Source organism: Schistocerca gregaria, chromosome 4, assembly GCF_023897955.1.
Source record: "Schistocerca gregaria isolate iqSchGreg1 chromosome 4, iqSchGreg1.2, whole genome shotgun sequence".
In the NCBI taxonomy this organism is placed as follows: domain Eukaryota; kingdom Metazoa; phylum Arthropoda; class Insecta; order Orthoptera; family Acrididae; genus Schistocerca; species Schistocerca gregaria.
The window spans coordinates 597,070,773-597,214,951 of NC_064923.1; positions in this window are offsets into that span (position 1 = coordinate 597,070,773).

Sequence of the window (144,179 nt, forward strand, 5' to 3'; positions counted from 1 at the left end):
AATTGAGAATTTTGAAGGTCATTCTATGAACCCTCTGCGAGGCACTTAAATGTGATTTGCAGAGTATCCATGTAGATGTAGATGTATATGTAGATTTCAGATGCCTCCATGGGACACTCCTCGATGGGTTGGAAGGCTTCAGCGACCATGCACTGGGCAACTCGGGAGGGAGCTCAAACCCCTGAATTGTTCGAAGACTGAAACCTGCTTGGACTACCATCACTTTCTCAATATTCCCGTCAGAATGTTTGAATTTTCGTTCGCGTGCACGTTGTCGTACTAAGTCAGCGCAAACATCGTCTGTCATTATTTTAATGTAGACAATGGTGCCATAATAGAGAAGTGAATACCTATCACTTCTTGTTGGTCCAGGAATGTCTCTTAGCAAATGAATTTCTCTATTTCATAAGCGTATGGTCGTGCATATTTGGCTTGAAACGCAACTTCAAGAGTCGCTCGGCAGTAAGAATGAGCCATGGGGTACAATAGCGACGGACGTTACACAACACAAATACCGCGACGTAGAATTAAACAACTCCATTAGCAGAGTGCCGCCTGGAACGCGGAGCAGGTCCGCACACGATCACAGCCGAAAGTCTACTGTCCAGTTGAGCTACCCCTCTTCACAGCTTTACTTCCGCCAGTACCTCGTCTCCTTCCTTTCAAACTTCACAGATCTCCTACGGAATTTGAATGTCTGGCACTCCTGTAAGAATGGATGTCGTGGAGACAGCCACGGGCTGAGGGATGTTTCCTGAATGAAATTTTCACTCTGCAGCGGAATGTGCACTTTGAAACTTCCTAGCAGATTAATACTGTGTGCCAGATCGAGACAGAAAAGTATTTTTGCGAGGAGAAGGTCTTCTAAGTGAAATTCTAATTACGTGGTAATAATAATTAGTTATTTGGCTCATCTGTTTCGCTGTTAAATTCAAGATTGATGGTATTTTCTATTACCTAACGGAGAAAAGAATTGAAGGTTGCAACGAGTGTGCTTCACACTCAACAGGAGAGAGTAGTCAGAGCATTGTCTGCCTTGATAATTCTGGTGGAGAGGCCAAATTACCAAGACAAATTCGGAGATGTTAGTAGTGCTTGTGCTTATACTTACGAATTTCAAGTCTCTTATTTTTCGAAACTAAAAAATCAAGACTGGTGTAGCATTGTTGTGGTCTTTAGTAAGATGTGCAGGCCTCTACAACTCTGCATAGAGGCTGCAACCAGAAATCTACTTCAGTCTATGGTAATTAATTGAAACCCTCAGCTGCCGACAGGTGTTGTTGGTATACCTCGATGGGTGCCCTGGCCGGGGCACACATTATCAGCTGTCCCTATCGAGGTATATAAACAACACGTGTAAGCAGCTGACAGTTTCAATTAATTATCATTTATTCTAGAGAAGCTGCACGGTCATCAATGGTACCTGTTCATTCGAGAAAAGTTACTGTATTCATATATCTACTTCAATCTGCGTACTGTACTCAAGTACCAACTTTAAGGCACCCCATCGGACATGATCTTCGTCCTACAGAAAATGTGTGGAACGCTTTAACACCAGGTGAAATGAAGCAGCCAACATCTCCGAAATTTGGCAGTTAGTGGAATCTCATCATCAGGGATGGCTCCAGCTGGATTGTTGAAGAAACTTCTGAAAACTTTTGCTCGCCTACTTTAGGCCATTATTAAGACTAGAAGCAGTGCATTATGTCTTCAGGGAGTGAGCTCGGTTTTCTATAACATTTGCTAACCTTGGTTTAACCTACAGGAAGAGAGTAAAATGTAGAGCTCCTGACGCTACTAATCGCTTTCCTGTGACAAACCGATTGCACTCATAGAAATTGCAAGATCCAGCCTCTCTCCATTTAATGAGCAACTACCTACTTGCTACATCGTCAGCCGTCTCAACAACAAAAAAAATCTCAGGACTGCAGTACAAAAAATACACTCCTGGAAATTGAAATAAGAACACCGTGAATTCATTGTCCCAGGAAGGGGAAACTTTATTGACACATTCCTGGGGTCAGATACATCACATGATCACACTGACAGAACCACAGGCACATAGACACAGGCAACAGAGCATGCACAATGTCGGCACTAGTACAGTGTATATCCACCTTTCGCAGCAATGCAGGCTGCTATTCTCCCATGGAGACGATCGTAGAGATGCTGGATGTAGTCCTGTGGAACGGCTTGCCATGTCATTTCCACCTGGCGCCTCAGTTCGACCAGCGTTCGTGCTGTACGTGCAGACCGCGTGAGACGACGCTTCATCCAGTCCCAAACATGCTCAATTGGGGACAGATCCGGAGATCTTGCTGGCCAGGGTAGTTGACTTACACCTTCTAGAGCACGTTGGGTGGCACGGGATACATGCGGACTTGCATTGTCCTATTGGAACAGCAAGTTCCCTTGCCGGTCTAGGAATGGTAGAACGATGGGTTCGATGACGGTTTGGATGTACCGTGCACTGTTCACTGTCCCCTCGACGATCAGCAGAGGTGTACGGCCAGTGTAGGAGATCGCTCCCCACACCATGGTGCCGGGTGTTGGCCCTGTGTGCCTCGGTCGTGTGCAGTCCTGACTGTGGCGCTTACCTGCACGGCGCCAAACACGCATACGACCATCATTGGCACCAAGGCAGAAGCGACTCTCATCGCTGAATACGACAAGTCTCCATTCGTCCCTCCATTCACGCCTGTCGCGACACCACTGGAGGCGGGCTGAACGATGTTGGGGCGTGAGAGGAAGACGGCCTAACGGTGTGCGGGACCGTAGCCCAGCTTCATGGAGACGGTTGCGAATGGTCCTCGCCGATACCCCAGGAGCAACAGTGTCCCTAATTTGCTGGGAAGTGGCGGTGCGGTCCCCTACGGCACTGCATAGGATCCTACGGTCTTGGCGTGCATCCGTGCGTCGCTGCGGTCCGGTCCCAGGTCGACGGGCACGTGCACCTTCCGCCGACCACTGGCGACAACATCGATGTACTGTGGAGACCTCACGCCCCACGTGTTGAGCAATTCGGCGGTACGTCCAGCCGGCCTCCCGCATGCCCACTATACGCCCTCGCTCAAAGTCCGTCAGCTGCACATACGGTTCTCGTCCACGCTGTCGCGGCATGCTACCAGTGTTAAAGACTGCGATGGAGCTCCGTATGCCACGGCGAACTGGCTGACACTGACGGCGGCGGTGCACAAATGCTGCGCAGCTAGCGCCATTCGACTGCCAACACCGCGGTTCCTGGTGTGTCCGCTGTGCCGTGCGTGTGATCATTGCTTGTACAGCCCTCTCGCAGTGTCCGAAGCAAGTATGGTGGGTCTGACACACCGGTGTCAATGTGTTCTTTTTTCCACTTCCAGGAGTGTATATGAAGGCCAGAAAGCAACATCAAAAAGGAAAATCTCAGATACCACAGAGACAATTCCAGTTTAAACTCATTTTCAAAAATCTGGCCAAGCGTTTTTCTTTGCACAGCGTGTCCTCTATTTACTTCAGGTTGTTCCATCTCAGATGCTTGCCCAGTGGCAGCCATGCAGACATGGGCTCAGGTGGGCAAACAGAAATGTTTTACTGTTGGTGTGCATTTAATATATTTGGATACGACTGAGAGATTATTAGATTAATTTGAGGTTCATATTTTCCTCAGATATATATGATAAATAATAGTGATGCGTTTGTATTGTTATTTCATTTTTTAATGTGGTATAATTCTATTTTGTATAAAAGTAATGAACCAAGGAAGCGGAATTATTCTCTGATAACATCCAATAAATAAGTAATGTATGAATGTGTGTAAATATTAAGTACCATTAAGAATAGAAGTTCTTGTAAAATGAATGTAAATTAATACTGTTGTATCCAAAAAACATGATATTTATAAATGTTGTTAATATTACTGTTCTTGTGACGTGGCTATCTGTCCAGTAGCAAGTCACCTCAATATGTCTGCGCCAGTTTAGTATTGGAGACAACGACAAAAATAAATAATCCAAGTAGAATAACTGTGTTTGGTAGAACACCCAATAGAACACAAAATTGTTAAGGCTTACGTGGCCACTTGTTGACAAACTGCCTATCTGCTTCTGTCTCGAGTTCTTCGGACCAAGTTCGTCTGACGATTTTACTGGCCAAACGTTTCGCCAGCGCGAGTGGCTGGCATTGTCAAAGCTTCACCCTCCATTGCCGGTGGTGAACTGGAGCCGAGCTCGCGGCCGCAGACTATAATTCCGGTGCGGTTCTCCTCTTGCTGCCTGCGACGGTCGTTCGCTGCAGTACGGGAAGCCAGGATCCGTTTACCTTAAGGCTTTCTTCTTTCTTGTTGAATCTATTCCCGTGTTTGCGTATTTCTACAGCTTCTCTGAACAAGCGAGTGTGATAGTGCTTCTCTACAGTCAGCATTTCCGTGTCGGTGAATTTTATTACACGGCCGGTCTCACTCAGCGCGTGCTCTCCGAGATCCGAGACCTGTTAGATCAGACGACGTACCGAAAATTAAGCGCAGATCTGACGCAGCGCATTACACGGAATACGAATCGGTTAATCAAAGCATCTTCTCTGCCGGCGGACATACAGAGAAACCTGCGCAACACAGAAGCCCTTCCACCTCGGCTGTATGTATTACCTAAGATCCATAAGAACAATGTTCCACTAAGAATGATTGATAGCGCTCCAGGCTCACCGACGTATAAACTGGCAAAACACTTGGTCTCTCTACTCCAACCGCACGTCAGGAAGACCGACACATACATGAAGGACTCAGGACATTTCATTGAGAAGCTGAAGAAACTAAAACTTGCACCAAACGATATCCTGGTCAGCTTTGATATTGTTTCTTTGTTTACGAAAGTGCCACTCAGTGACGCTCTGGAGCACATCGGTTCCATTTTCCCGCAAGACATCACAAAGCTCTTCCATGAATGTCCCACCACTAGCTATTTCACGTGGAATGTCAATTTCTGCGAACAGCTGGTAGGCGTTTCCATGGGTAGTCCTCTTAGTCCAGTGGTGGCCAACTTCTTCATGGAACATTTCGAAGCACAGTCACTGTACTCGGCGACTTGTAAACCTAAAGTGTGGTACAGATACATCGATGATACTTTCGTTGTGTGGAGCCATGCTAAAGAACAGCTCGGTGACCTCCTAAGACACTTGAACAGCCTCCACGCCAACATACAATTTACCATGGAAGCAGGAAAGGACAAAAAAACACCGTTTCTAGAAGTGTTGGTCATAAGGGATGGCAAAAACCTGGGACATAGCGTGTACCGAAAACCAACACACCCGGACCGATACCTGCACAAACTATCAAAACATCACCCGAGCCAAAAAAGACGCTTGATTCACACGCTCGTAACGCTAGCAGGACGAATGTGTGAGCCGCAGCACCTGAAACGCGAAATGCAACACCTGGAAAGTGTTCTGAGGAGCAATGGGTACTCCACAAATTATATTAGAAGTGTAACAGAGCCAAACGCTCGGCGAAATAAGAAATCAGAAAATGTCTGGTACGGCCTTTCTGCCATAATTCCCAGCGTGACGGACAGACACAGCGTAAAGACAATTTTCAAACCGACAAGGAAGATCAAAGAATGTCTTAGATCGGCAAAGGATAAAAGGAACCCACCTGCAATGTCGGGAATATACCTCATGCCATGCACATGTTGAAAAGTTTATGTCGGAATTACTGGATTATCAATCAACACAACGATCAAGAAACATGAGCGACTTTGCAGATTGGGGCAGATGGAGAAATCAGCTGTGGCAGAGCAGGTGCTGAGTGAGACCGACCATGTAATAAAATTCACCGACACAGTGTAGAGAAGCACTATCACGTCCGCTTGTTCGGAGAAGCTGTAGAAATACACAGAAACGGGAACAGCTTCAACAAGAAAGAAGAAAGCCTTAACGTATACGAATCCTGGCTTCCCGTACTGCAGCAAACGACCGTCGCAGGCAGCAGGAGAGCCTTACCGGAAACGACCGCGGAGAAGCCCTCGGACGTTGGCGCGCAACGTACATATAGTCTGGGACCGCGAACTCTGCTACAGTTCACCACCGGCAATGGAGGGTGAAGCTTTGACAATGCCAGCAACTCGTGCTGGGGAAACGTCAGTAAAATCGACAGACGAACGTCGTCCGAAGAACCCGAGGCAGAAGCAAATAGGCAGTTTACTCAACGGAACATTGAACTATGGTATAACTGAAGACAAATATCACTTCGTGGAACACACAACCTCCAGGAACAAAGTCTGCAACCTGACATGCAGTAAAAGTTTAATGGGTTGTCTTACAAATCTGAATCTACCATTTTGTATTCCGAGATGACCTCCTCGAAGTCCACTATACTGGCGTTGGAACCACTTACCGATGTCTCCTGCAGAGGATACCTCGCTGGCTTCTTGGTGTGGAGGGCAGCCGTGGACTTTAGCGAACTCACTGTGCTTGCAGTGGGCTGAATGTAGACTGATTGGACTGATCGTGAGTTACGGTGGCGCTGGTTATATTGTCACGCAGATGAATACATACGTTTTATTAACTCGCTACCGCTCGCCGGGATGATTGCTTCCTCACTGTTTCTCCGTGTAACATGATGCCTTCCAATAGTTCATTGGCGTCTTGGAAGGCATAGCAATGTAGTTCCGTCGAATGCGGTGCTCTCTTAAGGGTGCAGTCGCTTTCAGTCTTGTCGAACGGCTGCACTTACTGATTGTGCAACCAGTGACGCCACACCATACCAAGGAACGTCGTTTGCGTGTGTCAGAGACCGAAACATCCCTCCCTCGCACAGAAACAGAAGCAAAGCACTTTGAGTACGGTCCGGAATTACGACTGAAGTGAAATCAGCCCAGCACTCAGTTGTCGGGTGATAGGGTAGATTTCTGTCTCCGGTCATGGAAGCCGCGAAACCAGTTTCTTCAACCCCGCGAGGAGATAGGACACTGGCTTTGGAACTGAGGAGGGGTCTGGGATGGGGACAGACCGAGGCATGGGTGTAGGTCAGCGGCCCCTCCACGGCACTGAAAGGGAAACAAAAGCTCAGATGGGGCACTGCCGTAATGCAGAAGACGAATCAAGAGCAACAGGAACATTCCATTGGCACAGTGCATACTTGGACTGAAGGTCGAGCCCGTAGAGCTTGGAACATCTATCCAGCGGCAACGTGGGACCGAGAAAAGAGAACGTGTAAGGAGAGCAGAACAAAAGAGTGATACCCACTCAAAGAACATCAGAAGGGTCCAGTAGGGAGGGTTGGCTGATGGTGGACCAAGCCATCCCCACATCACATAGCGATTTTCAGCATCTGACACGACGAGACCATCCACCACCGAGATTCGCCAGATCTGCTCGATGATGGGGGGGTGGGGGGGGGGGGGAGGAGCGTCCATGAGTTGTGCTGGAGCTTGATGTACGGGTACCCAGCGAAATCATCCATGATGACCATATCAAACTAAGCCCCTCTAGCGGAAGTGTAGCCAAGACCCTGGTTTGAGAAACACCAGCTGTTCATCTGGGGAAGGAGACGATGGTGCACCAACATCGGCCACTTCTGAGATCTGTACGGGGACACTTGTATGTTGAACACAAAAAAGAACAAGACTAAAATTACTAGCTGATATGCTTGAACGCAAGACGAGAACCAGCGGCAGCACACTGACTGAATAATGCTATACATGAACATGACAACTACCTAGAAACAGTATTTCGTGGTGACTACAGTTTTTGGAAGTACCTGAAGAAAACAATGATGGAGAACCAAATAAAGCATAGGTATCAGCATTAATAATAGTCCCAGTATCAACTTGAAATTTAAGAATGCGTCAATAAGTATCCAAATATATAAAAATAGTATCATTAACATGTTCAGAAACTGGGGTCATATTATTTTGATTAGAGTTGAGAGAATAACAAATAATTGTGTCATTAACCACATAGTGTGTAACAGAATTTACAGAAGAACAAACATCTTGAGCATCTTCAGCATCAGAACATCGTAATTGAACATAACATATCTCTTTTTTTTAACAGAGTGTAAGGACAAGTTTCCCCAAACCTGAGTGGCGCGGAACATGAAAACACTGAATGCCCTGTAACATTGGAAGGATCGGTGTGACGCAATTATTCTAAGAGCACTTCAGTTTTATGATCCGACCTTTGGCAAAAGAGGGGTTATAGGCGTCTTAAAGGGCAAGATAGCCTGTCGTGTTGGATGAAGGACAAGACTTGATGGATGACAACAGATTATAGGAGGGCGTCGAGTCCTGGTCTTCTAGCGTAGCCTGGGTTCGTGGTGCCGAGCGAAAAACAATGAACAGAGTCCGGGCTCTGAGGCGTAGCCCGATGTGCAGGTGGCGGACGACCCGCAGGAGGAAGGGCAAACGGATGCTGCGTTATGGCCTGAGTTCTCAGTGGATGGTACAGGCGACTTGTCCGATGACCATCTGAAATGGCAGGGTACTGAAAAGACATCTGGAACAAATTGGAATCGTCTGACTGAAATGATTGTGCATAGCTTTGAGCTTGTTCAAAAGCACTCGCCACCACTGGTGTAGCCCGAGGTTGTGACAGTGACCGACTGACACATGTAGAGGAGTCCCGGTTCCAAAGTGTAGCCCGAAGCCTAGGTGGCGGACGACCAGCAGGAGAGGGGGCAGCCAGGTCCTGAAGTGTGGCCTGAGGACTAGGTGGCTGGCGCTGGTGACCCGCCCGATGTCCGTCGGCAACAGCAGGATGCAGAAAAGTCATCTGAAACACATTGGAATAGTCAGATTGAACTCCTTTTGTACACCTTTGGGCTCGTTCAAAAGCACGCATCACTGTGGAACAGTCATTTAAAGAGCGGTTGTGCAGTCGAAGAAGGTATTTTCAGAGCCTAAAGTCCAGTGTGAGAACAAGCAGCATGTCAGTGACATAAAATCTGCGTATGACAGGACACAGTTCTGATTGTCACATCAAAACTGACAGACCTGAGCTAGACCATACAAGGAAGCAATCCTCCCAGTATATGATGTTCAGATCATTCTTAACTACGAAACAACACATGGTGTGCTCCTGCCACAGGAAGGTTAGCTTGAAAATTTTTGCCTAGTTTGTTTTATATCTGAATAACTTGATTCACTTGGATGCTTGTCCGAAAAACGTTCTGTGAGAAATTCAAATACAGGAGCACTGGAGCTAGACTATAAGAATGTGTGATTCGTTAGTTCACAGATATGATCCATAAACAGTAAATTGTTGATTCAGGCAGTCCACGTAGCAGATCCAATGGTCCCTCACCGAGTGAAAGTGGAGGGGGTAAAGCAGGGGGTGGACCCCAAACGTCTAGGTTGTGCTGTGTTTCCTCTTCACTGTGGTGTAGCAGCTGGCCCTCAGCAGCTGCCAAAGTGTCCAGTGTAGTCTAGAGCGTCTGAAGAAAAGTAGACATAGAAACAGACAGGGCCACACGTTCTGCCATCTGGAATAATAAACGCACAATAAGAATTCGTAATATGGAATTCACACTCAGTGCCAGACGACTTTCCTTTATCAAATAATCAAGGTGCTTGGCTAGAACAAGGAAATCAACTTTGAAAGGATGTCTAGTGGTGACATGAAACTAGTCCTCTGATTTGAGTTAAACCTGTATCTCTGTCACTTTACATATTATGTGCAAGATGTCTGGATGTTTAGCCCTGTCCTTAATGACAGTTCATGGGTTGCCTGCTTTACAAATTTACAATACAGTGTATTGAATAATCTCCCCCGAAAATCTGATTAAGTGCAGGGCTTTTTAATATGTTTCCATGATTACTCAAATGATAGCGGGATTTAATATAACAATACAAGTTATTGGTTAGAGCACAAATGAATCCAATCTTCAAATGTTATTACAATAAGTGACTGTTCAAATATATGGTAAGTACAACAACTTTCCATCAAATAATTAGTTGGAGCAGTTGAATTGGGGGGCCTATCAAATGATTGTGGTTCCTTTAGTCCACTGTGTGGGCTGATTTTTCTAACAGATTGGTAATTCTATAACTTGTGGTACAATAATAGAGGAAGAGAAATCGTCTATAGAGCCCCACATGTAAATTAGATCTGTTGTGGGCACTGTGCGGGCAGGCGAGGGGCTGGGAGCGTCAAAATAACTGACGGAGTCTCTACTTTGCCTACTTTGCCGGTGTCACCAAATACTTTGCCACACGCCGTGCTAGATTTGTGTGGCGTCAGCTATCCAAAATGGGCTGCACTGCAGGCTGCAATTAATACTGATGACCACCTTGACGTGCTGCGGCCATCTACGGCATTCTGAAAAGTCATGAAATCGATACTTCCCAGGGGTATGGTGTTAGGAATTTTATGCCCAAATAATTGATGTTAGTTTTTCATCTTCTAAATAGTGATCATTCCATTTGAGATATAATAACCTTGCTGGAACTGTTGTAAAAGTTGTGCTTTTTAAAAATTTGACGCACGCAATATCCACTTTTCGTGTTTGGTTTCCTTCGTATTATTACATGGATGGACACATTGTTTTAAATTTTATAGTCATCCTTCTAGAGTGTTCTTTTGGTTCAATCTAATAGAGTATTATCTAATAACCATTTTTTTATTGTTCCGTGGGACCAAATTAAAGAGAAGTCTCCATGGTCATGGAACGAGTCAATACATGAAATTATAACACGATATTAGAAACAGATAAAATGAAATATAAAAAAAACATATTCAGGTGACAAGTCGTAAGTTTAAATAAAGAAAATCAACAATGTAACACTGGAATTTGCTTAATTTTTTAGCTCTTCCAGGAGCTCCTCGACAGAATAGAAGGAGTTAGCCATGAGGAAACTCTTCAGTTTGGACTTAAAAGAGTTTGGGCTACTGCTAAGATTTTTGAGTTCTTGTGGTAGCTTATTGAAAATGGATGCAGCAGAATAATGAACTCCTTTCTCTACAAGAGTCAAGGAAGTGCATTCCATATGCAGATTGGATTTCTGCCTAGTATTAACTGAGTGAAATCTGCTAACTCTTGGGAATAGTCTAATATTGCTAACAACAAACGACATTAAAGATAATATATACTGTGAGGGCAATGTCAGACTATTGAATAGGGGTCGACAAGAGATTCTGGAACTTACACCACATATAGCTCGAACAGCCCTTTTTGAGCCAAAAATACCCTTTCTGAATCAGAAGAATTACCCCAAAAAATAACACCATACGACATAAGCATATGAAAATATGCGAAGTAGACTTCTTTTCGTGTTGAAGTATCACTTATTTCAGATACTGTTCTAATGGTAAATAAAGCAGTATTTAGTTTCTGAACAAGATCCTGGACATGGGCCTTTCCACAACAGGTTACTATCTATCCGAACGCCTAGGAACTTGAACTGTTCCGTCTCGCTTATAATACGCCCATTCTGTCCGATCAAAATATCGGTTCTTGTTGAATTGTGAGTTAGAAACTGTAAAAACTGAGTCTTACTGTGATTTAGCATCAAATTATTTTCCGTAAGCCACGAACTCATTTCATGAACTACATTATTTGATACTGTTTCAATATTACACACAATATCCTTCACTACCTAACTGGTGTCATCAGCAAACAGAGATATTTTTGAATCACCTGTAATACTAGAAGGCATATCATTTATATAAATAAGAAACAGCAGTGGCCCTAGCACCGACCCTTGGGGAACGCCCCACTTAACAGTGCCCCATTGGGACTGAACATCAGTACCACTCTCAATATTGCGGAGAATTACCTTCTGCTTCCTGTTCTTAAAGTAAGAGGCGAACCAATTGTAAGCTACTCCCCTTACTCCATAATGGTCCAACTTCTGCAGAAATATTTTGTAGTCAATACAGTCAAAAGCCTTCGTTAAATCAAAGAACACACCTAGCTTTCGCAACCTTTTATTTAATCCGTCCAAAACCTCACAGAGAAAAGAAAATATAGCATTTTCAGTTGTTAAACCATTTCTAAAACCAAACTGAACATTTGACAGCAAATTATGTGAATTTAAGTGCTACAGTAAGCTTGTATATACAACCTTCTCGATAACTTTAGCAAACACCAATGGCATAGAAATAGGTCTATAATTGTCAATATTATCGCTGTCTGCCTTTTTATAAAGTGGCTTCACTACCACTCTTAAAGGAAAATTTACAGATATGGCTAAGTACTGGGCTAACATACATAGAACAATGCTTCAGTATTCTGCTAGATACCCCGTCATATCCATGAGAGTTCTTGGTCTTTAGTGATTTAATTATTAACTCAATCTCCCTCTTGTCAGTATCATGGAGGCGCATTTCAGGTAACAGTCTCGGAACACTTTTTTCTAAGAGCGCTATATGATTCCCTGTTGGGAATAGGTTTCCATTTAGTTCACCTGCTATATTCAGAAAGTGATTATTAAATACTGTACATATATGCGACTTATCAGTAACACGGACATTCCCACTATGCACTGATTCTATATCCTCGACCTGTCTCTGCAGACCAGCCACTTCATTTACGACTGACCATATGGTTTAAATTTTATCTTGAGACTTAGCTATTCTATCTGCATACCACATACTTTTTGCCTTCCTAATAACAGTTTTAAGCACCTTACAACACTGTTTGTAATGGGCTGCTGCATTTTGATTCTGACTTTTTCTAACGTTTTGATATAATTGCCACTTGTTCTACAAGTTATTCTTATCACTCTAGTCAGCCACCCAGGCTGCCTGTTTGTGCTAGCACCCTGTTTTGAACGTTCTAACGGAAAGCAAATTTCAAAGAGCACGAGAAAAGTCTTGAGAAAAGCATTATATTTTTTCGTCTACTGTATCAGCGCTATAAATATCTTGCCACTCTTGTTCCTTGATAAGATTTACAAAGGTGTCTACAGCAACTGGATCAGCTTTCCTAAACAGCTGATGGCTATATTTAACACGTGTTGCAGCACAAAAATCTTTTGGAGTTAAAATTTGTGCATCATGTTCTGAAAGGCCATTCACCTTTTTGCTCACAGAATGCCCTTATAGTAATGAGGAATGAACAAAAATGTTGTCTATGGTTGTTCTACTGTTCCCTTGCACTCTCGTTGGAAAGAATACAGCTATGATGTTTCAACAGCTGTAATTCCTCCTTTTAACTTTTCATTACTTTTTGCATACTTACTATACAGATTACCATTACTTATAGTGAACCCCTTTACTGTATATGATATTTGATCCGGTTATCTTACGTCACATATGATGAGTCCGTCCCTTTGCTCACCTCTTTTACTTTTGACAAAGACCGGTAGAGTCTTACCACGCATGTTGTTGTTGTTGTTGTCATCAGTCCTGAGACTGGTATGATGTAGCTCTCCATGCCACTCTATCCTGTGCAAGCTTCTTCATCTCCCAGTACTTACTGCAACCTACATCCTTCTGAATCTGCTTAGTGTATTCATCTCTTGGTCTCCCTCTACGATTTTTACTCTCCACGTTGACTTCCAATGCTAAATTCGTGATCCATTGATGCCTCAGAGCATGTCCTACCAACCGGTCCCTTGTTCTTGTCAAGTAGTGCCACAAACTCCTCTTCTCCCCAATTCTATTCAATACCTCCTCATTAGTTATGTGATCTACCCATCTAGTCTTCAGCAATCTAATGTAGCACCACATTTCGAAAGCTTCTATTCGCTTCTTGTCTAAAATATTTATCGTCATTGTTTCAATACCATACATGGCTACACTCCATACAAATACTTTCAGAAACGACTTCCTGACACTTAAATCTATACTCGATGTTAACAAATTTCTCTTCTTCAGAAACGCTTTCCTTTCCATTGCCAGTCTACATTTTATATCCTCTCTATTTCGACCATCATCAGTTATTTTGCTCCCCAAATAGCAAAACTCCCTTATTACTTTAAGTGTCTCATTTCCTAATCTAATTCCCTCAGCAACACCCGACTTAATTCAAGTACATTCCATTATCCTCGTTTTGCTTTTGTTGATGTTCATTTTATATCCTCCTTTCAAGACAATATCCATTCTGTTCAACTGCTCTTCCAAGTCCTTTGCTGTCTCTGACAGATTTACAATGTCATCGGCGAACCTCAGCGTTTTTTTTCTCTTCTCCATGGACTTTAATACCTACTCCGAATTTTTCTTTTGTTTCCTTTACTGCTTGCTCAATATACAGATTCAATAACATCGGGGCTAGGCTACAACCCTGTCTCTCTCCCTTTCCAACCACTGCTTCCCTTTCATGACCCTCAACTCTTATAACTGCCATCTGGTTTCTGTACAAATTGCAAATAGTCTTTCGCTCCCTGTATTTTACCTCTGCCACCTTTAGAATTTGAAAGAGATTATTACGGTCAACATTGTCAAAAACTTTCTCTAAGTCTACAAACGCTAAAAATGTATGTTTGCCTTTCCTTACTCTATTTTCTAAGATAAGTCATAGTGTCAGTATTGCCTGACGTGTTCCAACATTTCTGGGGAATCCAAACTGATCTTCGCCAAGGTCGGCTTCTACCAGTTTTTCCATTTGTCTGTAAAGAATTCGCGTTATTGTTTTGGAGCTATGACTTATTAAACAGATAGTTCGGTAATTTTGACATCTGTCAACGCCTACTTTCTTTGGGATTGGAATTATTATATATTTCTTGAAATCTGAGGGTATTTCGCCTGTCTCATTTATCTTGCTCACCAGATGGTACAGTTTTGTCAGGACTGGCTCTCCCAAGGCCGTCAGTAGTTCCAATGGAGTGTTGTCTATTCTGGGGGCCTTGTTTCGACTCAGGTCTTTCAGTGCTGTGTCAAACTCTTCACGCAGTCTCGTATCTCCCTTTTCATCTTCATCTACGTCCTCTTCCAATTCCATAATATTGTCCTCAAGTACATCGCCTTTGTATAGATCCTCTACATACTCCTTCCACCTTTCTTTCTGTTTTCTCTTCTTTGCTTAGAACTGGGTTTCCATCTGAGCTCTTGATATTCATACAAGTGGCTCTCTTTTCTTCAAAGGTCTCTTTTATTTTCCTGTAGGCAGTATCTATCTTACCCCTAGTGAGATAATCCTCTACATCCTTACATTTGTCCTCCATCCATCCCTGCTTAGCCATTTTGCACTTGCTGTCGATCTCATTTTTGAGACGTTTGTATTCCCTTTTTCCTGCTTCATTTGCTGCGTTTCTATATTTTCTCCTTTCATCAACTAAATTCACTATTTATTCTGTTACCCAAGGATTTCTACTCGTCCTCGTCTTTTTACCCCCTTGATCCTCTACTATCTTCACTACTTCATCCCTCAGACCCACCCATTGTTCTTCTACTGCATTTCTTTCCCCCATTCCTGTCAATTGTTCCCTTATACTCTCCCTCAAACTCTGTACAACCTCCGGTTTTTTCAGTTTATCCATGTCCCATCTCCTTAAATTCCCACCTATTTGCAGTTTCGTCAGTTTTAATCTACAGTTCACAACCAATAGATTGTGGTGAGAGTCGACATCTGCCCCTGGAAATGTCTTACAATTTAAAACCTGGTTCCTATATCTCTGTCTTACCATTATATAATCCATCTGATACCTTCTAGTATCTCCAGGATTCTTCCACGTATACAACCTTCTTTTATGATTCTTGAACCAACTATTAGCTATGATTAAGTTATGCTCTGAGCAAAAGTTCTACCAGACGGCTTCCCCTTTCATTTCTCTCCCTCAATCGATATTCACCCACTATGTTTCCTTCTCCCCCTTTTCCTACTCTCGAATTCCAGTTACCTATGACTATTAAATTTTCGTCTCCCTTCACTACCTGAATAATTTCTTTTATCTCATCATACAATTCATCAATTTCTTCATCATCTGCAGAGCTAGTTGGCATATAAACTTGTACTACTGTAGTAGGCGTGGGCTTCGTGTCTATCGTGGGCACAATAATGCGTTCACTATGCTGTTTGTAGTAGCTTACCCACACTCCAATTTTTTTATTCATTATTAAACCTACTCCTGCATTACCCCTACTTGATTTTGTATTTATACTCCCTGTATTCACCTGACCAAAAGTCTTGTTCCTCCTGTCACCGAACTTCACTAATTCCCACTATAACTTCAACCCATCCATTTCCCTTTTTAAATTTTCTAACTACCTGCCCGATTAAGGGATCTGACATTCCACGATCCTATCCTTAGAACGCCAGTTTTCTTTCTCCTGATAACAACGTCCTCTTGAGTAGTCTCCGCCCGGAGATCCGAATGGGGGACTATGTTACCTCTGGAGTATTTTACCCAAGAGTACGCCATCATCATTTAACCATACAGTAAAGCTGCATGCCCTCGGGAAAAGTTACGGCTGTAGTTTCCGCTTGCTTTCAGCCGTTCGCAGTACCAGCACAGCAAGGCCGTTTTGGTTAGTGTTGCAAGGCCAGATCAGTCAATCATCCAGACTGTTGTCGCTGCAAGTACTGAAAAGGCTGCTGCTCCTCTTCAGGAACCACACGTTTGTCTGGCCTCTCAACGATACCACGCAAAGCTATACATATTTGCAGACAGTAGGTATACAGGAGTTATGGTGGCATTACTTTGACGCTACGGTTTTATGATTACTTCCATTAGGTTACTGCTTTTTTTCACAGTATACATGAATAACTGGTTAATTTCTGGTAGTACCTATTTCGTTTGATCATGTAGAGTTTAATGAAGACTGATTTCTTTTACTTATGTAAATTGATATGTAACACTTGCTTTATTTAGACAATACTCCCTGTCTTTTTAATGTGTACTTATTACTCTTTTGTAACCTTCACTGAATAGGCCTGAAGATGAAATAATGTAATGTCGGAACTGGTTGCCTAACAAATAAAACCTAAATAACAGCTGTTGGTATTTTATAATTGGGAACCGACCAGCAGAAGTTCCGCACTCCAGACAGAGGACGAAGTTACATTTATTAAAAGGGTTTGGCGTCTCTCAATTTTTCAATTAATCACACTCGGAGTTGTCTTTGATTCAGATTCTGGAATATTTACCGGATCTTCGTTGGTCTTTGAATTTTGGAAAAAGTATTCACTGTTTGCACGCAAAGAACATGTTTGTAATATGTGATCTGTGGCTTTCCCGGCGAATGTGCTGTATCCATACAACATATTTGTAAATGCAAATATCATCCAGAAATATAAGCTACACAGTATTCAAATAGTCTATAGATAAATATGAATAACACATATGGGAGCACCGAGTTAGTGCTTCATGGTGAGACCAAAAGTAAAAGATTCACAAGGATTAGAATGATTAGAGATAGTTCAATGTCGTGTTTATAGTGTTTATTCAGTTGACAGAATTACGTTCGAAAGTATAAGTATGTTCAGTTGTAAACCACCATCAGTATTAGGAACCTTCTCAGGAACCGCAGATTTTTTGTGGAATTTCAGGGTAAGAAAAATAGGCTACCACAAGGCACCGTGGTTGCGACGCTATTATTCAACAGCTATACAAACGATCAACCTATCCCTGAAGGAATTCGAAGCTTTATTTATGATGATGATTGCACTATCACTACTCAGGCTGACTGTTTTGAGACTGTAGAAGACACTCTATCAAAATCTTTGGAAGAATTCACTGTTTACTATCATGAGAATTACTTGAAACCTAACCCTGCTAAGACTCAGACCTACCCTTTCCACCTGAAGAATAAATAGGTAAATAGATCCTTAAATATATTCTGGGAAGGCATCGTACTCGGTCATAATCCTACTCCCAAATATCTTGGAGTAGCTCTGGATCTCGTGCTAACATATTAAAAGCATTGCCTAAACGCCAAACTGAAAGTGACAGCCAGAAGTAACATAGTGCGAAAATTGACAGGTACATCATGGGATGCTAATCCATGCACTGTACGCTCAAGCGCCCTTACTCTGTGTTATTTCACTGCTGAATATGCATGTTCGGTATGGTACAAGTCCAGTCATGCCAGGAACGTAGATGTGGCTCTAAATGAGTTTTGCCGGATTATTATAGGTTGCTTAAGACCTACTCCTGTGGACAAACTCCACTGCCTCGCTGGCATAGCTCGTCCTGAAACCAGACGTGAGGTAGCTGCGAGATATGAGAACAGTAAGGCTACAACGAAGGAAGCCCATACACTATATGGTCGTCAGACCGCACACCCTAGGCTGGAAATCAAGAAAGAGCTTCTTGACAACTACTGAGACTCTCATCGAGAATCCACATACGGCAAGGATCTCGCGATGGCGTGAGAAATGTCGGCATTTGGGAGAATGGATGTCTCCAAAGGAAGAACTTCCCCCTGGACATTCGGAGAAGTGGCCAATATGGAGGTCTCTCAATAGATTACGATCAAACACAACGAGATGCAAGACCAATCTGCGGACTTGGGGTTTCTCTATGGACTCAGTTCTTTGCCAGTGTGGCGCTGAGCAGACTAACAGCCATTTCCTTCATTGTTCCTCATCACCAGCCACCTCAACCATGCAAAACCTTACGAGAGCTCAGCTGAACTTGAAGTGTCCAATTTTTGGTCTTCTTTTGTGTAAAATCATGTCAATTTCTGCACTTTTGACACTATAAATAAATCAATTTCATATCTGTTTCTACCGATTATATATGTGTCTGCGATTTACATAACTCAGTAATATCTTTAGCGATCATTACCCTCTCTCTTCGTCTCTCTCTACCCCTGTCTCATTCTCCACCCCTTCCGCTAATATTACTGCTTCCAGAATTTATTTTTAACTCCGCAGTGGAGTGGCCGCAGACCTCTTGACCGGGACTCGAACCCGAAACCCTATTTTCTTGTGAACTTAGGAAAGTAAGAGAGAGGTACGATCAGAGGTGGAGCTGTAAGTGTGGATCATGTTTCGTTCCTAGATAGCTCAGACGATATGTATTCTGCGAAAGGCAAGATTCCAGGTTCTAGAGACAGTACGTCACCTAGTTCTCATCTGCCACGAGCGTTCATAATAAAATTGTTGTTTGTAGAGTATGAGTCAGCGCATTACACGACCATCGCAATTAAAAGCCAATGCCACGGAAGACACCGTTATCCGAAAATTCCGTGGAGCGCTGCACATTAACCGCGTTCAAAATGAAAGACATTTCTCATTCGGCTTGTCAAACAGAGTCAGCGTTCCGCCAACATGACAGAGCAGCACGGTGACAGACGGAAGCAATCATCTAGACACGCCGACGACATGTCTGCCAGAAATAAAAGCGGTTTTAACGCGGGTTCATCGCCGCACAAACACGTGTTTTGCTGTGGCGGAGTAATGAAGATTTACGGATGTAATTAGGAGCCGCGGCCGGCGTGGTTTACGGTCTCCTCGCAGGGCGCGCGGCAGGGCTGCCACGCAAATAAGCGCTTAATCCGCTGGAATTACAGCTCGTCTCGTCTCGCCTGGCGCCACACCGCGCCCTGAGTAATCAGCGCAAATGCAGACCGTCTCCCGGCCGCACGCCGCGCATTCATCACATAAACATGGATTCCCCGATTGTTTCGCCGCTCACTACCTTTTTCGCCGGTTCCTCTATTCGTATTCCACGTGCATCGTAAATGTCTGCCAAGAGCTGTTACATCATTTTTACGTCCCACGGAAGCTAACCGGTGAAATACCTATTACTGCTGTTAGCCTTTCAGACAAGTAACAAATCCCATTAATTAACATGACTGCGAGCAAGCATTATTATTATTATTATTATTATATTATTTATTATTATTATTATTATTAGCGAAAGTCCCCATAGGAGAACGATAAGCAGGTGATTTATCAATATTTCTTTAGGTTCTTCTTGTTTTGCCAATATTTCTTCATTTTCTCCCCAGAGGCCTTCTTTCTTTCTTCAGTCCAATTTGGTCGGTATGGTTTTGGTGCCGTCTCTGAAGTAAACTTCCAGTTGTCAATTTTTCTTCTGAATGTATCCCTGTCTGATGCGTCTGTTATGTCAATTTTTGCTTTTGTCAAATCCTTCTTAACTTCAGTTACCCAGGGTATTGTTGCTTTAAGTGATGTCACATAGTCCAATAGACGTTTAGTTAACCTGTTTCCAGGTACTCTGTGTAGGTGTCCATAAAATTTCATTCGTCTCTTTCTGATGTCACTTTCGATATTTGATAGTTTTTCAGTTGTTTCGATGGTCTGCAGTCTGTATCCATCTTGTGTGTATCGTGGTCCCAGAATTTTCCTAATAATTTTTCTCTCTATTTTCTTAATATCTTGTAAATCTAGTTTTCTATTCAGTGAGAGCGTTTCACTTGCATATGTGACTGTAGGTTTGATAACTGTGTTGTAGTGTCTGATTTTAGTTCCTTTTGACAGGCATTTTTTGTTATATATGCTTTGAACAAGTCCGAATGCTTTCTTGAATTTCTGTACTCGGTTGTTTTGTGCTATTTTCTCGAGTCCTGTTGGTTCAATAACTTCGCCAAGATACTTAAAGTGTTTGACGCTGTTGATTTCACCAAAATTTGTTTCCAGTTTCGGAATATCTAATTTGGAGCACATAAACTCAGTCTTCTCAAAGGAGATTTGCAGGCCAACCTTCTCTGCACATTCTTTAAGGATCTCAATTTGTTTTATTGCAGTTTCTTCACTGTCAGTTATAATTGCTAGGTCATCTGCAAACGCTAAATATGGGATGTTCAATTTTCCTTTACCTCTTCCTAGTTCAATTGGTTTCCAGAAGTTTTGTTTCCTTAGTTCGATTTCCCATTCTTCCATTACTTTGTCTAAAACTATGTTGAATAATAGTGGCGAGATCCCATCTCCTTGTCTTACTCCTGTTTTAATTAAGAATGGTTCCGAGATTTCGTCTATGAATTTAATTTTTGATTTGGTTTCTGTCAGTGTTTGTTCGATTAGTTTTTGGGTTTTGGTGTCTAGTCCACGTACTTCGAGAATATTAAATAGAGGCTGTCTGTCTATAGAGTCATATGCTTTTTTAAAATCAACGAATGTGCACACTATTGGTTTAGACCGGATTGCTTTCATTTTTAAAATAGCTTTAAGGTTAAAGATCTGTTCAGGGCATGATCTGTTAGGTCGAAAGCCTGCTTGGTAGTCTGAAATTGTATATTCTGGTTGTTCCTGTGCCCTCTTTAGTAGACACGCAGATAAAATTTTATAAGTCACAGGTAAAAGTGAAATGCATCTGTAGTTGTTTACGTCTGCTCTGTCTCCCTTTTTGTGCAGTGGAAGAATTAGTGCACACTTCCAATCCTCTGGAATATTTTCTGTCTGCCAGATTTCTGTGATGATTTGGGTGATTTCTTTTAGGGAGTTTGGGCCAAGGTTCTTCAGTAGTTCAGCTACAATTCCATCCTCTCCTGATGACTTATTATTTTTGAGCTTCTTAATGTGGCTATATATTTCTTCCTGAGTTGGCGCTAGTGAACTTTCATTCGTGCATTCTGGGGAATCTTGTTTTCGGTTGTGGGCAGTTTAGAAGTTGTGAAAAGTATTTAGCTAGTTCTTGGCAATTTTCTTTGTTAGTTAATGCTAATTTTCCAGTTTCTTTCCTGAAACAGAGGTTTCGTGGATTGTATCCTTTGACTTGATTTGCGAACATTTTGTAAAAATCTTGTGTGTTGTGGTTCCTGAAGTCTTCTTCTATTGAGTTTAGTTGTTCATGAAGATATTTTCTTTTAGTTTGCCTAAGTATTTTAGCTGTTTGCTTTCTCACTTCGAAAAATGTCTGTTGCGTCGTTTCTGATTTGTCACAATTGTAATTTAGGAAGGCACGTCGTCTCTCTTCTATTGCATTATCACAATCTGAATTCCACCATGGGTGTTTGGATTTTTTCTTTAATGGGATCAGTTCTCTTGCTTTCTGTACAATTTTTGTTTGGAAATCTCTCCAATTGTTTGCAGGTTGCTTTTCCCACACTTCTGTAATTTTTGATTCTTCGATTTTTTCCAGATTAAATTTGGGAATTAGTGGAGTTTTCTTTCCTCCTTTCCTTTTTGGAGTGAATTTAATTTTCACTCTGGTAAGATAGTGGTCATAATCTATATTTGCCCCTCTGCGGATTTGAACGTCATGTATTTCTTTTTGGAAATCATAGGAAATCGCAACATGGTCTATTTGAAATTCCCCTAGCTGAAGGATAGGGGATCACCACGTTTTTTGTTTCTTAGGGTCCTTTCGAAATGATGTTGACATGATTTTTAGGTTGTTTTGCTGGCACAGCTCGATGAGCCTCATGCCATTGTTGTTCGTGAATTTGTGTGCAGGGTAGTTGCCGACTGTTTTTTTATATTTCTTTTCTTTGCCGATTTGTGCGTTAAAATCACCGAGGAGAATTTTTACGTCCTCCTTTGGAATTCTGGACATTTCATTTTCCCAAAATTTTTCTGTCTTCTCGGGTTCTTTTTTGTTATCAATGTTGGTGGGTGCATGAACATTAATAAATGTATATGTTTTGTTGGTGTGCTTGACTCGCATGGTCATTAGTCTGTTACTGATTTGATTCACACCTATAACAGAATCAAGGATGTCCTTATTCACAATAAAGGCCATGCCAAGTAATGCAGCTCCTTTACATATTTTCTTGCCTGTTTTACTTTTAAAGATACGGTAGTTATTGTAGTCTATTGTTTCTGAATCGGTGAATCTAGTCTCTTGGAGAGCAAGGATTTGAATTTTCTGTTTGTTGAGTTCTGTCATCAGATTATGTAACTTGCCAGTTTGTATTAGTGTTTGGATGTTGAAAGTGCCAATAAATGTATGCGACTTTCGTGGAAGTTTACCAGAGAACTCCGACTCTCTCTGTCGTACTAGCCCAAGCTCCCCAGAATCCGATAGCTTGGTTGTCGCCACAGGGCGAGTGGATCGTCCACCTGGGGTAATATTAATTTTACTTGTACGAATCATACTGCTTGTAATTCAGTTCCAGCTATGCTGGGTGGTTAGAACCAGGGATTGTTAGTTCCTGGAGCATGGTGTTCAGATGCACCTCACATGGTGAACAGACGCTGGCCAGAGTACCGGTGGTTGCCACACAGACGTGTCTGGACTTTGGATATGCTTTATCTTCTCCGTAAAGCTAGCCTCTTCCGCCAGTTCCGCCATACCGATGATCTTCATCTCCCTCTTCACTGCCGTTATTATTATTATTATTATTATTATTATTTTTGAGTCATCAGTCTTCTAACTGGATTGATGTGGCCCGCCACGAATTCCTGTCCTGCGCCAACCTCTTCATCTCAGTGCCGCTCTTGCAACCTACGTCCTTAATTATTTACTGCATTTATTCGAATCTTTGTCTTTCTCTACAATTTTTACCCTCTGCAGCTCCATCTAATTCCATGGAAGTCCTATGGCTCAGTCCGTTCTACTAGTTTGTGTTTTCCATATATTCCTTTCCTCGTCGATTCTCTGGAGAACCTCATTGTATACCTTATTAGTTCACCTACTTTTCAACACACTTTCGCAGCGCCACTACACCTCAAATGCTTCGATTCTCTTCTGTTCCGGCTTTCCCACAATCCATGGTTCACTATCATAAATGCTATGCTTCAGACGCTTCTCAGAAATTTCTTGTTCAAATGATGGCCTATATTGGCCAGGAATGCCATTTTTCCCATTGCCATTCTGCTTGCCTCCCATGTCTTGTCTGTCATGAGTTATTTTCCTGCCCAGGTAGCAGAATTTCCTAACATCATCTACTTGCGATCACAAGTGATGTTAAATTTCTCGCTGTTCTCATTTCTGCTACTCTCACTACTTTTATGTTTCTTCGATTGACCCTCAGTCCACATTCTGCACTCATTAGAATTTTCATTCCGTTCAAAATATCATGTAACTCTTCACTTTTTTTAAGGATAGCAATGTCATCAACAAATCTGATCATTGATGTCCTTTCACCTCGAATTTTAATTATACTCTGGCAGCTTTCTTTTATTTCGGTCATTGCTTCTTCGATGTATGCATTGAACTGTAAGGGCGAAAGACTACACCCCTATTTTACATCTTTTTAATCCAACGGCTTCGGTCTTGGTCTTACACTCTTATTGTTCCCCCTTGGCTCTTGCAGATATTGTATATTACATCTCCTTCTGTATAGCTTACCCTAATTTTCCAGGCTCTTGGAACATTTTGAAGCATTTGACATTGTCAAACGCTTTTGTGAGGCCTACAAATCCTGTGATTGTGTTTTGACTTTTCTTTAGTCTTGCTCTTATTTCAAACCCAATGATAATATACGAAGTTGTGAGAGTATGATATTCACATTTAGAAAATTACTGACAGAAATACATTAACATAAAAATACCTTAGTATCACTTACTGATGTTCATGTGGCAGCGTGATATTTTCACTATGCTAATACTTTGTTCCAGCATATGACCTGCAATTAACCAGGATTGTTCAATGTTATGTTACATATATTAACAAAATGTTAAGCCTGAAAGAAAACTATAGTTTTTTCTCTGTTTTGCTTATGTGAGATTCTAGTATTGTCATTATGTTCTACTGTCATCATATTACATTCGACTGTCAAGACTGATTAATTGTCTTGCTCTGTAACTGTTGCTGGTTAGCTTAAAGTAATAGGCTACGGTAAAAAAATTTAGAACTTGTTCTGGGGTATACGATGATCATGAATGAGATTATCAGATTAATGAGTGACGGGGAGGGGGGATGCTAGATGTGTAAATTTGGTGTATTTACTTTAGTATAACACCGGTTTTTCACTCTGCTGCACGGTATGTAAACTGTTCCTTCTAACACACATTTTCACCGTTTACAGACATTCACTTATGTCACTTTGTTTTGTTTGTTGTGGGTGGGAATTCCGAATTTTATAATGAAAGTTGGCTTTGGTGTGTGTAGGATTCCACTGCATAGTGCTGTGTACTTATTTGCTATTTCTTTTCCTTCTACTACGGATTTCTGTATGTGGTGGTTTTCTTTTATTATAAGTTTCTGTGGACAGTTGTTGCTGCATTTGAGGATATTTAGCTCAGTATTTATGGCTGTTTATCTGTGGTTCATGCCCTCCAACAATCTGCGTGGTGTCTGTTTGTTCTATGTCGTGTCTCCCTACCACTTTTGCGCAACAACTCTCTGAGCATGTTTTTTAGGGAATTGACTAGTTTCAACCTGGGACCTGTTGCTGGTAAGGAGACGCCAGACCACACACGACATGTAGAGTTCAGAAGAGTTAAGTGAGACTAGCGATGATATAAACAAATACTTAATGATTTCAGCGTCAGCTCCATTGCACTCCCTGTAAAAGAATCTTAATACTAACTAAATTTAGTGGAAGGGGTTCAAGGCTTTCCTATTTATAGTTAGCTGGTAAAATAACGTCGAAAAAGCAGTTCAGTTTACCATTGGAAATTTTATTCTACTCACAAAACATTGCTTATAAATTGCACTCTTGATAAAAGGAAATGTTTTAATACGGGATGGTAAAAACAAACTGCGTTCAACAAAAATGTGAACGAATATTCCCTGATTGGGTGTACAAGTTTTACAATAGATTGAAGGATGACCCATGTCATATCACATCTATAATCTAGGTTTAAATTAAGTTTCACAAGAGAGAAAACTATGAAAATGGTCTACAGTGACCCTCAATTATCTTTAATTACTTATCTAACTTGTCGTAAATTACAGTGGCTGATGTGGCTTCTCAGTAACTATATAACAGAAAAATCATCGCGTTTCCGATTTTTACTTCAAGTGGCAAATGTGAACACCATGACCTTTAATTGCCGATCGACACTAGTATTACGCAAAAAGGGGGTGTAACAGACGAGACTTCTGCAGTTCTGAGTGAAGCTTTATGCGCTGTTATTCCGCATCGCGTGCGTTCATTACCTTGTCGGTGTTCGTCAGGGGGTGGTGGGCAGCACAGCTCCACTCACCTTGCCGTCTCGGAAGGAACTCTCACCTAACTTCTCCTTAATACAATTTACCGAAGTTGGTTTAAAAAAAACTATCTGGCTGTGTTTCAATCTGACCAATCAGTGTCTCAATGTTAACCCTAAGCTCCGCCTACAAAAATTCTGTCTATCCAATGAGAAACGTTATACTTTTCGTGGTGGTGCAATGTTTTTAAAGTCTGCAACGTAACAGAGACGCGAAAAAGTCTCACGCTAAAACTTGCAGCTGGCGCTGGTGTGCTCCTTTTAGTGCTATCGTAAGATCTGTACTGTTGTTCTGGAGGGCTCTATCTTTTAACATGGGCTGGGGGGGGGGGGGGGGGTGTGGTCCTGACGTAACAGAGACGCGAAAAAGTCTCACGCTAAAACGTGGCCCCTTTTGCGTTATCGTAAGATCTATACCGTTCTTCTGGAGGGCTCTAGCTTTTAACATGGGCTGGGGGGTGGTCCTAATGGTTAGCATGAGACGTGAGTGCCCATCCCTTATCGTAGGGCCTTCAGGTTAACACGGTTCTGCTCCCAGCTTCTGTTCTCGTTTCTCCCCTTCGAACTGCGTCTGTCTCATGGTGGGAAGGTATGACATGCATTTAGGCATTCTTGTGCTAGTCTGTGGTATTCCATTTGCTCACTCGTTACTTGTATTACTTTGGTTAAGTTAATGTCACGATTTATTCGGAGCCATGTGGCATACTACTGAACTTGCTTATCATGTCTGGGTTTTCATGGAAGGTGTTGGATTTGCCTGACACCTTACAGCCTATAAGATGCTCTGCAAATGCAGAATTACTTCTGTTACTCTTAGGTGCAATACTGTGTTCAGCGTAACTAGTGCTGAAATTTCTGCTTGTCTGTTCGACTCTAATTGAGAGTGTGTTGATAGATTTCAGACGTGTTGTGATAGCCTGTATTAGTGTTGGCTATAATGAGTTCTTTTACATAGGGTCGCGTACTCTGTTGGCTATTTTCAATCGTTGCACTTTGAATACGTGAGCTTCTTAGTTGTTGTAAATGAGTGTGTGACATTTCTTTGCTGTTGTAGATATATCTTTTTCCGATGTGTTGTGTGTGTACGTGTTTTGTATATTACGGTTCTGTGTGTGTGTGTGTGTGTGTGTGTGTGTGTGTGTGTGTGTGTGTGTGTGTGTGTGTGTGTGTGTGTGCATATGTTGGTGCTGATCGTCTTGTTGCTACCTTTGAATGTGTCTTTCATTTTGTGCTTTTGTCACTTCCTGTTTCATGGTGAATTTTATCTGTCGGTGGACTGTGTTGATGTCATTGTGGGGGTGTTGTAGGTGATCAGGTGTGTCATCTAGAATATATATGTCATCTACATAACAATACCAGTATATTATTCTCCACTCTTTAGGTTTAACTATGGTTTCCTATATTTTGTCCTCAATGTGCTTTAAGATGTTCGATAGGTGTCCACTGATCAGAAGTCGTATAGAAAGTCCATCATGCTTCAGCAGAACTGGTCATCAAGAAGGAATAATTCTACTGTATGATTAACCTTGGAATATTAGGTTTCTCTTCCATGCGTGGTTTCAGAATGTCACTTCGTTGTTGTAAGTGGTGTTCGATTATGTCGATGGTTTCTGAAGTGCTGATATTGGTGTACATGAATATAATTTCAAAATATGTGTTTTTTATGTGTTTGATCATTTGTATCAACTTCCCTATGCTGTATAAGCTCTGGTCTGTGAATACATAGTGTTCTGTAAATGTGCCTATATGTCTGCGGCTAGATGATATGTAGGTGCGCTCATAAAATTTACAGCAGGCTTAGTTTGAATGACCTTCTTATGAATCTTTTGGTGAGCTGTTTAAATTTGGTGCTGTTGGATTATTTTGTTTTAGCCATTCATTTTCTGCTTTGTGAATATGTGCGACATATTTCTTAAAAGTTTATGTATGTATTTCTGGTACTATTATGTTAATTGACTGGTTACATTTTTATGTTATTGTCTTCAGGAAATAGAGTCTTATGATTGTATTCTTCCCGATTCATTATCAACGTACTGTTCTCATTGTCAGATTTTGCTAGGAAGACTGCTGTTTCTAAGTTTTTCGCTTATTTTCCTGTTTGTTCTTTCTTCCTTACGTTTGTTTCCTAATTTAATTTTGGGTTTCTGTTCTTTGATTATGCATCTCATTTCCTCTGGTAGTAGCTCTCTTTTTAAACCTACGTTGAAGTTTGAATTGTTGTTCGGTTCTTGTTATTTTGCTATGTATTCATTTTCCGTTATTAGACTGTCGACTGTATAATGTGAATTATCTGTATCTTCAAATGTATTTCCATCTTCTTTACAATACATTTAGTTTCTATTTTGTGTACTGTATGTCATTGAGGTTGACCAGTTGTTAATTAAATACGTGTTTTGGTCTCCTACTGCTTCTGACATCAGCTGGTGCGCTGGTGTGATTATTTCCAAAAGCGCGTGTAGGTTTTGTTGTTATTTTTCCCTTTTCTTTCCATTAGTTTTGCCTGTGATGTTTGACTCTGTTCATGATTTCATTAAATATTTCGGGAACCTCTGTTTGATTTGGTAGTTCAAGATGTAATTTCAGCAGTGTGAGACTGAGCGTGTCCTTCTTGAAATGTAGATATTTGATTTCCAGTTTCAACCAATTTTGACTTTGGGCTGCAGGTGGCACACTGTTCGGAGTGACATGTAGACAATTCGGTATAACTTTTATAAGAAAGATAAATTTTGTTGAATTATATACTAAGTACAGTCAGAAGAAGACTTTTAATGAGCTTCAGAATTCGTTGTAGAGGTTACTCGTAAATCCCTAACACTGCATTGACATATTCGTCTTGTAGTTGATGCTCACTTTTTGTCTCTGTTTAGCTCGTAATACATAGTTACGGAAATACGGTACTGTCATGAGCAAACAGAAAATCTTCTTGTTTAACACCACAACATATTTCTGTGAAATTTAACCACTATCAGCAAGTTTGTTTATTTTCAGTCATATAACGTGTAGAGAAATTTTGCATGATAATATATACAGTTTTGAGACTGTTATTTACATTTATAGAATTATGAAAAGAAAAAGTATATACCGCAGTATCACACAAAGACGTTTTTCTGTCTATCAGACATTTGCAGTATGGTGCAGCTGGTATTTTTTCCAGTATGTCATCGGCAGGCTTTTTAAACGTTATCTGTATTTACCCATAATAGACTTGTCGAAGACAGGTGCAACAGAACTATTGTTGTACTGCATTCCGAATATGGAGCAACACGCCATCAGGCAGATGCTCATTACATTTTGATCATCGGTGTGTTACATCATACAACTTTCGTAAACGTTGCTCCTTTGCAACCAATTTCAAATAAACACCATAAACAAAAGAAAACAATATCAGTTGCAGTGATTCTGTTCCACAGCCTTCTCGACGTACTGCACAAACATTCCCTGCATGGTGACTGTATAAAACTGCAAGAAAACACCTCAGAAATAAATAAATGACGAAATACACGACAAGAAAGGGGCGTTGCTGTACAAGCGTTTGTCAGTTATTAGTTTTATCACACAGGAGTGAACTGAAACGTAATATTCAGGATTGAAATTGCAATAACATGTAGTAAATGAAGAGACAATAACAAATTTTTCACAATTTTGGTCGCTTTCACTTACGCCTGCCCCCTTAAAGAGCAGTTTCTCTTGGAGGTCCATTGGAGAAAAGTATGGAAGCGAAACTTAGTATATATGTAACGCGTTAATGCGAAAACGATTTGTGCTGGGAAAAAACATTGGTTCCAACTGTCACCACCAGATGCTAATCTGACATTTTATACTGTCTGTACAACACCCAAGCTGTTGTTTGACAAGCCATAACGTGAGTGAACACTGCGACTTTCGAAAAGAGAGACCGTGCACTGTTAATGAAACTGTTTGACATGAATAGCAGCAATTATATTGCTGCACTGAGAGAGTATCGCTGACAAATATATGAGGAGAGGGCAGATGTCATTACACGTCCTAAAGAAGACGGAATTCCAAGCCCGGATAGGCTTGGTGGGGCGGCCGGAAAAGGCAGGTGTCCTATCTCCTTGGAAGTTATTGACAAAGTTGCTGTTGCTGTAACTGACAATGCAGCACATGTACCGGGTAATGATAGAGGTCGTGCAGTGTCACTTGAACTGTCCATGGCATTATCAATACTGTGGACAGTTTTATGATCCATTTTACACTGGTAGCAGTGTAAGATGCAGATGATGCAGCAACTGAAACCTCACGAACCGCAACAAGGTTCTCAGTTTGTTCTTTGGTTTGTGGCACTGATCTACGTTGATGATATGTGGTCGAGCAATATTCTATGGAGAGACGAGGCACATTTTACATTGCAGGGTGCAATGACTGCCGAATTTGGGATACTGTTAAACCACGTGTTGTGTATGTAGAGCTACTGTACTCGCTACATGTGACAGTGTAGTGTGCATTCACGAGCACCTTTATTCTCGTCCGTCTTCTGTGAAGACAATGCAGCCAGAGGGGCTGACAGTTGAACCGTGACATCTGTGCACTATCGAGACCTTCTTGAACACCATGTAATTCCTTATTTGGAAGAGCATAACTGTGTAAAAACCATTGTTTTCGTGCAAGATGAGGCAAACCCCACTGTGTAAGCGGCTGTTAATAATATACTCAGCATTAAATCTGTCACTCTTCTTTGAAGTTTTCTGCGCTCGTTCCGATCCTAAGCCACGACGTGTTGAAAAAATTCTATACATCTTTCTTGCACTCACAGAGGCATATTTGCACCTGGAACCAAAATTCGAACAAATTTGTTTTCCATCGTAAATCGGTTCCGTAGTAGCAAATTAGCATGTCTACCAAGTTTTGTTTCCGTACGATAACTACAGCCTACACTAGATCTCTATAAGAAGCTGTACTTTAGTTATAACTACCCAGTAGTTACACCTGGTCAATGGTCGTGTCTGGATACGCCATCATCCCGGCGACCGGCTGCTTGAAACGTGTAATAGTCAGGTACGGGGTACGTACACATGAGCTACCACGAGACTTGTGGTAATAAATCGGGCATCAAGGACCCTCATTCCTTCTGGTTGATCTCGTCCTCTAAGGCGATGACATTTTCGAACAGAGTAACTGTAGATGTCACAAGGTCAGAATCATGATATAGTAGTTGTGAAGCGTGTTAATTAACTTACTTTGATGTTTTAATCACGAGCTTCACGCTATCTAACTCCTACGCAACACGTCTGGGACGCAATCGGGCAGCAGATCCGTGCCTACGAACCACCGGTCCTTAATTTACGGGAATTATATGACCTGTGAGTAGACATGTGACGCCTATGCCGCCGGAGTCCTACTGGCCATCTTCTGCACGTTCGATAGTTGCATACAACTGATTGATGGTGTCGATACCGCCTTTGGTCTTATTGTAAGAGGTAATCATTTCAGACTTCTTCTAGTCCCCAGTCGATTCGTCTATATTATCATCGCGGTGAAAGGTGGAAAGAAGAATCACAACCTTCTTTTCTGCAACGTAAGACGACGAGGTGACCTGGTGACTGATTCCAAACACGCTGCTGCAGACTGGGCAGCCAGTGGTCTGAGTGAATACCTTAGGGATTTCTTTTTTGTTTTTCCTAACCATTCCAGCCAGGATCATCTTGTGCTTGCGTAGGAGTGTACTGGCCAATGGAACACTGGTGTACCGGTTGTCCATCGTTAGTTTTATTCCCGATCCAGGTATCTTAGGTATGAGGCGTTCAATCACATCAGATGGGAGTTGATCTTGTGGAAAGCTCCGTCAGGTTGGTTACCGTGCAGAAGGTGTAAGAAACCTGGGAGTCACACGTGGCAAAGATCTTGATTCCATACTTGGCCGGCTTTGTCGGGATATATTGAATGAAAGAGCTCTGGCCACGGAAAATCTCCAGTTCATCGTCAATCGGAACGTTTCTACCGAGGATGTAACTGTCCTGGCAGCTCTTGTTGAACTGCCGAATACTTCATGGACTGGACAGTGTTTATCCTGTACACGTCGAACCTGTCGGGTACTGAGATCGTCAAACCTTAGACAGCGCTGGTGTGACCAAACTCGAGTCATGGTCATCGTCAGAGGGAAGATCTCGACTCTAGTCCCATCGGTGGCCCAGAAGTTGCCAGGTTCCTTCGTGCAGCTTTGAATCCCCTCATTAGAGAGAGAAGCCCAAGGAGAGCTATGAACTCAGGTTTGTCTGTCTACTCATAAAAGCTATGTGTCTTACAATTTTTGATACACATTTCTATCTTCTTGTTGGTGCAGTCGATGATGATTTGGACAATCTCTGGTGTAATAGAAAGTCTAGGGGCTTCCTCGAGAGTCTTTGCCTACCTTGTTTTTCTCGTCGGTGCAGGAGCTTGTCTGATGACCTTTCAAGATCTGGTCCCAACCTTCTGTGGGCCTTGAGGATTCTTCATCCACTTGGTGACGCCATTTGATACAGCCATCGATTCTGTCGTCGCTGGCATCCTCATTTGAGTGTGTCCTGTTCACTCTGTGCAATTTGACAATCAGATTCCTCACTCCGATCATCAACAGGTAGAGGTTCGTGGAGGTTCCTCCACATTCTCGGCTTCCTCCTCCTCTGTCTTTACGTTCTGCAGAAGCTCCTTCAGCCTAGCGCTTTCCCACCCATATGACGACATCTAAAATATATTATGCATAATTGTAATATACTGTAATTAAATAATTATAATATAACAGATGAATACAAGTGGCCCAATTATAAAACAACAGAAGTGACAGAAAAAACCGCTACCTTTGGAAACATTGGCCACAGAGAGAAACGCTCATCTAACCCAGATTCCCTAGGATCAGCGACGCCAGTATCAGAGAGGACATATTTATTGGTCCCAAAATAAGGGAACTAATGAATGATCCTGCATACGAAGAATGTTTGAACGAATCTGAGGCAGAAGCGTTGCGATCCTTCCAAAGTGTTGTAAAAAGACTTCTTGGGAAACCATAAGGGTGATAATTATGAAGAACTTGTCAGTTAGCTTATAGAGAATTATAGCAAACTTGGTTGTAATACATCTCTAAAACTCCATTTCTTGCGCTCACATTTACACTTCTTTCCCTGCAGCCTTGACAATGTAAATGATGAACATGGTGAACGTTTCCCTCAGGAAATATCTACAGTAGTAACCCGTTACAGAGGTAAATGCAGCCCAAGGATATTAGCTGACCACTGTTGTAGTCTGAAAATGGATGATCCTCAAGCTACATACCGCAGAAAATGGCTGGAATGTTCATTCTAGGGAATAAATAGAAAAATGTACTTCTTTTCAGCACTAAATAAATATATAATTTCATTGAAATGAAATGTATGTGTTAAAAATAGCTATGACCAATAGAAATAAACTGTTGAAAGATATCAAATCAGGAGACCAAACTCCATATAAATCACCTTTCAGTTTCTATATAACATACAAAAAGTTTAATTTTGTTGCCTAGTGTAATTGGCATGTGCTGTTGATCTCACACATGTATAGAGATTTTCTTTTGGACACACACCATATAATTCCTCGTGCGTGGGGGCTAGCTAGTGGCCAAATTTTGAGCAGTTAATGAAAATCAGACTAACTTAATAGTACTTTAAGTGACTGTGATGATATTTCAGCGGTTATATTTCTGTATAGATTAACATATTGGTTTGGGTTTCTGTAAACAAATGGGTTTTAACTGTTTGCATGTACAGAATTTATTAATATGTTGATGTGAATTTCTATACTTTTTGAATTCTGCCAAAGTATGCTTTAATTAAGATTTTAAGTAACAGCAATGGAAATCTTGAATTTTATTCAGAAGAAGGCTAGTTTTTTTGCTGCTGCTTTTTCATGAGACTAGTCACCTGAGTTGTCAGCTCTGGGTGCTAAGTATGCCACATCATAATTTTATTTCAATGGGGGAAACCTTGTCTCAGTGTAGTACAGTCGCAACGACTAGGGTCTTTCCATTTTTTGAATAGAACAGGTTATTGTGACAGAAATGAAAAGTCTGCACGGACTGTAATATCCACGACACTATGTTCTAGCCACAAGATGTTAAAATGAACTAAGTGTACAAACTTCAATAATATTATCGATACTACGTATAAAAAAGACTGTGTCATTTAAAAATTACGATAATTATTTCATTATTTCTGTAATTATTTAATTTTTATGTGAATTAAAACTATTATCAGAGAACTATATTCATAGACAACGACAATTATAATCTTTTTTTGTTATCTGTGATAAATGTGGTGCAGCTGTTCTTTCTGTGCAAGCCGGTGAACTGTTTGGAAGTGAGATGTATGAGGTCTGTAAAAGAGAAAGCTTGTAACTATATTGTTAATTATTATTTGAAAAATAGAGTCGCTATTGTCTAGACGTGATTTGTATTTATTTAAATTGTAATCCAATCTAATTAATGTTTTAACTGTTAATTTTCAGCTCCACAATTAGGAGCGCAACCATTGGAGCTAGTAACTTACAGCGGAGTTTACTAGTAGCTGGTATAAAAAATATGAAGTACTTTTCATTGAGAATAATTTTAAATGCTAAGAATAGAAAGCAAAAGGCTTAAACACTTTTATCTGAATATATTAATTTGATATAAAAGGAATCGATAATAACAATAGACAAATTGACTATTGTCTGACTGTCGCCATCTTAGCAAACATCTCTGCGGCAGTTTTGAATCGAGAATTTTAACAAACATAAATGTTGTTAGGTATAAATGAATGGAAATAAACGCGCACCGGTGGGCCCGAATCTACTTCAAAAGACATAATTCAACTTAGATTGAATCTTCAAAAACAGTGCTGACAGCACGTTGCCTAATATCAGTTTCTTATTTGCTGATGTATGAAGCCTAATTATTTCAGACGATTTGCATGAAATATTTTAATAGGAGATATACGTCAGTGTTGTGTGCGGGTAGTATTTTGTGACTAAATGTTCCTTTTCAAACGTCCCCTTAGAAAAATTAATGAATTACTGTGCTGATAAACATGTTATGTTATTTGATTTTCAAACAGCTGAGCAAAACTGAACGTACTCAGACATTCAATAAAGTGACACACAACATTTTTAGCGCAACGCAATCTGACTTTCAGTAATCCCTACAAAAGAATGGCCCTGACTAACAATATCCTATACCTTTCATGAATTCATACCTCACAAAAATCTTCGTTACTCGAACTACTGCGCCAATACTGCCAGCTAAATAAAAGATTCTAGCTACTGAAGGCACTAACTACTGATAGACATAGTTGGCAAGTGAAAGATTTTGATAGAGAACAAACAATGTATTTGCCTTAAAGGTGTTCAAAAGTCTCAATATTTATAGCAGTTCATGGCATCCAGTCTTACAAATTTACTGTCTAACACTACAATGGCGAATATTGCAACAATGCCGACCAGCCCCAGACTGCACACAGCACAGTCAGTGATTTTCATACAGAGGGCTACATGGCGTTACCAACATAAAAACCTAAACAGCCTACTTACACTTTTGCTAGAGAAAAGTGCTTCCATCTTAAGTAACAGTTGTGTAAAATCTGATAAATGATATGCAATTTAGTGCCACTCGCAAGACTTTACAGATAACGTTTCTACACAACGTCAAGGGGAGATTGCTTTAGCAAAGTGAAAAATATTAGCCGAGATAATCATTTCTGAGATCAAACGATTGTTACGCTGACAATAGGTAACTGGTTTTATATATATTTTTTATCTACCTTAAATATCATTTATAAGTAATTAAAGTCACGAAATACTATAAACTGGGTCCGCCACAGTACCATGACTTCCTTACAAACGCTATAATCTGTTTATTTGTGTCAGTTTGCGTCCTGAAATTTACTGTTGATTGTGTCATGTCTGACTGGCAGAGTGGGTGCGTTTCGATCTGACTTGTCCCTATTTTTCAGACAGTCATCAATTGCAGGAAGCTCATTGGGGACTTTTTTTAAAAAATTCATCGCCGACGATACTGAATTTCCTTACAGTTAGGACTAATGCGAAAAAAACGGTCTACTTGGTACCAAAATTTAATTTTTTTAACTGTCGAACTGTGTCCATGTTAGTTCAATTTCAGTTGCCTCTTGTTTACTGTTTTCGCCAGACAAAACTGTACTTCACGTACATGCAGAGAAAACACGAGATTAGAGTCATTAGTTTTTAGGGTCTATATAATTGTTAGGTTTTGTTTATAGGATTTGTACGTTTTTTAATGCACAAAATAGTGATATTTAAATACGGGGTTAGAATGGGCGTAGGGTAGTAGGTATTAAGATTGCTTTAAGTTTTGTAAGATTAATGAGTTGAGGAGATACTATGTGGAGTTGGTGCTAACTGCGACACCCTTCAGTGTGTGAATGGAGTCGGAAGTGACAGTACATCCCCAGAAAGGCGCCTTACGAACTGTGTGAATGGAGTCGGAAGTGACAGTACATCCCCAGAAAGGTGCCTTACGAACTTCGAGAGCGGACGCGGGCTAGCGTGCCATGTTGGTCGTGCCCTGTATTACAGTGATCTCCGCGCGAGCTGGCGTTTGACAGGGGAAGTGGGGGTGGTAGCGAATCATGTGGAGGCCGAGCGTGGGCTCCCAGAGCGGCAATATCTATGTACGTCATTCGCTAGATGTCGGCTTCCTTTGAGCTCTGTTATTGGAGCAGTCACTATGTATGAGAAATTCTGATGCTTAGTAGACGACAAAACACGCTCTGAAAGCACGTGGCCGGTTGTCCCAATGCTGAAAAGCCGTGGAGGAGGAAAATGGAGGAAGGAGTGGATATGACAGACTAAACTAACTCGTTAAAGAGTGAAAAGCATGTACGTTCTGATAAAATGTGAACCCAGGAAAATACTAGAAAGTCAGTACGACAGAAATAAAGGGAAAATTATTGAGAGTGCGGGGCTACGAGAGCGCCCTCGATGCAATGAATAGTTCTTAAGTTTTAATAGCAGAAAGATGACCAGCATTAGTCGTTGAAGTTGAAGTCTTCATTTCTGTTGCAAATCGATTTCAGTCAGTGTGTGACCACCATCAGTGCTGCAGACAAACAAGAATAAAATAATGAGACTGCGCTGTAGCGTATTGCATATGCCTAACTATACAAGCAAGAACATACAGAATAGATTGTTTTATCAACGGACCCTCTATTAAAACCACGTGGACTCTTTCATACGAGCAGCAGAACTCCAGTATCAGCACAGACCAATGATGGGTACTTGGCCGGCCGTTGCGACCGAGCGGTTCTAGGCGCTTCAGTCCGGAACCGCGCGACTTCTACGGTCGCAGGTTCGTATCCTGTCTCGGGCATGGATGTGTGTGGTGTTCTTAGGTTAGTTACGTAGTTAGTTTTAAGTAGTTCTAAGTCTAGGGGACTTATGACCTCAGACGTTAAGTCTCATAGTGCTCAGAGCCATTTGAACCATTTTATGAGTACTAGTCAGACCGAAGGTACAAATGCAGCTGTGCTAGCTGCTTACAGGAACCTACTCAGCTATGCACACTGTGAACACCGTTCACAGCAGCACCCTCTTTAATGATAATTATTTCAAAAACTTTTCTTAATGAAAATCGAAGATGTAGCGAAAACAGTGTCTAATCCACATATAAAAAACCTTGAACGTAAAAATCTGCAGACTACATCGTAAATCATAAAACTGACAGTACTCACGCCCGCTACGGTGTGGTTCAGGAACAATGTCCCAAAGTAGATGATGCAGCATTAGCCATACTAGAACATAATATTGCATCCATTATATTAACATAACCATGAAGTAATTCCAGCGGAATCAAAATAAGTGGGTTACACTATTACGCCCTTTCACATTAATTTTGGTACTCCTAAAATTCCAGATGCATTTTTGACGACGAAGTTTAAAATGCGATATAAGTATAAAGTTACACAACACTGCGTAAACATTACAAAAACATACATAAGAAATCGGTCAATATACGCACTTAAGTAGAGTGACTATACTCACACTCTTTAGCAGTAATTTTGACACAATTCAATTCTGAATGACGTATAAAAACCATGTAGGTACAAACAGATATACAACACCATGTATAACACCATGTATAACGTTTTAAAAATAGCATAGATCATTCGCATTATCATATTTACGTTGAGTGACATTGACATCATGTATTGCCGTAACGCGCTCTTGACGTTCTAATCTGGAGAATGATTACTTCACTTTAAAATTTAATTGTAGTAGTCTCCAATATAACATGACAGTTGGCTGTTATCAAATTTTTCTTATCTAAACATGAACAGAAACAAATATCTAAACATAAATATAAAGGAAGAGTAACAGTGTACACTTCTTTCAAATAGATTTTGCTGTGGCAAGGTGTTTTGGTGGAGTGGCACTATGATCTACGTATTTATTGGCATTCCGTTGAACTGACGGATCTCTATTTCCGTAGTCTGCACCAGAAGTGATGCGAAGCACTCCAAAAATTAGTACTTTTCATTGTCGTCTGTTCGTTGAACGGTGTACTACATATCTCCATTTCCTCAACCATATCGAGGTATCGTCCTTTTCGACCCCTGAGCAACAATTTTAGTAGTTTTTTGAAAGACATCATGTTTACGCCAGTGACTGTTAAACTTTTTATTTCCACTATTGCAGTTTCGGCCTTAGGCCATTATCAAGTGCAGATGTTAAAGCCAAAACATCTGATTTTCTAATAACTTATTGGTTTTTGTTATGACCCATTATGTAATAATTTTTCCACTCTTCCACCCCCGATAGCAAGGAACATCACCTACGTACAATTTAAGTGTTACAACCCCCTGAGGTCAGGGGTTGTAATATTTCAGGGCGACTGAGAAATATGGCTTGGGAGCGCGGAGTGACTCACGCCGAAGCGTACGGAGAAACATAGGCAAGTGTGTCATTGATCTTATTGCAGCGAAGGTACAAAGCCGGCCTTTCACTGATCCTGGTGATGGCGCCACGTTGCATTCGTGCGTGGGTCACCGCCAATGCCAGTAACGGAATCAGTTGCGTCGGCGTCCAGTAGCCCAGCCTTGTGGACGTAGCGCTCCTATTGACGCCACGGCTAAATGGCCGCTGCGTTTGCTGGCTGTTCCGGTAGCCCTGTAGGCTGCTGCCTGCTCGCTCAAGCGCAACTCGTGGACGCCAAGTAGAGCGTCGAATGGAAACAGTCGACCGCCGTCGTTGTAGTGAGCCTTAGCAGCTCAGGCCGTTCGCCGGGGGCAGCTCGGTCAGTGGCCGCAAACAGCTCTGGACCCTGGATGCAACGAATTCGCGCTCCGGCCCTGTTCATGCAGACGGTAGTTCGCAGTCAGCCGGACGATGTCACCCAGAGAGCAGAGGCCAGTAGCCCTCTAGCTCCTAGGGCATGTGCAGCTTCAAGGTGCGGACCGCCCCACCAAAGCTACGGTGCGTTCGTGCAGCGGAGGTTGGCGGTCGTTTCAGAGGGCCGGTTGGTCGCCAGTATCCATCACCAGAGGTCGTGTTGGTTGGCCTGCAACTTAAAAAAATCGTCATACTTTCCAGTTCTAGATGCAGACAGAAAAGCGACACGACTGCATGATTTGAGCCGTTGGCTCGGTTATTTATAGGACTTTCCCTACGCCTCTGACATAGTTCCTCTGGAGGGGACAAGTGCAGAACTCTTTAATAATTACAACGTAAGTTTTCCTCAGTCCACTTCGGCTCCTACACACAGGTCACTAGACGCTGTTGTAACTGCAGCGTATGGGTGCTTCACAGCACGTCAGTGCCCTATACTGCCCTGTGCTGCACTGATCACTTTACACTTGTATACAGTGCCCGCCGAGCCGTGTCTTCCCGCCTGCGAGAATGTCTTAAACCTGCCTCGCAGAACATTTTGCATAAAATTAACATCACCTCCGCCTGCCATCCGATGTGCCAGTCAGTCCCTTAACTACTGTCTTCCAGCCAGAGATGAGCGAAATTCACAAGAATTCCCAAAACCTCGCACTCAGCTACCTTGAGTCTAAAAAGTTACATATGGAGGACAATCTCCCGAATTCCCTATACACTAGCGAAGCCCTTAAAACTGATTGCGTCCCCATTCTACTGGTAACTGGTGTGATGGCAGGTTCACAGCCTGTGCACTCTTACATATTACCCAGAAATACAGTACACAAAAGCCTGTGAGAAACACGCCACATCTGGTGGCCGAACGCTCGCCACTAATACTTTGAGCTCCTGTTCTTCCTGGAGATGGTGTACGTGCTGCCACATTTGTACGTTAAACTTTGAACGGGTAATACTCTCAGAGATCCTTCTGGCTAGTAGAACCTATTCCGCGGCAATGTCATAACAGTTGAGCCTGTAAGCGTAGCTGGAAGACGAAAATCGGTCCTGACTACCTCAAAAGTCGTGCCATTAACGATCGTTCCGCTTTCCCGAAGCTCGAGTTTTCCTAGTCGTCCAATTCCCAGCGTGAATACGCAGTATAACCAATGTGTACCCATCATGGCATGTAAGCTCTCACGGCCGGCGTCTTCATTAATTAAAACTTCTGGGCTGAATTGCCGTGGTCCATATATAAAACTTCTTCTCCTTCCTGACGGGAACATCTTCTGAGGTGAGTCGCCGACTCACCTCAGAAGATGTTGCCCGCAGCCGGCAACGAAACGTCAGGAAGGAAAAGAAGTTTTATATATGGACCACGGAAATTCAGCCCGGAAGTTTTAATTAATGAATGTGTACCCACTCTATGGACCACGGCAATTCAGCCCGGAAGTTTTAATTAATGAATGTGTACCCACTCTGGAAGTATGATTTGGCTGACAGAAGCTCCTTTCCACAGCTCGTCCCATTCACTCTCAAACTCCCCGCCCCCCGAAACATACTCCCTTCTCATGTCCTCATATCAGTCCGTACTTAGAACCCAGTTCAGGAAAACGTAGAATCATAAATGCGCCTATATAACGCAGCGATACTTTTCGCCGAGAAAAGGGATTCGATATGAACTTCTTTTATAGCAGAAGTTTCCATTTCCTTTTTTGCTCGCTCCACGTACAAATTTCTTAACATTTACAACAGCTGTAATCGTCAAAACAGTGTCTGTTCCTTCAGGCATACATATCAGGCAGTGTAATAATCAATGATATTAAAACTTACAGTCAACATACCTTGTACACTGACACAACTGTACTGAAGTGTAAAAATTGCGAGATAGAGAGGTGACGTTTTTCCTGCGAGTTGGGACACTTCACACGTGTTTTTCAGTGACAAAAACTAACAGCTGCCGTGACTTGTGTCACTTTGCTTCCTGGGGTGCGAAATAACCATGGCAAAAGCTTTGCTCTTTCATGTCTCTTAATGGCATCAATGATCAGCACTCTGGAAATAATTACTGCCTAGAGTTGATAAAAAAATTATCATGTGCTGGACATTTACAGATTTATGTTTGGTTTCGCGCATCTGAAAATTTCGCCACACAATTCTTTTCATATTATAGTAAAAGTATTTCCATTGTACGTTTTCGACAGCATGAAATCAGTTTAGGTGACTCAATGGCAACTGATTGAACACAGTTTCTGTACCATAACAACCCCCTTCCATGCTGCCAATTTATTTGCGTAGCAATCGCGCTTGTGCAGTGAGTGTAGATAGGCAGGCAAATATTTCACAGCAGCTGCTTTATTTCCTCACAGCAGAACAATTTGTTTAATCTGTGTTCCGATAACTGCGGTACTTGCTGCATTCGGTAGTTGTCGGCAGCATGTGGAAACACAGCAGCGTGTGCCTCTCTCTATCCTAACACCCCCTCCAACCTCTCTCACGCTTTCTCTCTCTCTGTTACGGATTCTACATACCAGACGACACATTCCGCCTATCGCTTTTCTCTTGCCATTTTGGTGTACTGTAAGTCAAATGCGCAACAAAGTCAAAAGGAATATAGCTTGAAAGCTGCTAAACGATCTGTAACGAAAGACGATCCCTCATCTCCAATAGTTTCCAAGTTATAAGGTTTTGAAATGATGGTGAGACTTTATGGACAGCCTGTAATATTTTTACAATAAGATAACAACTGAATATTCTGAAGTACAAACAAAGAAGAGAAGAAGAAGGCTAATCAGGGAATCTCATCCCCTATAAATTACTGACTCTTCAAGCGTTTGTGTATATTTTACACAATGCGCGTGGATGAGCACAGGAGCGCTCGCCAGTATGTGTACATATAGACAAAGATTTCCAATAATCCATCACAAATTTCATCCAGTCATCCACGTTTTCTGGAACCATTCCTTTTTCCATATTTGCCTAAGAAAATGACTGACAGCGTCGTCCAGGCAGTTCAGTACACTGGCAAGAATCTACTCAAAAGATTCAAGAAATCAAGAATCAGTGCAAGTGATAAAAAAGCGTAAGGTTAGTACACTGAATTACGAAAGCATTTGTAATCGTAATCAAATTTATTAGTAAACTCGGACCAATGCATTAAACTATCCTACCAAAACAGAATTTTACTTAATTTACAATCGTTTTTAAGTCTGCTTTTGTTTTAGGTTACACCAAATAAAAAATGCATTAACAGGCAGACAACTAGCCTAGTTTTGGAAGCCGGCCTGTGTGACCGTGCGGTTCTAGGCGCTTCAGTCTGGAACCGCGTGACCGCTACGGTCGCAGGTTAGAACCCTGCCTCGGGCATGGATGTGTGTGATGTCGTTAGGTTAGTTAGATTTAAGTAGTTCTAAGTTCTAGGGGACTGATGACCACAGATGTTAAGTCCCATAGTGCTCAGAGCCATTTTAAGCATTTGAACCTAGTTTTGGAAAGATCAGTTAAGGAATAAACTGTGTGTGGCCTTGTTAAAGCCAGTATAATATGTCACCCATTTAAATATAATCGCGCGCGCGATTTCTCCTGCGCACATTCACGCGCACGCGACTAAAATATACACAAACGCTTGAAGAGTCATAAATGTATAGAGGATGAGATGGTCTGATTAGCTTGGTTCTCTTCTTTGTTTGTACTTAAGAATATTCAGTTGTTGGCTGATTTTAAAAATAATACAGATTGTCCATAAAATTCCACTTTCATTTCCAAAACTCATGACTTGGAAACTCCTGGAGGAGAAGAATCGTATTTCGTTGCAAATCGTTTAGCAGCTTTCAGAGTATATTCCTTTTGACTTTGTTGCGGATTCGACTTCGAGTACACGCAAAAGGCAACAAAAAACAGGTAGGCGCAACGTGTCGTCCGGTACGCAGCATCCAAATCTGTGACAACGGAACTGCGTAATTATTGACGCCAGAATGGGAGGGCACCACTCGCAAAAACGAGCCTAATAAACTGGGTCATAAACTTATGAAGAGTGAAAGATCTTACTCGAAGTGGACGTTCACCTGTGTTTCAAGCACGTGTTGACAGAGAGCAAGCTGCATTTTAACGTAGCCACCGGTAATTTCATCTGCATCAAGTGAGTTGCAGGTAACAGATCAACTATCCATTGAATATTAAATAAAGCATCAGGTCTTTTTCCGTAGAAATTGCATGTGATGAACGCAACGTTTCACATTTCCGGACATGTGAATCGCCACATTACGATTTTGGGCACCGAAAACCCTCTCAACACACCTGAACACATCCGTGATAACCTGAGGTTTAATGTTTGGTGTGGCTCAACTCGCGATAGGCTGATAGGCTCATTTGTATTCGCAGAGAAAACCATACCGGAAACTTTTTCCTGGACGTGCTCGAACAATTCCTGCTCCAACAGATCGACGATTTACTTCCATCTATCACCTTCCAGCATGACGGCGCAACACCTTACTGGAGACTGAACGTGCAGGATGTGCTGAGAGGGGAATGGTTCGTGATGGTCCCAACGCAAGGCCACCGCACTCTTTCGATGCGACGCCGCTGGACTTCCTTTTGTGGGATTACGTCAAGCATCGCGTTTACACAGTACCAGTAAGCGAGACAAATCAGTTAAGCAATCAGAACTATTAATGCTGAAATGCTGACCTGTGTACGGGTAGGAGGCGAATATCACCTTCATGTTCTGGTAGCAACAGTTTGGCTAACACATTGACATTCTGGCAAAACTGAAGAAAAATTTTTAGAGCTGCTAAACGTTTTACAACAATCCATAATGGTCTGTCTCTTAAAAGTTTACACTCGTAGTTTCCAAGTTGTGAATTTTTGAAACGATAATGGGACTTTACGGATTTACTAGACCACAATTTAAGTGGTTTGCAGTCAGTACTGTAACAAAATCCAGTCATCATGCGAAACAGGGATTCCGGAAACTCTTTCTGGAGTACAAGTATTGGGAGTAACCAAAACAACGTAAAAATTCAAAGGTAAATTTCATTAGGCGTCTTTTTTGCTTCAGTTCCTTAGAGTAGATGAAAAGTAACTTTTTGTTCTGAGTATGCACTTACACTCACTCAATCATAACGTAAAAACGCATACATAAGTGTCACCGTGTGTCACTGACAGTACGTTTGGGACCGCTGATTTCATAAAAATAATAAAAAATCCTTTGTTACCAGGACTCTTTTATACTCAGTCGACCTAGAGATCTAGCTTTTATTAACAAAATAAGTTACTAAAAAATCTGTTAGATCGAAAAGCTAGCGCTTCGCTGTCGGTATTGTTTAGACAGACGAATCACCAAGAAATTGTTGTACTGCCATATCTGTTTGTGTGCGTGTGTGTGTCTGTGTGTGTGTGTGTGTGTGTGTGAGAGAGAGAGAGAGAGAGAGAGAGAGAGAGAGAGAGAGAGAGAGAGAGAGAGAGAGGGGGGGGGGGAGGGGGAGGAAGAAGGGAGGGAGGGAGGGAGGGAGGGAGGGAGGAAGGAGATGTTTGCAATGAACTCTGAACTGGTAAAGTGGTTCGCAATCTGACAGTAGTTCAGGAACTAATATCCCCTCGTAAGTAGATCGTCTGTGGTATAATGTTGTACTGAGAATGTCGTTGCCCACAGCAAAGTTACATCATTAGGCGAAATGAAACACAAATTAATCAGAATATCAAGTCGATTAAGCATTTAATTCAGCAAATAGAATCAAAAAGACTGTGTACTTGGTATCAAACACAGCAGTCCAGAGGTAAATATACTGATGAGCCAATACCTTATGACGAACAGCGTAATAGCATGTTGGTTAACTTTTCGAAAGGAATGGAAGAGTGATTTGCGTAGCTTCTATTTGACAAACCCTTTCCGGAGGTATGTGACACCAGGCATCTACATATTGGTCACGCAATTCTCGAAAATTACGAGCTGATGGTTTGCGAACGCGGAGCTGGTGCCCCATGATTTCCCAAGAGTTAATGTTCTTTGATAACGTTGTTGGAAATGAGCGATACAGATTCTACTTTAATAAAGTGACCAGTTTTGATCACAAAATATTTTATTCGCAGCAACCGGTTTCAGTCTTTGAGGACCATCATCAGACCATGAAGTGTCTCCTCTAGCGATCTGTGGAGACAGCGGAGGGAACCAAACATACGCCAGAAGACACATTCTTCGATGAATGTGCCTTCTGTTGCATGTTTCGTTCGGCCCGCCGTCTCCACGGATCGCTAAATGATTCAAATGGCTCTGAGCACTATGGAACTTAACGTCTGAGATCATCAGCCCCCTAGAACTTAGATCTACTTAAACTTAACTAACCTGAGGACATCACGCACATCCATGTCCGAGGCAGGATTCGAACCTGCGACCGTAGCAGTCGCTCAGTTCCGCACTGAAGCGCCTAGAACCGCTCGGTCACAGAGGCCGGGGCAGATCGCTGAAAGAGATACTTAATGGTCTGATGATGATCTTTAGATATTGAAACCTGTTGCCATTAACGAAATATCTGGCGATCAACACTGCTTACTTCAGTAAAATTTCCAGAAGTGTCCGATCAGGTCCCGACTAGTCGACTTTGATGCCCCAAGACATCACCGTGATTTGACTGCCACGCTCCTGAGACCACTGTGGAAATATTCTAGCCTTGTGATATGGACAGTTAACCTGCGCATCGATGCCATCGTCGGGGAAGAGTTAAACAGGAGTTGATGCAGGTAGCTTCCAGTAACGTTCACGGAATCAACAGCTGTTATTGTGCTTCCGGTTACTACCACATATGGCATGGACGTCCAAGTGGTTATCCCGCATAGGATAACAGTGCGTGGTGCGGTTGATGTTTTGAGTAACCGTTCACTTGTGTGACGGCCTGTCGTCACACCAACACCGCCCTCGAGTAACAAAAAACCGGATTTATGAGACAGGGTGACATATTTCCATCGATCCACGGCTGAATATTGATGTCCCTGCTGCCTGGGTAGTCGTAACTGGAGACATCGTTCGCTCTACCATGCATTAGTAAATTTTTGGGTCGAACGAGGGATCGAAATACAATAAGAAAGAAAGCTAAGAAAGAGAAAAGAATTTACAAATTTCGGAAGGGGAAAGAAAAAGAAACGTAACATTTAATGCATTTTTATCGTTTGATTGTAGTTTTGTAAGGAATTAAGTTCCGAGAAATCCGTATCCGAGGAGGCATTTAAAGTAATTTCAATAGTTTCAACGAAATTTTCTCGGATGCATTCCTCCAGAAAGTATTTTACTTGCCAGTTTTCTGTGTAGCGCACGCATTTTGATTCCACACTAACATCATCAGTGGCTGCATTAAGTGAATTCTGCACATCTTTCATTCTGAATATACACTTTTCGGGTACGACGTCCCCTTTAAATTCATCACTATTCATCTATTCGTGATAATCGTTAAATTTGTTGGACGTAAATATCTGGTTCGACCTTAAGACACTCATTCAGATGATCATGAATGGCAGACAAGAGTTTTATTTCCTTTCAAGCCAATATTGCCTTCGAAACCTGCCAGGTGTGCGTCCCGGTGTGATTTTGTTTCAGCCAGATCGAGACAAATAATAGGGTCAAGATATTTTTCTTTCTTGAGGCTATGCATTTTCCCCAGAAAATTTACCCTAGCTGTATTATATTGGATCTCTCGATCATAAAGCGTCGTATGCCGCTTCGTTTTCTTAATTCTTACACCCAAATAACGAGCCCCTGTGAGACCAATTTTGTCCAGTAAAACATCTCCCACCTTTCACATGGTGGAATACAATGCTATGAACAACGTTCTTCTGTAAATCGTAAAAAAAAAAAATCAGTGGCAGCTTTTCTTCCACTAACATCTTTCTCCAGGGATTGAAATCTCATTTCTTAACTGCAGGTTTCCATTCCCCGCGCTTCTACACGTAATGTCTGCCCGTTTGCAGTGAAACATCTCCTCTCTTTGCTGCTGCAGACTGCATCGCTGGTAAAATTTCGTCATATGTGGTCTGCACTTTAAAATCTTGAAGAAATTCATACAAACACCTTGTATATTAATCTCTTTCAGCGGCTCCGTGTTTCTTCTAAACCTGCCATCTAAACTCGCAGGCCAAAGTAGCAAATCACAGCTATCTTCGAAAACGTACAGCATCTGCATTACAGAAAATGCATAAACAAATGGTGAGTTGCGCCACTGTTCCAAAGCGATGCCAGTGGGACCATGAATGAAACATAGTGTTTGCATATTAAACCCTCTGTGTTTGGCAGCCATTGTTTCTTACGATGCTATCTGGACAGCAGCTGCAGCAGAAATAATGCTGTGATAAGACTTTAAGTTTGGAGTTAGAAGCCAAACCAGACTAGACTAAAAGTTTCTGATATTCTCCTCGAAGGCGACAGTTCCGTTTTTTAGCTCCCATTTTTGTCTTTTGCAGGTAGCATTGGCGGGATTCTCTGTAACTTTATGCTTGTAACTGGAATTAACTTGTACTGAAATATTGTGATGAGAGTACTTAAAATAAAGTTTTTCTATTTTTATTTTTTACTAGTCCTCGGCGCTGAAACAGAAGTGTATTTTTTTATACTTTATTATGAAAAGGGTTATAATAAACGTGGTGATTGTTTAAGCAGTTTCAGTTGTTCACTGCACCATTTATGTACGGTTAGCGCCTTTGCCTAGTAACTGAAACGTGGTCGGTATCGGGTCTGAGACTCGTCACTGCTTAAATTTTGAATACAGAGCATCAGCAATGGTGGCCGAAGACTTACGGCACAAGAAGCTATCCTCGTTCTGCCAACGGCCTTATCAAAGAGGGCGCTCTTGTCCTTAAGGTGTGACACTGCCCCTAAAAGGCGGAAGAATCACCAATGATCAACAGCATGAGGATGCAGAAACCAGTGGAAACCGATGTTGTGTATATCCACAGGACATGTAGCCTATAACTGAAAAGGTGTCATGATGACCTCCCCAGCGCGTCCTCAGTTATACCCATACAATTAAATGTCAAGATCTTATATACATTATTTACATAACGATGTGCAGGTTACTGTTCGAAGGCACTCTAAGAAGAGAAGGAGATGTCACAAAAGGATGAGCTGGTATAGAATGTGAGTTGGGAAAGGTGGGTGGATAAGAAAAGAGAACGGAAGTGCCTCTATATCGAGGCTTTGAAGTGATTTGTAAAATTTTGGGCGGACCTAAATCTCCTTGGACACTAACAAGGAACCCCATGAGTGCGAGTTCGCAATTTAAGTCTTTAGTAAGGATCATTTGAAAGTGTGTTAACAATTATACAGGAAAATTACCACTATTGACTCACCATGTGCATCACAAGAGCGACATAAAATGCGTGTCCGGTAGGTGCTGAGATCAGCTTTTTATGTATGTATTACACTTTACAAAATCGACATCGTCGACTTTCGAGAAATGTTCAAAACAAACCATTAACTTGCACCGTGGACACCGAATGAAAAATGGCGCGCAACAATGATCATAAACGTTCGCATCATCAAAATCGAAGGCAAACTCCTTGGGAGTTAAAAACCATTCAGGACATTCAACTAAATATCCACTCTTAAAGAATGCAAATGGAATCATATTGGTGCAATGGAATGACGAGAACTGATGGAATGTGATGACATGCAACCACATGTGAAACACTCTATCGTGGAACTTATCGTGAAGTTGGCTATCTTTTAAAGAGTAGCTGCATAAAGTGCAATGATATCCAAAGGCTGAATGTGTCCAGTAATTCCTGATAGTATGAACTGCGATGTCAAACACTTTTTATGAAGGATTGTATAAAATTCATGCGCAGACCAGGAATGAAGCAAAAGTAATTTATTTCGACCAACTATTGGCCAAAGGCAGAGCTCATACCATAGTAGTAATTTTCTTACGCCCATTTTATCACTCTTTCTTGCTGTGACGTAAATATGTCCTACTGCCCCTTCAAGATCACGCACATGAGAAAGAATCGTAGGAGACACACCTCCAACTTTTCGCAGCACAATAAATAACTTTCCAGTCACCTTACCACCCAGATCAACAGTCGCCATAATGCGTTAGGGCATTGATGTTAGCTGATCTTGGTATCTCCGATTTCCAGGGTTTCTTTAATTTGGATTTCCTCTTCAAACCCATAAGGGATAAGTTTTTGTAGCTTAACTACAAATTTTCGGGCCGATTCCGCAGTTTTCTGTGTATTGTCAAGTTGATGCTTTGTTAGTTATCCAGTCATCCACTGCTTCCTCTAATATCACTCATGCTCATAAATTAAGGGTAATTGCAGAATGTGGTGCCACACAATATGGCACTGCACAAAACTGGCGCTGTTAGCATAGGCACATAGGGACCACACACGACACAGATCTGTAAGTCCACGGTATTGGTGATAAGTTGAGAAAACCGTCCCGAAACATATGTGCTACAAAACGCCACTGCATCCTGCGCATGTACCCCTACATCAGTATGGGATATGATCACCATGCACACGTACACGGACCTCACAACGGGTTGGCATACTCTGGATCAGATGGCCGAGCAGTTACTGGGGTATAGCCTCCCATTCTTGCACCAGTGCCAGTCGTAGCTCCTGAAGTGTCGTTGGGGTTTGAAGAGGTGCAGCGATACTTCGACCGAGAGCATCCCAGACGTGCTCGTTGGGGTTTACGTCTGTAGAACAGGCAGGCCACTTCATTCGCCTAATATCTTCTGTTTGATGGTTCTCCTCCACGATGGCAGCTCGGTGGGGCAGTGCGTTATCACCCCTGAAAAGGCGGACACACTGGTGCAAAATGACATCCCGATACACCTGACCTGTTACAGTTGCTCTGGAAAAGACATACAGGGGTGCACGTGCACCAATCATAATCCCACTCTACACCACCAAACCACGGCCTCCATACAGGTCCCTTTCAAGGACATTAAGGGGTTGGTATGTGGTTTCTGGTTCACACCAGATGAAAACTCGGGGCGAATCACTGTTCAGACTATATCTGGACTCGGTCATGAACATAACCTGGGACCACTGTTCCGGTGACCGTGTACTGTGTTCTTGACACCAGGCTTTACGGTCTCTCTGTGACCAGGGGTCAATGGAATACATCTTGCAGTTCTCCGTAAGAATAATCCATGTTTTTTCAGTCGTCTGTAGACTGTGTGTCTGGAGACAACTGTTCCAGTAGCGGCGTTAAGGTTCCTAGCAAGGCAGTCATGGCCGTCTGCGGGCACTGATGGTGAGATATTGGTCTTCTTGTGGTATTGTACACGTCCCGTACTGTAGCGCCTGGACACGTTTCTTGTCTGCTGGAATAGTTGCCATAAACCTGAGATCACACTTTGTGGTACACGGAGGGCCCATGCTACGACCTGCTGTTTTTGACCAGCCTCCAGTCGCCCTAGTATTCCACCCCTCATAACGTCATCAATATATGTTCTTTGAGCCATTTTCAACACACAGTCACCATTAGCACGTCTGAAAACGTCTGCACACTTATTCGCTGCACCGTACTCTGACATGCGCCGACACACGTCTGCGTATGTGGACTGCTGCCAGCGCCACCGTGCGGCCACCGAAGGTCACACCCACCGCATGGTCATACCCCGAGGTGATTTAAACTCGCAAAATCGCCAACCAGAGCGTTGTTTCACCATGTATCAGCATTAACCTTAATTTATGAGCATGAGTGAATGTGCCGCGCAATTTGATGTGCATACCGTAATAGGTCACTGTCATGCACAGCCTGTAAATTGTATCGAGTATCATTAAAACGCGCAAACACCATTTTTTTTGCAATAATATCAGCGGTTTTTCTTTTGCACTACACGGTAATGTCGCTGCGGCCTTATTCGAAATCTGTTCGTAATTGGCTTTTACTATGGTGATCGTCCATGTACGTAATTAAGTTCCCGCTTCTTAGACAACAATTGACCTTGACTACGTTTCGCTGGAGACGGGATTTGTGGCTCTTTGTCCAGCAAGCATGATGAACTGTATCGATCGGCACCTGTTGCGGTATCACTTTCAGTTGCTAAGCACGTATCGTCGTCGTTGTACTCCTCACGTATACTGTCCGCACCACAAATTCCACTGACGCATCTTGCAGGAAAGCTGGTATTTCAACTGCCACCTCTTCCTCACTGTGCGGGATTCCTTGGGTTCCTTTCTGATAAAATCTCAACTTCGGGAGCTGTTGCTGTAGACATAATGCAACGTTTGCTTTGTTAATCGTTGGCTTTGCTCGGATTTGCATCGACACCACCAGCACTGTAGCACTGTTGTGAGTTACTCGTCGACTAAGCAGCTCAACTACGCACCGTAGCCTCATGCTGGGCTCTCCAGCCGGCCGTGGTGGCCGAGCGGTTCTAGGCGCTTCAGTCCGGAACCGCGCGACTGCTACGGTCGCAGGTTCGAATCCTGGCTCGGGCATGGATGTGTGTGATGTCCTTAGGTTAGTTAGGTTTCAGTAGTTCAAGTTCTAGGGGACTGATACCTCAGCTGTTAAGTCCCATAGTGCTCAGATCCATTTGAACCATTTTGGGCTCTCCACTGGATACCTCCACTCCCACCTCCAGTTGTCATTAGCAGTGGATATTGTGTCTGCATGGCAGACAATATTTAGGAGCCGAATGCCGTAAACATCATCAGCCTTTAGCGACCTCGCACTCAAGTGATACCTTGTAACGAAGTGAGCTAATAAATTAGGGAAGGTTATCTGTTTGACAAGCAAATTTCCGGAGAATGGTGCGATAGAATGCAAGCGAAGTTGTTTCTCAGGCACCTTACAGCCATGAGAATAGGGGCGTACACACAACATGCCGGAGGTCTGTAGGCGCTGGCAACGCCGCCCAGCCAGCTCGTGTCGCGCGACACGCACTGGAGCCATCTTCTGCGACTCCTCCTCGGCAGCCGACGCTCGCCTCGCTTCTGCGTGCGCTCGCTTCCTGTTTCTGCTCTAATTGTTCTCAAAGAGCGCATGCCTTCTCGCAGCGCGTGCCGTTGCAAAATTTCGCCACGCGCACACACGAACACACACACACACACACACACACACACACACACACACACAGCACTCAAGGGATGGCGCGTAATGCCGGTCCCGCCCCTTACACTAAGGAGAGAGGCTACAGAAATCCCTCAAGTCTTACACAGCACAGCATCACCGTTACCACAAATGATGGTGTAGATAACAGCACGTTCACGAAGGAGCCACCACATCTGCTGCAACATCATCGTTGCATAACATTTCAATAATATTTTTCCCGACAAACGATGAAGCAGTAGGAACTCAATTACGATTATCGGCGTTCTTAGCGAGTTCTGAAAAGTTTTAGTGTCAGAATGTGTTTGGCGAACTTCACAAGAATGTCAATGTACACATTTATGATAATACACTCCTGGAAATTGAAATAAGAACACCGTGAATTCATTGCCCCAGGAAGGGGAAACTTTATTGACACATTCCTGGGGTCAGATACATCACATGATCACACTGACAGAACCACAGGCACATAGACACAGGCAACAGAGCATGCACAATGTCGGCACTAGTACAGTGTATATCCACCTTTCGCAGCAATGCAGGCTGCTATTCTCCCATGGAGACGATCGTAGAGATGCTGGATGTAGTCCTGTGGAAAGGCTTGCCATGCCATTTCCACCTGGCGCCTCAGTTGGACCAGCGTTCGTGCTGGACGTGCAGACCGCGTGAGACGACGCTTCGTCCAGTCACAAACATGCTCAATGGGGGACAGATCCGGAGATCTTGCTGGCCAGGGTAGCTGACTTACACCTTCTAGAGCACGTTAGGTGGCACGGGATACATGCGGACGTGCATTGTCCTGTTGGAACAGCAAGTTCCCTTGCCGGTCTAGGAATGGTAGAACGATGGGTTCGATGACGGTTTGGATGTACCGTGCACTATTCAGTGTCCCCTCGACGATCACCAGAGGTGTACGGCCAGTGTAGGAGATCTCTCCCCACACCATGATGCCGGGTGTTGGCCCTGTGTGCCTCGGTCGTATGCAGTCTTGATTGTGGCGCTCACCTGCACGGCGCCAAACACGCATACGACCATCATTGGCACCAAGGCAGAAGCGACTCTCATCGCTGAAGACGACACGTCTCCATTCGTCCCTCCATTCACGCCTGTCGCGACACCACTGGAGGCGGGCTGCACAATGCTGGGGCTTGAGCGGAAGACGGCCTAACGGTGTCGGGACCGTAGCCCAGCTTCATGGAGACGGTTGCGAATGGTCCTCGCCGATACCCCAGGAGCAATAGTGTCCCTAATTTGCTGGGAAGTGACGGTGCGGTCCCCTACGGCACTGCGTAGGATCCTACGGTCTTGGCGTGCATCCGTGCGTCGCTGCGGTCCGGTCCCAGGTCGACGGGCACGTGCACCTTCCGCCGATCACTGGCGACAACATCGATGTACTGTGGAGACCTCACGCCCCACGTGTTGAGCAATTCGGCGGTACGTCCACCCGGCCTCCCGCATGCCCACTATACGCCCTCGCTCAAAGTCCGTCAACTGCACATACGGTTCACGTCCACGCTGTCGCGGCATGCTACCAGTGTTAAAGACTGCGATGGAGCTCCGTATGCCACTGCAAACTGGCTGACACTGACGGCGGCGGTGCACAAATGCTGCGCAGCTAGCGCCATTCGACGGCCAACACCGCTGTTCCTGGTGTGTCCGTTGTGCAGTGCGTGTGATCATTGCTTGTACAGCCCTCTCGCAGTGTCCGGAGCAAGTATGGTGGGTCTGACACACCGGTGTCAATGTGTTCTTTTTTCCATTTCCAGGAGTGTATATTTTGCCCCGATAGCGCTAACCACAGTGTAATGGCGTGAGGTTCGCTGTTTGTGGAAGTGATCCCTTATTACGGGTCGATGTCTACATCCATACTCTGCCGGTCACCTTATCGTATGTACCACGATGTACCATGATCAGTTCCATTTATTTCTAATTGCGAGTGGTTCACAAGAAGAATTATTGTTAGTTAGCCACCGTGAGAGCACGAGAACAATTATTGTTAATTATCCACCTTGTGAGCTCTAATCTCCTAATTTTACCTTCGTGGTCTTTCACCAGGTATATAATGGACGAACAATATATTGACGATTTTTTTTCTTGCTGTGGAGCCACAGTCACCTGTAACTTCCGCGAAGATGTAACGCCATTTGACTGTATGATATCCTTTATTACACCATTACATTATCCAGAATTCATAATTAGTCCGTTATCAAGTGTTGCAACTGGAATAAATGAATACACAATAAAGGTACAATCAGCAGAAAAGTAGGACAAAAATATAATTAATATATAGACACATTAATTATACTTTAGCCCTGCTTTTCCGCTACTTGTATAAGAAAATAGTATACTGGTTGACTATCCTAGGAACGCACAATGTAGTAAATTAAACATTAGTAGGAAGGATTACTATCAGCCTCCCACTCGTTTCTTTCGTAAACAGAAACTATTACTATTATAACGCCCCAAGGACAGAAAACCCCAATCAACAAACTTTGTGGAAACTTAAAGTACGGAAGTGAGTCATCCTGACAGTGACGGCAACTATTGACGATAAAATCTACATTGGTAATATTTTGATTAACACCTATATCATTCAAATTCTAAGAATAGCATACAAAAAGAGGAGATAAAAGGAAAGGATTATCATAGATTCTTTCTCAAACATCTGTAGAATAAATTAAAAATCATATAAACGAAGGTTAAATCCAAGAAAGTAATTCAGTCAAAGATAACATTTATCATGGAAGAGTGTTGCAGCCACATCGAAAAGGAAATTCAATGCAATGCAACTGGGATATGGAAATGTACAGTTAGTTAGTTGCTCTTGAGTCGCTCTAGAGAACTTTTGCTATGGTTGTCTGGACGCGAACGCTATTAGATTGTTTTAGTTTTGGGAGTTTGATAATTTGTGAGGTAGAGACTGAAGTATTGCTCAATCATTCGACTGATGAAAGTAAATTTTACCGTTCTCACGGTATGCTAAGACGAGTGTTAGGCTTCAATTGAGTGATAATGGTTTATCGGACTTAAACTTCGTACTGATGAATAGTTATAAACCTTGAGAGCAATGGATCAAAGACAGAAAAACAATTCGTACACTTGAGTAGGACACAATAAAACGAAGACACGAAGAAAGACAACTAGGCCGATTAGTCAGAAGTTGTCGTCAGCGTCACGATTACTGAATGGAACAGAAGTTAATCTTGAATGATATATCGGTGTGCGTGTGTTGTAGGGACAAACAATTAATTACAGAAAGAACAATAAAATTTGAGTCAAAAGATAAATCTTACGTGTCGCCTAACTCATTAAACGGACAATACAACGTGTATTAATGAGAGTCAATTGACTCTTTAAACATTTTGAGTGACTAAGTGAGTACATAAATAATGAACAGTGATAAGTGATTAGTTTAGGCCAATATTACGGCGTATTAAAAAAAAAATTACTCCTGCATAAGTTATCTCTGAAGTTAAGTCGGACCGTTGTTAATAACTTGACGTAGCAACGGTATAGCAACGCAATAGCAGACAGCAAAATTTCATCCTCGCTATGTATGATGTGGAAAACGACCCTAATGATGAAATCAAGAATCGAGATTTTAATCACGGAACTAACCAGGCATAAAAATAAAAATAAACGATTGCAGTTTACCAGTTGGTACAAGCAGAGAAGACTGTTGCGGACAGGTAACAGAGTATTTCTAAGCCACCTGAGGAGTTGTGTTCTTACGAGAGTTACAGGTGCTGTTCCACGTCATACCGACGGGGATGAACATCGTTACGAGTCGCGTCTCCTCCCGGCGAGTGAAGAAGGAAGGAACGGACGTGACACCAGCCAGCATGGCTATTCTTTCCCAACCTAAACACACTAAGAGAGAACCTCCACGTTGGTAAACCAGGTAGCAGAAGGCGATTCATTCGTAGGATACTGGTAAAACATAATCAGTCTACCAGGGCGGTCACTTACAAAAGATTAGTAAGATCCATTTTAGAATATTGCTCAAAAAAGTCTGTGGGTCCATATAAATCTGACCGGGTATAGTGAACGTATACAAAGAAGGTCAGCACAGACAGCCACTGATTTCAGAACGAGATTTTCACTCTGCAGCGAAGTGTGTGGAGGTACTAGCACAACTGAAGCTGTGAGGACAGGTCGTGTGTCGTGCTTGGGTAGCTCTGTCGGTAGAGCGCTTGCCCGCGAAAGGCAAAGATCCCGAGTTCGAGTCTCGGTCCGGCACACAGTTTTAACCAGCCAGGAAGTTACAGTCACTGACTTGCTTGACTCGCAGGAGAGAGTCACGATGATACGGCAAAATTTGAACTGTCAAACGCTTCTAGACAGATACTAAATATCTGGTAACATTCTAGTTGCGAAGTCTCGAGAAACCAGTATTAATTTAAGAATCTACTACTGTCGCCCGTAGATGGCGCAGTGGACTCGCATTCGCAAGGACGACGCTTCACACCCAAACCCAAGTTCGGCCATCCAGATTTAAGATTTCCGTGATTACCCTAAACCGCTTCAGGCAAATGCCATGATCGTTCCTTTGAAAGGGCACAGCCGATTTCCTTTCCTAATCCGAACTTGTGCTCCGTCTCTGACGACCTAATTGTCGACGTGGCGTTAAACACCAATCTCCTACTTCTCCTTCGTAGGTACCGTGAACCCAATGTTAGACTAATTCCATCGCACACAGAGGCATTTAAGCAGCCTTTCTTCCCGCGTTCCATAAGCGCACGGAACAAGAGAAAACCCTAATACGTGGTATAACTGGGAGCGCCCTCTGCTATACATCACAGTTCGGAAAGTGAAGATGTCCATATTCTGGCTCTTATCGGAGTTCACGAACAGCTGAGATTTCTGCCTCAGCTAATTCTATTAGAAGGTAGAATCTTCTTCCGAATCAACCATGAGTCACAATCTGGAAATCAAACATAAATTCATAAGGTACAGTCTTATGTCTCTTACAATATGTCAGTTTTATTGATTTAGAACCACGATTTACGAGAGCATGGTGGTAAGGAATGTCTCCAAGTTTTTTATGTCAAAACTCTTAAAGATTTTTAAATCAAACAAACGTTATTAACATTCTACATCTTTACTCTTCATTTCTACGTATTTGCAGCCATCTGCCGCTGAAGGGCTCCGAATTGTAGCGTGTAACATAAAAAATTCGGAGGCATTACTTTTCATCACGCACTCGAGTAATTATTTGACAGAACTGGATTTGGAAGAATCAGATGACATTTATAGACACATTATTGTAAACATCTTCTGCTACTGTATAGCATTTACATGCATTTTCTGTGTGAAGGTTGTTCCAAGCATTAAAATCCTCCTGTGATATATATTAATATAGCAATTAATGTTTCAATATGATCATATAAATAAATACATTATTAATGAAAAATAGACTTCTAATTGCAATTCGACTGCCTGCACTGAAGCAACTTCACACACTTGCGTTGTAACATTGGAATAGTCCAATTGATGTGTGTTATCAAAATAATTTATTTCTCATCTATGCGAATCAGCCTGTAAGAAACGTGCGGAATCAATGAAACAAAACCAGTTTAATGGCTAGGGGATAAGCTTAAATCAGAATTTATAAAAAATGGTTCAAATGGCTCTGAGCACTATGGCACTTAACATCTGTGGTCATCAGTTCCCTAGAACTTAGAACTACTTAAACCTAACTAACCTAAGGACACCACACACATCCATGCCGGAGGCAGGATTTGAACCTGCGAACGTAGCGGTCACGCGGTTCCAGACTGAAGCGCCTAGAACCGCACGGCCACAGAATTTTTAACATCACTTAATATAATCGCAATAATTACGAAAAAAATTGTTACCTGACGTTATTTATTTAGACCAAACCAGTGTGTCATCCAACACAAGGACTTAAAAAATGAAGTGAATGTTAAAGTACACTACTGGCCATTAAAATTGCTGCATCACAAAGATGATGCGCTACAGACGCAAAATTTAACCGACAGAAAGAAGATGCTGTGATATGCAAATAATTAGCTTTTCAGAGTATTCACAGAAGGTTGGTGCCGGTGGTGACACCTACAAAGTGCTGACATGAGGAAAGTTTCCAACCGATTTCTCATACACAAACGGCAGTTGACCGGCGTTGCCTGGTGAAACGTTGTTGTGATGCCACGTGTAAGGAGAAGAAATGCGTACCATCATGTTCCCGACTTTGATAAAGGTCGGATTGTAGTCTATCGCGATTGCGGTTTATCGTATCGCGGCATTGCTGCTCGCGTTGGTCGAGATCCAATACCGTTAGCAGAATATGGAATCGGTGGGTCCAGGAGGGTAATACGGAAAAGCAGTGCTGGATCCCAACGGCCTCGCATCACTACCAGTCGAGATGACAGGCATCACTTCCGCATGGCTGTAACGGATCGTGCAGCCACGTCTCGACCCCTGAGTCAACAGATGGGGACGTTTGCAAGACAACAACCATCTGCACGAACAGTTTGACGACGTTTGCAGCAGCATCGACTATCAGCTCGGAGACCATGGCTGCGGTTACCCTTGACGTTGCATCACAGACAGGAGCGCCTGTGATGGTGTACTCAACGACGAACCTGGGTGCACGAATGGCAAAACGTCATTTTTTTCAGATGGAACCAGGTTCTGTTTACAGCATCATGATGGTCGCATCCGTGTTTGGTGACATGACGGTGAACGCACATTGGAAGCGTGTATTCGTCATCGCCATACTGGCATTATCACCCGGCGTGAAGGTATGGGATGCCATTGGTTACACATCTTGGTCACCTCTTGTTCGCATTGACGGTACTTTGAACAGTGGTCGTTACATTTCAGATGTGTTACAACCCGTGGCTTTACCCTTCATTCGATCCCTGCGAAACCCTACATTTCAGCAGGATAATGCACGACTGCATGTTGCAGGTCCTGAACGGGCCTTTCTCGATACAGAAAATGTTCGACTACTGCCATGGCCAACACATCCTTCAGATCTCTCACCAATTGAAAGCGTCTGTTCAATGGTGACCGAGCAACTGGCTCGTCACGATACGCCAGTCACTACTCTTGATGAACTGTGGTATCGTGCTGAAGCTGCATGGGCAGCTGTCCCTGTACACGCCATCCAAGCTCTGTATGACTCAATGCCTAGGGGTATAAAGGCCGTTATTACGGCCAGAGGTGGTTGTTCTGGGTATTGATTTCTCAGGATCTATGCTCCCAAATTGCGTGAAAATGTAATCGTATGTCAGTTCTAGTATAATATATTTGGCCAATGAATACCCGTTTATCATTTGCATTTCTTCTTGGTGTAGAAATTTTAATGGCCAGTAGTGTATAATTAAACATGAGCTGCGAAAAGGCGACAGTACAGTCACTATCAAAGCGAATATTCAAAACAATGATTTCTTTAAGTAAAAATTATTCGGTTAACTTAACGTTGATTGAAAACCCGTCTGAGAGAGGGATTGTACAGGGTGTTTCAAAAATGACCGGTATATTTGAAACGGCAATACAAACTAAACGAGCAGCGATAGAAATACACCGTTTGTTGCAATATGCTTGGGACAACAGTACATTTTCAGGCAGACCAACTTTCGAAATTACAGTAGTTACAATTGTCAACAACAGATGGCGCTGCGGTCTGGGAAACTCTCTAGTACGATATTTTCCACATGTCCACCATGCGTAGCAATAATATGGCGTAGTCTGTGAATGAAATTACCCGAAACCTTTGACAACGTGTCTGGCGGAATGGCTTCACATGCAGATGAGATGTACTGCTTCAGCTGTTCAATTGTTTCTGGATTCTGGCGGTACACCTGGCTTTCAAGTGTCCCCGCAGAAAGAAGTCACAGGGGTTCATGTCTGACGAATAGGGAGGCCAATTCACGCCGCCTCCTATATGTTTCGGATAGCCCAAAGCAATCACACGATCATCGAAATATTCATTCAGGAAATTAAAGACGTCGGCCGTGCGATGTGGCCGGGCACCATCTTGCAGCGTCGTCTAACGTAGTTTGTACAGCCACAAATTCACGAAGAATGTCCAGATTGCGTGATGCAGTAATCGTTTCGGATCTGAAAAATGGGCAAATGATTCCTTTGGAAGAAATGGCGGCCCAGACCAGTACTTTTTGAGGATTCAGGGACGATAGGAATCTAACATGGGGCTTTTCGCTTCCCCATATGCGCCAGTTCTGTTTATTGGCGAAGCCGTCCAGGTAAAAATAAGCTTCGTCAGTAAACTAAATGCTGCCCACGTACATATCGCCGTCATCAATCGTGTGCACTATATCGCTAGCGAATGTCTCTCGTGCAGGAATGGTAGCGGCGCTGAGGGTTTGAAGCGTTTGACTTTTGTATGGATAGAGGTGTAAACTCTGGCGCATGAGACGATACGTGTACGGCGGCGTCATTTGGACCGCAGCTGCAACACGGCGAACGGAAATCCGAGGCCGCTGTTGGATGACCTACTGCACTAGCTGCGCATTGCCCTCTGTGATTGCCGTAAGCGGTCGCCCTACCTTTCCTGCATGTTCATCCGTCACGTTCCCAGTCCGTTGAAATTTTTCAAACAGATCCTTTATTGCATCGCTTTTCGGTCCTTTGGTTACATTAAAGCTCCGTTGAAAACTTCGTCTTGTTGCAACAACACTGTGTTCTAGGCGGTGGAATTCCAACACCAGAAAAATCCTCTGTTTTAAGGAATAAACCATGTTGCCCACAGCACACTTGCACGTTGTGAACAGCACACGCTTACAGCAGAAAGACGACGTACAGAATGGCGCACCCACAGACTGCGTTGTCTTCTATATCTTTCACATCACTTGCAGCGCCATCTGTTGTTGAGAATTGTAACTACTGTAATTTCGAAAGTTTGTCCGCCTGAAAATGTACTGTTGTCCCAAGCATATTGCAACAAACGGTGTATTTCTATCGCTGCTCGTTTAGTTTTTATTGCCGTTTCAAATATACCGGTTATTTTTGAAACACCCTGTATGTGTGTGAATTTCAACACAATGAAGGAGGCACAGTACCTAAGAACAGTAAAAAGGTAACGTCAGGGCAAGACAGGCAAAACAAAACAAACGCAGGCGTCACATTTAATAGATATGTAAACAACTGCATTTGATAATGGAATTCCTTAAATGCGTCATGATATGAATGAGAAAAACTCTGGTGCAGTGCTTTTTATTTAAATCATCAGTTGACATATACCGAAAATCTTTGCAATATACATATACAGTTCCATGCAACACATCGCGATATTAAACGTTGAGAAGCAATTTATATTGACACTGGAATACCATTTGGAAGGCTACTATATCGTTCCAAACTGTAAGGAACAATATCGGTGTAACTGACTCCCTTGTTACAACTCTGAAGACGTGGAAACGTTCTTGTTTTTCCAGTCATCCACAGGTATATGAGCAGCAACAGTCCAGCTCATCACACCGATGCACCATACATTCACACAGTGTAACGATCAGCTCCTGCATCGATTTAGCAGAATGACGCCATGAGGAGAGATGCACACGGCAGCTTGATAATTAGGTGCCATGGCACAAGAGCACGTCTTCTGTATGATGACGATACAGACGGTGCCAGCCAGGGCGTCTAAAAGTCGAAGTTGTGACACCTCACAGCTTTGACAGGTCTTCAGGAGGAGCTCACCAAAAAGGAATACCTGGGCGAATAAAGTCATAGTTCCCCACCGATTTCGCCTGGCTACCACAGGCCGTTGTAAGTTAGAGACGGGGGTGCTATTGTTTGAGAAATCCTAGCCAATTCGGCTTATTTACACTGAAGCGGCAAAGAAACTGGTCTAGGCATGCGTATTCAAATACAGAATACGGCGTAGCGGTCGGCAGCGCCTATATACGACAACTGTCTGACGCACTTGTTAGATCGGTTACTGCTACCACAATGGTAGATTTTCAAGATTTAAGTGAGTTTGAACATGGTATTTTAGTCGACACACAAGGGATGGGACATAGCAGCTCCAAGGTAGCGATGAAGTTGGGATTTTCCCGTACGACCATTTCTTGAGTGTACCGTGAATATCAGGAACCCGGTAAAACATCAAATCTCCGACGTCGCTGCAGCCGGAAAAAGAGCCTGCAAGAAAGGGAGCAACGATGACTGAATAAAATCTTTCAGCGCGACAGAAGTGTAACCCTTCCGCAAATTGGTGCAGATTTGTATGCTGGGCCGTCAACAAGTGTAAGTGTGCGAACCATTCAACGAAACATCACCGATATTGGCTTTCCCTCGTGTACCGTTGATGACTGCACGACACAAAGCTTTACACCTTGCCTTGGCCCATTAACACTGACATTGGACTGTTGATGACTGGAAACACGTTGCCTGGTCGGACGAGTCTCGTTTCAAATTGTATCGAGTGGACGGACGTGTACGGGTGTGGAGACAACCTCATGAATCCATGGACCCGGCAGGTCAGCAGTTGGCCGTTGAAGCTGGCGGAGGCTGAGTAATGGTGTGGGAATTGTGCAGTTGGAGTTATATAGGACCCATGATAGTATACATACGACTCTGACACGTGACACGTACGTAAGCATCCTATCTGAGCACCTGCAGCTGTTCACGTCCATTGTGCTTTCCGACGGTCTTGGACAATTTTCACACTACCATGCGACAGCGCACATGTCCAGAATATCTACAGAGAGGCTCCAGGAGCACTCTTCTGAATTTAAACATTACCACTTGCTACCAAACTGCCCAGACAGGAACATTATAGAGCATATCTGGGAGGCCTTGAAACACGCTGTTCAGAAGCGATCTCAACCCTCTCGTACTGTTAAGGAATTTTGGACAGCCCTGCAGGATTCCTGGTGTTAATTTCCTCCAGAGCTACTTCCCACATCAGTCAAGTCCATGCCACGTGTCGTGTTGCGGCACTTCTGCATGCTCATGGGGGCCCCACACGATCTTAGGTAGTTGTACCAGTTTCTTTGGCTCTTCGGTGTACATATCATCTAATTTAGACGTTCAGTCTCACTAGGATTCAGTTGGGCTCAGAATGTCGTTATTTCATGTTATTTGTAAGTCATGAGAAGGTTTGCTTGCAGACCGAAAGGAAGCAGCCAGCCGCAGCCATCAGAAATTGCTGCAAGTAGCTGTATGCCTCCGCCTTAGCTGAGTCTGTTTACAGTCTAATTAGTGCCCTTACACCATCTAGTCACCTACTGGGTAACTACCATTTGTTTACAGCCAGCTACCCAGTGGGCTGTTGGTTCGAATCTCTGTAATGTAGCTGCCAAGCCACCACTACTCTAAACGGGCATACGTCGTTGCTGTTCATCGTCTAGAGCGGGCACACACCATCGCCATCAAGCATGCCAGAGGCCGTGGTTTAGTACCGACTGCTCTGGTGTGTTTTCGGCCGAGCTACTAAAGCGGGCCAACAGCCGAGGCTACTTCCTGTTGTCTGTCACCGGGTAGCTACCACTGTCTTCCATCGACAATCTGCTAATTGCTGTACTGACCACAGCGCGAATCTGCCAACTGCAAACTGAGCATGCGTTAGCAAAAAATGGCTCTAAGCACTATTGGACTTAACATCTGAGGTCATCAGTCACACATATCCGTGCCCGAGGCAGGATTCGAATCCGCGACCGTAGCAGCGCACGGCGCCGCACTGAAGCGCCTAGAACCGCTCGACCACAGCGGCCGGCCCATGCGCTAGCATCTTGATGGACAACAGTGCTGGCACGCTTCAGTAGGGCCGGCCACCTACGTCACGGGAGCCAACGACCGCCTCTCGATCTTAGATTCCACCAAAGGAATTGCTATGCAAAGACTGGTCTAGGTATAGTGGGGTGCAGTGAAGTGAATGAAAAGTTTTCTGGTCAGATCAATATAGAGTAATATCAACAACAGCATCAAGTGATGTAACGGGAGTAAGTTTCTTTGTGGTTAGGAGGTTATGATACAGTGCGAGTTACTGTTAACGCTTCTGTGATAGGATTGCTCTCACCATATTTGACATCAAACCAATTCCGACAAGAGTAGTACAGTAATCGTAGTACAGGTGTCAACAGCGCAAGTAGAAGATGAAGAGATAGTGTAAGCATAAGAGGATACTGAGTGGGTAATTAAATATGTAATGGGAGATGTTAATCCAATAATCATGGGAGACTGTAATGATGTTATAGGGGAAGGAATAGAAGAAAACGTTATGGAAGATATAGACTTGGTAACAGGAATAAGAAAAGATAAAGACTAATTGAGTTCTGCAATAATTGCAAATACATTGTTCAAAATTCACGAAACGACAGCTGTTCAATAATCACAAGAGGAAATCTGCTTGAAAAAGACCTCGAGGCTTGGGAAGATTTTGGGTCATATCATGGCTAGAAATTCCAAAATCAGATACTGGTGTCAAGGAGTCATAGATACTTTAAAAAAGTGTACAAATTATACTTCATGTACAAACAATTTTCTCCTCGCCAAATGAATTCCCCAACTTAATGAATTCTAGAGGAGAGTATTTTCTTAATGGTGTCTCTTGTTTTTCCCACCGTGCTGTTCTCTGCATTTAAAACTTTTTATGTGAGCTGTAATTTCAGCCTGTAGCTACATCTTTATCATCACCAGGCCTTGCACCACCTCTTGTTCCAGAAACTGTTGCCCCACTATTCATTTTCCCATCAGCTACATGCCCAACTTTCCTTCTCTCAGCACCAAAAATACATTGGAATGTCTGGTATACCTAAGGGAAATTCCCCTGAAGAGCGTGTTGTATCCTGTAGGCCTGTAGGTTAGAGTTTTTTTCAGGTATCATGTCATCTTCTGAGACTTTGCAAAAGTTATCATTATGTTTACACGTGATTCGAGGTTTTTGCAGTTGCAAGAGCATTGTGTTTTTCGTGTTTCAAAACGCTCCGCTTCCACTATTTACAGGTATTTTACGTTTTCCTTAGCTTTCTGTAAATTTCGACACATCGGCTATATTCATCGAACACATGTGCTCCTCATAAACAAACACAACAGAAAACACAAGAATATTACATGAAATAACACAATAACAAACTGAAGTTAGCTGACTGTGTTTGCGACGTCGCGGCATTCTGCCAGATCAGTGCGAGAGGATTTGATATTTCTTGATATGAAAGTTCACATGGATTTGGTATGTTCTGGTGTAAAATACCGGATTTGACTACCGCTATATAAAAAAATGAGATTAACAAGAAAATATGAACTTTTTATATCCAGCAAGCTATTAAGTAAGGGCTGCCATCTCTAAGTCATTTTTTGAATTTTTTGGATTTGGTACCAATCACCTCCAGTGTTCCAGAAGAGGACTGCGTGAAAACTGGAAGCCTTGCATAAAACTGACACAACAGTGGACAGAACATCTCCGACGTTACACCTTGTCAGTATAGGCACTATTTGTGACGCTGGAAGCATTAATACGGTATGCAGTTCGTTGAAGCCACTGGCACCAACTGCCTGGGAAAGCGCCACAACAGCCTGCATCTGTTCGCTGGATTGCCTATCTGCAGGCGCAAACTAATTCGATGCGACAGTGTGGAGCAAATGATTTGTGTGCTTCTTCTGGCACGCCTGCCGTCTTCGTCCGACAGGCACGCGCAGAACCACCTTCGATCTGAACTCCACACTCCATACAATGCACGTTACACGCTTTAAACCCATTGTTTCCGATTAGGCATGACGTCTTTGATCCCTATAAGTTAGGAGGGTTAGGATATTTTTACGACCACTGTTCTTGGGCCCTGTTAGGGGGCTGCGGGTGACAGACCATTCCTTGTAGACACATCGGGCAGTCTGCGTTGATACATCAACAAATCGGACAACTTCGCTGACGGTGAGATCATCCGCATTTCTTTCAGCTATTCAGTCTTGTCTCCAAGTCGACGCATTTTATTGCGCTCATTCCATATAACAGATTAGTGTATAAAAACTTCAGCGCCGTGACTTAACGTCAGAAATGCTGGGTGAAAAGACCTCGCGGTCCCAGCTATACATGGTCTACAGCAATGGTCCCAAGCGTGGTGTAATTACCCCCAGGGTGGGGGGAATGTAATTTCCGCAGGGTTAAAACAAAATTCTTGTAGCGAGGCAGGGTTTCAGTGAGTGTAAGTGGTGGTCGGATTGAAAAGGGTGTAAGACAAGGATGTAGTCTTTCGCCGCTACTATTCAATTTGCTCATCGCAGAAGCAATGATGGAAATAAAAGAAAGGTTCAGAACTGTAATTCAAATTCAAGGTGAAATGATATCTATGATGCGTTTCGTTGATGACATTTCTATCCTGAGTGCAAGTACTACTGAATGGAATGATCAGTCTCATGAGTACAAAATATGGACTGAGAGTAAATCGAAGAAAGACGAAACTAACGAGAAGCGACAGAAATGAAAACAGCGAGAAACTTAACATCAGGATTGATGGTCACGAAGGAGATGAATTTAAGGAATTCTGCTTCCTAGGCAGCAAAATAATCAATGACAAATGGAGCAGGAGGACATTAAAAGTAGACTTGCACCGGTAAATGGGCATTCCTCGTCTAGAGAAGTCTACTGGTTTCAATCATAGACTTTAATTTGAGGAAAAATTTGCTGAGAGTGTATGTTTGGAGCACATCATTATGTGGTAGACAAACGTGGACTATGAGAAAACCGGAACAGAAGGGAATAGAAGCATTTGAGGTACGGTGCTACAGACAAATGCTGCAAATTAGATGGACTGATAAGGTAAGGAATGAGGAGCTTCTGCTCAGAATTGCAGGGGAAAGGAGTATGTAGAAAACAATGACAAGAAGAAGGTACAGGATGATAGGACATCTGTTAAGACATCAGGGAATGACTTCCATGGTACAAGAGGGAGCGGTAGGGGGCAAAAACTGTAGAGGAAGACAGAGATAGAAATACATTCAGCAAATAATTGAGGACGTTGGTTGCAAGTGCTACTCATAGATGAAGAGGTAGGAAAAGGAGAGGAATTTGTGGCGAGTCGCTTCAAACCAGTCAGAAAACTCATGATTCTAAAACAAGTGTGGTTCTGGGTTGAGAGGAGAACACATGCTTACACAGTATTCATTCATATTCTTTTAGCAACCTTGCCTTCCTGCAAGGCGTGAGACACAATAGAATACGTTACTACCAACATTACATTGGAAATAGTTGCAATAATTTAAAAGTAAGAAATAAAATACATAATATCAATGAACATCCAGAATAGCAATTAAATATCAGTCACTTTTTTTCCTTTTTAGCACATGAAATCAGATATGTTGCAATAATTTAAAAATACGAAATGAAATACATGATGTCACTGAATATCCAAAATGTCAATGAAATATCAGTCACTTGTTTTCCTTCTTAGAAGCCAATAGCTACCACAATTTAACACCAAGCCTCAATTGCAGAAATATCACAATACATTTCGAGCAGTCACTGTCATAGTTCAACACCTGTACCAAACTGTCTGCTACCCAATAGCTTCCCCGAGCACAATTTCAACTTATCTTGACAACTCAACTTTATACACTTTTCGGATGCCTGTTGAATGGCTACTAGCGCTTTAGTTTTTTTTTAAAAAAAAGGTCATTCCACAGTTCAGGTTTTCCACTCTTGCGCAGTTACCAAAACTAGCAGGAAAATAGCCCACAAATGACAAATTGTCAATACTGACTGGCTCCGAATTTCATTTGTCGCCAACACAAGATCTGAGCCGATGTTCCTAATTACGCCTTAACTGCAGATCAACAGAACAACAAACATAAAATTTCATTTGTCGCCAACACAACGATCTGAGCCGATGTTCGTAATTACACCTTAACTGCTGATCGACCGAACAACAAACACATAAAATAAGTCCTAACCGCTCAAACGATGTGTTAGGAAAAAGCAAAATCACAATTTCTCTGATCAGACCTTTCCACGGGGGAATTCTATAATATGCAATTTTGTCATATGATAACATGTTTGGAGACCTTGGCTGTTATTTGAAGACAAATGTTGATGGTGTTGGGACAGAAACCAGCCACAAATTTACTTTCAGTTCCTTTATGCAAGCCCGCATCTCGTGGTCGTGCGGTAGCGTTCTCGCTTCTCGCGCCCGGGTTCCCAGGTTCGATTCACGGCGGGGTCAGGGATTTTCTCTGCCTCGTGATGGCTGGGTGTTGTGTGTTGTCCTTAGGTTAGTTAGGTTTAAGTAGTTCTAAGTTCTAGGGGACTGATGACCATAGATGTTAAGTCCCATAGTGCTCAGAGCCATTTTTGAACCTTTATTCAAAGTGAACCGTTACCGGTTTCGAATCGTTATGACTCATCTTCAGACGGTTTCCATGCTTTCCTTACAACATGTGGTGCGTTTTTTTACAGATTAATTGTCGTGAAATGTCGGTTTGTAGTGTTTGTTTTCATAACATTCTTCCAACTGATGTGAATACATTCTCACTGCATTCTTATCGTTGCACACGTTAATTTTTCTCACTGAACGCTTTAGATTTGTCACAGAAAATATTTCTACCACGCACCACATGTTTTGATACATATGTATGTGGAAACAAACACTCCAAATCGACATTTCACGACAGTTAATCGGTAAAAAAAAAAAGCACCACATGTTGTAAGGAAAGCACGGAAACCGTCTGAAGATGAATCATAACGATTCGAAAGCAGTAACGGTACCCTTTGATTAAAGGAACTGAAAGTAAATTTGCGGCTGGTATCCGTCCCAACACCATCAACAATTCTATAATAGTAGTAACTTCAACCAACCACCAAAGATACAGAGGGCATGTACCGGCATAACATCTTACGTACCGTACGCCAAGGAATAAACAACTACACTACTGGCCATTCAAATTCTTACACCATGAAGAAATACAGCTGATAAACGGGTATTCATTGGACAAATATATTATACTAAAACTGACATGTGGTTACATTTTCACGCAATTTGGGTGCATAGATCCAGAGAAATCAGTACCCAGAACAACCACAACTGGCCGTAATAACGGCCTTGATACGCCTGGGCATTGATTCAAACAGAGCTTGGATGGCGTGTACAAGTACAGCTGCCCATTCAGCTTCAGCACGATACCACAGTTCATCTAGAGTAGTAACTGGCGTATTGTGACGAGCTAGTTGCTCGGCCACCATTGACCAGACGTTTTCAATTGGTGAGAGATCTGAAGGATGTGTTGGCCATGGCAGTAGTCGAACATTTTCTGTATCGAGAAAGGCCCGTTCAGGACCTGCAACATGCAGTCGTGCATTATCCTGCTGAAATGTAGGGTTTCGCAGGGATCGAATGAAGGGTAGTGCCTCGGGTCGTAACACATCTGAAATGTAACGTCCACTGATCAAAGTGCCGTCAGTGCGAACAAGATGTGACCGAGACGTGTAACCAATGGCACCCCATACCATCGCGCCGGGTGATACGCCAGTGTGGCGATGACGAATACACGCTTCCAATGTGCGTTCACCGCGATGTCGCCAAACACAGATGCGACCATCATAATGCTGCAAACAGAACCAGGATTCATCCAAAAAAAATGACGTTTTGCCATTCGTGCACCCAGGTTCGTCGTTGAGTACGCCATCGCAGGCGCTCCTGTCTGTGATGCAGCGTCAACGGTAGCCGCAGCCATGGTCTCCGAGCTGATAGTCCATGATGCTGCAAACTTCGTCGAACTGTTCGTGAAAATATTTCTTGTCTTGCAAACGTCCCCATCTGTTGACTCAGGGATCGAGACGTGGCTGCACGATCCGTTACAGCCGTGCCTGTCATCTCGACTGCTAGTGATACGAGGCCGTTGGGATCCAGCACGGTGTTCCGTATTACCCTCCTGAACCCACCGATTCCATATTCTGCTAACAGTATTGGATCTCGACCAACGCGAGCATCAGTGTCGCAATACGATAAACCGCAATCGCGATAGGCTACAATCCGACCTTTATCGAAGTCGGAAACGTGATGGTACACATTTCTTCTCCTTACACGAGGCATCACAAAAACGTTTCACCAGGCAACGCCGGTAAACTGCCGTTTGTGTACGAGAAATCGGGAAACTTTCCTCATGCCAGCACGTTGTAGGTGTCGCCACCGGTGCCAACCTTGTGTTAATGGTCTGAAAAGTTAATCATTTGCATATCACAGCATCTTCTTCCTGTCGGTTAAATTTCGTGTCTGTAGCACGTCATGTTCGTGGTGTAGCAATTTTAATGACCGGTAGTGTATTATTAGTGGCAATGGTCAGACACAAAGAATTAGTAGCCTGAAGCCTCCCAGTTTTTTCCGTTTTAGAAGTAAGGTGTCCAGTGATTTGCAAACATTGAGTATAATGGACAATAGATTTCAATAGAGGTGCAGGTTACGGGCGAACAAATGTCGCAAGGTAGAGGGATGGCGCAGAGGCAGTATGTTTTGTATCACGTTTCTACACTCAATACGGATAGTAAGCTTTCTTTCTGAGGAGCACTAAGAATTGCTTCATCATTCTAGAAAAAATGTTTTTAACAATAAAAAATTAGCTCCTTAGTTCGTAGGATAATGCAACACATACAGAGAGAGACCTAATATTATTTATGTTTCATCATTTGAAGAAATAAAATTGTTGAAAGAAATTTTTTTCCTTCTAAAATTAGGTGATAATGTGAATGCTGGCGGTGGTGGTAGTGGTGGTGGGGGCGGGGGTGTGGGTGTCGGCAGTCGAGTATTAGCTAATATGCACTCAAGGCTTATAGTTTTAGAAATGTTGGGGACAACTGTTCTGAAGAGCTCCAACGCGATCAGTCGGCTTTTTAGTGGGTTTTAACCCCCGTGCAAACGTACCCGCCTTCCAAAACTGTCATACAGCTGTTCGGCAGTAGAGGTTGTTCATTACTGAAACGGGGGACATTCGACAGTACTTTCGTTTCTATTGGATATTATACAGCGGATATGGAACTCTACGTTAGCTGTGGTAGCCGGCACTGTGTAACGGAGGTTGGTGGCGGCCGTTTCGGCTGTCCCAGCGTAGGGCCGGCAGGCCAGGGCTAGCTCGTGAGCGCGCCCTGCTGCCACCCGTAATTATATCCGGCCTCTGGGCTCCTCCCTTCTGCCGGCAACTTCTCCCCGCAGCTCTTCAGTTCCGGATGCGGTACGGCTCCCTCTACTTGCCTTATTACTTTCACTCAGAACAATATGATTCGATACAATGTTCTTCTGTCTTCTACCAATCTGTAGTCTTCCGAGCACTTTGCTTAATTCAGTATTCTTCTCGCACTTCTTCCTGACTTTCATACACTCGCCTGATTATTATTATTACAAGCTGAAAGGTCATCATGCAATCACGTTTTCGAAATAAGCGATGAAAATTACGGTAGCTTTTGAAAATACTAGGTTGGTGCATAAGTTCGTAGCTTTTTCCCATCAATTTAACAAACTCAACAGACACACATAACAGAGAATTTAGTCATCAGTAATACTTTCTCCTTTACTATTTACGAGTCTACCAACGCGACTTCAGAAATTACGTAGTTATGAGGCGAAGAACTCGTCAAGCCACGTTCGGAGCACATTTTCATCCGGAAAGGAAGTGTCTTGAAGGTTGTTCGACAGCGAGCGGAAAATGTGATAGCAGAAGATCAGGTGAGTAAGGTGGGTCGGAATGATTTCCCGATCCAACGGATGAATCGAGGAAGTGTCTTGAAGGTTGTTCGACAGCGAGCGGAAAATGTGATAGCAGAAGATCAGGTGAGTAAGGTGGGTCGGAATGATTTCCCGATCCAACGGATGAATCGAGGAAGTGTCTTGAAGGTTGTTCGACAGCGAGCGGAAAATGTGATAGCAGAAGATCAGGTGAGTAAGGTGGGTCGGAATGATTTCCCGATCCAACGGATGAATCGAGGAAGTGTCTTGAAGGTTGTTCGACAGCGAGCGGAAAATGTGATAGCAGAAGATCAGGTGAGTAAGGTGGGTCGGAATGATTTCCCGATCCAACGGATGAATCGTGTTTTTTGCCAGTGCAGCAGCATGCGATCGGGGGTTATCGTGGAGTAGCGTCACTGAATTCAATCTTCCTAGTCGTTGTTCTTGTGTAGGTTTGGGAAACTTTCTGAAATATTGGTGGACTAACAAAAGAAAATGAAACAGAAGAAAAAAAAGTGGCAGAGGAGAATAGAATCCGAGCACTAAACATATAGGGCGGACGGCAGCTCGGCAACGGACTAACATTTTATACTGGTAAGGCACCTAACAAACTTTGGATCGATTTTTCCTGGGATTTTCCGGGTAGGACGTCTTAATATTTTAACTACGTGAAGTGTTAGGGATCCTCTTTCACCACACAAAATTTCGGACAAAACCCCGAGTCCACTCTCGTGCCGTCTCCATGTCAGTGTTGACGTTAAATGTCAGCAGTAATGGTTACACATCTGGGAAGCAATTCTTATTTATCTACACAGTTACCATTCCACCAAATACATAACATAATCTTTTGTGGATGCGCGCAGATCTTTGTACAGATAGTTGCCGCTTTGTTTAGGCTCAACCATTCATTTCTTTTCCTTATGTTAGCGTAAAGACACCATTTCTCTTCACTAGTAACGATACTGGATAGGAACTGCCGGGGTTGTTCGCAAAGATGCATATGTGGCCACGCACAAACTTTTCGGATTTTTGAATCTTCCCCAAATGTCACACGATCGTGGAATGATTACACGTCGTCACATCTGGCAGTTATGAACTACACCGACTGGTATCATTGTGGATTAATGCCTTTCAACGATCTTCATCAAACACGAAGATCTTCAACGTTGAGACTCACTAAGGTTAAAAAATCCCTTCGTAAAACGAGGAAACCATTTTCTTGCCATGCTCTGTCCAGTGGCATTATCCCCATACACGGCTCAAACGTTTGCTCCGCTGCTGCCACCCTTCTACTGATTGTTGGAAATGTTCTGATTTCTCCACTTGACACTTCACTTCGTAACGGCCATAACTTCAGTCAGTATTTCCAGATGACAAAAGGACAAACTGAAATACCAACATGACTATCGATAAAGAAACCCATAGCAAGCGGAATACAATAGGCAAGAGAAAAATGCTACCAACTTATATAACAACACAATATAATCTAAAATTCTTTATAATGGTTGATTTTGATAACAGATACTATCGGTCATTGCAAAAAAATTGCTTAAAATTGTCCGTCCTTTCTATGTACACGCTTTTTCTTGTTTTCATCAGCTTCCTGCGTAATGAAATTAGTCTTCATATGGGATTCTCCTTTACAAACTATCTCCAGCTTTACTTTTTTGAAAGTCAGAACCACCTCTTTCTCGTAGAGAGATAGCTAGAAGGTTTCTGGGAAACAGCTTCCATCAACTAATCCTGCAAAGCTTAGTGTAAGAATAGGTATCGTGTTAATTTTGAAACATTTTCAGTGATACCGCCAGTTAAGGAATTTCGTCGAACCATGAGATCAAAATACCTCGATTGCGATCACTAGACTTATTTAAAAGACTATGTTTTTATTACTATTAATTAATTAAAACTCCAATTACTAGACTTATTTAGAAGAGCAAGTTTTAATTAATATTAATTAATTAAAACACGAATATATTATATCGATGACTCTCGTTATACTTTACCTAGACAAAATGCAATTTCGCATGATTTTTATTTCAGCCTTTTTCTGTTTTTGTTTGTTTTTGCTCTTCCATCGCCTTCGAACCCGATTTAATTGATATTCAATAAACAAAATTTTCATGCGAACAGAACCGGAAATTGGTTAGGGACTCCCTGTATCATTTGGGTATAATGAATTATCTGTATAAATGGTCATCAGCATAACTTAAAATAATATTAAACTTAGTTTGATTCTTACGGCACATCATAATTGGGACGCAGGCCTTGCTGTAAGCCATGAGAATGACGTCAGAAGCCTGCAGGAAGAGATGCGCTGTTAACTGAAGGTGAACACGTGTGAGGAGAGTTTTGACACGATATAGAAAGGTGTAGCAAGCAGATGTTTTGCCAGCAATAAATATACAAAATTTTTAAGTTGCTGCTCTATTGTTTTAGCTTGGTAATTATGTGGCAACACTGGTGCAGCGAGATATTTCAGTGCATCTCACGAGTGTTAATCATTCTTCAGTGAATAATAATAAACGAACGTTACACAAAGCTTCCGTTTATTACAAGTTAAAAACGCTATTAAAATATGAGTCGACGGATCTGCAACCGTGGACAGTGTGATGTAATAAAGCCTGAGTATATTCTGAATTCTTTGATACCGAAGGGTATCAATAAATTCATTTTATAGATCAAAAACTTTGTATTAAACTAAATCCATTCAAATTCATTATTTCATGCATAACTATTTATATATTATCTGCCCGGAATAAATTTTGAAGCTTTAACGTAAAAATCCGTAAATCTGAATCTACCACGTTCTGATAATATCTAGCATTTAATGTTTTTGACAATAATTTGACTTACATGTTAGTCTTCTACTTTGTCTTTGTACACATGGAGGGAAGTTGTGAAGCAATGGAGACAAGTCGTGTTTATAACATGGCACTAAGCAGAGATTTTAGTTGAAAATAATGGTTTAAGGAAGCAAATGAATCTTACATTATGGTATTTCGATTTTTGAATAGGTAAAATACAAATATTCAAAAGTGCAGGTATTTATATCATTTACTATTTAATGATTCATCAGACTATCGGAATCCTTGCATTAGTAGACGTTCTTGGTAAAAACCAGAACAACTGACATTATTTCACCTCCATAAGAAGACAACTAAGCCAACCGCAAGCAGTAAAATGTTATATATTTATATTGTGAATATACCTTCGAGGCAAGACCGTCCAGAATAATGACAAACGCCGGATTCATAAGTCATTGTACAGGCAATATTCAGTCGGTATTTTACAACAGCTAACGACCACAACATAAATATATCCACAGGAGTTGTGAATCTGAGAATCTGCTGATGAGGTCTCCTTTTTTGTAAACTTAATTCAGCAGTAAACTAAAAGCAGGTCTCAAAGTACTGGACACATTGGATGACATTAAAATAGGGAATATATTTGTTGAAATAATAACATAAGTTGCGTGATCAACATACGAAAATGAAATGGCTTTAGCGTCTACTAGTTTAGGAACGGAAGATAGAAATTACGTGATTAGTAGTTCGACAGAAGATGACAAATAAGGAACATCGCTAGGAATCGAATACAAAGGGGTCAGTCAAATAAAAGGAGACAGATTGAAAAAAGTAAGTAGACTGTTTACTGTTTACTATTTCAAAAGTAATCGCCGTGACTTTTAATACATTTTTCGCATTGTTAGACAAGGCGTTCAATGCCTTCACGGAAAATGTCTGCGGTTGCCTCCGGAACCATGATTGTACACAGGCGTGCACCCTCTGGTCCGAAGCAAACCGTCGGCCACGAACGTCTTTCTTCACGGTTCGAAAAATATGGAGATCGCATAGGAAGGGATTGAGGCTGTATGGAGGATGTGTGAGGGCTTCGGAGCTGAACTTCTGCGCAAGGTGTGGGCGGGCATTATTCTACGAAAGAAACCATTTAGACTCCTTGACGCTTGAAAAAAGAGACTCGTGGCGGTCATTTTGATTCGGACGAAGAGATGCATGCCAGGGTACAGTCATGGTTTCGCAGGAAACTGCAAACATTTTTCAAAGGAGGAATTGACCATCTTGTCTCAGTGGGATAAACTGGTTAACAGTTATGTCGATTACTTTTTAATTACTAAGCAGTTTACTTACTTTTTTCCATTTGTCTCGTTTTCATTTGACTGGCCCTTACTTTACTCGACCGTTTTTCTGAGAAGATTTCGTTAGTGCAGTGTGCCGAGACATTCTGCATTCACATATTGTTTGGCCTTTGTAAATATACACTGGATTAACAGAAGTCATGCCTCCTTTTGCCCGGCACAGTGCAGCATCTCACGTGTAATGGACTCAACAATTCCATCAGTTCTATGGAAGTCCGCTGTCTTTATCGCCGCCCATAATTGCGAAAGTTTGGTGGTGCAGGATTTTGTGTTTCCATCTTTCTCGTTTTAATTTGAGTGGCCCTTACTTTACTCGGCCGTTTTTCTGAGAAGATTTCGTCAGTGCAGCGTGCCGAGATATCCTGCATTCACATATTGCATGGCCTTTGTAACTATACACTGGGTTAACAGAAGTCATGAGATACCTCCTAATTTCGTGTCGGACTTCCTTTTGCCCAGGGCAGTGCAGTGTCTCGACGTGTCATGGACTCAACAATTCGATGGAAGTCCGCTACAGAAATATTGAGCCATGCTGCCTCTATTACCGCCCATAATTGCAAAAGTGTTGATGCTGCAGTATTTTGTGCACGAACTGACCTCTTGATTATGTACCAGTAATGTTTCGGTGGGATTCGTGTCGGATGATCCGTATGGTCAAATCATTCGCTCGTATTATTCATATCTTCTTCGAATTAATCGCGAATAAACCTGGCCCAGTGACGTGGTGCATTGTAATCCATAAAAATTCGATCGTTGTTTGGAACTTGCAGTCCATGAACTCTGCAAATGGTCTCCTACTAGCTGAACATAACCATTGTTGCAGTCAGATCAGAGGACCCAGTCCATTCCATGAGAACACAACCCACACAATTATGAAGCCAACAGCAGCTTGCACAGCGCTTTGTTGACTGCTTGGGTCCATGGTTTGGTGGGATTTGCACCTCACACGAACCCTACCACCAGCTCTTACCAACTGAAATCGTGACTCATCTGACCAGCCCACGGTTTTCCAGTCATGTAGAGTCCAACCGATACGGACACGAGCCCAGGAGAGGCTCTGCAGGTGATATCGCGCTGTTAGGAAGCGCAGTCACGTCGGTCATCTACTGTCATAGCCCATTAACGCCAGATTTCGCCTCACTGTCCTAATGGATACGTTCGTCGTACGTCTGGCTCTCTTGATACTGTGATTATCAGAATACTGAATTCGCCAACGACTTCCGAAACAGAATGTCCTAGCGCCCCATGGCGTGTTCAAAGTCTGTTGATTCACATTGTGCACCATAATTACGTGAGACCTCCTTTCACATGAATCAACTAAGGAAAAATAGCAGCTCCGTCAATGCACTGCACTTTTATACCTTGTGCAAGCTATACTGTCGCCACCTGTAAATATGCATATCGCTCTCCCATGATTTCTCTCACTTCAGCGTATGATTCCACAGATATTCTAAGTTAACCTACACTGATGAGGCAAAACATTCAGAACACCTGCTTCGCACGGTGTTAGTGCACCTCTGAAATGCAGTACAGCAGTTATTATGAGTGGCATGGATTCGATAAGTACTTATCAGGTTTCTTAAGGTATGTGGTACGAGATGACCCCCTACGGATTACACAGTTCCCTTAAATTATAAGCCAGTGGTTTGACAGCACGTAACTGGCACTTCTTAGTCTCCTAGATCTATTACGTTGCGTTTATACCCGACGAAGTCAGTGGCCAAACATCAGCTACGTTTCTCCTCAAAATACTGTAGAATGATGCTGGCCATGTAACTAGAACAGTTACGTTAATGTGAGATAGCGATGTCGGCGGAGATTTATAGCATACAACCACGCAGGTGGCCCACAACGATCAACACTTAGTCCGCAGATGTCATGCTCCCTCGATTACTACCACAGGTGCCGTGGATGCGCAGGGAATGCGAAATTCAAATGGCTCTAACCACTATGCAACTTAACATCTGAGGTTCAAAAATGTTCAAATGTGTGTGAAATCTTATGGGACTTAACTGCTAAGGTCATCAGTCCGGCCAGGGAATGCACCACATAGCACAATACACTCAGACAAAAGTCGTGACAGAACAATAAGCTCATATACAAGATTCTTTTTTTTTTAATTATTGAGTTATCAGTCTTCTGACTAATTGGTGTGTCCCGCCACGATTTCCACTCCTGTGCCAACTTCTTCATCTCAGGGTAGCACTTGCAACCTACGTCCTCAATTATTTGATGGGTGTATTGAAATCTCTGCCTTCCTCTACTGTTTTTGCCTTCTACAGCTCTCTCTACTACCAAGGAAGGTACAGATATACGGATACACAGATGGCGGTAGTATCGCTTACGCAGGTGTTAAAGGGCAGTGTATTGGCGGAGCTGTTATTTCTACTCAGATGATTCATGTGAAAAGGTTTCCGAAATTATTATTGTCGCGCAACGGCAATTAACAGAATTTGAACGCGGAATGGCAGTTGAAACTAGACATATGGGTTATTCCGTTTCGGAAATCGTTAGGGAATTCCGTATTCTGAGATCCACAGTGTCAAGGGTGTGCAGAAAATGACAAATTTCAGGCGTTACCTCTCACCATGAACAAGCCAGTGGCCAACAGCCCTTACGACCTAACGACAGAGAGCAGCGGCGTTGCGTTGTCAGTGCTAACAGACAAGCAGCACTGCGTGAAATAATAGCAGAAGTTAATGTAACACGTACGACCAAGGTATTCGTTAGCATATTGACGCGAAATTTGGCTTTAATGTGCTACGGCAGCCGACGACCTACGCGAGTACCTTTTTTAACTGCACGATATTGCCTGCAGTGCTTCTTCTGGGCTCGTGACCATGTCGGTTGGACCCTAGTTGACAGGAAAACCTTGCCTAGTCAGTTGTAGCTCGGCCAACTGATTGGTTATTAATCTTACTTCTCGTAAGCAGTGTTGGTTTTCGAACTGGCCAAGCACTAGGAGATTGAGGATCAGTTAATTTCATGAAATCCTCACTGAGTATTCGCGCCACACAGGATGCAGTGCTTAACTCCAATTATATCTGGTTGTTTCTTTTGTATGCCTCGCGCACCTCCTCTATTGGGCAGTATAGTAATTTTCTCATATGGTGTTTTTTTGGCGTATTTTGGATTGTAAGCTCAAATAGTTTTCGAGAAACTGCTTTTACCTCTTTTATTGGACTGTTACACTTATTTTTGTATTTAATCGGTTTGCTATTAATTAATCTGGTACGGTTTTATGATTGTAAATTATTCTTTTTCTTAAAAGACAAGGCAACTAGAGGTGTTTTTTAGTAGATTATATAATTCTAACTTAATGTGCTCGGTTAAAATGAAGTGAAAGTTCACAACATGATGTTCAGGCTCCATTTGACCCTGTCCTTCCTATCACAGGCAGACTGATGCGGGTACTGCGTAGCAGTATGAATCACCTGAGTACAAATGGCAGATCCGGAAATGCACTGCTTTTTATACCTTGTGCTGTGGCCTTCTCCACAAGACATCACGGCGCCTAGAGTATCAGCAACCAAACTGACAGCCTGGAGCCACGGGTTGCCCACCTCGCAGGCACAACGAAGCACTACACAACCGACAGGCCATATTGATGAACAGCCACAGCAACAACACAACAACAACACCACAGCAAAGAAACCAGCGGCCACAAGGGGCCACTACCGTCCCACATAAACATAAGGGAGAGGTCGCTTCAGATCCCAGAACTATTTTCACATGTGAAACCACGTGATGGAAAATAGTTCCGATGTACTCATCCGCCGAAGCGTTATAAAGCCCGGCGCTCGGCCGCACATCGGCAGTTCATCGACCGCCAGCAGACTTGGATAGTTGTCGCCCCGCAGCCCGGCTTGGATATTCTCGCTTATCTCTGGGTTAGACTCGGTATATCGGAGAATTCTCTGGCGGAGGCTAGTAGGAAATTATTTCCGTTGTTTTCTATCTTATTCTTGTATGTAGTTGTGATTCGAAGAGGGATCACTGTCTTGTGTTTAGAATTTGTTTTGGGTAATTGAACAGTCCAATAAATTGTTTTCGGACTTTGATCGTTAGTTTCTTCTGCTTCCGCAGACATATCACCGTGTGTATGCTATACCACCGCCATCTGTGTACGTGTAGATCGCTATCCCATGACTTAAGTCGTCTCAGTGTAAGTAAACATTCCTCAAGGACTGGCTTATGACAGCATTTTAAACTTTCAAATGCGATAAGTAGTTACGTGAAGTGCTGAAAATTAATTTTTTTGGTTTCCCTGGAAGCCGTCATTTACGCAACATGGAACTGGGAGTAGGTGACTGTTTTAGCTGGTTAGTAATTAAGACAATAAATTAGGAGCAGCGCAAACTGGAACCAGGAGCCACGGTGGAGTCAGCTGCTGTAGTGCTACAGCGGGCAAGTCTGTCAAAGGGTGTGGAGCGGCGGCTGTCGGCATTAAGTGTGCGGGCGACACCTGGCGACAGCAAGTTGCGGCCGCGCCTGCCGGGAATACCGAGTGGCTGCCATTCCGGATTCATGAGAAAAGTTAAGGCGAGGCAGAGCCTGGCGAGGGCGGCGCTAATGGAAACAGTGGAGGGCCGCAAAATTGCTTCCCGCGGCTCTGTTCCCTCATTAGGTGGCGCCACAGCGATGAGGAATTAAGCGACGCCAAATCTCTCACTGTCTAAACAAGGGACTTAAGAGCTGGGCAGTGAAATGCTCCGAAAGTTCAATGGACAGTTTTCGGCCAGTTTGTACTAGTCGTACCAAATGCTTATTTATTCAAGCGGATTGCAAGAACTGGTTTGTGGATGGTGTAAGATACGCCTTATACGTGGCTTGTGGGTGGAGTACTTTTGACTGTAATCTTAAATTAGCACCACATTTTTTTTTCTTTTTCAGTCATCAGTCTTCTGGCTGGTTTGAATCGACACGCTACGAATTCCCCTCATGTGCCAACCTCCTGAGCTCAATTTACTTCTTACAACACCCATCCTCAGTTGCTTGGTGGATGTTGTAATGCCACTTCCTCGGACGAGAAATGAAAATTCAAAAGTTAGCTCCAAAATTTCCAATGATTTCCCCAAAACAAGTTCCAAATACCATGAAAAATGAACAAGCAAACAAATTTCCAGTTAACAATATTATTTGGATATTAAACAGTGATTGAATCAGGAATCTAATAATTACTAATTTATTAACATATGAAAGAAAGATAGGATTCCAGCAAAATCAAACTAAGAATTCAAAATCATAGTAAATCGCAAAATCATTATAATTAAAATTAGCAAAATAGAGTCAACGTTCCTAAAGAATACTCCGTGTGAGTACTCTTTGAGATTCGTGAGTAATGTCTAAGGATAATTCAATCCATTGTCATTACGTTACGAGAGTTAGCCAAAGCAGGCCACACTTTTCGAATGCTCGTGTATGCAGGCGCAATTAGATTGTTTCTTTCAGAATTGATTATTGCGATCTACTATGACGCAGTGAAACGATACTTTGACTTCAAATATTACGTTATTTAGAATTCAGATAGAGGACATTACGCAGAAAAGACTTTTAATTAGATAACAAGAAGTTAATACTATTTAGGAAGTGAACACAGATAGACAATTTCATTCGTAATTACTAATGGACTATGGAACTTGCCGATAGTTAGGAAGCATATAATTTATAATTCCCCCCAACACCTGGGAAAGCTTCATCCTCATGGCTCTGTTAGGAAGTGACTAATACTGTGTAATAAACCAGTATATCGTGCCAATTCACTCAGTTATCATTCAAGTTTTACAATACTATTTATAGAGATAACGTGCTGAGATATTATTTGACTGAAGCGCAAGCCGCTTATATAGAAACTCCTTGATGTTAGGAATTAATAACACTGTTACGACTGATTATAGGTTTGAGATTACAACCAGTCTATAGGGAATTTGGTGTCGCTCGAACTAATTTGAACTTATCATTAATATTTAAATAGCAACGGGTAAAGTATCGATTATAAACGATTTAATTACGACATTTGGTGAAGTAAATATCTCGCACAAGTCGCAAGTTAAGATCATCAATGTTCTGTTTGTAATGTCGATACCGATACAAAAGAAATAACAATCTCATTGCTCTACCGCTGAGTGTTAGCCAAGACCGAAGATCCGAAGGACTTTACAGTGTATTCTAATCTCAATTTTCGTTTACAATTTAGACCTTCTACAGCTTCCTCCAGTATAACTACCATTCTGTCCCATCTTGTTGTCATTGTATTCCATATATTCCTTTACTCGCTGATTCTCCGGAGAAACTCCTCATTCCTTACCTTATCTGCCCATCTAATTCTCGACGTTCTTCTGTAACAACACCACATTTCAGTAGATTCTCTTCCGTTCGGGTTTTCCCACAGTCCATGTTTCACTACCATGCACTGCTGTCCTCCGAACGCACATTTTCAGAAATGTCTTCCTCAAAATTAAGGTCTATGTTTGATACTAGTGGACTATTCCAAGCGAGAAATGCCCTTACAATTTCTGATGTTCTGCTTACTCCGTCGTTCATGGGTTATTTTGCTGCCTAGGTAGAAGAACTCGTTCTTCATCCAGTTTACCAATTCTTACCAAGTTTGTCCTGGCATAACAACAAGTGGAGGAACGAAAAGGAAGAACGCAACACCAGAGAAGGCGGTGAGGAAACGTCAACCAACAGCCCGCTGACAACGACAGCGCCGCGCCAGGAGCGACTTCTGGAAGAAGTGAATATAAGCGCCGCTCCTGCCTGCCTCGGCGGACATTAGTGGAAAGTATTCGACGCGTATCAGCGCGGCCTTGTAAAGAGTGCTACGAGAACAGATTGTAGTGATCCATATCCATTGCTAGTCTGAACATTATGTATAGCAAAGACTCGGACTTACGTTGCATGCCACCCAACTCTTTCGACACCTTTGTGCCTTAATGTTAAGTACTGTCAATCCGCTTTATAGAAATAAAACTACTAATATTATTTGCTTGAACTGTTGTGTAGCATTCCAAGAACGCAACATCCCTTAGGCACCCTATACGAGACGAGTGGGCAAGACCCAACAAACTTTCTAGCTGTTACAATTTCTGCTACTTATCATTACTTTCGTCTCTCTTCGATTTACTCTCAGACCATATTTTGTGTTCATTAGACTGTTAATTCATTCAGCAGGTCCTTCAATTCTTCTTCAGTTTCACTGAGATAGCAATGGCATCAGTGAATCTTATCATTGATATACTTTCACCTTGAACTTTAACTCCACTGTTGAATCTTGCTTTTATTTCCTTCATTGCTTCTTAGATGTGCAGATTTAACAATAGGGCGAATGATACATCCCTGTCTTACACCTTTTTTAATACGAGCACTTCGTTCTTCGCCCCCACTCTTATTGTTCCCTTATGGTTCTTGTACGTACTGTATATTACCCGTCCTTCCCTATAGCTTACCCATGCTTTTCTCTGAATTTCGAACATGTTGCACCATTTTACATTGTCGAACGCTTCTTCTAGGTCGATAAATCCTGTGAGCGTGTCTTGACTTTTCTTCGGTCTTTCTTCTATTATCACCCACAACGTTAGAATAGCTTCTCCGATGCCTTTATCATTCCTAAAGCCAAAATGATAGTTATCCAACACATCCTGTATATCTGACGCAAGCACAAGGTTTTTCAAAAAGAATTAACTGATTATGGATGGTAATAATTACGAAACATGGAACATGCCGGCAAGAAAATTGTGTGGTGTTTGAATGGGAGTGGCCTAGACCGTAGGAAAATCGCCGTTATATGTCAATGAGTCTTCTCAATTTCCAGTCAGTCAGAAGTAAGATGCAGTTTGCAAAGTGTGTGTCAGTGATTTCGGTCCACTGTGCTTTTCGTCGGCGTTTTGGCAATGATCTGCGTGCAGCCAAAACCATTCGTTATTGGTATCACCAATTTGAAGAGACGGGATGCTTGTGTAAATAAAAGAGTTGACCTCGCACTTCGGCTGACATGTCGGAAAGAATTCGGCAAACGGTTGAGAATTAGAATTAGTGCAAGCTCTTTGAGTTAGTGATAGAAGGAAGTGGAATGACTTCAGCAACGCTCTGCTAGAGGACATGGAAGAAATTTTTACCACGGTTAATTTTCAGTGCTGAAGCAACATTTAATGTTAGCTGTAAAGTGAACCAACATGACGTGCGCATGTGAGGACTCAGAACCCTCTTGACATTATTGAGCACGAAAGAGACTCACCTAAAGTGAAGGCTTTTGGTGCCATTTAACTTAAAAAAGCGTATGGCCCCTTCTTTTTTAAGGAAAACAAAGTTACTTGAATGAGCTATCTCCAAATGCTGCAGAATTGAATTTTTCCACAACTCCAGTAGGGCTCGAACAGGCTGGAGCTCCACGACACTGGCATAAAAACGTACTTGAGTTTCTCAATGACACTCCGCCTCAACGCTTGGTGGGGCACATGGGATCCCAAGACACAGCCCTGCATTCTTAACATCCAAGATCGCCAGACATGACAACATGGGATTTTTTCTTGTGAGGATATGCGAAGGAGAATGTGTGCATCTCCCCTTCAGCTCGTGACAGACAAGAAGTAAAGACCAGAATAACAGCCGCCATAACTTCTGTGAAATCAGATAAATTTTGAAAACTGTATGATAAATTTAGTTGTCGTCTAGATTTTATTCGTGTTGCTGCTGGTAACGAAGAAATTATTTGTGATAACATAGCTAAAATTTTAAGATTTTGTGAGTATTTTGCAATTCATCTAAAGTTTGTAGTAAGCTTTTATCGATAAATGTGAAGATTTGGAATCAGGTCATTCTTTTTTAAAACATTCTGTAGATAATACCCATCAGAACAATGCTAAGTGAATATATCTTACTACGAAATTACGATGTTGCAGTGCCGGTGTTATTCCGACGACCATGCGCTGCGGTGACTACGGCTGTTGCTAAACACATCAAATGGATTCGCCATTACGAATAATGACCATCATCAGCTGTAGAATGAAATGACGACAGTGAAAATTTGTGCCGGACCGAGACTCGAACCCGGATTTCACGCTAATCGCGAGCATTCGCCTTACCATTTTTTAGTTTATTTTATATTTTTTTTATTTTATTGAATTAATTGATAAGTTTTTTAAGCAGTAAGTAACTGAAATATAATAAGTACACTCGTTGCGTCGAATTGGGGACGAGCATAACTGAAAACATGCTTATAGTTGCAACAAACGGCAAAAAGAAAGAGAGCAAAGTGTGAGGTTAAGGAAGTCATTAAATGAAACCTAAGGGTGAAAACTGTACCACCATTAACCGGTACTACGCCTTGCATCGGATGGGAAACAAAAACTGCGAAGAACCTTTCGCACTGGGGACAAACAGAGGAAAGGGAGCAAATACTGCTACACAGTGCGAGGGGTCCCGACGAAACTCTCCATCTGCTTTATCATCCATGTATGACTTCTCGCAATCAACAAGGTAGTGTTCTAACATCGTAATTTTAGCTTCTCTTACCCGTGATGATCCAACTATGTGGAGGGTCGTGGAACGCACTCCACACATAGCTGGAAAAATATTGTCGATACCTTGGGTTGCAGAGGATCTTGCAGTGTCGCTTCCTGCAAATAGTTCAAAAGCCAAAAGTGTCCTTACTGCCGGATTGAAACCAATAATGCCACGTCACGGTATTAATTTTCGTGCGTGGGTAATACGTCTCATAAGGAATAATATACGTAGTCTTGGGTTCGATATGATTGGGCGTCACTCGGATGAAGTACGCTGACATTTGCTTCACTAAGTGCCACAGTGCCATAGACTCGCCACACCTAAGACGGTGTTCATCGTTTTCTGGAACGCCACAGCCCGTGCACATTGGTGAGTCCACCATGACTGTAGCACGTAGCTGTGATCTGGTCACCTGCTTACCGTTGACAGTGATGTACCACAACGCCGTGACGACAGTGTGCAGTGTTACGTGGTGAATCGCCCTCCACACCACTCGCCAGTTGACGTTCGGGTGCTTCCTCTCCACGATGTTATCTGCAAGTCCACGCAGCAGGACGCGATAAACCCTCCGAACCGTCGCCAGTCGAGACGCTGGTAAGGCAAAGCAAACGTAACTGAATTCGAGGTAAAAGGCACTGTTGTAGAAGAGTGAGGAGGGGACGTGGTGTATCGGCACAGGTGGGGAGAGGAAGGGCAGCGCTAGTTCTTCTAATAACAAACTCATCAGCCAGTTCGGACGGCGGTGCCATAGTTTGACAACGTGCTCACAAGTAGGGCTACCGCTCTGTCACGAACGTGATAAAGGCCATGCCCTCCCGGGGGAAGGGTGAGAGTCTTATATTGATCTTGAAAAGCATTCCTGAACTCAAGAAGGATCCAAAAGCCTCCAGTATACGGCGAGCTAAATTCATCGGTATAGGTAACATCTGAGCGATTTGCGATATGCGTGATGCTAAATGTGTGTTGACTTACTGGTTTCCGTTGGACGATATCCAGAGCTCGTAGGCGGTTGTTGGCTATCCCAGTCCCAGCATTTCGTGGAAAGCTGTAAGCAGCGGTTCGTCCTGTATCGTCTGTGAAGTCAATGCCGAGGCATTTCAAAGTATCTCGAGCTTTAAGTGGGTGACGCTGTTCTCTGGACGTCCGACCCCGATGTTCATCACCACTGATTTTGCGACATTGAGACGACTAGCAGTGGCCTTGCTATATGTAGGTATCCAGTGCAGTGCGCTGGCGTGTTGCCGTCTTTGCGGATGACAATCACCAGGTCGTCAGCATATGCCTTACATCGCAAAGTGTGGCCCCGTAACTTCACTCTCGTTAGTTGTTGGCGCAGGCCGCAAACGAGTGGTTCCATGGCCACAGCGTAAAGTGGACAAAGAGCAGCCTTGGTATATCGGTCGAAAAATGGTGAGGGGCTGAGTAGGTCAGCCGTTGACGATAACCTTAGATGTCGCGCCACGGAGTAGTCGCATGACGACAGTTGTCAGTAGGCTATTTAGGTTTTTTTTTATTGGTAACGCCGCCGCCACGTAGCGCTCTGTATAAAAATCACTGGCTGTGCCGTGTGCAGTCTGTGGCTGGTTGGCATTGTTGTAATACTCGCCATTGTAGTGTTGGGCAGCGGCAGCTGGATGCTAACAGCGCGTAGCGTTGCGCAGTTGGAGGTGAGCCGCCAGCAGTGGTGGACGTGGGGAGAGAGATGGCGGAGTTTTGTAATTTGTAAGACTGGATGTCATGAACTATCATATATATTTTGACTATTAAGATCTATTAAATAATTGTTTTATGATCCACATTCTGCGAAAAAGGAGCTCTTGGAATGGAAAGAGCAATAAGAAGCGACTAATAACAGTAACTGTATATATAATTTTCTTTTCAAGTACTTGGTAATTTATTTCATTGAATAAGTAGTGGTGCACCATTTTAATTATATAGACATTAAGATGTGAATATACATTTCCCTTATCTGCATTGTTGTCTTTAGTGTAATATTTTTTTCTGCTTGAGCTTTGTCATGTTTAGGTATAAGTTATAGCATTTGCTGCGGCTGTTTGCCATTCATAGTGCTACTGAATGTCACTTTGTATTACTAGGTTAAGCCAATTTTATTACTGATTTATTTTTCTTGTTTGCTGCGCATTGCCTTATATTAGTTGTAATATTGCTGCCTTTTTTTGCCAATTTCCATATTTTTTATCATTGCTGTTTGTGTTAATTGTTTTGTGCTGCTGCATTGACTCGTCCCTTAGTTTAGCATCTGAGCTCAGTAGATTTAAGTTAGCTTAAGAGGGGGTAGACTATATAAGAAATTAACTATGATGAATTGGAAGAAAAGCATTGAGAAGCTTTAAGAAAATGGTTTGGCCAAAAAAAAGTAGTGTACAGTGGAGAAAAACTATTTTTGAAAGAGGATGTGAACAGAATACAGAAAGCAGGTTTAGATAGGACTTTTTGGGAATAATGATGAACTAAGGGAGATCTCTATGCAAAATACTGCAGTAAAACAAACCCTGTCCTTTCCTTTCGTATTATCCCTCTATTTGTTTATGTACCCTTGTGTATTTGTCTTTTTCCTGTCTTTATGTGTTTAGCTAATAAGATTTATGTTGTAGAATTTTTCAAATACTATGTTATTTTCTTTGTAAATATGTTCAGACATTATTTATTGTGTTTTGTTTTAATGCTCATGTGTGAAGCTGATGTTTCAAAAGTTATTCTGAACTTTATGTATGTACTTATGTCGTAATTTTGTAACACTGATGGATTTGCTATTTCGATTCTTTTGTAAAGCCTGTACTACTGCTAATGTTACCTGTATTGTTATGTTCTTTAAAGATGTATTTTGTACCTTTGTTATTGTATTCTTATGTTATAAAATTGTAATTGACACCAGTTCATCAAATTAAGTAACTTGTAAATTACATTTCACTGCACACGTTTCTGTTGGTCATAGTATATGGACAATATGTGAGAAGTAGGAACTGATAGTGTTTGCACACGTGTTAATAACTAAGCAAGGGACTGGTTAACAGCATTGCTGGTTCTAAGGACAATTCCAAAAACTTTGTGAGTGGACAAGTGGTGGGTTATGGACTTGCTATGTTATCCGCAAGACTCTTCAATGGTGATTGTGCGCCTGCACAGTCAAACAGATGGCAGCTGGCCATCTCTACAAGGACTACAGTGGGTCTACACCTTTGATGACCCACCAATACCATTATTTCTACAAGGACTGCAGTGGGTCTGTACCTCTGGTGGCCCACCAATACCGTAATCTGTACCAGGACTACAATGGGTCTACTCTGTGACGACCTACGTACCAATATTCTTTAAAACTTCGACTGACTCTGCTGTGGGTTTGCTCTGTTGTGGCCCATTACCTGTCTGCATATAAAGAGTCAGCACTGTCTTTCCGTTGGAAGGACAACACTACTTCTTCAAGACTGCATGGAAATACACTACTTCCATGTGCATTTTCTTTTACTACTCAGACTTTGAGAAAAACACTGCAATTTTACTTTGATGAATGATCATGACTGTCTTTATGGACTGTGAGAAAATTTTAGCTTTTGACCAACATTGTATCGATAAGTGTGTGCATTTCATTTCTTTGTTATTGTAATTATGAAAAAATTTTTCAAATATGTATTGGCCACTGCCCAAAACAATTTGTAAATTTTTTATGTGGGGAGAATGAGGGCTATGTAAGTAGGCTATTTAGGTTTTTTTATTGGTAACGCCACCGCCACGTAGCGCTCTGTATAAAAATCACTGGCTGTGCCGTGTGCAGTCTGTGGCTGGTTGGCATTGTTGTAATACTCGCCATTGTAGTGTTGGGCAGCAGCAGCTGGATGCTAACAGCTCGTAGCGTTGCGCAGTTGGAGGTGAGCCGCCAGCAGTGGTGGACGTGGGGAGAGAGATGGCGGAGTTTTGTAATTTGTAAGACTGGATGTCATGAACTATCATATATATTTTGACTATTAAGGTAAATACACTGTTTGTTCTCTATTAAAATCTATCATTTGCTAACTATACCTATCAGTAGTTAGTGGCTTCCGTAGTTTGAATCTTTTATTTAGCTGGCAGTAGTGGCGCTCGCTGTATTGCATTTCTAATGGTGTCGATCACTTCTTTTTCCGTAATTTCTTCCACCAAGGCCACTTCCATTGCCGGGGTGATGGTGCCGTAAATCGTCTGAGTTACGTCTTCCAGTGCTGTCTGAGCTGAATACTGCGAATGTTGTGTTTATGTCTTGTTGCGTGGTGATCCGACGGCCTTCCTCTGTGTCGACGAAGGGTATCAGCGCACTTTGAAGTCGTTCACGTTCACGAAGTACGTGAAACATAGATGGGCGTTCGGTCGCTATCCTAACCTGCGTCCTCGAACGATTGACCACAAGCACTAGGTGGCGTCGCATATTAGCGGTCATCTGAGCCTTAGCACGGTGGACCGCCGTTTGTCGCTCCGGAGACGGTGCCATGGCATCGCAATCGCTTAGTACCCTGAGGTAAAAATCGAGTGTACGTCTACGCCAAGAAGCGTGGTCGTGACCGTAGGTTATCAACGTTCGCCTCAGTGCCGGTTTGACGCAGTACAACCATCAACGGATCGTTGTGGGATATGCATGGAGTAGATTTCACACGAATGCAAAGTATCCTCAACAACATGGCGGCAATCCGAGTTCGTCAGGTGATCGACGTTTAATTTGCATGGGCTGCTGCTTCTCCACACTTGTTCTGGTACCGCGCGCCGCGAAATATGAAACCGCGCCAGACGTCATAGACGTCGAAGACCCATAGAGGTCTCTGCACCATCGCGCTGTAAACTGTGGCGGCGCGCGCCTCCTGGTCCGCTTTTAGTGTGGGAGCGCCACAGTGGAACACGTGGTCCCAGCGGCCAATAGCGGCGCCCCCGATAGCGTCATTAAGCGCCGGCCTCTCGCTTTGCCAGCCAGTCTGATCTCGCTTACGTCGGTTTACACCTCGCTTTGCGCTAGACTGCTTACTCCCTGGTTCGTGTGCGAGTGGACGTGTTTGTTTCCTGGTGACTTTGTTGTTCGGTCTGGTTGTATCCGTTCCGTCCTTCGTTGGTTGTGTCCGTCCTCTTGCGTTGTGTTGTTGTTCGCTGGGCTCTCCGCGGGTCCCGCCACGCTTTCCGTCATTGCTGCCCCGCGACCGTCCTGGTCGCAGTTACAACACTTGTGGACGCCATAGGGTGTTGGCACGGATGTAAGTTGCACGAAAAATCTGCAGGCCACAGTTCCGCATCTCGTTACCCAGCGGCAAGAGAGCGTGAGACATAAATCCGGTCGATGCAACTGGAAGAGTGACTTGTCAAATGTGAGAATCCCAGTTGGTGGCCATGGAGATGTTCCAAAGTGTCCACTATGTGCAGGTCTCGGATTAGCGCCTCGAGTTCCGGCCACGGATTATGTCGTGGGAGTTGGTCTCTGGATGCCAGTACGCAATTGTAGTCACCTCCAAACATCAGATGGTCGTGGCGGCCTTGGAAGAGCGGGGCGATGTCTTCCGAAAAGAATCGTGAACGTTCGCGACATTTGTCCGTCCCGGAAGGTGCGTACAGTGCCATACCTCTTGCCCCAGGCAGAAAGAGGATATCGTCCCGAAGAAGTACAGCAACGCCGCTGCCTGTGGGGAAAGCTGGAGAGACGCATGCGTCATAACCGTACACGCCTGGGAAGTCGTCGACATACACCTTGGAGAAGGGCTGTATCGATGGAAGCAGAACTCAACATATCCTGAAGCAAGGATAACTGGTAATCAGCAGCGGCTGTCTGCATGTGATCCTGCTGCTGTGTGGGGTTGGAGGGACTGTCGCCATGGCGATCTGTTGGATGGGATGTTATTGCGGCCTCCGTACCGCCGGTACCGTCATCGGATTGTCCACAGTCGATGTCAAACGATCGCTGCAAGCACTCGTCCGTTGGAGCACGCCACCGTCTCTTGTGTTTCCGCTGGGAACGCTGTTTATGGAAATGTGTTTCAGAATCCAAATGTGGGTGGATCTCTTCAGCTGCTCCGGTGTCTGGAAGAAAAGTCGCTGTCGGCACAACCTGTGGGTCAGTGTCCATCCTGTCACCCGTGCTTTCTTGCACGGTCAGTCGGTGACTGTCCTCAGGAAGGGGCGTCGTTGAAGTGGCTGGATCCGGTACTGCAGAATCCATCGTGGCCTCGCTATCGGGCGCGGCTATCGGACGAATGTGGTCGGCAGCGGAAAGGGTGGCCGTCCGTGCAACTGCGGCATAATTAAGAGGAAGGGTCGTCTCCGTAGAAGAAGGCATAGATTCCCCTGTCGGGATCTGAGCAAGCCGTCGTCGGAGACAATCCTACCTGTCGTGTCCTTCTTGGCCACAACCGGAGCAAGAGCGTGGCTGTCCGTCATACATAATAATCGCCCTACATCCGACGATGACGAGATAGAATTGTGCATGTTTTGTCAGTTCAATTTTTATCTGTCGTATCCCGTTAAGAACTGGCTACGTTGTAAATGTGGACCAGTTCTCGGCCACGTGGCTGACCATTCTGCCGTCCAAGGCTCGCGGATCGACAGAGACTGCCCCAATATCGCCATCAGAATGTTTGAATTTAAGGTCGTCCGCATGTGCGGGCACGATTTTGTTGCACACCTCGTCACTTACTAACTTGACGTAGACAACACTACTCGTGATAGACATGGATACCAATTATGTCTTGCGGATTAATTTTAACGTCGTCACGTATAAAACGTTCCACTTCAAAAGCTCGCGGCCGTGCTTGATCGGGTTGAAAACTGACCTTGATGGTGGATTGTCTGTATGAAAGTGCCATATTACGTCGGTAGTGATGGGCTCTGAACTAGCGACGAAGTAGTAAACAACTACGGGCACTCGCGACTGCGCGGACAGGACGTAAAGAGGACGCTCTAGCCGCAGCGCTGCGGAAAGCAGACCGTCATTTGGCTATGCGTGCACTACACACGGCCACACCCAAACTTCCATATGTCGTCAACCATACGCCTACGACGTGTACTCGCACAGCCACTATGTGCATTTCCGTATAGATCAGACGTTGTACTTCAAAGTCGCATGTCCGGTATCGGCGGATAGATACGACATTGCAGTGCAGATCTCAACAGACTCAGTTTATTACACATGCACGCAATTAAATTCACAATAAACAAATTAACGAACATTGAAATGGAAAGATTAATGCTTTGGCAATTTATGTAGGGGATCTCGAATGTAAGTCAACTGAACACGTACGTGGACAATGTATTTACATCCGAAGGAATTGTACCGTGACTGCAGAAGGTTAGAACATACAGACAGAAAATACTAAATACGACGTAACGAGTGCAGAAAGAAATCTTTGTCTGGAACTGAGCATAACAATAGCTAATGTTTGTTGAGGGGTGGATATATTGTTTCTACTCAGCAAGTGCCTACAATATAAGACTGTAAGTTAATGAGTCTCGAGAGAATCCCGAGGCTGCTCTGCAAAACAACAAGAGGTTGAAGTGGGAGTCCCATTAAATATGAACAGATATCTAGAAGGGTGGAAATGGTTTCCCTTGAACAGGTACGGAGAGGTCCTACGGACAATAGAAGAATAACGCGGGTGAACGACTGGGTTTTAACGGCAGGGCGTTAACAGCCTGCTTCAGGTCAGCCACGCTGGTCTGCAGAGAGTTGGACCCTAAGTAGCGTAAACGAATGGCTAACCACAGACATAGCACACAATCGAATAACCTGAAATGATTCCAGAAAGAAGACTACATTAAATGCAAAAGCCTTAAGTTTACCAACAGAATGCAAATACATCGTATAAAAATTACCAACCGGAATCATAAACCTATTTACAATCAAAGCATTCATTCCACCACAAATATTTACGCTTACTAAGTGATAAATGATTCTAAGATACCTAATAAACCATAAAGACAGTAATGGCATTGCACAGTAGCCATCGGCGTAACAAACAACAACTCTTACAGTGTTGTAAAATATTCAATAATATTAAGTTTACATGTCCTTATCCTCACATACATTGATAAAGTGAAGCAGTATGTCGTCATTGGCGAACCGATTTATTAATCTGTGATTAATGCTGATTATGGCATGAATAAGGGTACACTGTAAGCACAAATATGTTGGTGTTAATGAGACATGTAATTAAAAATGATAGGATTTGGTGCCACCGAAGATACGTGACATTATCTGTCAATTAGTATACGGATTTTACTTGCTGGATGCGTAGTGTATGTATGGTGGTCCATTTACATTCACGGCCATAAGTCAGAACATTATGACCGTCTACCTAATAGCTGGTAAGTCCAATTTTTTGAGCGGATGAAAGCGGTGACACGTCGTGGCATGGAAGCACTGAATTACTGGTAGGTCGCAGGAAGGAGTAGATACCACATCTGCACACACAAGTGTACCGCTTAACGGCAGACTTCATAAGAATTGCCATTGTCCAGCATTTAAAATTCGCCAAAAAATACGGGCTGTTAAGACAATGTCTTAGAAAGTAGAATGGGAACAGAAAGTTTAGAGATCCTTTGAAGATCATGGGATGCCAACACTGCAAAACCAAATAGTTTAACACCATGTAAAAGCGGCTACCATTTGTTCAAGTCCAAACCAGCTTGCTAAAAACAACCTCTGTAGTCCACGCATATCCTGGAGACGTTTTCTACATTCTGTAGCCTTGAACCGTCGGCGCCAGAGCGCCTTCCTTTCAAAACACAGCCCAGGCCAATGCGATACCGCCTCGGTGTTTCCCTTCTGTAGCGGGTGAGTGGCTGTTCTGCAAATAGCACTGAGGGTGAGGGACCAAATCCCTGTGGTTTACCGCCCTACTGCGCGTCCCTCGTCCTCCGCAGAGCAAAATTTGCTTTCATAGTATCTTCACATTACATTTGCATGCAGTCAACGTAGGAAATGTAATCGGAGTAGTTAAGTGCTGGCAAATTTGACTCAACTCTTTTGCATGACTTTTACGCAAGTTACAAGTAGGTTTGGGAGAAACGGTCGTGGAACAACGGAGGACAGGAACAATAAGGATTAAAGATTTACTTGACCTACAGAAAAGTACCGCTTGTAACACCATATCTCTAATACTCTGCTGATGTATTTTGTTTTTGTTTTATTTAATGTTACATTGTTGAGCTTTTGTAAATATATTTGATTGAATCGATAACGTAAAATTGTAACTTCTTTCTATGTGAACACTTTGATGTCGTCGTTTGATTCTATGCAATGTAGTATATCTGTCATTTAAATTCTTTGTCCCATGTGGAGGGAGCAAAACTTACTGTATATAATTGTCATTTCGGTGTGAATAATTTTTTTTAGAAATGTCAGTATGTGCAAATGTTCTGTTTTATTTAATGCCTTTGGTTGCTGTTAAGTAAACTGCTGATCCTCACTTAGGGTTCTTAGTTATTCTGTATGTGAAAGTTGTTGTGGTTCCCCCCGGGCACGGAACTGTCTAGCGCGCGCAAATTGTGGTTGGCCTAGGTAGAAAAGGTGGAACTGAGAGTCGGGGACGAGTTAAGAAACAGTGCACTGCCATGTAAAAGTTGTATATTGTGCTGGTTACGAGAGAGGCTTTTTCTGCCACTTTCCAATGCCTCGGATGGATAAATAAATAGCTGGAACGATTCTGGAATTGGTATCCATCATCGCCACCAAGAAGGGACAGAGTCCAGTAATTCTGCCTGCAAATCCACCTACCAACATGCAGTTGCCACCACATTGCGCAATCACTGTATCGGAATGCTATGATAATGTACAGTGAAGGATCAGCTTATTGGATGCTTTAGTGTGCAGAAATATGAGGTAACTGAATTCATATACCTACCTTGATTTTTACCCTATTACAACACCTCTCAGGTTCTTAGTTTGTGGAAAAAATGAAAGCCTCAAAACATTAAATGATGTATTCAGGTTTACTGTGGATTTCATGAAATTGTGGGAGGTAGTAAATATAGTTCTGTGAAAGCCTCCCAGTGATGCAAATAGTCCAATTTAAAGTTTTGTGGAATTTCAAAGTCACCTATTTAATTATTTAGTTTAAAGTAGAAGGCTCTGGTAAAAAAATCATTTTCTGTTTCTTTAAAAAAAATTAAAATTCTTAGAACTGAAACTAATAAAGTTTTGCTTAGTTAATGATCATAGTGCGGCCTGCAGTAAATTTTAAAAAGTGAGTCAGTTCTTGTCAGTAAAAGTAGTGAATTGCAGTTATGAAAAGTTGGATGGTTGCTAAGCACTTGTTTCTTTTGGGTATTGAAAGTGCATCTTAATAGTGCAATAAGATCCACAGGTTATCCTTTACCACTATTTATGAAAACAATAATTTCTTTATTCAAAAGACAGTGAGAAATAACCTGTTAGCAAATTCCAATTAATTTTCATTTTAAAGAGTAAAGTATTTAACTGAGAAAGACTTAACCTGTGAACAGTTCATAATTTTGCAGTGAACTACATTCATAATTTTATGTCAGCTAGGAAAATATTTGAACAATGATGCTGAACCTATGTCCAATTAATGATTCTGCAGTGACTATTAATAGTAATGTTATAAAGACCATTTAGTTTGAATAAGCCCTGAAACTAATAGTGTGTTTCGTTATCTGTTATATTTATACAAATAGTTTGTTCTGCTCTGTGAGCTTCCGATCTTGACCGTGAACATGTGCAGATGTCAGAGTTCTTTGCACTCGCGTGTGGCAAAATGTAGGTTGTGTTTGTCCGTTAGTTACTCATACCTACTTTCTTAGACAATAACGTTAATCTTTCTCTTGCCTAATTAGGCTGGCGACCGTTTTCCTTATTCTTTAAACAGTGTAGCTAGGTGAAACATTATTTGTTACTGTTTGAATATTTACGTAATTCTGACTGTCACTTCCGATAAGCCACCTCCGTTAGGTGTAACACGGTCAACATAACAAAATTCCTCTCAGAGGGGAACACTGTTCTGTTGCTTTATACCATAATTGCTTTAATAAGTTTTATTTCACAACCTGTCTCCAACTTTAACGTTATGGTACACCAGTAGCATACAGTAGTGCTATATGTGTCTTTTCCATGATGGGGCTTTGTTCTGTTGTGTCATAGTACGTAATAAGCCAAACTTATTATTTTGATTGTACAAGCTACGTAAATGATGCTGTAGTGTTATATGTGGGACCGCATGACAGGACGTCGTTCAATTTGCACCTACAGCCGGAAAAAATTAAAATTATTTAGCATTTTACAAACATAGAGTGAACACAAAACGTCGAGCGTCACAAACATGTACATTATTTGACAGAACGGAAAGTGAAAGTTCAGCTTAAATTGAAAATTAAAGATATCAATACTTAAGAGCAACTAAAATGGACAGGAAACTAGAAATAAAGCTAGACACGCGAGAACAGAATGCAATCGAGAGCTGTTCAGGCAGCACACAAACAGATGGCATTACGCGCGAGTTAAATTACGTATGGTATCACGCGGACGTCAATAAACAGATCGAAGCTATGAATGTCTTGCGTACTTATCAAGACAAAATAGGCGATAATGTCGAAGACAGTGGCTATGCTAATGAATCGAGGGATGTGTTTGAATCACCAAAAACAGAAAGTAGTGTAGGATTTGAACACGAAAATGCAGTAGATTCTAAGAGTGAAAAGACACTAGACCTGACAGACTTGTTTAGAATACTGTTTGCGCAAAATGAGAATATTTAGGCACAAATCGCAGCACACGGTAGCTCCTATCAACTCTGATTCTCACCCGCCTCCTTTCCTCCGTCCTTTCCCTGGGCTCCATCTTCCTCCCCCCTTCCATCTTGTGTTTTCTCCCTGCCTAACCAATCCCTCTCTCCCTTCTGTCCCCCCCCCCCCACCGACTCCTTTTGTATTCCCCTCCTCTGCCTTCCCCACTCCCTCGCACGTCTGCTCAACACCCCCCACCTCTTTTATGGTTCCTCATCCTCCATTGGCTCCTTTCCCCCCTCCCCCTTCACTTTTCCTCTCCTTCCTCCCTTTTTTTTCCCGTCATGTGTCCAGTTTCCCCCCACCTGCTCTCGGCTGTGGTATGTCATATTTGTGCCAACTTTTTAGTGCAGTGTGTAAGTGAGTGTTCAGTGTTGTGGGTCTTTCCACAGAAATCACGCTGTCGCTGGGTGTGCATTTTATATCTCTTGTAAACAGAAACCAGACTGTCGCCGTGTTTTTTAATTGTCTGTCTATTATTTTTTTTCTTCCTGTGTATTTTATTATCATCATCAACCCTGTGTTTTATGTTTTAAGTTCCAGAATTTACTGCCATTTTACCTTTAAGTCACCGATTTTATCGCCAACTGTTATTTTTTATTATCTTCATCTTTTTAAAACAAATTCTGTAGGCTGAAGAGCCTCGTAATAAGCTGCTGCCAGCCCACCCAGAGGGAATCGAAACTCAATAAAGGAAAAAAACACAGGGTAGTGATATCAACAGACAAATGCAAGCGCATAGCAAGAATCTTAGTGAACAAATCGAGAAGGTTGATGTAAAAGTAGACATTGTGAGTAATGAAATTAAAAACCTGAAAAGGAAAATTACTGTCATCAATGGCAATATTGCCAACATACAAGGACAGATTGATGACATTAACGAAAGATTTGACACTGAAGTAATTAAAATTCAAGATAAAATAGAACCATTAGTCTGTACTAAAGTGGATGAAAAGGTATTCGGTATTAAATCTGAAATACAAACAGAATGTAACGCGGAATTTGCACAGATTAAGCAATCTGTAACAGAAACAAATAGAGCACTAACCAAACACTTCACAAATCCAAGGCAAAATGTATGACTTGGAAAGAAAAATGCAAACAGGACATACACGTTTTACTGAAAGAATGCCTTTCATTAAAATATTAGAGGGTGAAGAAACATTCGATCCTGCAAAGAGACATAATGGATGGCACTCTCTTGATTTTTTAAAGAATTGCGAAAGGATCTTTCCTGAATATTTATCTGACCAGGAAAAAATTAATGTTGTAATTAGTGCATTAACGGGAGAAGTAAAAGGGTGGGGGCTGAATCTGAATACTAACCAAATGTCTTTTGAAAACTTTAAACAAATATTTATTGACAAGTACAGGTCACAACAAAAACAAGACCAGTCGTGGTGTGAGTTTCTAATGGCCAGGTTGTATGATATTAGAGGTAGGCAAACCATGAAAGAGTTTTGTGAATCATGGTACAAAAAGCTGATACACCTGAAGGCTGGGAGGACTGAAGCCGAGATCGTTTGGGTTCTTTGGCAAAAACTGTCTGAGAATTATAAACGGTATGTTGGGAGTACCCACAGAAGTTTTTCTGCGTTCTTGGAAAGGGTAGAGGATGAAGATCATTGGCGAAGAAATCGTGAGCCTCGTCCCCATAAAAGAGGTCGCGCAACAGGTAGGGGAAATTATACCACGCGCTGCAGGGGATACACGGCGCGGAATTTCCAAACTAGAGACGAAATGGAAAACTGAAAACCGCGTGTGTTACGGGCCGGACTCACGCGGAAACCGGTTTTGGGCTCAAAGAAAAGATGTCAATTCATAAATTTGAGAAGGAAAGATGTAAAATACGGGGCACGAAGGTTAAGGACGCGCCTATGGAAGAGAGGCGCGGAGTGATACATAGTGGCGTTCCCAGTGCGAAGTCACGTGACCGTTTGTGCTCGAGCAGCGCTTGCCACAGCAACGTACATTGCACTTGACAGCACACGGAAATGGTCGAGGTCAGAACAAGATGGCTGCCGTAGAGAGAAACAGAAGAGGCGGGATCGGACACATCCGTTGGCCGGTTTCAGTAATAGACGAATGTAAAACTGAAAATAAAGTTAGTATGTCATATAATAAAGATAACTCAATATCGGAATCGTGCGAAAAGGCATCATTAACGAACGAAGGAGAGCCAGAAAAGGCGAGTGAGAAGGACAAAATTTGTACTGTTACTAATGTATATGGGGTGAAACACGTAAATGTGGGGGAGGTTATGATGAATTTAGAGGAAAGGAAGGTAGAATATGCCACGCAAAAGACGTGTGCACAATTAATAATAAGTGAAAGTGATGTAAAGGACATTAGTAAGAGCGACATTGTAAGCAGTGCAGATGAAATTATTGTTGATGGAAAGGTGTTTTGTGGTTTTGATGCAGAAGGGCCTGGTAGGAATTTCGCACAGTTATCTGAAATTGACAGTAAAGGAAACAGTGAAATGAAGGTTATCGAAGTATATGACGATTATACTAAGTATGAGGTTAAGGCTGAAATCTTTCAAAGTGATACAACAGAAGTACCTGAGTGTCCAAACGATGTGCATTGTGTAGAAAATAATTCAAGAAACAAAGTAGCTAAAACATCTAGAGATAATCTGCCTCACTGTTTAAAAGTTGCTTTCGTGCTCGAATCTGATAACGAAATAGAACCTAGTGATAGCTCAGACAAAGGAGAGACTACAGATACAGATGAGTTTTCGGAGGTCGACGGACATAATTATACCTTTACAGAAAGAGGTTACAAAAAAGTTAATGACATCTTTTCGAAACAAAATCCGGGATGCATAACCGAAACAAAACCGAAAGATCCGCCAGATGACACTATATTAGGGCAAGCATTGCTTAATGTAATGAAAGAAATAGAGTTACAGAAACCTAAAGAACATCCAGATATAAATATAGCAGAAGGTGAATTGCTGAAAATCTGTAAAGATGTAGAGGTCAACAAAACCAAAAAGCCGCCTGATATACAGCATAAATCAGTAGATAATATTTCCTGGAAAGACATTATGGTTGAACAGGATCTGATATGGGAAGAACAGGACGAAAAGGAGCACAGAATTATTAAAGAAACAACAATACCTGTAAATATTTATAACACTGAGCTGCGAGTGCTCTTAGACACAGGATCCCAAATCAGTGCCATATCAGAATCATTCTTTCATCATATTTCATGTAAACCAGAGTTAGTAATAAAGTCTGTGAATGGAGTAAAAATTACAGGAGCTACTGGTAGGTCCAGCAAGCCCATTCAAAAACAAGTATTGGTGGACTTTGAAATAGGAAGTCAAAAATTTGAACATGATTTTTTAGTGGTCCCTGAACTAAGTTCTGAAATGGTTCTAGGTATTGCCTGGCTAGACAAGGAAAATGTAATTTTAGATTGTGGTAGTGGAACTGTTAAGATTAATAGGGAAACCAAAACAATAGAAATTAAATTTGAAGGTGACAACCAGGTCCAAGATGTTAATGTAGAACCCTATTGTTAAAAATAGAATCTGAGAATGATGGTTTATCCCAACTATATGAAATATACCATGTCAAAGATTTATTTCAGGATGATCAAAAACTGACAGTTTTAGGGGAATTGTTGATGTTATCCAAGAGATCTCATGTGAACAAAAAGAGGATTTCTTTAACATCTTGAATAATAATAAGGAAGTGTTCTCCTGTGTGGAGTTGATAGTCTCCCATCGGGCGCCTCCCCAGGTGGCGGATAGGGGAATGCTCTCCAGATATGGAGGGTACCCGGGAAACAAAATACCCGGGATTAACCAAAACTATCAACCGAAATCCACTAACGTCTGCCTGGTATCCAGCGGTTAGGGGTCAGCGTCTGTTCGCCTAGTTGGTGCGGCTGAAGCAACCTTCTTGATCTCAACAATCAAGTCATATTCCTCGTGATATTTCCTCGGAAGGACCACCATCAAGTTAGTTTTCAACTTGAAAACCAAACATGATCGTAACACAAGGAATGAATCCACTACCCCGGGCACCAATCGCAAGGCTGGCTTTACCTGGTCATCGGATTCCGGGGGACCAGGAGCATCATGTTACGCCTAAGGTTGAGAACCAGACGACGTCCAAATTATTACACACAAAACAAAGACACTTCATCGGTACACTTAATACTAATACTCTCTTCAAACTGGACAAGGTCAAACAACTTACATACGTGCTGCAAAAATTTCAGATCAAAATCCTTGCAATCCAGGAAACATGATTTACGGACGAAAACCATTTTGACACAGACAACTACAGGATCTACAAAGGAAAACCAGCAGTTCAAACTAATGAGAAAGGACTCAAACAGTTTGGTACAGTATTTGCAGTCCACAAATCTATCAGCGACTTCCAGTCTGCCTCAGAACGTATATCAACGCTCTCCGTCAAATCATCCAACAAAGCATATACCTTGATCAAGGCACACGCACCCACATATAACTATAACAATAAGAACCGCCAGAAAGTGGATGACTTCTAGGATTACCTTGAAGAGATGACAAACAAAATTGCCAAACACCATGTACTAATCTTGTTAGGCGACTTTAACACACAATTAGGCAAAGAGCAAAAATACAGGAAAAACACCGGAATCCTTACAGCTCACAAGAGAACTAACAAGAATGGGGAAAGATTGATAAGCTTTAGCGAAAATTTCTGCCTCGTAATTATGTCAACACAATTCAAAAAACCCAACAAGAAACTGTATACTTGCAAGTCGCCCAACACAATGTTGGGTGAATTCCAGATAGACCATGTGGCCATCTCCAAGAGTAACAGAGCAGAAATTCTGAATGTGAAAACGAGAAGAGGATTTTTTGACTCAGACCACCATCTTCTACAGATAAACACCAGATTACAACCACATAAAAAAAAGCCAAAACTAAACAAAGTGCTGAGACCAGACCCAGAATACACAAAACTCAACAAGGAAAACAGCTTACAGGAAATTAGTCAGACAAACACCACAAACTAGACGGAACTTGTGGACGTTCTCAAATCCACGATGAAATTGGGTCAACCCCCGAGAAGGAGAAAACACAGGTGGTGGAATATAATATGTGACCAAGCAATAGAAGAAAAGACCAACGCCTGGAAAAACGTCAATAGTCACAAAACATCAGAAAAATGGCAACAATTTCCAGTAATCCGAAAACAAACATCGAAAATTATCCGGAGGGAGAAAAGAAATTATTACAAACGGCGACTAGATGAGATAGGACAAGACTTTAAGAAGAACAGCACCAGGAATTTTTATAAGACGTTTAAAGAACATATTGCAGGATACGAGCCACCCAATCTTTGCTTCAAGAACCGCATGGTTCACTAGAAACTAACAAGAAGAGTAACTGCCAAATCCGCACAGACTATTTCAACAAACTTCTCAACTGCGAAAGACCTACAGAGGATCTTCACTACCAGACGTCTACACCAAATCCTGACGCTAAACCGCCAACCATCAACGAAATAGTAGAAATTATCAAGTCACTGAAAAACAGTACAACCCCAGGAGAAGATCGAATTATTGCAGAACTATGGAAACTAAATGATGAAAGACTAACAGGAAGAATTCACAAAATCATATCAAACATTTGGGGCTGTGGAACCACAATACCTATAAGGATGCAAAGCGAACTTCGCCACAGAACCAGAGGCCCAGTCCGGACCGGCAGAACAGTGAAAGATATGACAATAACCGACCGCCACCACAAAATGCGCCAATTGCGCAACCGTGGCCGCCTACGGAACACAACTTACACATAGTGGAGGTCAGCGACACAGAGCAGCCACACCCATCCACCAGTAATAATCCGACAAACTAGATTCAGCCGAGATACGCTTTCCATCGTAGGCTGAGGTTTGGAGCGAGAGCAGCCCGACACAACAAAACATCGGAAATCTGTATCCTCAGGTATAATGACGGGGTACAGATGGGACATGAATTAATAACTGAACCACCCACGTGCATAAAGGAGCACAAAGACAAAGTACAAGCGGTAATAGCGATCAAAATTAACAATATTGATGTGCAAGCAATACAGGTGCCACTGTCAGTGTCATGAGTATGGACTTATTCAGAGTACTGGGGAAAGAAAAGCGTATGCTGACTTTCCCTGTGAACAATTGCAAAGTCACTGGAGCCATCAGTGCACAGCGACAAATAATTAAACACCAAGTGCGGGTAGAAATATATTTAGGGGGGAAGCCATAGCGTGCTCGTTCCTGGTAGTAAAGGGTTTAAAGGTAGCCTGCATTTTGGGGGCAGATTTTTTGAGAGAAAGGGACGCAGTAATCGACCTTTCTCGGGGAAAATTAAGTTTGATGAACACGGGTAGGAGGATAGAATTGTCCATGCTCAGATCTGAAGAGGTACCTGTGCGTAATTGTAATGCTATTAACATACAATGTAGGAATCAGTGGATACTACATTTAGACAATCATTCTCTAGGAAAAAATCTCTATTATCCAGACGTACAAGGTGATCAATTAAAAGCAAATGTGGACGCACTTGTGAACAAAGTATCACAGTCCGAATATTTGAACTCAATGCAACAGCAGGATTTGGTACAGTTATTATCTGACTATGCATATGTAATTTCAGAACGACCAGGAATTGTTAAGGGATATCAATACAAAACCTACTGTTGAGCCTCATACTCCACTCCTTGGTCCAAGAAGGAACTAGTAGCTATCTCTTAGCAGATCCCCAATCAGGGAGAGTACGGGGACTGTATCCTCGTAAGGATGTGAAAATATTCCTATAGTAAATGACTAATAGTCCTATGTGTTATGTGTAAAAAGGTACACCATTCGTTTGGAAATGAATGAACATTAATTGTGTGAGCTGTAGAGATAATGTATTAGTGTAGAAATATTTAGTTATAAGAATATGATTGACTTTCTCTTTTGTTTATGATTATTTGTATTATGTCTTCTTTTTAATTAGTGTTACCTTAAACATGCTCTAAATGTCTGCACAGATAACCTGATTAGTGCAATTATTTGTAGTGTTAAATTGTGATAGAGATCAGTCAGGAGGAACATTTTAGTAGTGATTAGTTTGTGTACTGCATAATATTCTATATGCGAGTCAAACTTGAAATATTTCTTGGTACAGTCTTTTCGATTACATGTATATATGCATATATATGTGTGTAGCTGTCAGATTGACAGGTCCGAACCCTGAATAATATTAATAATATGAGACACTGAGAACTTTATTTTCAAACCAGTATTATCAAAGAGAGTAATGCACCCAGTAGTGACCCGAGGGCACCATGGGAGGCAAACTTATTGCAAATTTAAGTAACGCAAAGTTACGCACAAAGAAGCTTCAATTGAACCATGTGCAGATCGAATCAGTAAAAAGAGCTAGCCTGATACAGTAAGTCAATTTTAGCCTACAGAGACTACACTGTAGTTACGTAGGACCTTGCAAGTAAAGTGAGACATAGTTTCAAAGGTGTTATTGAACAATATGCCTGAATCCGGCTGGAATGCACAAATAAAATCTACTCGAACATAAATATAGATGATTTTTGGGCAAACTAATACGAAATTTTAATATTTAATACCATGTACGAAAATATCAAACACCTTGATAAAGAGCGAACAAACAAGTTACGAATGTGCCGTTACAAAAAATTACACAACCGACATTGTAACTGAAAAAAACTTAAACAAAAGTGCAGTATTGTGTGGCAGAGACAGACAGTGATTGTTCAAACTGCATCAATAGGTCACGAGGTTGTTTCGAACAAGCAATAAGAAACTGTATCATCGCCGTGTGTGCAAACGGACAAGGAACTAACACGACACCAACAGTGAGCCGATAATAGACGGTGGACCAAGCTAGTGTCAAAATATAACTTGTACTGTTCGTGTGTACAAATATATATATATATATATATTCTTTGAATGTCAAGGGACGCCAGGAAAGCGCATTGACTACAGAGATACATTTTGTTCTAAGGTGAAAACTTGCGTGTGACTAATGAAAAGTCATGACATGGTGAAAAAATATTGTGTGCCCATAAAACGCGTTACTGTGACAACGAAACATTGCGCAAACCAGACTAGTGAAGGCCTACTGAATAATAACTGCCAATAACTGTGTGCGTTCTTTCCCACAGCAGGAAAAATGCCCATAAAGATATTACACTGTTTGTGAACTTGTTGCATGTTTGCTGGAGCACTGCAAGAAGATGACACACGGGCGAGCTGATATACAACGCGCATCCGGCTACTTCAACCATGCAGCGGCCGCAGCTACCCGTAGCAGACCAGACAGCCACACGCCTCTCCGCGCCGTAGCTGTCAACACCAGGGGCGGTGACCTACACGGAGCAGACGCGCCGCGCCGAGCGCCGCTCAACAATCACTCCGCACCGCTCACCAACTACAGCATTATTGACATATTCCCAAATATTTACACAAACTGCATAACATGACAATGAACTTGATTTTTGATGAACATTGAACACTTATTATGTATACCTGTAAACTGCCGAGAGAAAATGAACACTAACAAGTGTAGGACATGGATTTTTAACACGTAGGTAGCGAGAACATTATGAAAGTGACGTTGCACTAAATGATTTCAAAAAACTAAGTGATATATCGTAGTACAAGTGACCTTGCAGTATATCGCAAAAATGATAATTACAAGTTGTTAAACACACACAACAAACTTTCGTTGAACTCTATGTGACTGTGATGTTATGTAACCGTTGATGACAAACTGCTAAATCATTTCAAAAGAATGTCTGTTAAAGAGACAAGATTTATCATGAACCAACTGGGATGGCTGGGCAGCGGCACAGTTTTGCCCAGGTTTCCTGTCTGCCTTCGCCCAAATGGGGGAGCCATGAACATATATAACCCTGGGACTAATTAAAAGAACCATTCCATTAAAAAAACAGAATTTTAAAGAACGTTACTGGCACCATTGTGTCAAAGTATAGAAACTCTTTGACAAATGCTTCCAGGGGGCAATGTAACGTTCCCTGGCAGCACACACAATATTAATAAAATGAAATGACATTTAATTGTACTATGTACGCCGCTACGAAGCAATTCGAATGTACTGTAATTGTTTAACAAAAAATGTTATTTAATTTTGTGTTAAGGACGTTGGTTATTATTGTAATATTTTCTGTAATAATATTCTCGATGTATTTACGATTGTAATATCTCTATACTCATAATGTAATTACGAAATATGTTAATATCTGCGATGAAAAAATGTAAAATATAGCCACAAATGAAAGTAATGTTGTAAGATTACAAAGAGATATTCAAAATAAGCAATAGTATAAAAAGCGTTACATAATGAGTATTCTTTGTCGTCTTCCTCTAGAGCTGAGAGAGAGAGGATTCCGTGACGTAGTATTATATGAATGGGTAGACTTCGTTTGTCTGTATCTATCTTTAGCCGCCATTAGAGGAGAAATTGTACAGGTGTGTAATTTAAATTATTGTTATGGTCTAAATACATTATAATTTATCAAAATTGTATTACTATTGTAAATTAGCTTGCCCATGTCATCTATAATATTTCTTTAAAGAATTTTCAGCACTTTTAGCGATTATCGTTGGTGTTCCTGGGCTGTGCCGCGACCGAACGATTTGCAGCGGTGGCACATTTAAAAAATTGTTCCGCTGTAAAATTAACCAAACCTGTAAATCGGGAGCAGGTAAAATTAGCATTGAATTACGAAATATTTTTTTTTTTCAGCGATCCTCAGGCTGACTGAATTTATTACTGGTTTTACATTTGTGCATTCATAGGCGGATAATTAACGTTGAACTTGTTAATCTGTTGATTCTTTCCATTTCTAAAGCAAATAGCTTAAACGTATAGTGAAGTGTGTTTTTTCAATGATAATTAAACGTTCATGTCAGCTTGGCAATATTTAACCATTTTACGCTAACAGAGACAGTCTGGGAAAGAACTCAGTAAATATTTAAAAACCCAGTGCATCTAGAAAACGTGTGCCAAGGCCGAATTACGTAAAAAAATTTAATTTAAATAATTTTGAAATAAATGTTATTAATCAGTTAGTTTGAATTTATCAGCATGAGAGGGTTGCTAAGGTTCGCGTAATTTTAAATGTGCTTAATTCTGTCTAAGGGAATTTTTATTACCACACGTAAATAAGGGCTTTCTACAACAAAGTTCGTACTGAAAGAGTAATTAACATAAATATTTAAAGTCATTTCTCCCCCATTTTCATTTTCATCCATTTTCATTTTTTACATAACAAAAATATTTCTTATATTTTTTTTCATCAAACTATTCTTCTAATGCACAGATTATTTTGTGTACTGTTTGTCTATTATTTTAACTGTACGTGAAAGGAACATGTTTAAAGATACCTTGTTTAATGATGAATTATTTGTTTCCAAAAATGATACAAAGATGACTTGTTTTCAGTAGTAATGAAGGGTATGTAAATGTCTTATTTTGGAAATGTTTTGGAAGAAATGTCTGAAATTTCTTAGTGTATATACTGTGTATCTACAATATGTGTTTTTTGCTCTGTCCCAACTGAAGTTGGATGGTATAATTTTTTTTGTACCCAACACCACTTCGGTGTTATAGATGTTTCCTTGAAGTGTCCCTTACGGGAAACTTCAACGAAACATGGGGCATGTGTAACACCATATCTCTAATACCTTACTGATGTATTTTGTTTTTGTTTTATTCAATGTTACATCGTTGAGCTTCTGTAAATACGTTTGATTGAATTGATAACATAAAATTGTAACTCCTTTCTTTGTGAAGACTTTGATGTCGTCGTTTGATTCTTTGCAATGTAGTATATCTGTCGTTTAAATTCTTTGTCCCGTGTGGAGGGAACAAAACTTACCGTATATAATAGTAATTTCTGTGTAATTTTTTTTTTTTTTTGAGAAATGTCAGTAGGTACAAATGTTCTGTTTTATTTTATGCGTTTTGTTGCTGTTATGTAAACTGCTGATCCTCACTGAGGCTTCTTAGTTATTCTGTATGTAAAAGTTGTTGTGGTTCCCCCGCGAACGGAACTGTCTAGCGAGCGCAAATTTTGGTTGGTCTAGGTAGAAAAGGTGGAACTGAGAGTCAGTCGGGGACGAGCTACCCAACTGTGCACTGCCATGTAAAAGTTGTATATTGTGTTGGTTCCGAGAGAGGCTTTTTCTGCCCCTTTCCAATGCCTCGGATGGATAGATAAATAGCTGAAACGATTCTGCAATTAGTTCCCATCATCGCCACCAAGAAGGGACAGAGTCCAGCAATTCTTCCTTCATATCCTCCTACCAACATACAGTTTCCACCACATTGTGCAATCACTGTATCGGAATGCTATAGTAATGTACAGTGAGGGATCAGCTTATTGGATGCTTTAGTGTGCAGAAATATGAGGTAACTGAATTCATGTACCTACCTTGATTTTTTCCCTATTACAACACCTTTCAGGTTCCTCTCCATTTGAACTATGATTACCGAGTGTCCTAGTTTGTGGGAAAAAATTAAATGATGTTCTTTGATGTTTGGTAACACGAGAGTATTCAGGTTTACTTTGGATTTCATGAAATTGTGGGAGGTAGTAAATATAGTTTTGTGAAAGCCTCCAAGTGATGGAAACAGTCCAATTTAAAGTTTTGTGGAATTTAATCATTTAGTTGAAAGTAGAAGACTGTGGTAATAAAGACAATTCGCTGTTTCTTTAAAAAAATTAAAATTCTTGGAATTGAGGCTAATAAAGTTTTGCTTAGTTAATGATGATAGTGCAGCCTGTAGTAAATTTTAAAATGTGAGTCAGTTCTTGTAAATTTGTCAACATTGTGCCTCACTGCAGTAAAAGTTGTGAATTGCAGTTGTGGAAAGTTGGATGCTTGCTAAGCACTTGTTTCTTTTGGGCATTGAAAGTGCATCTTAATAGTGCAATAAGATCCACAGGTTATCCTTTACCACTCTTTATGAAAACAATAATTTCTTTATTCAAAAGACAGTGAGAAGTAACCTGTTAATAAATTCCAATTAATTTTCATTTTAAATAGTAAAGCATTTAACTGAGAGAGACTTAACCTGTGACCAGTTCATAATTTTGCAGTGAACTACATTCATAATTTTATGTCAGCTAGGAAAATATTTGAACAATGATGCTGAACCTATGTCCAATTAATGATTCTGCAGTGACAATTAATAGTAATGTTATAAAGACCATTTAGTTTGAATAAGCCCTGAAACTAATAGTGTGTTTCGTTATCTGTTATATTTATACAAATAGTTTGTTCTGCTCTGTGAGCTTCCGATCTTGACCGTGAACATGTGCAGGTGTCAGAGTTCGTTGCACGCGCGTGTGGCAAAATATAGGTTGTGTTTGTCCGTTAAAGTTACTCATACATACTTTCTTAAACAAGAACGTTAATCTTTCTCTTGTCTAATTAGGCTGGCGACCGTTTTCCTTATTCTTTAAACAGTGTAGCTAGGTAAAACATTATTTACTGTTTGAATATTTACGTAATTCTGACTTTCACTTCCGATAAGCCACCTCCGTTAGGTACAATACGGTCAACATAACAAAATTCCTCTCAAAGGGGAACACTGTTCTGTTGCTTTATACCATATTTGCTTTAATAAGTTTTATTTCACAACCTGTCTCCAACTTTAACGTTATGGTACAGCAGTAGCATACAGTAGTGTTATACGTGGCTTTTCCGTAACGGGGCTTTGTTCTGTTGTGGCATAGTACGTAATAAGCCTGACTTGGTATTTGATTGTACAAGCTACGTAAATAATGCTGTAGTGTTATACGCTTTATAGTCGGTTATCGTAACTGAAATTTAAAGTTAGCATCTGAGGCAGTCATCAAAACACTGGTTTTGTTCTAGAAATAATATACACACATAATACGTAAGAGATGAAAGAGTATGCTCTTATATATGTCACTAATAATGTCTTTTAAATCTATACTTATAGTTGAAAAACCACTGCACAGGGTACGGCTTAAGGTATATTCCTCTGACGCTCTCCTTTTTCTCTCCAATTTATTCTTTTATTGACTGAGGGAAAAGTGACAGACCATTCACTAAGATGGCAACATTCATGGGATAGCGATACACATATATCACTTGCACAAAGTCCAGGTGGCAGTTCATTACCGGAACTGTCATTTGTACTTAGGTGATTCAGTTGAACAGGTGTCCGACGTGATTATGACGGCACGACGGGAAGAAACGGACTTTGAACGCGGAGTGGTAGTTGGAGCTAGACGCATGGGGCTTTCCCATTTTGGAATGGTTAGGGAATTCGACATCCTGAATCACAGTGTCAAGAGTATGCCGAGAATACAAAATTTCACGCAACGGACAACGCACTGGCCGGCAGCCTTCACTTTACGACCGAGAGCAGCGGCGTTTGTGTAGAGTTGTCATTGCTATCAGACAAGCGCCTCTCCGTCAAATAACCGAAAAAATTAGACTGGGACGTACGATGAACGTATCCGTTAGGACAATGTCGCGAAATTTGGTGTTAATGGGCTATGGCAGCAGACGATAGACGAGGGTGGCTTGGTAACGGCACGACGTCACCTGCTGCGTCTCTCCTGGCCTCGTAACCATTTCGGTTAGTCCCTAGACTAATGCAGAACTGTGACCTGATCAGATGAGCGCCAGTTTCAGCTGATAAGAGCTGGTGGTAGCGTTCGAGAGTGGCGAAGAACCCACGGAGCCATGGACCCACGATTTAAAAAAAAATGGTTCATATGGCTCTGGGCACTTTGGGACTTAATTTCTGAGGTCATCAGTCCCATAGAACTTAGAACTACTTAAACCTAACTAACCTAAGGACATCACACACATCCATGCCCGAGGCAGGATTCGAAACTGCGACCGTAGCGGTCCCGCGGTTCCAGACTGTAGTGCCTAGAACCGCACGGCCACCGAGGCCGGCGGACCCTAGTTTCCAACAAGGCATAGTGCAAGTTGGTGATACCTCCATAATGGTGTGAGCTGTGTTTACATGGAATAGACTGGGTCCTCTGATCCAACTGAACTGGTCACTGACTGGAAAAAGTCATGTTCGGCTTCGTGGAGACCATTCGTAGCCATTCATAGAATTCAAGCTGCCAAATAACTACGAAATTGTCACCAGTCCACAACTATTCGTGTCTGGTTACAAAACGTTCTGGATAATTCGAGTGAATGATTGGTCCATCGAGATCGTCCGACGTGAATCCCATTGCACATCCGTGAACATAAGAGAGAGGTCAGTTGGTGCACAAAATCATGCATCGGCAACACTTTCGCAATTATGGACAGCTACAAAGGCAGTAAGGCTCAATATTTCTGCAAGGGAATTCCAATGACTTGCTGCACTACACCGGAGATCCAACACGTTACCTCACCTCAGTGTGCCGCTCTCTGCGTGCTGTAATCTCTGTTACTTTATTTTCATAATTCGAACGCGTTGCGATGGTGACAGGATCATGATCGGACCCTCTTCTTTGAATGCAGGTTCACTAAATTGACCCAACAGGGTTTCGTGGGAGCTTCATCGTCTTTCTTCCAACGGCCGGCCGCGGTGGTCTCGCGGTTCTAGGCGCGCAGTCCGGAACCGTGCGACTGCTACGGTCGCAGGTTCGAATCCTGCCGCGGGCATGGATGTGTGTGATGTCCTTAGGTTAGTTAGGTTTAAGTAGTTCTAAGTTCTAGGGGACTAATGACCACAGCAGTTGAGTCCCATAGTGCTCAGAGCCATTTGAACCATTTTTTTCTTCCAACGCTTCTCATTCAAGTTGGGCGAGCGTTTCTGTTGTACTTTCAGTGGGTCATGTAAAATGTTTTACGAACCTAGCAGCTCTTGTCTGAAATCGTTCAACGTTGGTAGACATACCCCCTTGATTAGAGCTGCAAGCACTGAACCATACTCCAGACCTGAACACACTAGCGTCTTGTCTGCGATTTCTTCTACAGATGCATTGCATTTTTCTGTTAACCTTCCAACCATGCATTCGCATTCTCTAACATCTCTAACGTGATCTTCCCGTTTCACATCGTTTATTAGTATTACCCCTGCATACTTACACGTTGTGACGTGCTTATGATGTTCGCCTCTAATTATGTCTAATTATGTAATCGGATGTTATCGCGTTCTTCCTCTTTGTTATAAACATTGTGATAGTTTGACCCACACTTGAAAGAGAGATGCCACTCAATTTTGTCCAAGTATTTATTTTAATTCTTTGCGATCGTGCAACGGCGACATTTTCCTGTATACAAATTCGTCATCAGCGAACATTCTTCTACGATCGCTGGTCTTACCTGATCAATCGTTTACATAAGCAGGGTTTGTTTCCTAAAAGTCGTCAGGCGCATTTTCTCTGCTCATTTAGTAGATATTTCTAATTTAGCTTTTGCAATATGTAGCTGGATTCAGCCCAAATAAATACCGTTAATTACGTCCTTTATGCTACGCCTGGTCGCCGGCCGCTCTGGTCGAGCGGTTCTAGGCGCTTCAGTGCGAAACTGCGCTGCTGCTACGGTCGCAGGTTCGAATCCTGCCTCGGGCATGGATGTGTGTGATGTCCTTACGTTAGTTAGGTTTAAGTAGTTCCAAGTTCTAATGGACTGATGACCTCAGATGTGAAGTCCCATAGTGCTCAGAGCCATTTGAACTATTTTTTGCTACGGCTGGTGCACTGGCTTGTTTCTCGTCGCAAACATAATTAGTTTTCAAGCCTGTTTCGTGTCCATTCGATGGAACGGTCCCAGATTCGTCCAGTGCAATATTTTTTCTATATGTATATATATGAATCAAAAGGGACAGTAAAACACGCAGAATAACCAGTACTCTAGCAGCAACTGAGCAGCGCTCGTGCGTGGCGGCTGCAGTCTACTAGGGTCAGGCTGCTGCTGTCGCTCCTGCGGTAGGTGTTATTCTTCTATTTTATTTTCGCCGTTTATACATATTGACAAAAATAATAATACTGCACTACACTCATCTGGAAGTGCTCTATGGAAAGGGCACGAAAAATTTCGCTTTTAAAAACATTTTATTAGTAACAGGAAACATACCGATGCTTTCCGTCGACGCTGGGCGTCTTATGATGGAAGCGATGAGCAATATTTGTTTGGGCTGACTCCAGATACACGCTACAGAATCGATATCGACAATATCTGCTGCAAAACCAAAGACACAGCCCTTGACAATTCTCGGGATACAAATCTATATACAGGGTGTTACAAAAAGGTACGGCCAAACTTTCAGGAAACATTCCTCACACACAAATAAAGAAAAGATGTTATGTGGACATGTGTCCGGAAACGCTTAATTTCCATGTTAGAGCTCATTTTAGTTTGTTCTTCCACCGATGCTCAATGGAGCACGTTGTCGTGATTTCATACGGGATACTCTACCTGTGCTGCTAGAACATGTGCCTTTACAAGTACGACACAACATATGGTTCATGCACGATGGAGCTCCTGCACATTTCAGTCGAAGTGTTCGTACCCTTCTCAACAACAGATTCGGTGACCGATGGATTGGTACAGGCGGACCAATTCCATGGCCTCCACGCTCTCCTCACCTCAACCCTCTTGACTTTCATTTATGGGGGCATTTGAAAGCTCTTGTCTACGCAACCCCGGCACCAAATGTAGAGACTCTTCGTGCTCGTATTGTGGATGGCTGTGATACAATACACAATTCTCCAGGGCTGCATCAGCGCATCAGGGATTCCATGCGACGGAGGGTGGACGCGTGTATCCTCGCAAACGGAGGACATTTTGAACATTTCCTGTTACAAATCGTTTGAAGTCACGCTTGTACGTCATGTTGCTGTGTGTTTCCATTCCATGATTAATGTGATTTGAAGAGAAGTAATAAAATGAGCTCTAACATGGAAAGTAAGCTTTTCCGGACACATGTCCACATAAAATATTTTCTTTCTTTGCGTGTGAGGGATGTTTCCTGAAAGTTTGGCCGTACCTTTTTGTAACACCCTGTATAAAATGCTAGAGGAGCCTATACGCTTGCTTGAGGCACCCCTGATGTTACCTTCGTTTCTATGGAACATTCGACGTCCAGTGTAACGAACTGGGTATTATGAAATATTCCTCGAGACATTTACATTCACTGACTCGAAAAAACTGTAAGAAGGAGTTGTGTGACATAAACATGTCGGTAGGCGTGTTGCTACATCTGAAAGATGATTCAAAATTCAAGCAAGTCGCATAAGAGTGGCACTAACAGTATCAGTATGAGGATGCAAAACAGATTTACTTTAAACAAGCGCTGTAACTGTCACGACCGTTAAATACCTATGAGATTGGGCGTGGTGCACTTAAGGCGACAAAGACGTCATTATCAGCACGTTACTGACTTTGAACAAGGCCGTGTAATAGGGCTACAAGAAGCTGGACATTCCTTCTGCGATATTTGGCAGGAATGTAGCCACTGTACTTGAATGCTAACAGCTGTGGTCACGTGAATGGACAGTCGCCAGAAGACCGGCTCTGGACGACCACGTGGGACTACATAGAGGAAATACCATCGTTTACAGCGTATGCCTCTGGCTCATGGCTTAGCGTCTGAAGCTGCAATTTCAGCAACAGTTGGCACCTCATGACGGAACGAACGGTTACAAATCTGTTATTTCAAGGACAGCTCCGTGCCAGAAGCCCTGTAACGTGCACTCTAGTGACCCCAAACCACTGCCATTTGGGTCTTCAGTGATGTTAAGCGAGAACTCATCAGAGGACAGGGCGGTGGTCTGCTGTGTTTTCTGGTTATGGCTCGGAGCCAGTGATGTCCGCGTGTTGGTTATGAGGCCGGCTGATGGCGTCCAGCCAACCAGTCTGCGTTCTGGACACACTGGACGTACACCTGGAGTCATGGACTAGTATGCGATTTCGTAACAGTAGGAGTACTATCGTGGTTACCCAGCACACTGACTGCATATTTTAACGTTAATATGATGATTTGAACTGTAGTGCTGCCATTCATGAACAGCATTATAGGAAGTGTTTCGCAAGAGGATAACTCTCGCCCTCTTACCGCTGTTGTAACCCAACATGTTCGATCACCAAATCTGCTCCCATCGAGCACATTTGGGACATCATCGGACGGCAACTCCTGCGACATCCACAAGCAGCATTAACCATCCCTCCAGTTACCTTCCAAGTGCAACAGGTATGGAACTCCATTCCGTAACCTGACATCCAGCACCTATGAAGCACAATGCATGCACGTTTGCATGTTTACACTCAACGTTCTGGCGATTACACCGGTTATTAACGTACCAGCATTTCACATTTGCAATAGCTTATCTTCCACTTACATTACACGTAATCCGGACAAATATATTCCCGAAATGTCATTACTCTACATTAATGGTGTTTTGTTGTAGCGATTCCTTTTCCGTCAGTGTATTATAGAGGTATTCCGTATGAACTTACCTTGGGTAGCAGTCGACGATGTGATATGTCGAACTCCTGATGGAAATGCAGTTAGACGCATTAACCCTGTTCACTTGCTCTTATTGTTTGCAACATGCTGTTAATGAATACAGCAATGCTGTTAATGAATACAGTAACGAATAGTCTTTCTGAATTCGTTTTGGTTCTCTGAGAAAAGCTTGTGTCCTTCCAGGAAAGTCACGATGTTTGAGCTTAGAGTACACTGTAGGGACCTGCAACAGACATACTTCTTCTATATGGGTGTGCCAGTCACGCGGAACTATTCGCTGTGCAATAATTACATATTATAGCAAGGAAACCACAGACGACTGTATTGTGAACCAATTTTATTAAGGCGTTACCGGTTTCGTGGATTACTGCCTCATCAATACATGCATATAAACATTGAAACAGGGTACATAACGGGGTGAAGATCGTACAAGGCCTAACCTTCATAATTAACACCGTAATGCCCTTGGGGCAAACAATCAAGAAATAAAAAGTTGTTGCAAACATCTGCATATAAACATTAAATCATGTTAAACAACATGACAGAAACTATAAAAGGCAGTATCTTCATAATTACAACCTTAAGGTCCTTAGGGCAGATGGTCACTGAGTATGTGTCGTAATCAGTACGATATCTAGCTATATCCCCATCAAAGCCTGGAGCTTAAGAGCGTTCATTGTTCCCTTTTTCAATTCTGGAGGTGCTACCATTGAAATCTATCAATTCCAGGTCTGTGTGGCCTTCAAACCCTAATACTCATAGGTAAACACATCTTAAAACGAGATTTTAATATTTCTGGTTTCTGGCTTTTGCCGTCATTTTCAACGCTAGACGGAGCCACGAGAGAATGAATGATGTTTTATTTCAGCAGAAGCAAGTTTTCATGGACAAGTGCAACAAGTTATTAACTCTATGGCGTAGATTCATGTTGATGATGATAATTTACTGGTGCGGGCGCACGGCAGCAAGTACACTAGTGCCCGTACTAAAACGTTATGAAACGAGTCTGGATAAAAGTACACAACGATAAAATACATTGCGCAATACAATAGAAGGATCACTTCTTTGAAACCCTACTGCGACGCACACATGGAAAATCTAAGAGGTTTCGAAAGGGTACCCTGCCCTAGGCGCTAGAGCAGAAGGAGAGTCGCACTCAGTTGAACAGATGATGATGTCTGTTTATAGGAATATTTTTCAAGCGAGCAACAAAGGTGTACAGGTGGCATCGAAGGTATTTTCGAACTGCGGGTCTTAAAAGGAACATTTGCCGTGTTATTGACGCTTGTATCAATGTTGGACTCCCTTGTGATCTTACCACAGACAGGTACCAAAAATGAGGGCCGAAATGGCACAAAGATTAGTTGTTTCGGATCACATTCGAGTTTCGTGAAATCGTTTTGAGCGGTTTATAGTATACCCCGTGTGCGAGAGAAAAAATTGCGGTCGCCCTCCATTCCTAAGCGGTGCATTCACGTTCAGTGGGCTTGCAGCCTCTCGATGTCTTTAAAGAAGGGTTGAATTGTCCAGGGAGTGTCCGCAGTGCCGAAAGTTGTCAAGAACGTCCTCCTCGTGCTCATCACACTTCGAACTCTCGTTTTCCACCGCGAAACTTATGAGGATCAGCGACCCAAGGGAAGGGGTGGTGTCGTGGACGTCCTTCCTGTCACTCGTTGAAGCTGAATCTGAGCGGCGGTGTCTCTGAAATGTTTCCTTCGTCCACTCATCAGAAAACCGATGTCTGAAAGACTGCGCGTAGCGGTTCTGAATTCGACCACGGAGACGCAAAAAGACGGGGTGAAATGTGGTTAAGCCGGGGTGTCACGATCTTCCCACTGTGCAACACGTCCACTGGGGAATTGGGAAGGATTGGGGTAAAATCTGGCGCCAATATTACATTATTAAGAGACCTTACACTTCATATGAACTTCTCATCTCTGGCATATTTTCACACTCGCACTTGCTTAAAGCTTCACCCGAGCCCGAACGTGACGTCGCAGACTGCCACGCTTTTTCGCTATTACAGAGGAAGGTTTACGTCATCTTTGAGCCAAATTTCAAACTTATACGTCGCATTTTGAGACAGTTAAGAGGTTTCGAAAAAATGATCCTTTAATTGTGTTGATCAGTATAGTACAATTTGAACTAGAAATAAAAAATTATACATAACCCCCTAAAATATGTACCATTCCCGAAAGAAAGAAAAATCACATATTTTATCATATATATCACTTGCAGCGAAAAGCTAAAATCAGTGGAAAGATTTAAAATAGTGTAGACGTTGTGGCTACCACTAAAATCTCCAGCTTAGAAGCTCATGCTGAACTCCAAACACTACACACAATTTTATTTACCGTCTTCTCATCAGATAAGATAGAGGTCAGATTACCACTTAATTTTTTTTTATCTCTCGTCACAATATAAAGTGCACTCCAGTAAAACGTGGCGTGCAACATATGCATTACAGTCCGGTAAGGGAGTGGGGCGGACACGGGAAGCTGATGGTCCCTCAGTGCCGGCTTCTCGTCCTCCCACAGTCTTAAGGGTCTCTCACTCTACAGCAAAATGACACTCTACAAGTGAATGTGTCAGTGTGAAGGGTCACATTCCCTGAACATCAATTCAAATGAATTAACAATGCTATAAAATACACTGAGGGTGCAAAATGCACAGGGTACAGCGTAATGTAATATCGTGTTGGACCTCCTTTTGCCTGGCGTAGTGTACCAGTTCGGCGTGACATGGACTCAATAAGTCGTTGGAAGTCCCCTGCATAAATATTGAGCCATGCTCCCTCTATAGCGGTCCGTAACTGCGGAAGTGTTGCTAGTGCAGGATTTTGCGCACTTACTGACTCTCGATTATGTCCTACGACGTTCCATGGAATTCATGTTGGGCGGTCTTGATGGCCAAGAGATTCACTCGAAATGTCCAGAATGTTCTTCAAAGCAACCGCAAAAAATTGTGGCCCAGTGACATGGCGCATTGTCATTCATGAAAGTTCAATCTTTGTGTGGGTCCGTGAAATGTATGAATGGCTGAAACCGTGTTCAAGTAGTTCAGCTGGACCAGAGGACCCAGCCCACAGCATTTTGGAGCCACACCAGCTTGGACAGTGCCTTGTTGAAAACTTGTGTCCATGGTTTCGTCGTGTCCACACCACACGCGAACCCTGCCGTCGGCTCTTACCAACTGAAATCGAGACTCATCTGACCAGGCCACCGTTTTACATTCGGCTGGGGTCCAACTGATATGGTCACGAGCTGATGAGAAGCTCTGTGGGCGATGCCGTGCTATTAGCAGAGGCACTCGCGTTGGTCGTCTGCTGCCAATAGCTCATTAACGCCAAATTTAGTCTACTGTCCTAACGGATACGTTCGATGTGCGTCCCACATTGATTTCTGCTGTTATTTCAGGGGGAGTTGCTTGTCTGATAGCACTGACAACACTACGCAAACGCCCCTGCTCTCGGACGTTAAGTGAAGGCCGCCGACCAACTGCGTTGTCCGTGGTGAGAAGTCCGAAGTCTGGTATTCTCGCCAAAGTCTTGACACTGTATATCTCGGAATTTTAAATTCTCTAACGATTTCCGAAATGCAATGTGCAATTCATCTGGCTCCAACTTCCATTCCGCGTTCAAAGTCAGTTAATTCCCGTCGGAAACCTTTTCACATGAGTCACGTGACTATAAATGACAGCTCCACTGTTGAACAACCCTTGTATACTTCGTGTCTGCGATACTACCGACATCTGCATATGTGCAGTTGGCTGTCCCATGACCTTTGTCGCCTCCTTGTAAAGGCTGAAAGATAATGTACGGAGTGGTGCCCTCCTTAAAATTTGTCACAACTAAGATAATTCAGGGAGATCTGCTCCAACTGCGGTGTAAAACTTTACAATCAACGATATTCATCTTTTAAACGCAGTCCTTCACACGAATTCCATAGGGGCCTCGCTGTTTGCTATCGTACATGCAGGAGGATACTGTTTTATAGGCCAGCTATTCAATGGAGAACTGCCGCCCGATGTTAAGCGGGGACTTACTAGCCCAGTGCAGAGATTCGGTAAGAGACTTCTTCCAAGTGCCCCAGAGGACAGCGTAATGCCTTGATAATTCAACACGTCCAAAATAAAAGAACTTTGCAGACACATACACCGTGAGTCTCAATAAATACGAGATAGCTCGAAGGCTCTGAAAAATTTGTGTTCACTTCCTAGGTCTGCTCCCCATGAATTATCCCCCACGAACTCTAAAATTATATCTGAATAGTTTATTTGAGTCTACCAAACATATTTAGCCTTTTCATGCTAGCTCTTAACTCATGAGGTGTGGTCTCGAAAATTTTCTAACTCGCTCTCCAAAGCCTGTTGCAGTGGAATGCTTCTATATTCCCCCTACCCTCCTTAAATTGCCAAGCCTATGATGTTTTGCTGTCGGTTACGTTATAGCATCCTGTGTTGATTGCTGACATGTGTTATTGGTAGGTGTTGGAGTCTCCTATTCCGCGCCTCGTGAACTACGTACCTGTTTCTTCAGTACAGTACCGTATAGCTCAAAACGTATTGGCACGGATGTGTCATTTTTAACTTTCTCCAGTTTGAGGAAATTGTTAGTCGCTCTATGGAGGAAAGAGTCAGTGATATAGATCAATAAATAAACGAAGAAGACGACGATTTTACATTAGCCAGTGATCATAATTCTGTTATTGAACAAGAGTATCATTCAGAGGAAGAAGCATTTAAACAACACTTTAATGTTATGTAGCATAAATTAAAAACTTCAAATGATTTTTGCTTTAAATCCCGGTTTAACCAAAGGGGGCCCATAGGCTTCACCTCTTGGTAAACGTTACAGAGAAGTCACCTCGCCCTAGTTGTCTGAAAATGTGTGTAATTAAATAACTTTCTGCATATTATAGACCACTGAAGACGCCTGTCCCGAATAGGTGAAACCGAATAGGTGTTTGGTAGACACAAATAAAACATTACACTGCAAGACGGATTTTTTCTTAAGTACGGTAAATAATTGAAAAAGCACCCAAGGAGAAAGCGCTGCAAATATTAATATTTTGTAAAAACTAGTACTTTTAGGGGCCGCTTTTTCAGGTCTCTTATTTGCTGAAACCACGTAAGTTTTCAAACAGGAAGAGAATAAAAGCTTTTGAAGTGTATTGCTACAAAAGAAGTAGTGTGTATAGCTGGTAACTAATGAAAAGATTCTGAATCTAATTTGGGAAAAAGGGAATTTATGGCACAACCTGACCAAAAGAAGGAATCATTTGCTAGGACATATCCTGAGGCATCAAAAAATAGTCAGTTTGGTTGCGGAGGGAAGTATGTGTGTGTTGGGGGGAGGGGGTGGGGGAGAGGCGGAGGAACTGTAGAGGGAGACAAAAGTTTGAATACAGTAAAGAGATATGAACATTATCGAATAATCGGCTAAGTAAGATACAGTTGCAAAGTACTGACAAGAATTATTTACTGATGTATACAGTAACTGGTAGAAGCCTAAATGGGAGAAATGCGGGACCAAACTCTACAGCTTATCTTAGACGATAGACCGAAGAGAGGTAAATAAAGCATTTGCAGGTTTAGAGAAAGCTTTTGACAATGTTGACTAAACACATTCTTATGTATTCTGGAAGTATCTGGGGTAAAATGCAAGGAGTATAAGGTAATCTACAACTCGTACAAACCCAATTACACTGTTATAGCAGCCGAAGGACACAACAGGGAAGTAGAACCGTAATTAACCCGGATATGAGGCACACTTTTGTTCTGTATCAAATGTTATTTAATTTGTGCACTGAGCAAGCAAAAAACGATACCAAGGGTAAACGGGGAAAGGTAACGTTGAGGTTTGTGCATGATACTGTAATTCTATAAGAGAAGGCATAGATTAGTGGAACGCAATGCAGTCTGTCTTGAAAAGAGGTTGTAAGACAAATACAAAAAAAAAAAACGGAATAAAGGGTAATAATAACTAATTAATCAGGTAATACTGAGGGAATTAGATTAAAATTAGAGATATTTAAAGTAACAGTTGAGTTTTTCTCTTTGGGTAGCAAAATAAATAATGTTAGGTAAAGTAAAAATGGTACAGAATTCAGACTGGTAATAGCAAGAAAAACGTTTATGAAAAACAGAAGTTTACTTGGAATATGGTATGGAACATAACTTCAAATGTTAAGAAGTCATTCATGAAGGTATTTTCTCGAGTTTAGCCTTCTGGGTATCGATAACGATAAACAGTTGAGGCAAGAAGAGAATAGAAGCTTCCGAATGTGCTGCTACTTCACAATTCTGAATATAGGTCAAATTCAATAACTAACGAGGAGCTACTGAATCAAACTGGAAAAAGAATTGTGGTTAAAAGAAAGGGCCGATTGACTAACATGTCCTAGAAGAGCAACGTATCGTCACTTTGGTAGTGGAGTGAAGCATGGTCAGTAAACGTTGTAGACGGAGACCTCGGTTTGAATTCACTAAATAGGTTCAAAAGGACGGAGGTTACAGTAGTTGAACCTATGAAAATGTCTTCAGACTGGAGAACACAGTGACAGAAATTTCTTTCAATACTGTAAATGTAGAAGTAACTATTTGTATCATATTGCGACGGAATACTTATGTCCTTTTTCCTGTTAGTAGTTTTCTGAATATTTTGATTAGACTGACGAATACTTCTTTCCTTGTGGTTACATTTTCATCTCCGCTGTAGATCTTGGTCACATGGTTGACGACATATGGAAGTTTGGGTGGGTCAGTGCCACGTACTCGGATAGCGTAATGGTAAGGCGACCGCTGAAGATAAGCGCGAAATGCGGGTTTTATTCTCAGTCCTACGAAAATTTTCGTTGTCATCTATTCATTACAGATCTGGTGGCTGCACATATTTGCAACCGCGATTACGTTTCATGTATTCTTTATTAATTATTTGTTGGATATATTCCATTCTGTCGTCTCCTACAATTTTTGTTCTATATGATTCCTTTTACTACAATGGATGGTATTCCCAGGTGTCCTAACATATTTCACGATTATTTTCTTTCTTGGAAGTAGTTTTCCATGTTTTCCTCGTCTACTATGGAAATAAACACCACATTTAAACCTGGTCGAGTCTTCCGTTTTCCTGTTTTCTAACTGACATTGGTTACTTCCGCACGTTGCAGTGCTCCAGATGGACAGATTCAGAAATTTATTTCTCAAAAGTCGATATTTGTCTGCTTCTTATTTACTCCTCGTTTAGCACGCTAGGCATTATTTTGGTCGTAAGCTTACATAATTCTTTCTCATTTTGTGCTATTGTAACGATTCATGTTGAACGTTACGTAAGTTTCTTCTGTCTGGTCCATTGATGAATGAAAGGGAAATTTTTCTGATTCACAAACTTTTTTCACATTAATTGGCATCCGAACTGCACACCCGTTATGTAAACAAAGCATGAACAGTCTTCAATAATCTCTCTGGCTTCCATAAGTAACTTCAAAACTGACTGACAAAACAACTCAACAACCAACTCGCAACCTCGCTGCATCGATTTATATAGAATTTTAACAATAATTTCCAAAATAAACCGTTACTACTGTTGTACAGTTCTGATGTTACAATTAAAATCTACAAAAATTAAAGAAACTGATGTTACACCCGAATAAGGTATAAAATACAATATTCAGTGACAATCTTTTATAGTAAAATATTTAGTTGTCCATAAGGAACCCATTCTGAACTTTAATTAGAATAATGTCTCTCGTATTATTTTAGTTATGTAATTAATTACAGTTTGGATTCGGTTACTAATGTGTAAAGGTAGTAGAGAGCTCGTGCTCTTACAAATAATTCTCCAAATTCTGGAAATTGCAAACCTGTGAGATGTAAACAATTGGAGAGGTAATTAGAAATGTAATTAAAAAGAATATTAATTACAGAGGAAGACATAAAAATAAATAACAAATGAAAATAAATCGTTTGTTAGTAACTTTAAAGCTGTTTCTCAAGATAGTGAGGTCTAAGGTTACTGGATTTTTAGATTGTAGTTTTGTTAATTAGAGGCATTGATTTTTCATGAGAACATCTCTGCAGTCTCTAGCTATTTATTTTAAAGGATTTATTAATTCAATTTCTTGATTAGCTACTTAATTTAGTACATGTACATAATTTTATTAATGACAACAATCCATCTATAATTACGACAACGCACGTCCCTCCAGAACATTACACACGCCTTCTCAATGAATATCAAGTTTTTTTATCGAAAGGACAGAATGATATGTATCTAGACACACAAGGCATTAGGAAGGACTGAATTGTCTGATAACTATCCAGATGCATATAAAAAAAGGTGGTATCGGACATTTCATATGAGTCCTGTGGGAGTCTGTACCTTTTTACTATGCTCTCTCAAATTCTGGTGTCACTTAGCGCGAATCTAATTTCTGCTGCTCTTTATTTGACTTTCAGTCCATATCCTGTGCACAGTAGGCTCTTTATTTCATTCAACAGATCCTGTAATTTCTCTTTACTTTCACTGAGGATTGCAATGTAATCAGCACATCTTATCATAGATACTGCTTAAGACCCCTTATTATGATTTATTTCATTTCCTATACACGTTTTGAACAGTAGAGGGGCAAGATTATAGTCATCTGCTACGGTCATTTAAGACGATCACTAATAGTCCGTTTTCGCTCCGCACTCTTGGTTACTGAAAATCTTGCACGTACCATTCTTTTCGTACAGCATGTACGTATTTTCCCGAGTATTTCAATAATCTTACACCATTTTACAGAGGTAAATCATTTTTCTAGATCGACAAATCTGAATTTCATTAGCGGCAAAAAATTATCGTAGATCTCGTTATATAAATATGAAGTTCTTTACAAATCATCAGTTTATTTAACCGAAGAACAAACTATGAAACCAAAGAAACAAGTCGCCTCTGTGTAGCTATCTAGACAATTTAACTAAGTGAAGTGGAAGTCTACGAGCAGATGAGAGTAAACGCATATTTTGGCAGTACGGACAAGTAACTAAAAAATCCATTCAAAATACCTTTAAGGTTAAAAATAAAATGCATCTAGAAAGTAAATATTATATTGGAGCAATAAAAAGGCGTCATATATTTTCTAAAACCGCAGTCAGTTTACCTATGCCAATTGTAGAACGCAACATATTCTCGCTGCTGGTATTAATATGTCTACATCATATTCCGCAAGCCACCTGATGGTGCGTGGCGGGGGGTACTGTCCTCTAATCCTGTTCCACTCACAAATAGCGCGTACTGCGTAAACTAGCGTAGCGTAGCATAACGTAGCGGTTGAGTTACAGCAGCGATATGCATACTGTATTACGACGTTCATTTGTTTGTTTCCAAAAGCAGAAACTGTACGGAGAAGAAAAGTTGAGATTATCTATTTGGAAAATTAAATAATATGTTTATTGTTGCTCAAATTTTCATCGTCATGTGCGCCCAATAATTTGTAGCTATCCTGTTACGTTTCATAATCAACTGCTGACGTATGGACGATAAAGGCCACAGACAGTGCTTGAAACTGATGGCTTCAACCTATTTCGGAATTTCTCTGTGCAATCTTCTTTGAACGCTGGCGTTATAGGCGCGGAAATTATTCATAAAATTGCGAAATTACGAGCACTATTTTGTTGAAATTTGTATTGCACAATTATTTTTGTTACGAAGATGCTTACTTAGGTTCTGAGTTAAGTCGTTTTTCTAGCGCCTGTACTTCTCATGATTTCCCTGTGGAAGGTGTGTGTAACAATAAACGGAGAATTCATCTTTTAATGGCGACAGAGGGATGGTGATGGGGGCATTCGATGTTATTGCTGTCGTTCCTGGCCCATTTTAGTAATTGTAGAAACACACAATGGGGAGAACAGCTTAGAGCTCCTGAGCCACTTGAGTAATGAAGTGAGGTGGCGTGACTTCTATAGGCCCCTGCATAGTGCCCTGAGGGAAGCATGTATTGTACGCCACCCCAAGTCTGCTGCCGACCTCCACGTAAGCGCACGTGTCCCGAGTTGATTAAACCCACACTAGAAATTAATAGCGTCACCTGTGCGCCGCTATTATTTATTTTTATCCGAGCATGAGCACGCCGGCAGTAAACAGTTGGGGCATTAATTAACGAATTAATAAAACAGCAGGCTCCCGGCGTAAATCACGCGCGCAGCCAGTTGTGTGGTTATTGTGTAGCGGCGCGGTGTTCGCTCCCGGAATATTCAGACGTTTCCTGTGCTACACTCGAAACACGTCGGCTCATATTCAACAGTAAAGAATTCATGCTTGGCGCGCTTGTAAATTGACAGTCTCCGGAGAAATAATTTCTCACTGTTAAAATTTGGTTCTGAAAACAATTTTATTGATCCTATTAAATAGATCATTAAATGGAATGATCATATAAAGTTGATCGTCGGTAAAACAGATACCAGACTGAGATTCATTGGAAGAATCCTAAGGAAATGCAATCCGACAACAAAGGAAGTAGCTTACAATACGCTTGTTCGCCCAATGCTTGAATACTGCTCAGCAGTGTGGGATCCGCACCAGATAGGGTTGATAGAAGTAATAGAGAAGATCCAACGGAGAGCAGCGTGCTTCGTTACAGGATCATTTAGTAATCGCGAAAGCGTTACGGAGATGATAGATAAACTCCAGTGGAAGACTCTGCAGGAGAGACGCTCAGTAGCTCGGTACGGGCTTTTGTTAAAGCTCCGAGAACATACCTTCACCGAAGAGTCAAGCAGAGTATTGCTCCCTCCTACGTATATCTCTCGAAGAGACCATGAGGATAAAATCAGAGAGATTAGAGCCCACACAGAAGCATACCGACAATCCTTCTTTCCACGTACAATACGAGACTGGAATAGAAGGGAGAACCGATAGAGGTACTCAGGGTACCCTCCGCCACACACCGACAGGTGGCTTGCGGAGTATGGCTGTAGATGTAGATGTAGATGTAGATCGTTCCACTGACGTGAAGCATTCCAGATTTCCTGTTGTAGTGCAGGAGCTTCCCCACGAGATGACTTTCTGAACACTTCAATGAAAAAATTGATAATTTTCACGTATTGCCCAACGAGAGTAACACAATCATGTTCAATGGGGACCAGCGGGTTAGTTAAACAGTTTATATCCCCACCTGGAAAAAAGTACGTAATTAATTTTTTTATGTGTTCGCTTGTATATAGGACGTATTTTTCAATGGTGAGAGAACTGAATATTAAGAAAACGATATACTGTACGGAAACACTGTTATAGGTGAAAAGTTAATACTAGTAAAGAGGACACCTGTGTCTGCTACAACTATTGCCCTCTAACCACTCCCCGTATAACGGCGCCGCAAGTCAACTTTGTATTTTAGAATGGGGACCCTCCACTTATATTTCATGTTCGTATTGTACGCCAAAACATACACACAGTTTACACAAACCATTGTTTCCTACTAGTGGTAGATTGCGCTGTAATCAACAAATATCAAGTATACCTGAAACTTCCTGCCAGATTAAAACTGTGTGCCGGACCGAGACTCGAACTAGGGACCATTGCCTGTCACCGGAAAGTGCTCTACCAACTGAGCTACCCAAGCACGACTCACGCCTCGTCCTCACAGCCTTACTTCTGCCAATACCTCGTCTCCTGCCTTCCAAACTTTACAGAAGCTCTCCTGCGCACCATGCAGAACTAGCACTCATGAAAGAAAGGATATTGGGGAGACATGGCTTAGCCACAGCCTAGGGGATGTTTCCAGAATGAGATTCTCACTCTGCAGCGGAGTGAAAATCTCATTCTGGATTAAGTATATTGTTTTTAGAATTAAGACCCGGCGCATTCGAGTCCACTTTTGTATGAATGCGGCGTGCCATGAATTCTCCTGTGTTAACCTCTTCACCTCAGAGTAGCACTTGTTACCTACGTTCTCAATTATTTGCAGGATATGTTCATTCTAATCTCTGTCTTCCTCTACAAGTTTTACCCTCTACCGTTCCCTCTAGTACCATGGAAGTCATTCTCTGATGTCTTAGCAGATGTCCTATCATCTTGTCCCTTCTTCTTATCAGTATTTTCCACATATTCCTTTCCTGTCCGATTCTGCGCAGAACATCCTCGTTCCATACCTTATCAGCGCATCCAATTTTAAACTTTAGTCTGTAGCACCACATCCCGAATGCTTTTTATTCTCTTTTGTTCCGGTTTTCCCGCAATTCATGTTTCACTACCGTACAATGCTGTGCTTCAAATGTACAGTCTGGCCGAACGGTTCTAGGCGCTTCAGTCTGGACCACTAAGGTCGCAGGTTTGAATCCAGCCTCGGTAATGGATGCGTGTGATGTCTTTAGGATAGGTTTAAGTCGTTCTAAATTCTAGGGGGCTGATGACCTCAGACGTTAAGTCCCATGTTAAGTCCCATAGTACTCAGAGCCATTCAAACGCAGATTCTCAGAAATTTCTTGCTAAAATTGAGGCCTACGTTCGATGCTAGTAGACTTCTCGTGGGCAGGAATGACCTTTTTGAAAGTGCTAATCTGCTTTCGATGTCCTTCTTGCTCTGTCCGTCATTGGTAATTTTGCTGCCTAGGTAGCAGAGTCCTTACCTTCATCTACCTCGTGATCATCAGTATCGATGTTAAGTTTCTCGCTTTTCTCATTTCTGCTACTTCTCATTATTTTCGTCTTTCTTCAGTTACCACTCAATTCATATTCTGTACACATTGGATAGCAATGTCATCAGCGAATCTTATCGTTGATATCCATCCATGTTTCATTTTATTTCCACTCTTGAACTTTTCTTTTATTCGTATTTCCATCATTGCTTCTTCGATAGTATGGGCGAAAGGTTATATCCCTGTCTTACCCTTTTTATCCGAGCACTTCGTTCTTGGTCATCCACTCTTATTATTCCCTCTGGCCCTTGTACATATTGTATATTACCCAACTCTCTCTATAGCTATTTTCCTCGGGATTTCGAACATCTTGCACCATTTGGCACTGTCTAACGCTTTTTACAGGTAGACAAATCATATAAAACTGTCTTGATCTTTATTTAGACTTTATTCTATTATCAACCATAACGCCAGAACTGTCTCTCTGGTGCCTTTACCTTTCCTACAGCCATACTCTTCGTCTTCTAACACATCCTCAGTTTTCTTCTCCATTCTTCTGTATATTATTATTGTCAGCATCTTAGATGCTGATTCTGCGATAATTCTCGCAGTTGTCAGCTCTTGTGGTTTTCGGAATTGTGTGGATGATATCTTTCCGAAAGCCAGACGGTATATCACCATACTCAACATTCTAAACAACGTGAATAAACGTATGTTGCCATTTCCTCCATTATATTAGAAATTATGATGAAATGTTATCATCCCTTCAGTCTTATGTCACCTTTAGCTCTTTTAAATTCTGCTTCTAATACTGCACCCCCATCTCTTCTACATCGGCTCCTGTTTCAGAGAAATCTTCCCCCTTATAGAGGGCTTCAATGTGCTCATTCCACCTATTCACTTTCATTTCTGGATTCAACTGTGGAATTCCCATTGCATTCTTAATGTTACAACACTTGCTTCTAATTTCACCGAAGGTTGCTTTGACTTTTCTGTATATTGAGTCAGTTTCTCCGACAATCATTTATTTTTCGATTTCCTTCTTTGTAGCAAAGTTTTCCTTTCTAACTTTTGTGATTGCCCTTTTTAGAGATGTCCATTCCTCTTCAACTGAACTGCCTGCTGAGCTATACTTTATCACAGTACCTTTAGCCTCAGAACTTTAAACGGATCTCTCTATTCCTTAGCACTCCCCTTTTCCTACATCTGATTCTTCCTGACTAGTCTCTTAAATTTCAGCCTACTTTTCATCACTCATCATGACGTAATCTAACTGGAATCATCCGGTACCTCGCGGCCTTTTTCAAGTGTACCTCATCCTCTTGTGATTCTTTAACAGAGCATTAGCTGTTACTAGCTGAAATTTATTTCAGAACTCGATCTGACCCTCTCCTCTCTCATTCGTAGTACCAAGTCTATATTCTCCCTCAATCCTTTTTTCTAATCTTTCCAATACAACTGCATTCCTGTCCCCCATAACTATTAGATTTTCATATGCCTTTACCTACTGAATTACACTTTCAGTGTCCTCTTATACTTTCTCTACCTCTTCATGCTCAGCTTGTGACGTTGTAACCTCCTCCTCACTTATCGACCTTAATGACAGTGAAAAATTAAACCGCGTGTACCTAATGGAAATTTGGGAAAAGCAATCGTCACCGAAGTTAATCTGTCGGTAAAGGGGGAGGAAAGGGTTACATCTAAATGAAAGGAAAAATGCAAATGAAACTGGTGGAAATTAATTTTGAAAAGGGGTAAAGTTAATAAAGAAAGTAAATGTGGGGCCGTTACGTTAACAATTAACTAGCGGTAATTAGATATTTGAGATTTGGGGAAAATTACGGTCGCCAGTCCTATGGACAATTACTATAGTAACTGAAAAAGAAAGGTTATTGCGCATATAATTAGCACTAGAAGCGTGGTAACTGAAGGTTGACACGTGTAGTGTGAAAACTGGATGTTTGTCAGAAGTAATAAATTTCGCTACACTCTGACTTAATTTAGCAAAAGAATTAATAAAACCGGAAAATTGAAAGTTAATTTAGTGGCTGAAATTAATAGTGAACTTTGTTTCTAAAGCACCACGAAATTCAATAAAATAAGGTTAGTTGTGGACTACCTCAACAATCATCTCAAAAGCTACTTGAATCTACGCAATTTAGAAATAAGAGATTTAGCTTTGAACTTGAATTGAATGATTCTGAACAATTAACAACAGTAAAATTTAGTACGTACCAAGCTGAGCTGCAGTCACAGGTAAGCTAAAAATTTGGTAACAAAACTCGCACTCTTAATTTGTGCTTGTGTAATTTAAATATTGTAGCCAGCTATGAATACTTTGAAATTAAAGCAGTGAAATGGAATGATATTACTTTAATGCTGGCGTTTGATTTTCAACGACACTCGGGTTCATTTCGGAAAAGGAAGGGACCCTGCTTGGTAATGCAATTGGGACAATAAGCAACAAAAGGGTCATGCTACGTTGCTGTAATTTAGTGGGAAAAATTTAACAGTTTGAAAGCTGAGGTCTGCCTTACAGTTCTAAAACTTTACGTGCTACCAGTCTTCTTTGTTGGTTGATTGAAGGCTTGAAGCCGTCGATCGAGGAGGTGGCGAGATGATTGTCGGCCGTCGCTGTTGCAGAAATTGGATGTTGGCGCGCCTTCTTCTCGACACGGTCTCCAGCCGAAACGGGCACTTGATGTGTGCCAGCTAACGCTTCCCGTCCGCGACACCGTGTCATAAACTATCATAGCAAGTCGGGCGCAATTACATGCTGCCAAACCCCGAAAGCGCGGCAACTCGCGGGAGCGTCACACAACACACCTGCTCCACAGCCCTCCTCCAGCCACACTTGATGTACATCTTCATGTTTTCGCGGCGCAATGACTGCTCTGTTAAATTTCGGGCGTGCTGACGCATAAAGTGCAATTCTTCTGATTCTTCATCTTATAACGTTCAGCCATCTTCAGGGAGAGCCAAAGACAGACACTCCAGCACTCGTCCCATCGTTTTAAACTCTGGGCCACGCCACAGCGCATGCGGTCACAGATACACAAGGCACCAGAGACGTTGATCGTTTTTGCAAAGAGGTACAACAGATGCAAGAAATAGATCCGTGGCTGAGCAGTTGATCCACCCTGGAATATCGACGTAATACTGCGAGTTGTAGTGTGGCGATGTCATTCTAAGTTTATTAGAGAAAGTGCTGGATTCCATGAGTTATCCAAGCTGAAGCAGCTATCTTTGTTAATCATCGCGAACCGCATCTCAGTTGCTTCATTCACTGATTCACTAATGAATCACATAAACAGGCTAACATTTCGATGTTTTCGTATACCATAGACTGCCCAGTGTCAATACAGTGCTCTGCCACCGCCGATTTATTAGCCTGTAAGAACCGAATGTACCTGTGGTATTTTGTGCATCTTGCATGGTCTGTACGTGTTGCCTGTCCGATGGATGAAAGGACACATTTACAGGGGATCTTGTAAATGCTAGGCTTCCGAAGCACCGAATCATCTATAATGGAACCCAGAAGCTCTGCTGTCATCGGTGCCCGGTGAAAACTCACTTCCTCTTTGTGTTTGCTGAGGATCCATTCTGTTTTTAACCGACAGGCTTCCCAGACATGGCAGAAAAGCCCAAAAGGAATGAGATAGCTGTGGCTGATAGGGCTGCACTTCGTAAGATTCGCCAGGATTTCTGACAGTGATTATTTCAGCTGATAAATGTGAAGCAATTTTTTTTAATATGTCGTGACGGCTATCATGATAAAATGCAAAACATTTTGAAGATGGTTGCGCAACTGTGTATGCAAGAGCTTCAATGCATTAGAAGTAACAGTAAACCAGTTGCAAATTATAGTTATATTAAGTCTATACCATGGCTCCGACAATTTTAAAACTGTCTTCTTCAGAAGATGTGCAACGTAAAATGACATTATCTGCAGTCAAAGTGGGAGTCTTTGGCTTTGTCTAGTAAATGTCATTCAGTTAATCAGCATTGGGACAACAGTACATTTTCAGGCGGACAAACTTTCAAAATTACAGTAGCTACAATTTTCAACAACAGAAGGCGCTGCAAGTGATGTGAAAGATATAGAAGATAACGCAGTCTGTGGGTGCGCCATTCTGTACGTCCTCTTTCTGCTGTAAGGGTGTGATGTTCACAACGTGCAAGTGCGCTGTGGACAACATGGTTTATTCCTTAGAACAGAGGATTTTTCTGGTGTTGGAATTCCACCGCCTAGAACCTAGTGTTGTTGCAACAAGACGAAGTTTTCAACGGAGGTTTAATGTAACCAAAGGCCCGAAAAGCGATACAATAAAGGATCTGTTTGAAAAATTTCAACGGACTGGGAACGTGACGGATGAACGTGCTGGAAAGGTAGGGCGACCGCGTATGGCAACCACAGAGGGCAACGCGCAGCTAGTGCAGCATGTGTGATCGAACAGCGGCCTCGGGTTTCCGTTCGCCGTGTTGCAGCTGCGGTCCAAATGACGCCAACGTCCACGTATCGTCTCATGCGCCAGAGTTTACACCTCTATCCATACAAAATTCAAACGCGGCAACCCCTCAGCGCCGCTACCATTGCTGCACGAGAGACATCCGCTAACGATATAGTGCACAGGATTGATGACGGCGATATGCATGTGGGCAGCATTTGGTTTACTGACGAAGCTTATTTTTACCTGGACGGCTTCGTCAATAAACAGAACTGGCGCATATGGGGAACCGAAAAGCCCCATGTTGCAGTCGCATCGTCTCTGCATCCTCAAAAAGTACTGGTCTGGGCCGCCATTTCTTCCAAAGGAATCATTGGCCCATTTTTCAGATCCGAAACGATTACTGCATCACGCTATCTGGACGTTCTTCGTGAATTTGTGGCGGTACAAACTGCCTTAGACGACACTGCGAACACCTCGTGGTTTATGCAAGATGGTGCCCGGCCACATCACACGGCCGACGTCTTTAATTTCCTGAATGAATATTTCGATGATCGTGTGATTGCTTTGGGCTATCCGAAACATACAGGAGGCGGCGTGGATTGGCCTCCCTATTCGCCAGACATGAACCCCTGTGACTGCTTTCTGTGGGGACACTTGAAAGACCAGGTGTACCGCCAGAATCCAGAAACAATTGAACAGCTGAAGCAGTACATCTCATCTGCATGTGAAGCCATTCCGCCAGACACGTTGTCAAAGGTTACGGGTAATTTCATTCAGAGACTACGCCATATTATTGCTACGCACGGTGGATATGTGGAAAATATCGTACTATAGAGTTTCCCAGACCGCAGCGCCATCTGTTGTTGACAATTGTAACTACTGTAATTTCGAAAGTTTGTCTGCCTGATGATGTACTGTTGTCCCAAGCATATTACAACAAACGGTGTATTTCTATTGCTGCTCGTTTAGTTTGTATTGCCGTTTCAAATATAGCGGCCATTTTTGAAACACCCTATACTACTGGCCATTAAAATTGCTACACCACGAAGATGACGTGCTACAGATTCGAAATTTAGCCAACAGGAAGAAGATGCTGTGATATGCAAATGATGACCTTTTTAGAGCATTCAGACAAGGTCGGCGCCGGTGGCGACACCTACAACGTGCAGTCATGAGGAAAGTTTCCAACAGATTTCTCTTTTTACACAAACAGCAGTTGACCGGCGTTGCCTGGTGAAACGTTGTTGTGATGTCAGTATAAGGAGGAAAAATGCGTACCATCACGTTTCCGACTTTGATAAAGGTCGGATTGTAGCCTATCGCGATTGTGGTTTATCGTATCGCGACATTGCTGCTCGCGTTTGTCGAGATCTAATGACTGTCAGCAGAATATTGAACCGGTGGGTTCAGGAGGGTAATGCGGAACACCGTGCTGGATCCCAACGGCCTCGTATCACTAGCAGTCGAAATGACAGGCATCTTATCCGCATGGCTGTAACGGATCGTGCAGCCACGTCTCGATCCCTGAGTCAGCAGATGGGGACGTTTGCAAGACAAAAACCATCTGCACGAACAGGTCGACGACTTTCAGCTCGGAGACCATGGCTGCGGTTACCCTTGACGCTGCATCACAAACAGGAGCGCCTGTGATGGTGCACTCAACGACGAACCTGAGTGCATGAATGGCAAAACGTCATTTTTTCGGATGAATTCAGGTTCTGTTTACAACATCATGATGGTCGCATCGGTGTTTGGCGACATAGCGGTGACCGCACATTGGAAGCGTGTATTCGTCATTGCCATACTAGCGTATCACCCGGCGTGATGGTATGGAGTGCCATTGGTTACACGTCTCGGTCACCTCTTGTTCGCATTTAGGGCGCTTTGAACAGTGGACGTTACATTTCAGATGTGTTACGACCCGTGGTTCTACCCTTGATTCGGTCCCTGCGAAACCCTACATTTCAGCAGGAAAATGTACGACCGCATGTTGCATGGCCTTTCTGGATACAGAAAATGTTCGACTGCTGCCCTGGCCAGCACATTCTCCAGATCTCTCACAAATTGCAAACGTCTGGTCAAAGGTGACCGAGAAACTGTCTCGTCACAATACGCCAGTCACTACTCTTGATGAACTATGGTATCATGTTGAAGCTGCATAAGCAGCTGTACCTGTACACGCTATTCAAGCTCTGTTTGACTCAATGCCCAGGCGTATCAAGGCCATTATTATGGCCAGAGGTGGTTGTTCTGGGTACTGATTTCTCAGGATCTATGCACCCAAATTGCGTGAAAATGTAATCACATGTCATTTTTATATATATATGTGTGTGTGTAAAATCCAGCATGGATTGTTCTCGTAACAATATTCTGAAAAGTTGCTACTCACCATCTCACCATACAGCAGAGATGCTAACTCGCAGATAGGCACAAAAAAAAGACTGTCACAAATAATAACTATTGGCCAGTAAGGCCTTAGTCAGATTAGAATATACACTCACAGAAACGCAACTCACACACACGACTGCAGTGTCAGGCAACTGAGGGCACACTGCGAGCAGCAGGACCAGTGCATGATGGGAGTGGCGACTTGATGGGGTAAGGAAAAGGCCGAGGAATTAGCTCTCACCACGGACAACGAAGTGGCCGACGGCCTTCACTTAACGACCCAGTGGAGAATCAATATGGCTCTTATGACAAACTTATCACTTGGGAGAGTGCGGCGAAATTTGGCGCTAATGGTCTGTGGCAGCAGACGACCGACGTGACATTGCCTGCATCTTTCCTGAGCTCGTAACCATATCGGTGAGACCCTAGACGATTAGAAAATCGTGACCTGGTCAGATGAGTCCCAATTTCAATTGTTAACAGCTGATAGTAAGTTTCGTACCCAGTTGTCAACAAAACAAGGTGTTGGTAGCTCGATGTCGGTGTGGGCCGTGTTTACGTGGAATGGACTAGGTCCTCTGGATGTTCGGCTACATGGAGACCATTCGAAGACATTCATGGACGTCATGTTCCAAATAACCATGGAAGTTTTATAGATGACAATGCGCCATGTCAACCAGTGACAGTTGTTCGAATTAGTCTGAAGAACATCCTGAACACTTCGAGCGAATTATTTGGTCACCAAGATCGCCTGACGTGCAGCCGAACAAACATTTATGAAACATAATCGAGAAGTCAGTTGGTGCACAAAATCATGCACTGACTGTACTATGGAAATTATGGGCGGCTATAGAGGCACCATAGCTCAGTATATCCGCAGTGACTCCCAAGGACTTTCTCAGTCCGTGCCACACGTCAAGTAATTGCACTAAGCCGGGTAAAAGTAGGTCCGACATTATAATAGGAGGTATTCCCTGACTTCTGTCACCTCAGTGTATGTTTCCTACCTTGTAGATGTACACCTGAATATGTGAACTGGTATTAGGAAACAGCTCGTGCTCCTGCAAGTAAAAGTTCTTATACAGCTGACGCATTTTCACATGGAGCACTGTTTTTATACGATGTATCGTTTTCGAGATATTTAGTTGTCTTAAAACAAACGCTCATCCTTTTCGATGATATTTAGGTGTGTTAAAACAAACGCTGTCTATGTGTACAGTAGTGGTACACGTCGAAACTCACACAGCTCGGTACCGCAGTACGAAATGGCGCAGAGCAACTCACTTCATCATTGGACGGAGCCGCTTTATTGGGCCTCATCTAACGGAGCGCTGCGCTGCTGTCGTGCGAGGATTGCAATGCGCAATGTGGCTGCAGTCACGTACCTGCAAACAAACAAACAAATAGTTACCACTTCGTATTCGCGAGATAATAATTACCCTTACGATTAGCTCTGTTAACATTCTACATGAGAATCATCACTTTATTGTACACTGACGAAAAAAAACCCCAATACCAAAAGATATTGCGGGTACAAGAATAATCAGTGTAACCGTTAGAATATTGAATGCGAGCGTGGAAACGTGTATGCACTATGTTGCACAACTACCGGATGTCAATTTGTGGGATGGAATTCCATGTCTGTTGAATTTGGTAGGTCAATACCAGGATGGTTAATTCCAGTTATGGATGGCACGAGAGTTGTCGTTAGATGATGTCCTATAAGTGTTGTATTGGAGACAAATCTGGTGATTCAGCCCAGCAGGTTTAGCCGAGCGGTCTAAGGTCCTGCAGTCATGGACTGTACGGCTGGTCCCGGTGGAGGCTCGAGCCCCGACTGCTCCCTCGGGCATGGGTGTGTGTGTTTGTTCAGAATTGTTCAAATGGCTCTGAGCACTATGGGACTTAACATCTGTGGTCATCAGTCCCCCAGACCTTAGAACTACTTAAACCTAGCTAACCTAAGGACATCATACACATCCATGCCCGAGGCAGGATTCAAACCTGCGACCGTAGCAGTCGCGCGCTTCCGGACTGAGCGCCTAGAACAGGTAGATCACCGCGGCCGGCTGTGTGTGTTTGTCCTTAGGATACTTCAGGTTAAGTAGTGTGTAAGCTTAGTGACTGATAACCGTATCAGTTAAGTCTCATAAGATTTCACACACATTTGGACCTTTTTTTTTGGTGATAGAGCTGTCCAAGGCAACATTTGACACTGAAGAGTATTTTGGGTTGCAACAGCTGTGTGAGCGAGCATTATCCTCTTGGAAAAACACCCTGTGGACCACTGTTCATGATTGGTAGCACAACAGGTCGAATCACCAGACTGACGTACAAATATTGTAGAAGTAATGAAACAATTTATATGAAGCCATATGCAAACATTTACTGAACCCCAGCATTTCCTTCGCTACCACCACTGGAGCTGCTGCTTTATTCCTCTTCAGCGTCAGCAACGTAGCTGTCATCTTCTTCACTAACACTCTCCTCAGACGTTTCATTCAAGGGACGTACGACACACGCCTGGTATGTAGCGATGATGTTTCTTCAGGTCTGTTAACTTTCCCACAGGGGACTTTTCCTCTTGGTGGATTCAACATCATAGACTCTAACATTCGTGTGAGGAGAATATGACGCACGTCCTCCTTAGCAAATTGCACTCCTTTCCATTCTTCAGTACCGTCCATGGAGTGTTCGCATTTCATTACCTCTGGATGTGGTAAGCCTTTACCCGTCAGGACAGCCGAGAGCGCTAACGCGCAGTTTCCTGGATTCAGGTAGGCGCGCCAGCCCCGGATCGAATCCGGCCGGTGGACTAACGACGAGGGCCGGTCATCCTGGATGTAGTTTTTAGGCGGTTTTCCACATCTCGCTAGGTGAATACCGGGCTGGTCCCCACGTTCCACCTCAGTTACACGACTCGCCGACATCTGAACACATTCGCACTAGTCTATGAATTACGCTAGGCCCAGACAGCTGAGGTACACTAATTTCGTCCCGGGGGTTACGGGGTGGCGGCAGGAAGGGCGTCCGGCCGCCCCTTCATCCTAACCTTGCCAAATCCGTTCCTAACAAGGCCGACCCTGCGTCAGTGCGGGACATGGCACCAGTGAAAGAAAGAAAGAAAGAATGTGGTAAGCCTTTGAAGCTGCAGCTGTTTTTCTTGCTCTACACCATTAACCTTAAAACTTGCTGGCTAACTAAAATGACTGAAAGACCGAACCCAGAATGTTGCTTTCCATGGGCAATGCTCTTACAGTCTGAAATATGCAAGCCCCTCCCCCTTCCTCTTCTCCTTCCACTTCCCCTTCCACTTCTGCCAAAATCTCTATCCTATTTTCGACACGTTACAATATTTCCGGCAGGAATTCCAAATTACAGATCGCGAGTGTCAATAATTGATGGAGAGTGTAGCGTTATTCTCTTATTCATTCTCTCTCTTATTTTTAATTGACATTTATTTGGGAGGACGATGGTTCAAACCCACGGCCGGCAATCCTGATTTAATTTTCCCATGATTTTCCTAAATCGCTTAAGGCATTTGCCAAAATGGTTTCTTGGAAAGGGCGCGCCCGCTTTCCTTCCTCGTCTTTCCGTAATCCGAGCTTGTGCTCCGTCTCTAATGATTTCGTTGTCTATGGGATGTCAAACAGCAAATTCCTCCTCCTCTCCTCCTTAATTGACATTTCAAACCTGCCCTGCGGTTAAAGAAAAAGCAATGCATTTACAATAGTATTCTGTAGAGTATTTCTTTTGTGTGTGTGCCATGCTAGAAAATGAGAGAACTCGTTTTTATAATCACAGAAAGCATTTTACTCACGACGAAGTTTCTAGAATTCTTTTAAACACATATCTTATATCTCTGGCAGCAAGTGAAGAGACTGATCTTCAGTTATCATATTATCACATTTTTACCTTTCGCCTGTGTGAGCTCTTATGGATCTGATGTAAGTTTTGTTCTTCCCGGTTGCTGGCCAATAATCACATCATTTACTATAAGTAGAAGTGTTAATAACTTGAAACATTAAGAACCTTTCTTATCTCCGTGTCATAAAAGTAACTTTTGTTCGGTCATGCATTATGGAACAATGACGTCAGCCTACACACTCACTGGTTTGATACAGCCTCAAATTAAATTTTATTGATATGGTCGACATCCGTTAGATTCCGTAGAAATTTTGGAAAACTTGAGGAAATACTGACCCTGCGACTTATCTTAGAAAATAGATTAAGAAAAGGCAAACCTACACTTCTAGCATTTGTAGACTTACAGAAAGCTTTTGACAGTGTTGACTGAAGTACTCTCTTTCAAATTCTGGGGGTGGCAGGGGGAGCGAAAGACTATTTACAATTGGTACAGAAACCAGATGGCAGTTACAAGAGTCGAGGGGCATGAAAGGGAAGCTGTAGTACGGAAGGGAGTGAGACAGGGTTGTAGCCTTTCCGCAATGTTATTCAATCTGTACGTTGAGCAAGCAGTAAAAGGAAACAAAAGAAAAATTCGGAGTAGGAATTAAAATCCATGGAGAAGAAATAAAGACTTTGAGGTTCGCCGATGGCATTGTTATTATGTCAGAGACAGCAAAGGCCTTGAAGAGCAGCGGATTGGATCGGACAGTGTCTTGAAAGGAGGATATAAGATGAACAACAACAAAAGCAAATTGAGGATAATGGAATGTAGTCGAATTAAATCGGGTGATGCTGAGGGAATTAGATTAGGAAATGAGACACATGAAGTAGTAAAGGGGTTTTGCTATTTGGGGAGCAAAACGACAGATGATGGTCGAAGTAGAGACGATATAAAATGTAGACTGGCAATGGCAAGGAAAGCGCTTCTGAAGAAGAGAAATTTGTTAACATCGAGTATTGATCTAAGTGTTCGGAAGTCGTTTCTGAAAGTATTTGTATGGAGTGTAGCCATATATGGAAGTGAAACGTGGACGATAAATAGTTTAGACAAGAAGAGAAAAGAAGCTTTCGAAATGTAGTGCTACAGAAGAATGCTGAAGATTGGATGGGTCGATCACATAACTAATGAGGATGTATTGAATAGATTTGGGGATAAGAGAAATTTGTGGCACAACTTGACTAGAAGAAGGGATCGGTTGGTAGTACATATTCTGAGGCATCAAGGGATCACCAAATTCGTATTGGAGGGCAGTGTGGAGGGTAAAAACCGTAGAGGGAGACCAAGAGATGAATACACTAAACAGATTCAGAATTATGTAGATTGCAGTAGGCACGGGGATGTAGGCACAGGATGGTGTAGCATGGAGAACTGTCTCTGGACTGAAGACCACAACAACAACATGTTCGATATAAGGCAATTAAATATCTAAACTTCAGATTGACCAACAGGTTTGAACCTTCGGTGCCCCCAAAAAGAGAAATTTACGCCATCGTCAGTGGGACGCGCATTTCCTTCGTAAGGTAACTACGCGAAGGTATATATTCTCACTGAGAAACTTTTATTGTATTCACTATCTCAGTAAACGAGAAAATCACATTTAAACATGGCCGTTTGTATTACTGCTAAAAGGTACATTATTTCTTAGAAGTACACAAAACTGTCAACAGATGGTGGAAAGTTCTTATACAGCTGACGCACTTTCACATGGAGCACATTATTTCTTAGAAGTACACAAAACTGTCAACAGATGGTGGAAAAAGACAACAGCACATGATTCGTTTTTTTCCTTGAAATATAGCTGTTTTGGAAACAAGAAGCATAGCATAATCTCAAAATGACCATGTCCCATGTTTCTACTCTAGCATCCGTTTAATCTGCAATAAAATGAATAAAAACTTTGCTAGCTAATGGTAAAACGTTTCAGGCTGTCATTGACAGGCTCTTTTAGGTATTCGGCTTTGCCATGAAAGGGAGGAAGGGCAAAAATGGTCTCTATTCCAATACTAGTAAAGAATGCAGCGTAGTAATCAAATTGCATTCAGTAAGATTTACGATCTGACCATAGGACTGGGAAACGTACATCCAACAGACAATATACCCCCCTCCTCTTGTTCCTTACAACGTCCAAAGATATCTCTTCAAAGGCAAACTCAGATACTATTTCGAATAACAGACGTCGAGAATCACCAGAAATTCAAAACACTTCTGTTATCCACTTAAATGTAGTTTATTAACTTGTATTAACTCGCGTTACGTTTGCCTGCTTCACCAACGTCCCCTCTATTCAGCTAATAGCGTCAGTATGCAGTAGAAGACCTCTGCTTACTAATCATGTACACAGTCTCTAAACCGCAAAAAAAACTGATCATATTTTTTATGATCGCGTACGAGAACGCTCTTACGATGTCCGGAGATCCTTACACACTGTATTGCGTACGCAACACGATCACCTTCGGTTCAAAAAGCGACAATTATGTAGATCACAGTTGTCACATTTCTGACGTATTAAGGTCGGTGATTGTGCCCTGTTTTCCAGATCTCTGTAACTTTGTCTTTCAACAAGATAACAGAAACCCATGTAGGTTGTGCTTGCCGTCCTGCCCGATACTTGTAAACACTTGTTGTCGCGGCTTACACGCCACTCATCAATACCTGCCTGAAGTAGCCAATGTCTCAAAGCAGACTGCTCCTAAGCCACCATGGCTCCTGCCCTTATGTAGATTCGATCTGTCGCTACCATGTCCCTCAAAATTACACATACTGTACGTAATACTAGAACAGCAAATGTTAAAAAATATTCGTTGATTGCAACTCATACTTGTAACGAATAAAACTTGTTGCTACTGTAATTATTATACATGATTTAAGACTATAGTTTCACGAAATTTTCCGTGGTGGCAGTACGTTTTGGCCGGGTTTACTGGTTTCCGGAAAATATGCCTCATATTCAGTGAAATGCTCAACAGGAGCATTATTTACTGCTATCTATACTGAACCAAATCGGACCTAAACGCCTATAGATAGCTATAGCAGTCCATTATCTAATACTGCCGTTGCATTACTTCCTATGCAATTTATCTTGCACTAAAATCCATTTTACAACCCTCAGAATCAACATTTCGTCTCATAATTCAAATCGTGTTGCTTTGCTAAAAATAAAATTCAAACATGCCTAAGCACTCCCCTTGTAAACCAGTATTCGAAACCAGATTCAATGGGAAATCTGAAATGCACAAACAGATTGGTGATGTTCACAAGTAGTAATTCAGAGGTCTTTCAGTTTTGTTTCAACAGCTCGTGTATGTCCAGTGTGAAAGAACCCAAACCATTGAAACTGTACAGGACACAGATAAAGCCTCTTCAGCCCCAATGAGACAAAGACGTGGCGTAAAAAAGCTCAGATTACATAAATTTTCCATGATTAGCGTCATGTGAAAACTTTCTTCTCAGCAGCCCCTACTTTCCCACTGTAAAAAAACAACTGCTGAAACATTATCTTTTTGTCCATTGCGAATGACAAATCTGTTCATAACCTCAAGTTTGGTATAAAAGTGAAAATATTAATTATTGTAACGAACACAATACAACAATAAAACCTTAATGACCCAGAGACCATTGCTCATAATTGTGTGGAACATGCATATAAACTCACAAATCGAGTATATCTGAAGCAACAAACTTAACAACCTATGATTACTTCTGAATCAAAGTCCTATGGTAATAAAGCTTTGTAAATGTACATTCGAAACAAAAATTATAAAATCAGCTTGAAGTGCAGAGAGCTGGGAGATAGGAGCGGCAGACGCCTGGCCAAAACAAAGCCGCATTTTCCAAAAGCAGCCAAAACTTTATTTACTCAGGCCAGCAACTCATTCATCAAATAAGAAGCAAGAATAGTTGCTGAAAGGCTTACAACAATAAACACGTCGTGACAAAGAGACTCCAAATGCCTTTACAACACTATGAATAATCCACACAACCAGGAGCTGGCCCCAGTCACCAGCACTGGACGTGCACTTGCCCGATTCTCAGGCTAAATGCCCGTAGTAACTAAGCGTAATATAACATTAATAACAAAATAAATAAATAAACGTTAAAAATTATGAGCAAAAATTTTAGTCGGAATAAAGTGGGCGAACTCCCGAAGCTCCAAAAGCCTCTAAAAATAATAAAACATCAATAAATATTAACTGCCTTGTTATAACTCATAAAATCACCTTTATTAATGCACGAGATAATTAATAAGATTCCAATTCTGACTTTAGGAAAACCAATAGAAAGTGAATCAGTTTGTTAAGGTCTAAAACATCCACCAAAATGAATAAAATAACAATTTTCAACTTTAAGAAAACCACAAGGTAATGATAGTTTATCAAGCTCCAAAATACAGAACAGCCCTCAGTTAACCCAAGCTCACAGGGCTCTACTATAACCAGGAACCAATTCGGAACCAGGCACAGAATATAGCATCAGAAACAGTATTTACAGCAACACGGTGTGCATAAAACAGAAACTTCGGAAGAAAATGTTCAGAAACGCATTCACCAATTTTCTTTCGCCTGGTGATGGCAGCAGCTGATGCATGGGTTGTAGCTTGCAGAGGCAATTTTCTCTGTCCCTCTGCCTCTGTCTGCCACCAGCCAGTGCACTCGTAGTACCATAAAATTCCGCATAATAGAGTCCTGACAGCACGTTCGATTCTTCTTGCGACTCTGCACATCCTGCTCATTGTCATCCGCTCCTGTCCGAACACTGGAACACAATGTAATTCCAGCCTGCTCTGCGTGCCTTTTAAAAGCATCGCAGGCAGACAGGTCACGCTCTCTCATGGGACGTGGCCCAAACATTTTGCTAACTACTACAGATAATAGCAAACAACCGCTGTCGATAAGAACTCGCAAGACACACAGCTGACATGTGATCTTACTTTATTTTCTTTCATAGACAAACCTACACGTGTTGTAAACAAAAGATATCCACAAAAAGATGCATATGAAAACAAAATATAGTTGAACT